Consider the following 115247-nt stretch of genomic DNA (forward strand, 5'->3'; position numbering starts at 1 on the left):
AATCAAAGGGTACTATAATTCCCAGCATATGTAATTCCCAGAGTTATGTTTTTCTTTGCCATGAAAAGGAGCACTCAGAAAATGTGAGAATCGTAGGGCTAGGTATGTGTGCTCTGATGTTGGTTATTATCAGACTGTCCATTACTCAAATGAAGAGAACATCATGAATGTTTTTAAGATCCTAGCAATCAACTTCATCTGATTGTGAGACCTGGAAAATACAGTTCCTATGCAGCTCAGCAAGGAATTCAGTGATCAGATTCACTCCATACTGGGACAAGCTTTATAATTATGGACCACCAAATGACATTTTGGTTGCACAGTGTGAAATCATGAACCAATCTCACCTGCCAATGGTTCTGCCCAGCCTTACTGCCTACACATCCCCAGTCAGCCTCTCCTTGGATCCACATGGAGTTGAAAGTCAGGCTCACTTATCACAGGTGTTTCTGTGCTACCAGTCTACCAACATGGATGTCTTTCTTGCTTCTGCTCAAGGTTTTGGAGGTGGACACTGAAATGGTAACAATAAGAGCTTCCATGTGCCTGCAAGTGTACTAGGCACATCACGTGCTTGTTTTCCGGTCACAAAAGCCCTATGAGGGTTCTCCGAATCAGAGTTTAAGCATGGGTCTATGAGGTGCAAAGCCTTGGGTAATACTCATGATCGTAATTTCCTATGAGCATAGGAGACTGAATGCTGAACAAACTGCTGTTTGAGCTGAAGTAAAGGCACGACTCCGAATAGACGCTCAGACTGAACAAACTAAAACCTCTTTCAAACCTTCCATTTTTCCCAGTTAATGTATGCTGGCTGCCCACCACAGGCCAGTCTCTGAGATCTGGCTGAGGACTTTGGGGAAATGACCAAAGGCACATAGACTGAAATGGGGTGCAGCCAGGATCAAAGCAGCAAAGTCACCAAGTGGCAGTGCAAGGCTTAAAGCCAAAAAGCAGCCCTTTGTTTAGGTGTGTGACAGAGAAAAAAGTCTCATCGCAGACCTTTGCCGTTATTCTTATTGATAGTATTATTTAGTCTTGTGCACCCAGCAGGCTCAGTAACGCCATTTTGAAAGAGGAGGACACAGTTCACAGAGGCCTGGAACACATGAATTTCCATGATGAGGAAGAGCAGTTCGCAAAAATTTAAACAAGAGTTCATTTTAAGGAGTGAATATTTTGTGTGTTTCTTTTTTAAGGAGACCGTTCTGTGACTAAATCAGTAGTAGCTATGAATAAGCAACAGTGAGTTTGAACTTCACATCTATCACATTGTGCTGCAGCTTCCACAGCATAGCTATTTTTTGTTATACTTCAGGTATGGGTTTTTCATGTATCAGCAAGTGGTGTCTTGACAAAAAGTGTATACAGACATCACCTAGTTATATGAATTTGCTACTCCCTGTTCCCACCCCACCAATAGACATCATCCTGTATTCAAGATTGAGCCAGATAATTGATGCCGGAGCAGCTAGATTTAAGCCATTGTGAAGTATCCCAAGTGTCCCCTTCTCACAATGATGTTAAGAAGACTCTCAGAAAACCCCCTCCTTGGGCAGGAACTGGGTTGAATAGTGTCCCCCCAAACGCATATCTATCTGGAATCGCAGAATGTGACCTTATTTGGAAACAGGGTCTTTGCAGATGTAATTAGTTAAAATGAGATCATGCTGGAGTAGGCTGGGCCCTAAATCCAATCTCTCACATCCTCCTTAGAGGAGGAGAGAGGACTCTTAGAGAAGAGAAGCCCAGGTGAAGACAGAGACAGACATGAGTGCAATGCTTCTATAAGCCGAGGAATGCCAAGGATATCTAGCAACCACTAAAAGCTAGGAGAAGAGCATACAACACATTCTCCCTCAGAGTCTCTGGAAGGACCCATTCCTATGGACACCTTGATTTTGGACTCTCAGCCTCCAGAACTGTGAGAGAATAAATCTCTGTTGTTTTAAGCCACCTGGCCTGTGGTCATTTATACACCTCAGATACAGGACCAAAGATTCCTCCCCCACCCTCCACCATATGTTATTTTTTCATTTTCCTAGGAAGCCAATGAATGGGTCAACAACTGTGACTGTGGTCTTTAGCTCTCAGGGAAAGTAAATTTGGGCCTCAGCATACCTCATCCCAGAAAATAAGCTGTATATCATCAATGAGAAAGAAGAGATATTGGTAAATTCCCTGCTGAAAAATTCTTCTATGTTTAAAAATTATATTGGCTTGCTTTGTATATTTCTCTAAAAGAGAAAGAGAATGAGAAGAACCCGAGAGTCTCTCCTCAACTAGGACAGGGAATATTGTGATCAGATGTCACTAGGGACCACACTTTCGGACCTCAGTCTCCCTCACTTCTTGCCCCACACACATACCAGTTGCTGGAACAGGGACCTGGCTGTCCCCAGAGGGCTGGCTGTGGGCTGTGAGCCACAGGCAGAGCCCTTGGTTGCCAAGAAGGGGCCCCCGCCTGCCCCCCGCGGGGTGTGGGAGCACTTGAACAGTGAAGACCCCCCCTGAGCAGAGGCCTAGGGTGCAGCAGATCACATAAAAGCCACTCAGCTGAAGTACTGCCTCTCTGTCTCTTGGTTTCTTGTATTTTATATATCATCTCAGTTTAAAAGATCAAAATATAGTGGCCTGACCAACAGGACTCAGGTTTAAAAACTGTGCAAACAACTGGAGGACAGAGGCAAAGCGTCACACACGTGCCCTGGGTCACAGGCACACAGGGACTGGCAGGCTGTGCTGGCTCCAGCAGTCACCTGCAGGGGTGATAGAGCAAATACATAATTCCCACTTTTTAGCTACAGAGATCTTGGCTGCTGAGCCAAGTGTCTGCTGAGCCAATAATTTGGGCTTCTCTTTAATATTCCTACATGCCAAAACCAAAAACAAACCAAAAAACAAACAAAACAAAGCGACAATAAAAATCCACCATGTTGATAATTAAAAGATCACAATCAGAATGCAAACTGGTCCTGCCACTATGAAAAACAGTATGGAGGCTCCTCAAAAAGTTAAAAATAGAAGTACCCAGGGGCACCTGGGTGGCTCAGTCGGTTAAGTGTCTGACATTGGCTCAGGTCATGATCTACAGTTCGTGAGTTCGAACCCTGCATTGGGATATGTGCTGACAGCTCAGAGCCTGGAGCCTGTTTCAGATCTGTGTATCCCTCTCTCTCTCTGCCCTCCCCTGCTCTCACTCTGTCTCTCTTTCTCTCTCAAAAATAAATAAACATTAAAAAAAATAGAACTACGCTATGATCCAGTAATTGCACTGCAGGGTATTTACCAAAAATATATAAAAACACTAATTCAAAGAGATATGTGCATCCCTATGTTTACTGTAGCATTATTTACAATAGCCAAATTATGGAAACAGCTGAAGTGTCCATCAATAGATGAATGGATAATGAAGATGTGATACACACACACACACACACACACACACACACACACACACACACACACACACTGGAATATTATTCAGCCATAAAAAAGAATGAAATCTTGCCATTTGCAACAACATGGATGGATCTAGAGAGTATAATGCTAAGCAGAATAAAAGAAAGACAAATACCATATGATTACACTCATATGTGGAATTTAAGAAACAAAACAAATGAGCAAAAGAAAAAAAAAGTAGAGACAAACCAAGAAACAGACCATAGAGAACAAACTGATGGTTACCAAAGGGGAGGATAGGTGAATTAGGTGATGGGGTCAAAGACTACGCTTATCATGATATGCACTTACTCATGTATAGAATTGTTTAATCATCATATTGTACACCTGAAGCTAATATAACACTGTATGTTAACAATACTAGAATTAAAATTAAAGACCTAATAAAAAAATAAAGGCCCACAATCAATATATTTAACTCTGGGCTGAGAACAAAAAGGTATGTTATTGATGCTGATTGCTGAGCCTTTGCATTCAATGAATTAAACAGGTTTCATTTCCTTGGATCCCACACTTGTGTTTGACTATTGATCCTTATCAAAATGTCCTACTTTAGAAAAACCAATTTCCTCTGCCTTGTCTTCCTCTCCCCACAGGTTGGTTGACAATTTCTGTATTTGTGAAGGGTACAGTGTACCTCGTTGCCTGATGTATGAGATTTATGTGGAGACCTGTGGTCACAATCCTCAGACCCAAGTCAATCCAGCCACATTTGGGAAGGTAGGTTGTAAAGATGAAAAAAGAGTATTCACTGAGTAAAAAAAAAATGTGTGCAAGTGAATTGGTGAGGAAATACCATAGTTTATTTGGGTTCTCAGTGGGAATAATTGGCTTCACTCTAGGAAGCCAACCAGATAGTTAATATACTTCTTTATCTTCTTTGAAAAGCCATTCTGTCCCTTGTCCACACTTAATAGTGAGAAGCCAGGAAAGGTAAGGAGTGGGGTGATGCCTAAGAAAGAACAACAATGGCAGCTCTAAATGCTCCAAATACTCAGCCAGGTTTGTTGGGCCATTATTCCCTGCACAGAAATGCCAACATCTAGCACCACACAAACTCCAAGAGCCACTTTTAAATATCCTTTCTGGAGGTTAAGGGCTCTGTCAGGAGCTTTGTGTAGACCATATAATATAGAGCAAAGATTTATTAGCACAAGGATAGTCTCTCTGAGACCCTCCACGTACAACAAATATTATTGAGAAGCTGCTATGTGCCAGACACTGTTTTAGATGCTGGGAATACAATAATGAGCAAGACAAAGAAAAATTCCTGCCCTTAGTCAATTTAGTCAATTTATTACACTTAGGGGAGACAAATAATATAAAATGCATAGTATATTAGATAATATAAATGCTAAGGGGACTAATAGAGCCAAAGGAGATGAGTATGTGTGTATGTGTGTGTGTGTGTGTGTGTGTGTGTGTGTGTGTGTGTGTAAGAGTTGTAATTTTAGGGAAGACAAACGGGGAAGGCTTCCCTCAGGAGTAATATTTGAGGGGCATCTGGGTGGCTCAGTGGGCTAAGCGTCCAACTTTGGCTCAGGTCATGATCTAGCAGTTCATGAGTTTGAGCCCCACATCGGGCTCGCTGCTGTCAGCACAGAGCCGGCTTCAGATCCTCTGTGGCCTTCTATCTCTGCCCCTTCCCCACTCATTCCCTCTCTCAAAACAAGTAAATAACTTTAAAAAATTTTTAAAAGAAGTAATATTTGAGTCCAGACTTCAAAGAGATAAGGCAGTGAGGATGTGGATATACGAACAGAGAGCAGCACAGGCAGAGCTTGGGCAAAGGCCCTGCGGGGAGAAGGAGCCTAAGCAGCACAGAAGCTGCAACAGCTGGAGGGAGGAGAACAGGGAGAGAGGACCAGGATGGTTCTCAGGACCTTGAGGTCAAATCAGGGAGGTGAAAAGAGCCCAGGTGGCAGGGAGTGGACAGGGATGTAGCAATGAGAAGGGGTCAAATTCTGGATATATTTGGAAAACAGAGCCAATAGGATTTGTTGATGGAAAAAATTAATAGAATCATGGAACTTAATTGTTATTAAATTAACAATAATAACTTCCAATCATGAAGTTGTATTTATGTCCAAGGCTCTTTTCCATCTGGTTTTTAGGAATAGACAGACACCAACTCAAAACAAGTTAAAAGGAGAATTTTTTAAAGAAAAAGGATATCTCATTAAATCCTATAATAAAAAGTTTGGGTTTCACAGAGTCTAGTCCAGTGCTGCCCAACAGAAATGTAATGGGAGACATAGATATAATTTAGGACACCCTAGTATCCTCATTTTTAAAGTATTTTATTTATTTTATTTTAAAAAAATTTTTAGTGTTTATTTATATTTGAGAGAGAGACAGACAGACAGAATGTGAGTGGGGGAGGGGTAGAGACAGAGAGGGAGACACAGAATCTCAAGCAGGCTCTGGGCTCCAGGCTCCTAGCTATTAGCACAGAATCTGACGTACAAACCATGAGAAATCATGGCCTGAGCCGAAGTTGGATGCTTAAACCGACCGAGCCACCCAAGTGCCCCGTAAAGTATTTTAAAAGGTGAAATTAATTTTTATTATTTTAAAATTTAACCCAAAATATTTAAAATATTATTTCAACATGGAATCTGTATTATAAAATCGTTGAGTTACTTTTTCATTCTTCATGCTAAGCCTCAAAAATCAGGTGCGTATTTTACACGTACAGGCCATCTCAATTTGGGCTAGCCACATTTCAAGTGCAGAGTTGCCATGTGTGGTTGATGGGGTTCCCATCTCAGACAGCCCACAACTAGACTGTAAGTCACCAGGTATCTTCTTACTTTCTCTCTGGTATAACCTTAAACCACTGGGACTCCGCTCCTTTCTACTGGCCTGCCCCATGCCCCTTCCCAGAAGCCGGTTTCCTTCACTGACTTCCTGATTTCCCATTTTAGCTGCTCGGATGGTGCTTCCCATGATGCTGGACCTGAGCTCCTGCCCCAGTGCCCGACATCATAACAGTATGGCAAGAGAGGGCTGCAGGAAGGACATGTGGGTGGGGAGGAAACAGTTGGCATCTTTAATGCTTTGTCTTGTGTCACAGCCATCGGCCGAGGCAAGCAGCGTTAGAGGTCAAGAAAACAAACCAGCAGTGATTAAGGCTGAGGATCCCACAGCTAGTTGCAATGCTTGGGCTATGTTTGGGCAAATAAATTTTCCTCTACTCTTTCAGGTTCTTTTGGTTGGTCTAAGATTTAAATTGACAAGAGACAGATTAACAGGAGAAAATCAAACTTGATTATGTATGTGTAAGGATTCCCTATGGCAATTGAGGCTTATATGCCACCCAGAGCTAAGGAGAAGGGGGTGTGAATGTGGGACCTCAAAAGGAAAAGAATGCAATTCACAGGAAGATGAAAAAGAGTAAATGTTTGATAAACAAATGTTAGCTGGGCCATATAGAAATGATAGAAGAATTTTAACAAACAAATTTTGTTAAATTCCTCCCTGTCTTCCACACCTAGTTAATATTATACTGTAGTTATCTAAGGTGATACCTCCCTTAGAGGACAGCAGATCCTCTAAATGCTTTTATGCATTTAGGGGAAAGGTCAAAGATTCTTCCTGAGTTTTCTCTTTCTTAAAAATAATCGGCCTAAAATAATCCACATACTAAAGAGACCCATTTTGGGGTGGCAAATTTTGCTCCCCTACAGTGTCAAATCTAGTCTCTTGAATTGTGAGTCAGACCTCTTTCCACTTGTTATTCCCTGAAAAATATTCTTGAGTTCAGAGGGACCTTAGAGGTCACCTGGTCCAATTCCACACCCAGTGCAAGATCCCTTTGAAAGTACCTCTGGGTGGAGCTTTTTATGAGAACAAAATGCCCTCTCTGGACAGAGACAGCCACAGGGCTTAGAGCTGGGTGATGGGGCAGTACATTTCTGTGCTTTTCCTCTGGGCAAACACAGTCCTTCCCCAGGATCTTGCTTGGCAAGCAGAGCACAGGCTGATGAAAACCCACTCAACTCCCTATCAGGGACCTTTGTGCAGCTCACAACCTGCACAACCATACCAGTTTGGGCAGCCACCTGGCTTGAGCTGAAATGATGTGGGTGACAAGGAGCTTGCTCACTGGGCGACAGTGATGCCAATTCAAAATCTTCCATTCCTCCCTTCATTCTTTCCTTTTTTTCATTCCTTCTTCTTCTTTTAGGTGGCCCTCAGATGGACAGAATTGAATTGGTTCATGACACACTGTCATCATGAATCCATGCATGGCCTTATTCCATCTGATTATTTAGTTCCTTTTTAACAACGTGGTAAACATCTGTGAAATCACCACCACAAATGAACCACATTACCAGTGGTCCCATGTCCCATCTCCCTGCCTGCCCCACTGGTGGGAACCATCAACCTGTTCCTCATCACCTTGCTTTTTAAAAAAGAGTTATAGTGCATTTATATGTATTTGCTAACCTTTTGACCACCTTCACCCATTTTCTTGTCTCTTTGCCCCTTGCCTCTTTCAACCACCAACCTGTTTTCTGCATCTGTGAATTTGTTTCCTGTTGTTGTTTTATTTTTTGATGTTCACATGTAAGTGAGATTATATGGTATTTAACTTTCTTTGTCTAATCTATTTCATATATGTATTCTAAAAAGCATATTTTTAATTTTTGTGGCTTAACTTTTTAAAAAAGTGGTATCATGTTATTTGTCATCTTTTGGGACTCTGTCCACTTAATATTATCTTAAGGTTTATCTAGATTCATTGGCCATTGTGTAATATTTCACAGTTTACTCATCCACTGTCCTACTGATGAGCATCTGGGTTGTTTCCAGATTTTTTTTTTTTTTTTGCTATTGTGAACATTCATGTGTATGTTTCCTGCTGTGCACATGAAGATGTTATCTTGGGTGTTTATGTCCAGGAATGAACCTTGCAGGGTAAGGGGGTGTGTGGCTGTGATGTCTGGGGATGGGGCCAAACTATTTTCCAAAATGGCTGTTCCAGGTTACCCTCCCACAAGCAATTCTGTGGATTCCAGTGTTATTTCCAAAACATTGGCATTTTTAGATCCACTCCTTTATCCAAAAAGCTTCATCCCTGAAACTCACAGTCATTTGTGGAAATCCTGCACTTTTGATAATAATAAAATGCGTAGGAGAATCTTCTAATGTGGCAGCTGCTCACATATCTGAGACAATGTTTTATATCTCCTAGTCTTTTCTTCTCCACACTGAATTCTCCTGGCTCCCAAATTTTTACCTTCCTGCCCACTTGCTTCGTTATGACTTCAATTTATTGATGTTCTTCTTGAAAGGTAGATAGCCCCAAGGGTACAGCCCGGTGCCTTAGGAGTGCTCAGAAGACAGGGCTCTTACTTTTATGGGGGGGGGGAGCTGAAAGGAGGGCTCCTATTGGCTTTTATCTTTCCATGTCACTCTGTTGGTTTCATTTTAAGTTTGTGGGCAACAAAAATAACCCTTAAGTATTTTTTCACATGAATTAAAATTAGGCCTTCCAAAACTTCTCTGTAATCTGTGAAATACTCTACATAGATACAAAATATTGTCACTCTCAGATTATTGTCATTATGCAGGTAACCATTTGAATCCAGGAGCAGCCACTCCCTTATTCCTATATTTCAACTTCTTAGTTGCAATCTGCAGTTGTATTTACCAGTATCTTGAATCTTGTAGGCCATCCAGTGTTCTCAACCTGGTGAAGCTCACATATTTGAAAAGTATATCTCTCATTGCCAGCTCAGTAAATAAAAGTGATATGAGCACATGTAAGATATTGAGTACACATTATGTTTGCTACGTGTCCCTGAGTAAGCTTTTCCAGCCAGCCAGGAATTCCCTCGGCTAACTTATCATTCAGCCCACATTTTGCCATTTCATCACTTGGCAGCTGGGGACCCTTCCTCAAGCGGGGGCCAGTTCTGGGTACCCTGGCTCTGCAGTGTTTTCCTTCTCTACCTGCCCAGCAGCTTAATCAGATGGAAGTGGCATGACTTGAGCGTGACGTGTTTGAGTTCTGTAAGATCTCTGCTGCCTTTTCTAAGAAATCAAAGCCTATTTTTCAAAATCTTTTTCAACGTTTCTTGTAAGTGGTTTCCCCTCTGGGGTAGTCTCACTGCAGAGAATTCCAAAGGAAAAGTTAAAAAGAGACCCCAGTATGTGGTAATGGGTATTTAGTTAGCCTTTTTCATCTTAATACTTGCCTTAGAATCCATTCTTCAAGACCCTGAGGTACTAACTTTCAGTTCTCATTGGGGATTTGCCTGAAGAATGGGCCACTCAATGGAGCCTGAGTTGGGAAGGGACCCTTGCTCCTGAATTTGACTAATGGACAAGGGAGAGGAAGGGGAAAAGGATATGATTCCAAAGCATGTTTACAAGAGAAACAACAAAATACCCAATTCTCATTTCCTCCCTCCTCCCCCGGGAATGTAGTTGATTCCAGACTCCACATCAAGTTCCTGTACAGATGTCGGAATGTTTCTTGCTCTTTTTGGCAACCCTGGGCATATGATGGGTAATGCTCATTCTTGGTGCAAGTGATACCTCACATGGGTTAGGGAATTTCCATAACACTGACTTCCCTTTTAAAAACAACATTTACTGAGTTTTTCTGATCATAAAAGTTTATAGTCCCTTTATAGAAAATGTGAAATTTAGAGAAAACTGTATAAAAAAGAGGAAAATAAACAGTGCTATAACCTCACTGTCCACAGATGTAGCCACACATGCACAGTTTATTTGCATGTTTGTGCACACATGCACATACACGTGACCAGCAGGAGCTGAGGGACTAATCACACAGTGACTTTGTCTGTGTTTCCCATGGTGCTTAGAACCTGCTCATTGGGTGGTTCTTCCTTTACTCCTGAATGAGCATGTGAGTGGGCAGGATGACCTCTCTAGAAATCCTTGGGTGGTACAGAGCACTGTTGTCACTCTTCATTTACCACATGATATGTTTGATGCTTAGAATGTCCAGTTCTATATAACACCCAGACTGAACTGGGTTTAAAGTAGAAATTTTCCCCACCTCCTTCAGGATAGTTTCTTGCCTGCAGAGAACTAGGCATGGGGGCTTCCCCTTCCCTCCCTACCCCTCCTCCCTGAAACTTGCTGGGGATGGTTTGACCCCTCTGGGAGCAGGGAAGGAAAAAAATGGCTAGAAAGTTCCCTCTGCTCAGCTTCACACTTTGGGGGCCAGGCAGACTCTGGCTTCCTTGTCCCTTTGGTGGCTTCTTCAGAGCAGACCATGGGAATGTTCTAGTATGCCTCCCTTGTCTTGGTGAACAACTCTTTCGGAAGCCTGACTGTCCATCCTGGGGGCCTCTTGCTGGGCAGAATCTGGGCTCTCCCACATGTCAGCTCTTTTGCAGACAACTTCTCGCTATGGGAACTACTCAGCCATTCTTGGCCTGAACAGACTATGGGTGTGACGGCTGAAACCAGGGTGATAGCCACTCTCCTCTGCCTGTCCACCAAGTCCACTGGCCAGCCCATCTGTAGTCTATAAGGAGTCCTATGCCATAGCCAGATGCTAACTGCAGGGACCTCACCAAGAGCTCTTCAAGTGAATCATGAATCCCCTTCTGCTAGGCCTGAGGTGATTGAGCCACATCCTGTCCCACACACCCTTCACAGATAAGAGGGTATTGCCATAAGAAATCCCCTTACACCTCCTCCTCTCTCTACCTCATGAGTGATTTGAGTTGAGGACTTTTTAGGGTTTTAAAACCCAATTTTAGCTAAATGCCTGAGGATGCAAGTCCCATAAGATGTGTGTCTCAAAATTCACTTTGCTATCTGTTGTCTGTTGTCTTCATGCCTCATCCTGTTGTATAGATACTATGTGGATGGATGGATTGAAATATTGAGGTATGGATGAGTGTGCACAGAGGTGGATGGATAGGTGGGTAGACAGCATGCAATACAGTGTAATTTTTAATCTTTTTTTCATCATGATAAGTGTACTCTCTAATTCTGATCCCCTATTTCCCCCATCTCCCCCACCCACCTCCCCTCTTGTAACCATCAGTTTGTTTTCTATAGTTAAGAGTCTGTTTCTGGTTTGTCTCTCTCTCTCCCTTCCTCTCTCTTTTTTCCTTTGCTTCTTTGTTTTGTTTCTTGAATTCCACATATGAGTAAGATCATATGGTATTTATCTTTCTCTGGCTTATTTTGCTTAACATTATCCTCTCTAGCTCTATCCAAGTTGTTGCAAATGGCAAGATTTCATTCTTTCTTTTTGTGGCTGAATAATATTCCAGTGTGTGTGTGTGTGTGTGTGTGTGTGTGTGTGTGTGTATGACATCTCTGTATCCGTCCATCTATCCATGGACACTTGGGCTGTTTCCATAGTTTGCCTATTGTAAATAATGCTGCAGTAAACAAAGGGATACATGTATCCCTTTGAATTCATGTTTTTGTATTTTTGGGGTAAATATTGTTGATAATGTGATTACTGGATCATAGGACAATTTTATTTTTAACTTTTTGAGGAACCGCCATACTGTTTCCCAGAGCGGCTGCACTAGTTTGCATTCCTCCCAACAGTGCAAGAGGGATCCTTTTTCTCCATATCCTCACCAACACTTGTTTCTTGTGTTGTTGATTTTGCAATATGGTATGCTTTTTAACAGCACTAAGCCTGGAATGCACCTAATTAGGTCTAACCCTGGGCAAGTTATTTCATCTTTTTGTGCCTCAACATCATCAACTGTAAAATGAAGCAATTCATATTGTTAATGATAGTCCCTACCTTATGAGATGTTTTTAAGAAATTAATGAGAGAACTCATGTAAAAAGAATTGAGCAGTGCTGGCAAATAGGAAGCATTCAAGAAATAATTACCTTTTATGATTACATGCCTATTTATCTCTCAGAATATCGTAGACATTTTCACATTAAAATATTTTAAAATAAATATTGTATAATGGTACAAAATACTTTGTGGATGTTCCAGAATCCATTTAACCATTTCCCTTATTGGAAGTTTAGGTTGTTTATGCTGTTTGTCTTTTCTAGTCTCCATCTGTACCTGGTAACTTCCCTAGGAGAGATTCTAGACAATTGTAACCAATTCCCAACGCTCATGGTAGTTCCTGATATTTGTACCCAAATCATATTTTTGACCTAGGAAATTTGTTGGTTAAGAACTGTATTTAGCTGTTTCAACTTGCACTTATTGGATGATTAGGGAAGATAAGCACTTTTACATGCATTTTGGCCATATGTATCTTGTGGGTACGTGCTATCACCAGACCACTTTCTATTGAGATATTGTTGTTTTCCTATTAATTTATGTGAGCTGTCTATATATTAAATATACATTTTTTAGTTATTACATTTTTTGGAAATAATCATCTCAGTTGATTTTTACATTTTAACCGGTGTACCTGATCATAAAATGGAATCGGAGGATAGTCTAGGGTTGGTATTACTCAATTAAATAAAATGTAGAGATTTTTATGCTGCCAGACAACTAGGCAATTTATTTCTGTTTCTACCTCCAAAACACCAGATTATTTCCCAGAGCCTTGAATCTCACCATTCTTTTAGGTACTAAAGAACCTAAAATGTTGTAAAAACCTACTATTTTACAACTAAAATAGTACTATTTTACAACTAAATATATAGGGAAGGTTTTAAGTGAGTTTCTTAAGAGGTGATGGGATTTTCAGAATCTGTAGTTGAAAGTAGGAATTTCTGGCCCCTAATTCTGCATTTTTAGACTTTGCTGATGTTTTCTTTTATCTCCTATCATTTACTCTTCATCTGCACATTTTGGTCCCCCTTCCCTGAAGGAACCTCTCAGTTTGGCCCCACAACCTTGATGCTCAGTTGTGTAAGATTTGCCTTTCCTATTTCTTCATTTTTCCTCCTCCCCCCACTTTCCCGGGCTTGGGTGGCTTCTGGTAGGAACTGATAGGGCTGGAACCAGACCAGAGAAACATTAGACACTGTCAAATCCTACTACTTGGAAATTAAGAGAAAAATAAAGAGGGATGTCACAAGAAACTAAACAGAAAAAAGAGGCTGAATGATTATGGAGGGGATTGTAGAAAAATAGCAGAAATCATTACTTGACTGCTCGAAACACTGTGCCTTCCATGCTCTGTATTTTTCTAATTCCACCATGCTCCAGGATTTCCACTTTCAACAGACATGCACTTGGATACCGTGCATGTCATGGACCTCTTCTAATAAGGAAAATGGAACAGACTTCTATTTTTTAATGTAATTGATTATAAACATATATCAGTGCTAATAAAACACATCAAAAACATAACTAAGACATGAGAAGCTGAGTCAGAAGTAGCCGTGTTATTCAATATTTTAATAGCATTTGCTACCAAAACCTTAAAACGAAAAAGAATAAGTAAACAAATGAATAGTATAGTAAAAAGTGAAAATGACTATCACATTGGAAAAAGAGGAAAATAGTAAAATCATGGCAACTCACATGATGGACTATTATGCAGCTATTGATAACCCTATTTTTAGAGAATTCCTAATGACAAGGGGAAATGTTTATGATACAAAGGGGAGGGGAGAAAGTAGAAAGCAAAACTGCACACATGCTAACTGTTTCACATGAACACCCACAGAGTACATACACATATTGAAGCTTTGAAAAAAAGACTAGAAGGAACCACACTGGGGTTTAAATGGTGGTTTCCTCTGAATGGTATATTTTTGTCTTGATACTTGTCTGATTTTTCCAAATTTCATTTGCATATATTTTCTTTATAATAAAAAGAGGAAATACAATGTAAACATTGTAAGAAAAGAAACTGTAAGTTTTATTTCTATATTTTCAAATCCCAGCTTTAAATCTGGCTTATTCTTTTAGCTTGTGCGTTTGGTTTTTCCTGATCTTGGTACCCGGAGGCTAGGCACGAGAGGAAGTGCCAGGTAGGTTTATCATTTTTGTTTTATTTGAAATGTTAAAAGACAAACATTTTGAAAAATCAAAAAATGGGTGACAAAAAATGCAAAACTAAATGAACTATAAATATCAACTCTTACCAGAGAATTCTCATACTTCAAATGAAATCCTAGTGCCTGGAATAATTTAGGTGATACTAGAATGAAGTGTTCATTTCTGTTTTCTTAGTGATTTTGTTAAAAATATGCAAGTTACAATATGTTTTCTTGTTTGAACACTTTAAGTGTTTTGACATAAATGTCTAACTGTTGAAATATTTAAATAATTACACACAGAGAGCAATAGAACTGTTTTAGTTACTCTTTGAAGTAAAATTTCTAAGCCCTCATCTAATTAGCATATTTGAATTATTTTTGAGAGACCAGGTACCTATGTTCTATGTATTTTTAACGCAAAAGGAAATTCCAGTGTTATCAGGTGCATCGGGTTATAATTGTCACTCAATTACTATTGTTATTTGTTGTTTCTTTTAAATGAAGAAAAATAGGAGAAATCAGTGAGATCAGGAAATCAGTGAGAAGGGACGGAAGCCAAATTAGGAAAGGGGCCTGCTACCCATGAGGGAATGAAGACAGCCGAAGCATTTGCCAAACTAAACACTGGGTAATAGTTAATTTGAAAAAGTTTTGTCCTGCTGTTTTGAGCCTAGACAAGCAGCTACAGTTTCCCAGCTCAGCAAAGTGCCTGGGCTGCAGAGAAGGAACCTCCTCCCTCTTGGGTTTCTGAGAGCTCGAGTCCAGTTCTCAGTACAGGGAACATTGGTATTGCTACCCTTCACTTTAAAAACATTCATGGCAGTGACAGCAGGAGCCTCTCCCTGTCACATCTCTCTAAGACCAGAGTGTCCTAAATTGGGGAAGAAGAGTGGAACATTTGCAAGCCTGTTTCAAAGCTGATGTGTATGAAGTAGTATGAATCTGTCTACATAACAGAGCTAATAGATGGAGTAAATGATAAAACTCCGAGAAGAGCTTCAGGTCTTCATCAGCGAGTCTATTCTGTAGCTTCTGTAAAGCATGTCAGTGGTTTGACATAATCTTTAAGACAACCTTTATTTTTCAGGTATCATTATGATGGAATCTGTATCAAGAGAAGTTCTTTCTTCTATGCCCAGTATTGCTACCTTCTGGGTGAAAAAAGGGATCACAGGTTAGTATCTGTCATTTAGGTATTTTGGTCATGGGTCACTATCTGCCTTTTTTTTTTTTTTTTTTTTTTTGGCTGTTCCACTATTAATCCTTCTTAAGGATGGAAACACACACATCACGTCAACATGGCTTTGATGTGGGCAATAAATCAGTCACTGGCAACATCACTGGCCAGAGAAAGGCATTTCCAGTTCATTCTCTTGGATACTTTTCATTATAAGTATCATCTCAATTGCCAGAGCAATTTTTCATTGAGTGCATCTTTGTTCTTCTCAATTTCTCTGTAAAATTTGATGGAATTGGTCACTTCTTAAAACTTCCTTTAGCTCTCAAGAACTTTTCATCCAATTTCTTCCCCAGAGCGATCCCTCTGAGTCTCCTTATCTCTCCTCCCCTTATATGCAGGCATTTTCCTGAGACCCAACCAGTGGTGCTCTTCCAATCTTTGGCCCCAAGATATTTCATCCTTCTTTATCCGTCACCTATCACCATGCCCTCACAGATGACTCCTCCCCTAATTCATTTTTGATGGACCTTTCTCTCCCACCTCCCAGCCATTCCTCTTGGACTATCTACTGGACATCTCCACGTAGATGACCCACTGGCACCTCATACTTAGTACGTAAAAATCTAAATTTTTAATCTCCCTCCAAATCATCGCTGCCTCTTGACTTCCTTATTTCAATCTATGATACCAGTAGGTAGAATCTGCACAAAGTGTTACCCCCAAAGCCATCCCTGACTAGCTTGGGCACAAGAGAGTCAGCCCAGAGATGGTTCTGAAGCTGTGGAGCTCATTCAGACGAGCACCTGGACCAAACAGGAGGCGGATCAGAAAGATCTGTCCAAGGCAGTGTCTTCAGTTGGTTGAGTCCATGTCAATAGAAGGGAGCACAGATGACTCAGCCCGGCCTGTCCCATCAAAACCTCAAACTTAACCTCAAATAAAGTCATCACATTCTTCTTCCAACCAGCTCTTCCTCTTAAATGTCTTATTCATCGATTAGTCACAAAGATGGAAAAACTACATCAACAAAAAATAGAGAAGTTAGGGAAGGGAATAGATAGGAGATTTATTTCAGTTAGGGTTAGAGCTTTCCTTGTGCTAATGTATTCTCCCGCTTGCTGACCCGTATGCTCCTCAAAGGCTAGGTCTAGAGTTTGTGTCTTTTTGCCCCAGGGCACCCAGCAGGCAGTTTGGAGAGCCCTGCAGCATGACATGGCTGTTGCTCAGCAGCACTTAGAGGCCATTAGTGTCCTGAGGTCTCTGGGTCTATGTCACAGAGAGAGGGTCTGGAACTGGTCTTTATGGGGAAAGAAGTAGGCTTCATCCTCAGCAAGGAAAAGGAAGGCTGTCAGGGACACAGGTAAGAACAAGGGTAACATTGGTTTATCCATGACATAGGCCCAGCAGTGGGTGCTTTTCATGCTCAACACATATTTATTAATATTTAATAATTGATAAACTTTATACAGTCTTGGCCAATTAAGAGATATTTTTTAAGCACTAAGATCTAAGGTAACCTCCTTACCAATTCCACATATTTAGAAATACTAAATATATATTTTAGAATGCAGAAATATAATAAATGATATATTGCTGTTAATAATCCATGAAATATACGGGTGAAAATGTCTTCTATTTCATTGTATCTTTTATATAAGGACATGTGTGACAAAGTTAGGTCTCAAAATAAAAACTTCATTTCTCTGGTTTTCAGATAATGAAAACTATAGAACTCATCATTCACTTATTTGTTCATTCAACAAATATTTGAGTTCCTACAATAAGTCAGGCCCTGTTCTAGTTACTGGGGATGAAAAAGTAAACAAGATAAACAAGGTCTCCCTCTTGTCTATCTTAGTGGGGAAGATGTAAGACAATAAAGAAGGGACAATAGCAAGATTTATCTGAAGACAGTAAAACAGGGTCATGGGAAGCCTCCTTGAGAAGATGCCTTTTGAGCAGAAATATGAAAAAAAGAGTCAGCCAAGTGAATATCTGAGGGACAAGTATTGCAGACAGAGGAAAGAGCAAGCCCAAAGGGCCTGAGGCAGGAATGAATTCAAAGAACAGAAAGAAAGTCTGGAGGTGGAGTTTGGCGAATGAGCAGAAGAGTGGGAAGAGAGGAATCTGAACACAGAAGTGGAACCTATAAGTCTTGGCAAGGACGTGGGATGTTATTCTGAGTGTGATAGAGAGACACTGGAGAGTCTTAAGCTGGGAAGTGATTTTTTTATTTTAATTTTTTAGAAACTTTAGTATAGTTGACACACCTGTTACATTAGTTTCAGGTGGATAACATAGTGATTCAACTTCTCTGTGTTATGCTGTGCTCACCATAAGTGTAGCTACCATCTGTCACCATCCAATGTTATTGCAATAGTATTGACTATATTTCCCATGTTGTACCTTTAATCCATGTGACTCATTTGTTCTATAAGTGGAAGCCTATATCTCCCTCTCCCCTTCACTCCTTGTGCCCATACCCCATGCCCTTTTCTCTGGCATCATCAGTTTGTTCTCTGTATTTATAGGTCCAATTCTGCTTTTTGTTTATTTATTCATTTGTTTTGTTTTTCTAAAAAAATTTTTTTAATCTTTGTTTTTGAGAGAGAGAGACAGAGTGTGAGTGGGGGAGGAGCAGAGACAGAGGGAGACACAGAATCCGAAACAGGCTCCAGGCTCTGAGCTGTCAGCACAGAGTCCGACACAGGGCTCGAACTCATGAACCACGAGACCATCACCTGAGCTGAAGTTGGTCACTTAACCAACTGAGCCACCCAGGCCCCCCTATTGGTTTTGTTTTTCATATTTTATATGTAACTGAGATCATATAGCATTTCCTTCTCTATCTGACTTATTTCACTTTAACATAATAACCCTCTGGGTCCATCCATGTCGTTGCAAATCACATGATTTCATCCTTTTTAATAGCTGAGTAATATTCCATTGTGTATATATATCACATCTTCTTTATCTATTCATCAATTGATGGACACTTGGGTTGCTTCCATATCTTGGCTGTTGTAAATAATGCTGCAATAAATATTGGAGTGCAAGTATCTTTTCAAATTATCTTTTCTTTCTTTGGGTAAATATCCAGCAGTGGAATTACTGGATCATGTAGTGTTTCTGATTTGTATTTTATGAAGATTAAATGAATTAATACAATGAAAATGCCTGAAACAGCACCTGGCACATAGTAAACATTCAATGTGACTCTTAAGCATATTGCTCTTGACTTTGATGTATTTATTTTATCATATCTATGATTTTTTCATGGTATTATGTCTATGGTTATTATTTTGGTCATTTTATTTTTCAGCATTCCTATTTGGTTCTTTTTTATAACTTCTATTTTTTCTGGAGGCTTTCTATTTTTTCATTTGCTTTAAGAGAATTTATAACTACTGGTTGGAGCATTTCTATAATGACTGCTTGAAAATATTTGTCAGATAATTCCAATATCTGAATCATTTTAATATCAGTGTCAGTTTATTGTCTTTTCTCATTCAAATTGTGGCTTATCTAATTCTTGGTATTATGGGTGATTTTCTTTCTTTCTCCCTTTCTTTCTTTCTTTCTTTCTTTCTTTCTCTCTCCCTTCCTTCCTTCCTTCCTTCCTTCCTTCCTTCCTTCCTTCCCTCCCATATAATTGACATACAACATCACATTCTTTTCAAGTATACAACATAATAATGATTTGATGTTTGCATATGTTGCAAAATGATTATCACAGTAAATCTAGTTAACATCCATATGCAGTTACATAATTTTTTTCCTTGTGATGAGAACTTTTAAGACTTACTCTCTTAGCAACTTTCAAATATGCAATACAGTATTATTAATATAGTCACCAAGCTGTACATTACACCCCCAGGACTTATTTATTTTATAACTGGAGTCAAAAGGTACAAATTACCAATTATCCATCCCCAGCCCTCTGCCCCACCCCCGGCAACCACCAGTCTGTTCTCTTTATCTATAAGCTTAGTTTTATGCTTTCTGGGTTTGTTTTTTTGTTGTTGTTGTTTATTTGTGTTTTTCTTTAATTTTTTAAAAAATGTATATTTATTTATTTTGAGGCAGAGAGAGAGTGTACATGAGCACACATGCAAGCAGGAGAAGGGCTGAGAGAGAGGGAGAGAGAATCCCAAGCAGCTCCACGCTGTGAGCACAGAGCCCAGTGTGGGACTTGATCCCATGAACCATGAGATCATGACCTGAGCCGAAATCAAGAGTCAGCTGCTCAACCGACCAAGCCACCCAGGCACCTCTGGCTTTAAAACAAATTTAGATTCCACATGTAAGTGAAACCATATAATACTTGTCTTTCTCTGACTTATTTCACTTAGTATAACACCCTCAAGGTCTATCCATGTTGTCCCAAATGGCAAGATGTCATTCTCTTTTGTGGCTGAATACTATTCCATTGTGTGGAATACACACACCATATTTTCTTTATCCATTCAAAAGTCAATGTACACTTAGTTTGTCTCCATAGCTTGGCTATTGTAAGCAATTTGTGATGAACATAAGGGTGCAGATATCTTTTTTGGGTTAGTGTTATTTTCTCTGGATAAATACCCAGAAGTGAATTTGCTGGATAATATGGTATTTCTATTTTTAATTTTTTGAGGAACCTCTATACTGTTTTCCACAGTGGTCGCACCAATTTACATTCCCACCAACAGTGCACAAGGGTTCCCTTTCTCCACATCCCTGCCAACACTTGTTATTTCTTTTCTTTTTGATAATAGCCATTCTAACAGGTGTGTGATAGAGGTTATATTTCATTGTGATTTGATTAGCATTTCCCTAATCACTGGTGATGCTGAGCATCTTTTCATGTACCTGTTGGCCATCTATATGTCTTCTTTGGAAAAAATGACTATTCAGATCTTCTGCACATTTTTAAATTAATTTTTTTTGCTATTGAGTTGTATGTTTATATATTTTGGATATTAACCCTTTATCAGATATATGACTTGCAAATATTTTCTCTCATGAAGTAGGTTGCCTTTTATTTTGTTGATGGTTTTCTTTGCTGTGCAGAAACTTTTTTAGTTCAGTGTAGTCCCACTTGTTTATTTTTGCTTTTGTTGTCTTTGCTTTTGGTGTCAAATTCAAAAAAGTCATTGCCAAGACTGGTGTCAAGGAGCTCACCACCTATGTTTTCTTCTAGTTTTATGATTTCAGGTCTTACATTCAAGTCTTCATATCATTTTGATTCAATTTTCGTAGCACAAGAAAGTTCCATTTTTTGGCATGTGGCTGTCCAGTTTCCCTGACACCACTTATTGAAGAGACTGTTGTATACTCTTAGTTGCTTTGTTGTAATTAAGTGACCATATGTGTGTGGGTTTACTACTGGACCTTCTATTCTGACCCATCAATCTATGTATTTTTCTATTGTATCCTGGACATTTTCTATTGATTTTCTGTTGTATCATGAGCACTTGGTTATGATGTTAGAGAGTTTTGATCCTATTTAAATCTTCTGCTTTAGCAGATAGTCACCCTATTTAGGTTTAGCATGTAAGTTCTGGTCTATTTTTTTGTGCTGTAGTTCCAATGACAGTTTAGTCTTCAGAACCCTTGCATGCTGCTCTGGTCTGCTTCATTCTTTTGGCACTACAAGGTCTTCTGATCAGTTCCCTACTAGTGCTACCTATAGGGGCTGAAGCTGCTTCCCTGGGCCACCTTCTGTGGGGAATGCAGACAGTCAGAGTGGCTGGGCCTGAGTCCTTTTCTGCCAGTTGGCGTGAGTCAGGGAAACACCAGGTTCTGCTGGCATTGCTCCTATGGATGGAATGCCTGCCCTTCTGTGCTCCATTGAGTTGGCCAGAGGATTCAATACTGTCCATGCAGGCAGATCAGCCCACCTGTCAGTGCCCCGGGTGTGGAGTTGGGGGTGGTTCAGCTCACCAGGATGTTGAGGCTGCCACTGTGGTCGGACTGGGTGGCCAGCCCATACTCCAAGAGCAAGGGCTGTAGCCCCCTCTAGGTCTCTATTAGACTTCCCTCTCCTAGTCCTTTGTTCGGAGAGTGCAGATTTTTCTTGGGATTTATATCTATGTCTGCTGACAGTCTAGATTTCAGGTCTCTCCAGTATCCAGTCCAGATATGCATGGAACATGAAAAGAAAACCCAGGGCACTCACCACACTGTCACTTCTCTAGGCAGTCCCATCTTCTTTCCAGCTTTCAGAGCCCTTGTATCATGATCCGCTGAAAAATTCCTGGGGTATTTATTTGTATTAGAGGGAAGCAGCAAGGAAAAGTGAATCTACACTATCTTGTTCCCTATTCATAATTCTAGCTGCCTCAGAAACCTCCTGAAAGCAGACCATGTATATATTATAAATTAATGTTATCAGTGATTGGAATCCTTGATTATACAATTGTGCCTAACAAATTAAAATATGATGAGTCAAAATATGATGGTAGAGAGTTTTAGTTGGCACAAGATGGTGTAGATCAATTTCTTTTTGCTAAGCACAACTATGAACCCTGGAAATAATGCAAGAAGAAAACAAAGAAAAACTCTAAAAAGTGGCAAGAAGAAAATGAGCTGGTTGGGGACCCCAGGGCTGCACAATCAACACAGTGATAGGGCATCCTACATCTTTACCCACTCATCCAGGCCCACTGTTTCCCAACCCACTACCTAGCAAGATGAGATATCCAGGTAGATTCATTTCTCCTCTCATTCCTCTAATAATATTGGTCAAGGGGCAGCAAGAGGGAGTCCCACCAAAAATAAACAGCTAGGGAAAGCACTCTCCTTACTCTCTGGGTCTGAGACACTCCTTTTCCACCATGAGATACAATAAGGAGTATGAGCTAATCTGTCAAGGGAGACCCAGCTATAGCAAGTGGCTTAGTCCAGGAAGCCTGTGTCCCCACTCCACCTAGAGGCAGCTGGAGAGCACCAATAGAGGGAGCCCCTGCCCCACAGAGACCAATCCCCCACCCAGTCTGGGAAAAGCCCTCCAGCTCCCTCAGGCAGCACCAGCAGGGACCCCCAGTGGTAACAGATAAACCAGGCAGACCAAAATAATATATTCATACCCATAGCTAAAATTTACTACAGAGATATAGTAAGAATACACAGTCAAGTCATAAGGCGAAAAGAGGCAGAGGTCTGGAGGCATCTATATGCAGGCTTCCACATGCTCTTTCTCTCCCATGAGGGGTCACACAGAGTGCACTCCTCTATGCAACAAAAATAACAGCAACACATGTGTGATGTTTCTGTTCAGGTAGGCCCATTATGAGACTCCACACTCAAAGATTTTATTGGGGGATGGTCATAAGCACATTCTTCCTAGCATGTGCCAAAATGACAGATCCCCAAAACTAAAGTAGGTTATTCAACATAAACTATATTGTTTGCACAAACAGTCTAGGCACAGGGAACCACTCTTATCAGTTAACTGTTGACTGAGAACACCCTGGGAACCAAGTTCCCAGACTCCAGACTAGGGCCGATCTTACAAGCATGACTTTCTAAGGAGAGCAGTCTCAATACTGCTATGTTATCTCTTTTCTGCACAATTGTATGACCCTGTGAATATATGAAGAAAACATTGAATTGTACTCTTTAAATGAGTGAATTGTATGGCATGTGAATTATCTCTCAATGAAGTTGTTTAAAAAAAATCCTAGCAAGGTTTTTTTGTAGACATAGACAAGCTTATTCTAAAAGTTATGTGGAAAGGCAAGGCCCTAAAATAGTTCAAACAATCTTGACAAAGAAAAACCAAGTGAGAGGAAACGCTACCTGATACTGAGGCTCAGTATGTAGTTATAGTAATCAAGACAGCAGTGTGGTTTTGGTGGAGGCACAGACACAGACCAATGGAACAGAATAGAGAATCCAGAAATAGATCCACTCAAATATGCTCAATGGCTTTTCACAAAGGTGCAAAAGTAATTCAGTGGAAGGAAACTAGATTTTCACCCAATGGTGCTGAAACAACTAGATGGCCACATGCAAAGAAAGAAAGAAAGAAAGAAAGAAAGAAAGAGAAAAGAAATGAACCTCACAACTAAACCTTACAATTTATACAAGAATTAACTCAAAATGGAACATAGATGAAACAAACAAAAAGCCAAAATGGATCATACATTTACTTTTAAATTTTTTTAACGTTTATTTATTATTGAGACACAGAGAGAGACAGAGCGTGAGCATGGGAGGGGCAGAGAGAGGAGACACAGAATCTGAAGCAGGTTCCAGGCTCTGAGCTGTCAGCACAGAGCCCAGCGCAGGGCTCAAACTCACAAACTGCAAGATCATGACCTGAGCTGAAGTTGGACGCCTAACTGACTGAGCCACCCAGGTGCCCCACATAGACTTACTTTTAAACCATAAAAATATTAAACTTAAAAAAATAGGAAAAAATCTTCGAACCTAGGGCTAGGCAAAAATTCTGAGACTTGACACCAAAGCCCCAGTCCTTAAAAGGAAAAGCTATTAAGTTGGATCTCATCAAAATTAAAAATTTTGTCTGTGAAAGATTTTATGAAGAGGATGAAAAGCCAATCTACAAACTGGAAGAAAATATTTGCAAGCTACGTATCCGAAAAAGGACTAATACCTAGTATATATAAAGAATTATCAAAACTCAACAGAAAGAAAGAAAGAAAGAAAGAAAGAAAGAAAGAGAGAGAGAGAGAGAGAGAAAGAAAGAAAGAAAGAAAGAAAGAAAGAAAGAAAGAAAGAAAGAAATCCAATTAGAAAATGGGCAAAAGAGGGGAGCCTGGGTAGCTCAGACAGTTAAGCGTCCCACCTTGGCTCAGGTCATCATCTCACGGTTCATGAGTTCAAGCCCCATGTCAGTCAGCCTCTATGCTGACAGCTCAGAGCCTGGAGCCTGCTTTAGATTCTGCGTCTCCCTCTCTCTCTGCCCCTCCCCCATTCATTCTCTCTCTCTCTCTCTCTCTCTCTCTCTCTCTCTCTCTCCTTCTCTCTCTAAAAATAAATAAACATTTTTTAAAAAGTGACCAAAAGACTATACCTCTCACTGAAGAGGATATATGCAAATAAACACATGAATGATCAGTGTCATTAATCATTATGGAAATGCAAAATACACTTCAGTGAAATACAAACACACACCTGTCAGATTGACTACAATAAAAAAACAGCAACGCCACCAAATGCTGGTGAGGATTCAGAGAAGCTAGATCACTCTATACATTGGTGGTAGGAATGCAAAATAGTGTGGCAGTTTTAATAAAACTAAACATACAATTAACATCCAAACCATCAATTGTACTCTTGGACATTTATCCCCACACAAATGAAACTTTATATCCACATAAAAACTTGTAAATTGATGTTCATAGCAGCTTTCTTTATAATAGCCAAATATTAGAATCAGTCCTGATATTTTTCATTAAGTGAATGTTTAAACAAACTCTGGCACATCTATACCATGGAATATTACTCAGTAACAAAGAGGAACAAACTATTGATAGAATACCTTGGATGAATCTCTAGATGCTGAATGAAAAAAACTCCTGTCTCAAAAAGTTCCATACCTTATGATTTCATCGATAAAACCCTTTGAAATGACACAGCTTTTAAACAGAAGACAGGAGTGCCTGGGTGGTTCAGTTGATTAAGTGTCTAACTCTTAATTTTGGCTCAGGTCATGATCTCAGTTTGTGGGATCAAGCCCTGCATCAGGCTCTGTGCTGACAGAGACAGAGCCTGCTTGGTAATTTCTCTCTCCCTCTCTCTGCCCCTCCCCCAAGTTTGCTTACTCTCTCTCTCAAAATAAATAAACTTTAAAAATAAAAATAAAAATAAATAAATGGAGGACAAATTGGTGGTTGTCAGGGACCTGGGAATGAAGAAGCAAGAGATGGATATGGTTATGGAGGGGCAACACAAGGATCCTTATGATCAGGAGAATGTTCTGTATCTTGTCTGTGGTGATGGATACACAGATCTCTATAGGTGATAAAAGTGTATAGCACTGAATATACACAAAAATGAGTTAAAGTTGAACTAGGGAAGTCTGAGAGAGATCAGTGAATTGTATCAATGCCAATATCCAGGTTGTGATATTGTACTGTAGTTTTGCAAAATGTTACCCTTGGGGGAAATTAGGCAGATTAGAAAACTCTCTAAATCACTTCTTACTACTTGTCAATCTACAATTACCTCAATTAACATTTCAATTTCAGGGGTGCCTGGATGGCTCAGTTGGTTAAGAGTCCAACTTCAGCTTAGGTCATGATCGCACAGTTCGTGGGTTCAAGTCCTGCACTGGGATCTCCGCTCTCAGCACAGAGCCCGCTCTGGATCTTCTGCTTCCCTCTCTCTGCCCTTACCCTGTTTGCTCTCTCTCTCTCTCTCAAAAATAAATAAAAACATTTAAAAGTTTAAATTTCCAATAATAAGTCAGGCCTAATCCTACATGATGACAGGTCCCATGAAGTATCCCCACAGAAATCTGCCCATTTCTCAAGGTCATATCTCCAGATGTCCTATTGTTTCTTCTGCTCAAGAGCCCATTCTCTCTTCTCACAGAGTTCAGGTCTTTATTTCAAAGCACTCTCCTGCACGTTCATCTTCCTCTGGAGAGCTTAAATTGCCTCATTACCTTAACCGAGCCAGGAAGCATACAATGGTAGGAGCCCCAGACCCCACACACCTGGAAGTCTTCAACCCCAGCGGGCTCAGGGCAGCCGGCTGCCTGGCTACTCAGGCACCTGTTTCCATTTGCCATCAAAAACATGACTCCCCCCGCAACCCGGTGTTAAATACAGAGCGGGAACCCCCAGCAAACCACAGAGGAGTGTATTCGTAGTTCCCAAAAGTTGAATGCCCCAGTGAAGCAGGCCTGATTTACAAAAACTTTCTTATGAACATTTGCCAGAGAGACAAATAGGAATCTGAATTCTTGGTTTTTGTTGTTGTTGTCATTGTGGGTTTTTTTTTTCCCTTTTTTGTAAGAGTATGCCTTGTTAGGAGCATCTTAGAGTGGAATGTACTCCAAACCCAGCAACAAGCCTCTGAGTCATTGAACTGTGTGTACGCTGTTCCATGGCATCCTGTTTGTCTTTTGTTCCCCTCTGGACCTTGCTTTAAGGAAAGAAATGGAAACGCCAGTAAAAGCATCAGCACTGAGAGATTTGGCCAGGCACCAGGGATGGTAGCAAAGGGGTGGCTTTGGGGTATTCTGCTTCCTCTTCACCACCATCCCCCAACACTACAAAGAAGCATGTAATAATCTAATTAAGATTAATTTAGTCTCAGGGCGTCTGGGTGGCTCAGTCAGTTAAGCATCTGACTTCAGCTCAGGTCATGGTCTCACGCTTCTTGGGTTCAAGCCCCACATCAGGCTCTCTGTTGTCAGCACAAAGCCTGCTTCTGATACTCTGTCCCCCTCTCTCTCTGCCTCTCCTCTGCTTGCATGTGCTCTCTCTCTCAAAAATAAGTAAACATTAAAAAGATGTTTTTAACAATAAAATAAATTAAATTAAATTAGTCTCAAAATAAGCCCTTATCTCCTCCTTATGTCCTCCATGTTGCACCTCCAAAGGCCCATCAGTATAGAAACTATGATGCCCAGGTCTCTGACACCATCCATGTCACCCCTCCCTCCACGCAAGCAGAAGCAGCAGGAGGACATGATCCAGAGCCAGGGACTATGGCACTGATGATCCCCTTAACTGGACACTTAAATAGGTAGCCTAGGAGCAGATTGGGGATTTCAGCGTGTCAACAACATTCGTTTGCAGTGGGGTGGGGGGGGACTTGCACTGAATTTCACTAAAAAACTGCTGAGGCAGCGTCTACCCTGAACCAAGCAGAGACCAAGGTTTGATTTTCAAAGCAAATGAAAAGTTTGAGGCTTTCTTTTTTTTTAAAGAAAAATGACTATAAATATGCAGTGTGTACCATATGAAAAGGACCCCTTCACAAAATCCAGAACATTTCCCCTCCTGCTCCTCTCTCCGGGGTAACATAATTTTACAGGGAATTGGCCTCCCCAGATTCCAATCTTGTTTAGCTGGCATCCAGACTGAGACTTGGAGCTGGGTATAATTGCTGACCTAGAAACTCACTGCAGAATTGAGGCCAGAGTATAAAATGCTTTATTATTGTCTGGGGAGAAGGGGGGAATGGAGAGGGAGAGCGAGAGCGAGAGAGAGAGAGAGAGAGAGAGAGAACATGCATGCATGTATTATGGTCACATCTAGAGAAACAACCCAGATTAATTCACTGTTATTCTCTACCTCTCAGACAAAATCCCTGTTAATATGTCCCAAGGAAAACTTTTTTGTCATTTTGCAAATAGATGAATCCCATTCTACCTAATGTAGATTCTGAAATCAACTGTATAGAGTCTCATATTTCCTTCAGGAAATATGGAAACTAACCCTTGCCCTCATTCCTCCCCCAAGAAACCTCTGCCCACCTCTCTCTCTCTCTCTCTCTCTCTCTCTCTCTCTCTCTCTCTCTCAGCTTTTCCAACTTAAGATATTAAAGGCCTTTAAAAAGCTTCTAAAATTGTGCCTTCTACATTCCGTGCCTTTGTTCTTCGGTCCTTTGTTCTTCTGCCAGCTCAAGAGCCCAGGGGGCTGCCTCGGTGGGCCCCAGAGCCTGTGGAATCCAGGGCTGTGGGTCCACAGCTGGCTAGTTGTGCCAACAAAACAAAGGCAAAGGTTCGTCTTTCAGACCACAGCACCCTGGAGGAGAATGAGTTCACAGGGAGCTGTCAGCCTGGCAACTGTGGGTACCACAGACCTAATGATGTCAGAGAGAACACCAGCAGCTTCTTCAGAGTTTCTCTAGCCCCGAGAAGGGCTTCTTTTCCTTCTGTTTGTGCAGCCATGGCACAAGGCAGGAGTTGAGCCTTCCTGGCTCTGATGAGCCCCAGAGGGCCTAACTCTTAGGTACTAATAAGGTATCCAAGTTGCAACCCGCTTTTTGGCCCTGTCCACCCTATGGTTTTCAAGGCTAGTTAGAACGTGTTAAGGTTAAAAAAAATAACGCATTACCGGATTGCTGCCTGGCAGTTCAAGAAACATACATGTGGAGAATTATATCCTAGACTGCACCCTTGCTTGGAAAAGATTTTGAAAGCAGGTAACGCTCCTAAGCTCGCTAACACTGGACTATCTAATTTGCTCAAAGCATCCCCTCACTCACCCATCTCCAGCCAGAGATGCCCGCTATAAGGCCACACGTTTGCTGTCTGCCGGTGGAGCTTGACTTCTGCTTGCTGAGTTTTACCCCAGGAGGGTGAATATAAATGAATTAGACTTTCAACACTTTCAAAGGTGTTTCCTGCGGTCACCATTTTGCAATTAAGTTGTTCATAAAGTCTAATGGGTCAGGGTACAGTTAAGCAGTATAAAAAGCAACAGCCCCCAATGCAGAACATGACTAATCTACGACACTCCGCAAACCAGTTTTACAAATAAGGTAGTTCTTTATTTTAAGTTTCCAAAACCTGACATCTTACTTTGTCCTTCTTGTGTACATTATTTTTCATCCTACCTGTACCTCTTGTAAGACAGAATGGTAGAAGAGGTATAGAGATGAGGCTCTGAAGTCAGGGCCGGGTTTCTAGCTCTTTGAATTGTTTCTCTTTTCCAATATATAAAATGGGGATAATAACGAGTTATTATCTACCTACCTCGTGGATTGTTGGAAGAATTTAGGTAATACCAAGTAAAGCACTTAGCAATGAGTAAGTGCTCAGTGGATTGCAGTGATTAGTATCATTAGTATAAGCAAAATTATATCGAAGAAAGCTTTTTTGCAATCCTAACAACACACGTCTTTATATGAATACATATGCTTACTGTTTCAGTTTTAGTTACAAAAATATTCATTAAGTTCATCGTCTCCTAATGAAACCGAACTAATTAATTCATGTGCTTAGAGGAAAACTTGAAATTAGATCCTTTAATGATCGGAAGATGAAGCACCTTGGCTTTGCATTCTGACACCAAACAATGGTCCACAAATTAGGTTTTATTACATTTTTATCCTCTTACCTTTGTAATTGCTTCAAGTTGTTTCACTGCTGTTGGAGTGATTTGAGAGGACAAATTACGAGGCCAACATGATGTAAATGAAAGCCTGGATTAATGACAAATGATGTCAAAACCTGAGAATGTGAATGCAAATTGTAGTTAAACTAAAAGAAAGTCAAATGCCAAAAAGCTAACACCGCATTTGAAAGATTTTATGGGGGAAAAAAAAAGATGAGTTGTGTGCCATGTAATGACGTCTCCATCCTCTTCACGCTGGATCCTTCTTTAGCCAAATTGATCATAAAAATTAATTAAAGTAAAATGTGGTTCTCTTGCTGTGTCTACACTGCACTGAGTGAAGTGGACAATTTGTAGGGCCCCAGAAGAGCCTTCCTCCACTCTCCCTGCACGAGGCCCAGAAAAAAATCTTCTAACCATCATGTAGACCCTGGAGGACTTGGAGTCCACGTGACCACAAAGGATATGGGCTCTGGGAGCTGAACAGATTTTGGGGGTCATCAAAGCCCATCTCCTCCCTGTATAGGGTTGGAAAATTGAGGCCTTCAAAGCAACAAGCTTCAAGCAACAAGCTTAAGGCCACATCTCAAGTCAGGGGCAGAGCTTGACAAGGATGCCTATTCTATTGTACTATGCGAATTCTCAGCCTTCCTTCTTCCTGAGTCTCTCTCCCTCCATTTCCAGCAGACCCTTTGCAGCACCTCCTGACCCCATTCCCTATCCTGAATAGCTAAATCCTGACATCCTGGGTCTGGTCCAAGTTATGCCCTGTGGAGCATGAGCTGAGGGGACTGCTCACAACACAAGGGACATCACTGGGCAGACTCGATTCGGCACCATGAAAGCGTCTCAGGCCTCAGGGAATGATGGAAGAAGACATCTTAGACTGGAAGCCCTTCCTTCATGGCAAAGCTGGCTCTGGATATCAGTGTGGTTTTATTAGAACCATATTTTAGCAATGACTATGCTTTTAACCACAACCTAATAAATGGCCCACGGGACTGAATCAAAACCACACCTGGAAAGTGATGCAGTGGCAGTGACCCCTAGAACATGAGACTATCCTGGCTGGCACTCTGAGAGCTGAAAGTGTCACCTCCAATGCTGTTTTGGCCTCCCTACCGTCACTGCCCCTCCTCTTGAGTAGTAGACCCCACCTGTCTACCACAGTCTCCAGTTCTAGCCCAACCCAGCCTCATGTAAAGATTAAAGCATGGAGCCAAGACCTGCAATGTCCATTCAGCCTAGCTGGCCAGATCTTCTGGATGCCAATGCCCTTGTCTTGGGTCTCCACAGATCTCCCTCTTGGCACAAGGCTGGTCTCCAACAGTGATCCTCTGCTCACTTGCTTTGTAGTCTGCTCTGATACTGCCTCCTTCTCTCCCACTAGCTGGTGCATACTTTCATGCATCTTTGCTTGAAGGTTTGAGACTGGATAATTTTTTAAAGAAATAAATAGGATTGCACCAAACCTAGACCCATGTTGTGAGCCATTGACCTGAACTAAGGCATCCCAAGGTTGGAAGAGGCTGCCTTGCCATTCTTCTGAATAAGCAAGCTGTCACTGTCTGGCCAGATGCAGATGGGCACTTTTTTTTTTTTAACATCTCTCTCCAAAGTTGACAAATTTTATTTTTCCTGTCACCATTGTTTAAAAGCATAAAATCCCCCAATTTAATGGTACAAAAATAAAATAGCTCCCCAGTGAGGATAGTTGGGTTGTATCCCCTAGTCTGATACCTAAAGGCTATAGTGCAGGGAGTTCCCCTTCAGTCTTCCTTTTGACAGCGAGGAGGGTAACGCCACCCTCCTTTTGATAGCTGTTGAATTAAACTCGTATTCTATATTGAACACATGGCAGAACTTGGGAGTTACATTTATAAATCCTAAATAATTGAGAGTGTCACTCTCAATTGAATGGTTCCAAAGCTATCAGAATCAGGGTTGGGGCAGAGGGGGTGAGCAATAAGGTGGAGGGTTTCCCTTCTCGTTCCTTTAAGTCCAAAACTAAACCTTCTAGCTTCCAGACTCCTGTTTGTAAGTATCTAAAGGAATTTCCCGTGAAGATTGCTGTCATCGTCCAAAGAGTTTAGTAAGTGCTGTCCAAGTACAGTGTTGTGGTAAGTACCAACCAGATGGGGTAGCTAATCACAAAGGAAACTCGCCTGAGCTTATCAAGGTGCCAATTTACAGGCATGTAACTGTTGAACTAACAAGAGGATAGCATGGACCTCATGACATATGTTCTCCTAACACCCTATATTTCAACTGTCTTAACTCCCACTCAATGTCTTTGCAATTATTTGTATAATTTTTTTTCCTCTACAGAGGCTATCACCTCTGTAGAAAATATTAGGAGTAGCATATTAACACAATGTAGACTTGTAGAGAAATGACTCTACCTCCAATTTAGTGGAGGAAAGCCTCACAAATGATTTTTAAGACATTTCTTAAAGGCTGATGACTATATACTTTTATTTAACTTCCTTGTCTATTAGCCCTTTATTCAGTGAACTGCCATTTCTGACATTTTCTTCTGTTTTATTTCAATCTACATTTTATCCAATGTTTTTATGTATTGTTTGTTGGTCTTGTTGATGTAGTGTCCCAGAATTTGTGTGGCAATGGGCTATTTACACATTTTACCTAGAGAAACTCCATCATGTTCCATGCCTACCCAAGAGATCATTGAGATGTGACAAGTGGAATTCTTCACGTGTGGCTCTCCTTGCATCATCCATCAATCCATCATACTATGTGGTGGGGAGATATATATATCTCCCCTCCAGGTTGAACAGATCCCACATTCTGAAACTCTCTTGCCATTAAGCACTCCAAAGTACAATTCCCATTGTGATAACAACTCTTAGTGGAAGGTTAAAAGGGTGGCTTTCCAGTGCTTTTGATCCAGACCCTGAATCTATTTGCCCTGTTTTGAAATAGACTATTATGTGGAAACATTGATTAGATGGGTATCAAGTATTGTGCCCAGGTTTCCATGACTTGGGTTGGACACAAACCTTTAGCAGAGAGCTTCCGGGTTTTGGAGAGGCTGAGCAGGACCATAGTCTCTCCCTGTGTGAGATTAAAGCTATCTACCTCCATCTCCCCTGCTCCCCCTGATTCTCGCCTCCTTCCAGGCCATCTCATTCATGACCATTGCCTTAACAACAGATGTTGGCAAGGATGTAGAGAAAGAGGAACGCTTTTGCACTGCTGGTGGGAATGCAAACTGGTTCAGCCACTCTGGAAAACAGTATGGAAGTTCCTCACAAAATTAAAAATAGAACTACCCTATGACCCAGCAATTGCACTACTAAGTATCCAAAGGATACAAGTGTGCTGTTTCAAAGGGTCACATGCACCCCAATGTTTATAGCAACTCTATCAACTCTATCAACTCTATCAACAATAGCTAAAGTATGGAAAGAGCCCAAATGTCCATCGACAGATGAATGGCTAAAGAAGATGGAGTATTACTCCATCAAAAAGAATGAAATCTTGCTATTTGCAACAACGTGGATGGAACTAGAGGGTATTATGCTAAGCGAAATTAGTCAGAGAAAGACAAATATCATATGACTTAACTCATATGTGGAATTTAAGATACAAAACAGATGAACATAAGAGAAGGGAAGCAAAAAGAATATGAAAACAGGGAAGGGGGACAAAAACATCAGAGACTTTAAAAGATAGAGAACAAACTGAGGGCTGCTGGAATGGTAGTGGGTGAGGGGAAGGGCTAAATGGGCACAAGGCATTAAAGAAGACATTTGTTGGGATGAGCACTGGGTGTTATATGTAGGAAATGAATCATTGGATTCTACTCCTGAAATCATTATTGCATTCTATGCTAACTAACTTGGATGTAAATTTTTTAAAAAATGACTATTGCCTTGCTTCCAGAAGCAGAGCACTAGGCCACTGCCTTCCTCTTCTCTTTGTATGATTACATAGAGTTGAAACAGTCAGGTATGAGGATGTGTATTGACTTGGAGTGGACAGAGTAGCCACAGCTCTGAGGATTGTGGGGGCACTGGGGGAAAAAATGTCATTTCCTCTGGCATCCACAGAAAACACATTCCTTTTGAAAAAGGGGTCATCTCTGGGCTACCAGTTTCTCAAATACCTGGAATTAAAGGAAAATGTACCAGAATGCATAGATAGGACTGAATCTGTTCTCTATGACATATGAATGTCTCTATTATATAAGGTATGAATCCAAGAGGCATGGTGAAATAGGACATACATGTCATTATTCTCACTTTCCTCATTCTGTGAAGGTGCTCTGCTATATCCATCCACTCAGAGGATATTCTCATATATGAATTGATAATTTTAAAAGCCCCAAATCAGGGACACCTGGGTGGCTCAGTCAGTTAAGCATCTGACTTCGGCTCAGGTCATGATCTCACGCTTTGTGGGTTCAAGCCCTGTGTTGGGCTCTGTGCTTGGAGCCTAGAGCCTGATTTGTATTCTGTGTCTCCCTCTCTCTCTGCCCTCCCCCCCCTGGCTCAAAAATAAGTAAACATTTAAAAAATTTTTTAAAAGCTCCAAATCAGAAAGTATAAGACTTCATTTCCATGATGATTTTTCTTTTCTCTCAGGAGCAAGTTCTACCTATGATGACATCATAAATTTACTTCTAAGGAGAATAAACCTCTCAAAAGAAATACATGGTTACCCCAGTTATAGAAATTGATTTTTTTAACTCCAAGCAGGTGCTAATCACCAGTCATGTATAGAAACTTGGAAGAGAGTTTTGAAATACAAGTTATACCCCATATAAGTAAACTTGCTGCAAAAAAACACTTCATACTTATGCTCAGAAACAGGTGGCTTACTAAAATTATTTCTCTGTTATCTGTTCTGTCACAGTGGAGATATCATTGCCTTTGAAAAATCTACTAACTATAACAGCATTATCCAACAAGAAGGAACAGTGAGTATGGAATAAAATAAATTTACTATAATAGAGCCTGCAATATTCAGTAATTGCCTGATTAGATGCAAGTGTTTTCCTATGTTTAATGTTCTTAGTATGTGTGGCCCTTAACCACTCACCCATTTTACCAGTGTTGTTGATTATCCACCATGTACCTACCACATCCTATGCTGGGACAGGTGTCCTCAAGGAGCATATTGTTTTGCTGCACATCAGCTGTTTGTGTTTCTTTTGCTATAATTAAGAAGGATGTTTAGGTTGTTGGCAATAAATTTGTGTGAAAATGTCTCCATATTACAGTTATAGCTTTTTGAATTAGGACACCAGAACTATTAATAGCTAATCTATGACATCATGAGTTGAATTTTGCTTAAGTTGGCCAAGACGACACGATAGTACTTTGATACTGTCTTGTTGAGAGGGTCATTGAATGGGTAACTTTTTGAAAACTTGTTTTGTGACAAGCATTCTTGAGGACTGAATGGGTGTGAGAGAAAAGTAAAAACAAACTCCCTATACGTGAATAGAATAAAGTTTAATGGTTGGGAAACTGAGATAGACATGAAACAACTGGTGTACTGTGGAATAGGCAGGGTAGGCTGTAGGTGGATTGGGAAGTCCAAAGTGGGATTGGGGGGAAAATGTTGTAGTGGGCCAGAGTGACTAGGGAAGGTTTCATGGAAGAGGTGGCCTGTGTTCATTTCCCATTGCCACTGTAACAAATCTAGCACAAATTTAGTGGCTTAAAACACAAACTGATTTTCTTACAGTTCTGGAGGTCACAGTCTGATATGGTTCTCACCAGGCTAAGATCAAAGTGCTGGCTACAGTCTTTCTGGGGGATGGAGGGGGGGATCTATATCTTGTCTTTTCAGCTTTTGAGGCTGCCTATGTTCCTTGGCTCATGGCTCCTTTCTCAGTCTTCAAAACCAGCAAAGGCGGGCTAAGTCCTCATGCTGCCATCTCTCTGGTTCTTTGAAGCTTGGAAGGGCTCCCCCCTGTTAAGAACCCTTGTGATTACATTGGGGCTGCCTGGATGCTCCAGATAATCTCCCTATCTCAAGGTCCTTAACGTTAATCACATCTGCAAAAAAAAAAAAAAAAAATCACATCGCCATCTAAGGTTCTGGGGATTAGGATGTGGATATCTTCGGGCAGTCATTAGTCTGTCTGCCATACTGTTCTTGAGCTGATCCTGGAGGGGTCACTCAGATCTTTTAGGAGGCATTCATCTTGAGAGTGTAGCTTGCATTCACGTTAGGAAGTGTGTGGGCAGTGAGGAGCTGGAGGTGAGGATTTGGGGAAACTGTAGGCTCTGGGTGGGATCAGATGGCAAATAGCTAGTCAAAGCCAGGCTGGGGAATTTAGATTTGAGACTGTAGGCCACCACTGAGGCAACTTTAGAAGGAGAACGACAGGATACATTTGCTTTGGGAGTGATAATTGAGGGAGCAGTGTATTCAAGGATGCAGAAAGGACCAAAGGCATCCAGGAGAATTGATAGGGGAAGCAGATAATACCTAGTAGATCGGGTGTTGATGGAAAGGGCCCCCCATTGTACCTCCAGGGTGAGACACATTGTATGTGCTTACTAAAGACTACAATGACATTTGTTTAGAACTACTGAAAATTCCAAACTGCATTTGATATACCTGGAAAATCTAAATAGAATTTCTCATATTTTTCTTTGTCATTTGCTGAACTATTTCTGCAGAATGGGAATCCCTCTGATTCTTTCCTGAATGCCTTCTCCTGAAGAAATTCCAACTTCAGTGGTTCTGTAATAAACTTTCACTTTAGATTTCTGATTATGTATATTATAAAGAAAAGATTTCAATCATGATTTTAAAACATTTTTCTTTCCTGAAAGATCAATTCTTTTCATAGGAAGAGCTGGGAAGGAATTAACTTCAGGAACACATAACTTTGCTTTTTATTATTATTTTTTGGTAATCAATTACTTTTACATGGTCCTTGTAATGATTTCTTACATTACTACAATAGTACATATACAGACTTTGAACAGGTAGAACACTGATGCATTTGCCATGTTGAAATGTAGAGATTTCTGCAGTGAGACAGAGAATAGTCTGACTGGAACTATGCTTCTCCACTTGGGCATGCATAAGGCTCACTAAGGAGGCAGATTAAAATGATAGATTGCTGGCCTCATCTGATCTACTAGGGCCCTAGAGATATGAACCCCAATTGCTCCCAGGGATTCTGATGTGGATGGTTTCAGGACCACACCTGAGAAGCACTGGCTTTGATAATAGAAACATAAGCCTCAGGAGCATTGATGAATACAGGAGGTCAGGGTGTGCTGTGGAGAAAATGGATGTAGTTAGGGTAAGTTGTGGTAGGTAAGAGAAGCCAGCCCAGAGTTGGACTGGATGATTCCTTAGTGCTTCTCTAATAGAAGATTAATGACCAGGACAGTGAACTCCATGAAATAGCCCCATTTTTCTTGATGACCCACACCCACATGCTAGAAGAGCTCTCCATCCAATGACTCCAAATGAAGCCAGTGTTCCAAAGTGGTAGGAATGAAGGTTGAATAGCACCCAGTGCAAACCCAGTGAGAATCAAACATCACCCAAAGGAAATGACATTTTTGGAGCTGTTGCCTTTCTACATGACTATGTATTTATTTAGACACATATACCTCTATTTTTATTTAAAAATATATATCAATAAGGCGAATTTCAACTTGGCATCTTCACAATATTAAGTGCATACTGTGCATTTTTCCAAGGAGAGGAACAATTGCTTTCATCAGAATCTCAAAGAGGTTCAGGACCACAAAGAGTTAAGTAGTACAGATTTTAGGACACTAAGAAGGCTGTTGACCATGACCCCTAATCTTCTCTGATCCTCACTGTGATGTAGGCTGATAACAAGGAAACATGAGAAGAGGAAGCTGGTAATGTCTGTTCTCAAGTATGTGCAGCACTGTGTGGGATGGGAGCTGAGGGCTACTCCTATCCATAAGGGTGGGTACAGGTGGTTCGAAGGCCACTCTGCCCTCAGGTGGCTTGCAGACAGGAACATACTGCAAACCCACATAAACAATCTACTAAGCAAGATATAAGTGAGTAGCTCAGTAAGGCTCTAAGTATATAAGATCTGAGAAAGCTAAGGATGAAATATTGATCTTAGAACTGTACTGTCACAGAGCACCATTGAGTTGGAGAGACACTGAAGACGAAAACCCTCATGCTTGTTGTAATCAAACGTGGCGGGCTATGCCATCTCAATTTCCAACTCAAAGGAATGATTTCATCCTACTCTATTGAAAATGGGAATTATTTAAAAGTAGTTCAGGAAGATCTTGAAGAAATCACTTAAAATAAAACCAATGTCCTTCAATCAAGAGTGATCATGCCTTCCCTTGCTCAAAGGGGACAGCAGAAAGGAATGTTGAATTTGCTTTCTGCCATGTTACCTTTTTTCCTCCTTGATGGAAACATTTTACCATTCTGTAATTTGTACTTCTAAAGGCTGTGCTCTTCATTTTCCTTGGTAGTTAGCCCTGAAATTTCTAATATGGGCATCATGACCTAGACAGGATCCGGTTTTATTTCAAGGAGGGACAGTTATATAGACAAGGATTATATAAATGCATTTGTGGTATTAAATTATTCATACATAATATTTTTATCACGTTACTATATAGCACTTGTAATACATGACTGCAAGAGTGATACATCTGGGTAATATACTCAGTTCTGACTGCTTCCTGATGACCATAGTTTATAGAATTATAGGAGAAAGATAATATCACTTCGAATGAAATAAGGGGGAAAGTTGCTGGATCAATGATATATCCAGAGTGTGTATAAAAGTTTGCATAGAACATTAACCTGTAGTAGCAATGTGATCATGACATGGTTTATATGCAAGAAAATTCATTTATTTTGAAGAAATAATCCGTGTATAAATGGTTTCTAGTGTGAAAATCATTCACCGATAAAGACAGACCCCGTTGGATCCCCTTTGTCTGAATTCAGGAGATGTCCATTCTGGGAGCAAGAACTGGCAAAGAAGTACTCCTACAAAATGGTAGGCTTGCACACATGGGGGAAAGTAACTTTTCACACATTTGATGCCTAGGGGAATAGATGTCTTCTTATTTTGTTGTGATCATTTGAACCAGATGGAGTACGTTTGCCTTCTGCCAGACCTGTGAGCACCAACGTTCCCTCCGGGGCTTGGTGTCAGTCAGGAGGTTCAGGTCTTCCCCTCACATCTTACAGAAAGGCTCCACCTAGGACCACTTTGTCATCAGAGTGAGGGCTTCCCTATGACAGAGCAGAGAACAGATATGCAGGTTTTCTAGAAGCTGGGACTGGGGAACATGGAGGGGCAAACTGGGGTTTAGGGAGAAAGATGTCAGATATTGGTGGCCTCTTTAGTGGATGGTACAGACCCTAGAGTTATGACATCAAAATTGAAGCTATGTCAATGTTAGGCCAATAACATGTATGCATTGCTACACATAAATAAACAACACTGGAAGAGCTCAGCTACTGTTATATCAGAATTGCGACATGAGCAGCAGACTCTAAGGGCTTAGAAAGATTCTTTGAGAATCAGTTCATTCTGGAAGTGCCCCTAAAACTGAAATGATTTTCCATATCCTTCCTAGATGGCCTTTCTTGCTGATGAATACTACAACTATTGCCAAGAGATTTTACAAAACGTGAGGAACCAAGAACTTGAGAGGGTAGGGTTTTATCTATAAAACACAAGTATTTATGACTCATCATTAATCATTGTACTTGAAAAGACCCCTCAAGGGATGTCAAGTAGTAATTTATTGCACTGAAGTGCTTAGAAGGCAGCTATTTATAGTTATTGAGGTGATACCTGAGGTGATATTTTTATTCAGTTTATTCATTTGGAAATTTTCCAAGGTGCTAATATAACCTTATGCTTCAAATATAATTCAGCTATTTTTTAAGATGTAATTCCTGCTGATTTTGAATAAAGTGTTGTAACATTATTCACCCTAGAATTTTCAGTAACACTAAAGAGTCATTTTACTGATAACCTGCTAACTGAAAAGGAAGCAAGACTTTGAAGCAGGGTCATCTATGTTGTAATGAGTGGATGATTTTATTCTAGAATTGGCTGTGAAAAATATGAGCAAATCTTTTAACCATTCTGAATTTTATCTTTTGCCATAGAAAATCCAGGGGAACAAGTGCACATTTAAATGAAATCTTTTTTGATGCCTAGTGTTTTAAGTACTTCAATTTTGGGTGATAATGTTCATTTGGCATGAGTTCATTTAGTACTTATTGTGTGTAAAACATTACAGTGAAGGAGATACCAAGGTGTTTTCAGGATGGCCCTTGTCCTACTAATGCAATTTTATAAATATCCATCCACATTGGATATCTAATATACTCCTTTCTTTCATTTGCTCATCAAACATTAACTTAATTCTTACCCTGTGACTAGAACCATTTCTGGAACTAGGGAACGTATTCTTCATAAGGCTTATAGTCTGGTACTAAAAGGAGCAATACAAGCCAATAAATATGATACAATATGGCAAGTTCTAGAATGGCAGTTTGATTGGATTGTTTTGGGTGCCAGGAGGAAGAGTAATAAGATGGCTGAGAATCTCCCGGGGGGGAGCCATGTTGCTGTTGATTGCAGTGAAAAAGCAGAAGTTCAACAGACTCAAAGTGCAGTAGGAAAGGGGTTCCAGGTAGAACCAATGGTATAGGCAAAAGCAGCAAGATGTTCACAGGCAATGACATGACAGAAAGGTCACTATGACTAAATGTTAATATCTCTTAAGGAGAGAACCAGAGGGAAGGTGTGAAAGTAGTCTGGTGCTAGAAAGGGTCTCATGCCCTGTGAAGAATTCTGATTGATTGAGAAGCGGGGCAGGGGGAGCGGTTGGAGACAGTGATGCAAGATCACCATACGGGAGCAGAGGGCAGTGAGGAGGTTTTGTCATAGTCAAGGCGAGAAGTGAGGGGGGAGGTCTGGAGCAGTGACAATGACATCAGAAAAAAAGATAGACAAATTGGAGAAATATTCCTAAAGCAGATACAACAGGATTGGATGACTTTGGGAAGGATTGGTGAGAGAGTTATCAGAGATGAGCCCATGGTTGCTATCTCATTAAAACCCACCAACCCTGGGGCGCCTGGGTGGCTCAGTCGGTTGAGCGACCGACTTCAGCTCGGGTCATGATCTCACAGCTTGTGAGTTAGAGCCCCACATCGGGTTCTGTGCTGACAACTCAGAGCCTGGAGCCTGCTTCGGATTCTGTGTGTCCCTCTCTCTCTCTGCCCCTTCCCGCTCATGCTCTGTCTCTCTCTCTGTCAAAAATAAATAAACATTTAAAAAAAAAAACCCACCAACCCCAAAAAGCCATGCTCCAAAGTTACCAAACTGACAGTAAAAGGATTAATAATCCTCTCATCCCACTATTGTATTTTTGTTCAATATCTATGAGTCTCCTTGGAGATGTCTTCTGAAGAATTAATGCCCTGGTAACAAGATTTCAAATCACAGGTTCATCATCAGGTACTTAGAGAGTTGGCCCTAACTTCCTTGGCAGCCTACATACAGGGATAGTCCTTGCCTGGAGTCATTGGCAGGTCCTCCTGTCAGGGTTTCAGTGCTTCAAAATATTTGAGCTTACAAAAATCCCTGAAAGGCAAGAGTCTTTATTAGCTGGCATCTCATGTTGGTCATCTGGTTCAATAATAGAGTCTGAAGAGTCATCATGGGCAAAGATAAAGAAAAGTAAGGAAGCTGCCATTTTGTCCCACAACAAAAAGTATCTACAGAAGTCTTTAAAGAAGGCCCCTATGTAGAATGATACCGGTCCTCTTTTATCACAGAGTCTTTAGGTGAATTCTAAGTTGGCAAGGAGGAAGCTTCTTTGATTACATACTGTTACACGTCCTTCTGAGCTGACAAATAATTGAGGGAGTCAGTCAATGAACATTTATTCTAAACTGTGGTCTGTGGTCTGTGCCCTGTGGCCAGATCTTTATCCTGTTACAATCAACAGGAGCCCCCTTGTGGTCAGAAACGGCCTTCCTTCCAGAAAACCATGAAAATTACGTTCCATGTCTTCCCATCCAACTGGCAGTTGCTCTCTGATAGGCTACTGGAAAGAATACTTCTAAAACACAGCCTGGAAGAGCTCATAGACAAAGTTTTACATTAACTGGACTGAAATTCATCCCATTATCACTTGGAGCTGATTAAATATGTAACGGGGGATTAGTCTCACCAGACACAAAATGAGTTTTTGGAGGTATGTTCTATTCCCTCATCAGGTGGAGGACTTGCTCACTTCTTTCTGGAAATCTCTGCAGCAAGACACAGTCATGCTTATGTCATTGCCTGATGTGTGCCAGCTCTTTAAATGCTACGATGTGCAGCTGTACAAGGTAGGAAGATATTTGTTTGCCTTTCTAGAAATCGATACCAAATGCTGGGATTAGAACCACAGCCCTCCTGCTCTGCAGTCTCTGTGGTCTTCAAGCCCTCTGAGGAGTAAATAGTGGTGTTGATGGACCACGAGCCTTTTGATCTTTCCCTAAAACTCAGCTTTTTTTTTTTTAATTCAGCGAAAGTTACCTCATGTAAAGAAAAAGCCAATACACATAGTGACCTATGGTTCCAGTGATTACTGAAATCTGCATTAGGTCAAAGTTCTTTCTCTGGTAATTTCAACAAAAGAAGCCTTTTTAGAATGAGTAATTGGAATAATTGCTTTGGAATATACCTAATTGCCAGGGTTTTCTGTTTGTTGTTGGGTTTTTGTTTTGTTTTGTTTTGTTTTGTTTGTTTGTTTTTAATGCTCTATCTCTAGAGTGGTTATCATTATTTGGGGATCAGTTATATATAATTTCTGTGGTTCTCCTTAAGCTGGCCATGAACCTTTACCTTTTACTTTATTACCTTTTAGGAAATGGTCTAGTCCTTCAAAGTTTTTAACACAAAGGTTGAAGAATGGTGTCTGGGTTCTCAGCCCTTATGTATTTGGATTTGACCCACCTACTATTGGCTGAAATAGTATTTCTTAACATTTTGAATCAATTAGCAATGTTTTAAGAACTTTAAAAAAAAAAAAAAAAACCATCCTGGCTGCACATCCTGCACAGTGAGCAGTGAGTGGCCAAGCCGCTGGTGGCTTTCTCTCTGACTTTGTGGCACGTCTGACCATGGCCACTTGTAACTAGAGGACCCCTACCCTGGGTGGCAGCCACCACATCTTGACAATTCTGTTGCAGGGAATTGAGGACGTTCTCCTTCATGACTTTTTGGAAGATGTTTCTATTCAGTACCTGAAGTCTGTCCGGTTATTTAGTAAGAAATTTAAGCTGTGGCTACTTAATGCTTTGGAAGGGTTTCCCGCCCTCGTGCAGATCTCCAAACTCAAAGGTAGGTTTCAGTGAAAAAAAAAAAAAAATGAATTCTGTTGAGAGTAGATGACGTATCTGACTTTCAGACTGAGGCAGGACACCTCAGTTGTTGGGTAACTCTTCCCCTCCTGCACTAAACTGTGGTATGCAAGGCATGACCACTTCAGATCTGCTGGTGTTTGCTTTAGTGCGATGATGGGTCTTTGTGCTGATCCACCCACACCCTTTCACTATTGCCCCTTATAAATACTCACAGGGACTTCTGACAGGCCCTCCGGGATAGAGGTGCAGGGAAGGAGCTGGCCCTGCCTCCAGCCCCTAGCTGATGCGGCCTTCTCAAACCAACCCCCGAAGGCAGGCTACAGTCCTTGGGCTCACTGGCCACGCAAGCAGGGCTGACCAGGGCTCAGGCTCCAATATTCTTCCGCCTCTTTGTGCTCTGTGTGGCCTCCCGCAAGGCTTCAAAGAATATTGCTCCCTCTTTTGAAATCCCTCCCATGCCCTTAACTTTCTTACACCTCTTGGGCCACAGGGGCATTGACACCTTTGTGGTCTCAGTCTGCCCATTGGCTTTCTAGAACACTTTCCCTTCCATCGTGCTGCCAGATGGTAGTGGCTGAATACTACTTCCCCCAGGCTGCTTGCCTGCTCCAGGACTACAATGGCTTCCTTTAAATGCCAGCATTCACCCACGTGTGTGTGACATGTTTATGGTCCTGGAAATACCCATTTTCTCCCTCCTGCCTCTGTGAGGTTTTCCACCACCACCTGTAGCTGCTTCCAACAGCCTCCCCACCAGGACCCTCCTTTTCCTGGGCCAGCTTGCTCAGGGCTGAGTCTTGCTTTCTTTGCACACTGTTTGCTACCTTCTCAGAGTGCCCACATAACAGGACCATGTCTAATTTTAACCCACCAGCCCTGCACCCCTTGCTGGGTTCGGTACTCACACTGGGAATCTTGATCTCGTGTGACCCACCTGAATCATGGAACCATGACCACGAGACTGCCAGCCAAGAATCCACAGGGAGGGGGTGCTGCAGGGAATGTAAGGTCTGGAACTTGCTGTGGCAGAAGATCCATGAAGTGGGGAGACCAAGCCCCACTCCAGCTTTCCTGTGGTGGCTTTACCTCCCATCTTAACCCAACCCCGGGCTCCCTCTGTCCTTCCCAGAGGCACTTCAGAGCCTCCTAGTTGATCATCCTGCCTCCAGGCTCACCCCCTCCGTCACACTCCTCTCCACACCTAGTGATCATTCTACACAGTCCTTTATTAAAACCTTCCATGTCCCCTGCTGCCTGGAAAGTCCCCTATGCAAAGTCATTCTCAGCTTGGCCTCTGGCCTCATCTTTGTCCCCAGCCCCCTAGGGCATCCCTCCACTGGTGCTCCTCAGCAACACAAGACAGGTTGTCCCCAAAAAGGCCCTTATTCCTGCTCCTGCCTGTGCCTAGACTGCCAACCCCATCCGCAAACCCCCTCCCTCACCCCCCACTCCTCACACTTGCTAACTCCTAACTTGCATGTTCTAAGTCATCCCTGACACCTTCTTCCAAACAGGCCTCTCCCTTCCCTCAGCAACCCCCACCCCCACCCAGCACCCCCTTCTTTCCTTCTTCCCTATGCTGCTCTCACACTGCCAGAGCACTTACCCTGCTGTGGGGAGGGAGTCTGCATGTCTGGTGACCCATCCTTGGGGGGGTGAGCCCCTAGAGGGTAGAGGCTGCCTCCTTTATCCAAAAACCTGGCAAATACCCAGCAAACATTTATGGAGCAAATGCTGCACGCATATCGGTCATAAAGATTTGTCAGATGAATACATGCACACATTCCCTTTAGATTTTCTCTTGTCATCCTTTCCTTTCCTTGGGTCATTTTTTGAGGAGAGCACTGTAGAGATGACAAAGTCGGGGAACTCAAGCTTCCTGGGCAAAAATCTTCAACTCCTTTGAGCCGGTGTATCAGATGCCGGGGTTACATCATTTTATGGTACAAGGGAGGGGGGACTGAGGGGAAGGGGTGGGGGGAGGGGGGTGTTTTAGTCAGTGGCCCCTGTCAACCTCTCCTAGCCATTCGGGAAAGGGTCAGTGGGTGGTGGGAAACAGGATACACAGAGGTCTCCCGATGTGGAGGGCAGTTTAGGCGGCTATACCTTCCTAGGTAGATGTGTGTGCCTCTGTCTGTGCCTCCTCTCCCCCACTATGTACATGAGAACTTGAAGCTACCCTGTCAGTAATGGCCACGTGTATTGTCCTTAACAGAAGTTACTGTGTTTGTCAAAAGACTAAGAAGAAAGACATACCTTTCCAACATGGCAAAGGTAGGTTTCGGTCAACATGACAGGAGGGAACAAAGCAGTTTCTTGAAGCGAAAAGTGAAAGCTGCAAGTATCCCTTAAGAGCAGGTGGCAGTTCCCTTTGCAGGGAGGCCATGTGCATCCACTTAAAGGGCAGAAGGCAGACAGGAGGACCTTGCTGGCCACTAACTGGGAAGGCCTAGTGGGGCCAAGACTCATCTAGAAGCCCATCCCTCAGCTCCCCTCCTCAGAAAGGTTCTCCCTGCAGAAGAAAAAGCAGAACAAGCAGGTCAATGTTATAAAGTTCCAGAGGAAGACCCCATATAAGAGCAGACCAGGACCAGTTGGGTCAGAGGTGAAAGGGCATCATGGCGGACAGAGCCCTTCAGCCAGTGCGTGGCCCCAAAGACTCAGTGTGTCCGGGCTGCCAGGTCTCCCTGCTGGATTGATTGTGTAGTTTCAGTGTTAGAGGAAGGCAGACTAGGGCTGAAAGGAAGATTATATAATGCCTGTGTGCAGGCCGCTCGGGAATCTGTTCTGAAATCCTATGGACACCAGATCAGGACGGTGCTCTGTTCCAAATCAGCAGGAGCTGTGTTGGGCCTTCCACTTAACCCTCTCCATCCCTCCAGCACAAACTCTCCCTAGACTTTGCATTCCTTGGGGCTGTTTCCTGCCTACTGCTCACAGCCCATCCAGTTCTCCAGCACTTTCTCATTCCTGATTGGGTCAACGGGTGATGGCCTCACAGCAAGGCCTTCATCCCAACCCAACTCAAATGGCAAGCTTGGGTTCTGGAGCCATGCTACTCTGAATCTTATCTTTGTTAACACTATCAGTTGGGAAGGTTTACTGAACACCCCAGGTGCCCTCAGGCTCCTCCTCAGTGAGATGGAGGTGGCTCTAGAGCCTGCTCCTGAGGCTGGTGTAAGGATGACCATCCCACAGACTCCAGGAATGTAAGGGACTGGATTGGCGCCCTTGGCCAGCTGAGGAACTCAGCTCCCAGAGGCTGAATTCATGGCCCTCCCTCTGAGAGGAAAGGACAGGGACAGCTCCTGAGTCCCCGCAGCCACCCTGTGGAACCAGTCAACACTCACTCTGCAAAGCCACATTTCCCTTGCAGAAGCTCAGTCACTTACTGTGTTCCTCTCTAGAGTAGTTTAGGCTTGTGGAGTGGGGTGCCCCGAGAGCCCCGACTGCTGTGAGCAAACCACTCAATGCTTATTTTCAGAAATACAGTTCTAGAATGTGTGAAATTCAAACACGTCAGTTGTCATTTAGGATTCAGTTTTAATCCACTTCTCTTTCTCCTCAACAAAAAGTCTTGGTCATTTGGAGAGGGGGGTTAGGCAAAAGTAAAATGCCAAGGGGCACCTGGGTGGCTCAGTCGGTTGTGTCCGACTTCGGCTCAGGTCATGATCTCGCAATCAGTGAGTTCAAGCCCTGCATTGGGCTCCGTGCTGACAGCTCGGAGCCTGGAGCCTGCTTCCGATTCTGTGTCTCCCTCCCTCTCTGCTCCTCCCTCACTCAACGCTCTGTCTTTCTCTGTCTCTCAAAGATGAATAAATGTTAAAAAAAAAAAAAGTAAAAAAGTAAAATGCCAAGATTTAATGAAGTATTATGCTTCCCCATTATCTTTAGACTATGAGAATGGTATTGAAAAACAACAAGAGGGTCAATGTTTTGAAGTCGGATCTACATGCCATCATCAATCAAGGTGCTTTGGACACTTCTAAGAAAGCCCCGCCGAGTAACTCGTGCAGCACGGCTGACCTGGAGATGCACACGGAGATGCAATGTAATCTTCCTTCTGCAGCTCGCGTTACTGGAGCGCTTGGGATATATCTGGGGCTGCCCGGCCATCACTAGTTTATGAGTTCTTAATAGAGGTAGAACCTACTTTACTCTTTAGTATTATACTTTATCTGCTCGCACACCTCTTCCTGCAGGGGTGAGGAACACCCAAGGGAACACTCCTCCAGGGTCTGCCAGGCCACCAATGCTAGTACATGTTTGTTGAATGAATGAACAGATGAGTGTGGTTGTTGCCTCACAGCATCTCTTTCTGGAAATCAACCTGGAGTGTCTCCTTTGGAAGAAAAGACTTCTTCATCAATCTTGTACACGCACAGATTCGAAAGTGTCTTTTCTACCCTTGTCTGAACTGGATTGAATGACCTCCCTGCCTTGCCAGATTCTGCTGCCACTATTGTGAGCATCATCAATTATTATTTTTAACAATGTGAAATTTAGCCATGGTGCTTTTACTGTGTTTTGCTACTTTCCAAACAAGTGATAGTAAGTATGTGGATATTCCTGCCCTTTGCTATCTGTCGTAATTATTTTTTTTTAAAAATCTCCCTTCCACAAAGAGCTCGGCAAGCTGGCTGACAGCATCGTTCCATCCTGGGGAAGCAAGAGTAGTGAGAGAAGGAGCTGTCCTCGCTCAGGGGGAGAACCTGGGTGCTGTTTCAGGAGGAGAGCTGCAGAAGGTGTACGACCTCCTCCCCCAGACTGTAGGCGAATCTCTAGGCCCCTGTATGAGAGTCGCTGGGGGTGGGCCATGGGGGCCGTGCTCGGTTGGCACCCATTCCAGACACTTCACCAGGGAGGCCTGGGAAGGTCTACTAGCTTCATCCTCCACGAGCCTGACTCTGTCCTGGTACACTCAACTGTGCATAGAGCTCTGCTTCCCCAGAACCTGTGAGCTCCTTCGGATGTCAGCTGTGGCTTCTTCATCTTGCTCCACCCAGCACAGTGCTGGCACAGGGTAGCCCTTCAGTGCTTCATAACTAGATGAGTACCTGGAGTTGGCAGTGCATACATGCACTGCAAACTATCCTCGCCTCTTTCTTTAACCTTGAAGTAGGGCTGACTTTGGTAGGATTTACCAGTTATTAAAATATTTAAATAGGTCCATACTGGGCCACCTGGGTGGCTCAGTCGGTTGAGCATCCAACTTTGGCTCAGGTCATGAGCTCACAGTCTGTGAGTTCGAGCCCTGCGTTGGGCTCTGTGCTGACAGCTCAGAGCCTGGAGCCCGCTTCTGATTCTGTGTCTCCCTCTCTATCTGCCCCTCCCTTGCTTGTGCTCTATCAAAAATAAATAAACATTAAAAAAATTTTAAACAAAATAATAAATAAATAGGTCCATACTTTTTGGCTAGTAGCCCCTGCCCCTGTTGCCTGGCCATCCCAAATCCCAGCTCCTCCCTAGGATCTCCCTTTCCAACCAAACCAGCAATGAAAAGGTGAATACCTAACCCAGCAAGCTTCAGAGATATGGACAAGCAGTCCTCATTAGTAGGAGCCCAAAAGGCCTCCGTCCCAGGCTACTGGCTCTCCCCAAAGCTCCAGGTGCTTGCCCAAACCCTGCTTTTGCTCCCGCTGGAGCCCAGGGAACCCCAGGAAGGCATGAGGCCTCTCTCCCAGATGCCTGCCCAGTCCTCCTGTGTTCCTGCTGGCATTCTTGTGGACGGAAGAACTTCCAAGAGGGCACAGAGCCAGCAGGGAAGCAGTATGCTGGTAGCCACTGCTGACACCTAGCAGGCAAATGCTTGAGGTGTACCTCAAAGATCTGCCAGATGAACCCTGGCCAAGCCTCAGTCAGGGCCATGGCAACCTACTCGGTTTTCTAAACTCTGCTGGGTCCATGGCTGCATTCAAAAAGGCGAGAGAGCCAAAGGCTGTTCTTTGCTAAGTGCTGCCTGTGCAGATGCAGGAGCCAAGTCCCAACGTCACATGTGCTGGGGCTCCACCCTTCAGGTCTGTACTAACTGAGTTTATAACCCCAGGCAAGGCACATCCCTCATCAGCTTTGATGTCCACCATCAGTTTCGAGGACATTAATAAACTACCCCTTTGTGAACATGGCAAGGATAGGTGAGGTCATGTCTGTATCATGCAATGAGCTCATTTCTAGCTGGGTTCTGTATAATTACAAGGTGTAGTTATTATTTCAAAATATTTTTTCCATTTCAACAAGTGACAGAGGCGGTTCCTAAGAGGCAAGACCACATAACTCCGAACTAGTTGACCGCAGAGGTGACAAATCCGGCTTTAGAATTCATGCTTTGTGTTCAGAAGGGGTGTGAGGCCCCAGGGAGTTCCTTTAAACTACTGTTCCAGTGTCGTCCCCTAGGTTACCTCGTACACAAATACTTACAGTAAAATCCTGCTACTTGGCTCACAATCTTTTTGTTTCTTTTGTCTATAGGTTTAAGCAGTTTGATTTCTTTGCTGGGGACATCCACAGACCTCAGTGTATTCCTGAATTGTCTGTCTTCAAATCTCCAAGCATTTGTCTTCCAGGTACAAAACCATATTTTTAAAATTTTTTGAATTTACATCCAAGTTAGTTAGCATATAGTGCAATAATGAGTTCAGGAGGAGATTCCGGTGATTCATCCCCTATGTATAACCCCCAGTGCTCATCCCAACAAGTGTCTTCCTTAATGTCCCTTACCCATTTAGCCCATTCCTCCACCCACCACCCCTCCAGGAACCCATAGTTTGTTCTCTATATTTAAAAATCTCTTATGTTTTGTCCCCCTCCCTGTTTTTTATTATTTTTGCTTCCCTTCCCTTATGTTCATCAGTTTTGTACCATGATATTTTTTTAAAGGGAAGAAGGGGTTGTTGATCATTCCAGCTACATTTTAGCACCAGTGCCCGTGACCCGATGAAATGAAAGAGTTTTCTCTGGCCAGAAATGTGTCATTGCTGGTGCGGGTGTTAAAGATAGGGAAGTGGTGTCTCACTCCTGTAGCAAGGCAGGAATCAGAGGCTGGCACATGCAGGTGTGTGTTTGTGGGTAAGCATGTGCTCTTGGGTGAGCACATGTGGGCTCAGGTGTGTGTGCAGGTGAGAATGTATATGCAGATGAGTGGGGGTGGGTGAGCATGTGTGTGTGAGTGACCACTAGTGAGTGTGTGTGCAAGTGAGCATGTGGGGGAGGCATGCGTATGCAGGTGAGTGTGTGTGTGTGTGTGTGTGTGTGCGCGCAGGTGAGCTTGGATGAGTGTATGTGTGCACCAAGCAGAAGTGTCTAGGAGGAGGGGCAATTTTGTCTGTTTGGGGAGAATGGCACTTTTCTGGGTACTTTGCAGAACCATCCCAATAAAGCATCAGGCTTGATTTCACAAAATCAAAGACGAATTGTTTTCGATATGGATGGGTTTCGTCCTTCCGGTCGACTTGAAACTTGGGTGTTCCTTGAACAGGGAGGGTTCTTTGCTTAATTGTCATCATCCTCTGCTTCCACAGCCACACTGTAAGAGCTGAGAATGCTGTCCAAGAAAGCTACAGCACCCTTGTCCTAGTGGCCCATGGTGGGTGGGGCATTGTCCTCTGAAGTCTGAGGCCATCAGGAAAGGCTTTGATGAGGGAGGTGGGGTTTAAACTGGGGTGTGGAAGGTGAATAGGATTAAAACAAGCTAAGGGAGCAATGTCCCCATGAGAGACCTGAGCAGAATGAGCATATGGAAAAAGGAGGATCTGTCTAGGGAAGAAGAAGCAGACATCTCTGGAGGAGACTTAGAGGGCCTGTACCGTGAACATGACTTTGGGCTTTCTCTGTTTAAACTTCTCGTCACATTTCTTTCTCTCCTCTTTCCTGCCCTGCCTGTTCTTGTCCGTATGCCTGTCCTCCCCATCAAAGAGAAAGGGCACAGACAATACCTGAGACAAAGACTGCAGGCAGCACTGGGATCGCACACCTCATAGAGATGAACCAGAAAACTTTCCAGGAAAGAACTTGAAGGTCATTCCCAACCTTTGGCAGGTGTCTGTTTCCGTTCTTTGCTTCTGGGTGATAATCATTCCAGATTCTGTATGGCTTTTATCCCTCCCCGTCGGTCTTTGGCAAAGCTTATTTATAACCGTGGTAAACATGTTTAGGGCTATGATGCTGTGGAGACATTTATTCACATGAAAGCTTCACCCACAGAAGCTTTCAAGCCTCTGTTCCTTGTTTTGGGTATTCACTCCACCTCTGACTTTAACCAAGATGAGCCCTCTGCTACCAGTAATACCAGACCTGCCTTGGAGCAGCCGGAGGGGCTCATCTTATTTTAGACCATGTAACATGTTGTATTTCCCAAGACTCCACCACCCTATCTTCAGCCTTCACCAATGAAGCATGTTAGAAAAATGGTGTTTTTGTAACTGCGTGCCTTTGAAGGGCTTGTTTTTGTAAAGCAGCTTGGCTGATAAAAAGCAGTGTATTGTCAATAAAATACTCAGACTGTTAAAATGTAAGCCCTTGGGCATGTGGGAGATGACTAATGGCTTCCGTGGCTAGCATCTGGCAGCTCGCTAGCAGAGGGAGATGTTCAGCTGCGTCACGTGTTCGTTCTCCCCGTTCTTGTGCAGTTGGGGCCCAGGAGCAATTTCTGAACACGGGAACCTGAGGTGCCACGTGGGTGGCGAGCGGAGGAATATTCCATACTGTTGAGGGTTTATGTCTAAACGTCTAAGAAGAGAGCTGGTCGCCCGCAGCTACTTCTCTTGATGCTCTAAAAAAGTATCCTTGTGTCTGTGAAGCAGGGCTTCTCCCAGGAGCCCCATTTAGATGATCAGAAAGACTGGGGGGGGGGTGCCAGAAGCCACGGGGGGAGCGGGGTTCATGTGTTCCCAGAGCCCAAGGCACTCCCAGTGAAGGCAAAGGAAGGAGAGAAGCAGTGATGAGAAAGGGGATTCCTTCATTCCTAGACAGTCTCAACATCTCCTCCTCAGAGACATGTGGCTAAGCCAGTGGGTGGTCCACATATACAATGAGGCTTAGGAGGCTTTGGGGCATTCATTCCAACATTTGCATGCGAGATTCATATGATCCCATGGGTTTGTAATTCATTGCAAGCGCGGCCCAAGGCAGCTCCCAGTCTGGTTAGTTTCTCAGCCTGCACACAGACAGGCATCTCACCCACACCCAGTTAAGTGCTATGCAGGCCGTCTGCTGGCCTCGGCTCTGTTGGCCCCACGGGTGGGACCTGCCAGTCCTCAGATCATTCACGTGACGCAGTGGCCAGCTTTGTGCTTTCCAAAATCAGTGCCATTACTTTCATTATTATGGGATTCTGTGCGACTTTTTCACGCGAACGGCCTTGGCAAGGATAAAACAGCCACCGTCTCTCTCAATGGCTACCGCCAGGTGGGCTTCAGTGAGGCTGCCCTGCAGGATTTCCCTGTTGCGCTTCACAAATGACTTCTTTCATGGGGTTAAAACAAAAAATGTAGGCCAATCTCCCACCTCTTTCCTTCTCTCCACCAACTTCAAAGGGTTCTTCTCTGGAATCATCTCCACAGGAGATGCCACAAAACCAGATATAGGCCAGTGTGCCTCTGCCTCTCTGCCCACCTCATCATTTCCTCTTCCTCTTCTCCTTGGGCCACTTGGGAAAGTCTGCGCATGACACCTATGCGCATTTGAAAACATGATCTTGATTTTGTCATAAACCCCAGCATTTTTTTCCTCATAAAAATGTAATAGCCAAGCAGAAACAAAGAAGAATTTATCAAATTGGCCGCCAGCTTCCAGCTGAGATGGAATTTCCTTCTTACCACTGTGAGCAAAGCCATGACCCTCTGCCACAGAGATAGTTTTGGTAAGTCAGAGACTACAAAACATTTTGTATCCTACCCTTTAAAAATGTTATCATAGGGGCACCTGGGTGGCTCGGTCGGTTAAATGTCCAGCTTTGGCTCACGTCATGATCTCATGGCTGGTGGGTTCGAGCCCCGCATTGGGCTCTGTGCTGACAGCTCAGAGACTGATGCCTGTTTCAGATTCTGTATCTCCCTCTCTCTCTGCCCCTCCCCACTCACACTCTGTCTCTCTGTCTCTTAAAAATAAATAAACATTAAAAAAATTTTTAATGTCATCATAGCATAAGTATTCTCCGTGTTCTACATAGAATCCAGTCATCTCCCTTTCACCTTTTAAAGCAAAATACAACATAGACACAGAAAGTCATACAAAGCCATAACAATCATTTTTTTTTAATGGCAACATGATACATGCTTCCCTTTCCCATTCCATCATGGTTGGATGTCTTAGAAGCTTCCCCAGGTTTTTATTTGTTTGTTTGTTTGTTTGTCTGTTTGTTTTAAGTAGGTTTCAAGCTGAACACAGCCCAACACGGGACTTCAACTCGACCCTTAGATCAATAGTCGGATGCTTAACCAACTAAGCCACCCAGGTGCCCCACCTTTGTTTTTGAATTGTGTTCTTGGGACATGTTAAAGAAAGCACCCAGGAAGCCAACTAAGATAGAAAAAAAAGTGGGTTCTTTGGGGTGCCCATATTTAAATTTTATAAATAACAGTTGATAAAGTCATCCTTGTACGCAGATAGTAGAAAGAGTGAAATAGCATCCATTGCAAACTTTCTGGTCAAATGCGTGGTCTTTCTCTGTCAGAGAAGCTCACGTCTGTCACATCTGTGGCAAAGATGGTGTGTAAGAGAGCTGTAGGAAGGGAATTTCACCCCTGAGCCCTCCAGCCTCATGGAAAGAATCACTCACTCCAACGGCTATTTATTGTGTCCCTACAAAGTCGCAAGCGCCTTCCTGGGCACTGAGCATACAGTAGTGGAAAGACAAAGTCTCCACCCCTGTGATCTTGCACACTAATCAGGGTGAGGAATCCCTGCTCCAGAGATGTCCTCACAGCGAGCAGGTGGAACAAGGAAAAGGAGATAAGCCCTATGGTAGACCAGTTTTGCCAACACTCTGGAAGGTGGCTGCTGTGAGTTGCCATGGAGATGACACCCATTGGTAATGAGATTTCCCCTTTAATGAAGTCCAAATGACTCTGCTTTATGCTAATGCTCTCCCAGCACAAAGTGATGGCGCAGGGCTCACATGTAGTCATGGAAAGAAACCCAGCCCTGAAGCTGTCGTCCCCTCCCCCAATACACTTTCTTTGGATCCCTGTATGAAGCCCAAGAAAGTATTTACACCAGTTTTTCCTCTTCACATGGTTAAGTGGGCCAGAGGGAGGTCAGGCTCATTCAAGACCCTGTCAAGCCATCCCATCTCACCCAGATCTATCAAGGAAAAACAAACATTGTATAAGGCTTTGATATGGACAGAAGTTTGCTTGAAATGGATAAAAGGCATTGAAACAGGCAAAAGGTTCAGCACACTGGCCTGAGTTATCTCTGTCTTTCATTGTGTTTGAGTTATTTTACAACTCTAAATTGTGTCCAACTGATGATAATGCAAATGATCCTCCTTCAGGGAAATGCAAACTAGCTGTGTCAGGTGGATGCCATTGATTACTGTCCTGAGGACAGGTCTGTTGAATTTGTGTAAATTCTTCTCTGTCTATATATGGTCAATGCTTTGAATTCTCTTTTGAACCAGTTGCAATATTTTACTAACTTCCTCTTTAATAAATGACACATGAGTTCTTTGACACCCATTCATTTTATATCTGTATAGTCAAGGTTTTACCTTCATTAAAAAAGTGTCTTTTAATGATAGCAATAAGCCAGATCCCCCTCCCCCACACCCCACCCCAGCCCCGCTTTTCAGCCTAATGTTAATTATCTTTTTCTTTTCTGGAAAACCAAAGGCCTTGGGATTTGGAGCGTTTCGCTGAGTCACATGCCCTCCTGTCTCCCCTACCAGTCTCGCTGAGGGCACCCCTTGCAGGCCCACGTGAGAGAATGCCAGCCAGCTTCCCTCCCCCACTTCCCTCACCACAAGATGCAGCCACACAGACTGCAACAGGGGAAAGGCATAGCTACGTGTCCAGCTCTTTCCAGCCTCCTAAGGGCAGCTGGCTCCCTTCTGCACTATACCTCTGCATCTCCCAGCCTGTCCCTTATTGCCCAGCCTCATGTGCCAACCATGGGAGGCCAAGGGGGCACATTCACCAGCTCTGGGAGCGGCATCTCTTTCTCTGTGGGATTTGTTTTTCTCCCACCTCACACCAGATGGGTTTTAAGTTCCCCTTCATGGCTCAGGCTATGTAACTGTCTGTGCTTTCTGTCCAAAAGCCTCCTTGACTGGGATTCATGGGTATGGAATGCCCGCCTAGGACCCCTGAGGATCTGCTATAGGAGTGGGAAGGTCCCAGTACACAGGAGTTGAAAGCCCCAGAAAAGTTGGTATTTCCACAGTGATCTGTTTATTTGTCCATCTGTCTATATCTAATTATTCATTTGGTCTTGTTATTTCAATGTAGGCTCCTGGCATCTGTTTCATTTGCTGCTTCTAGAATATGTGATTCATATACTTCAGTCATGCATAGAAGAGGAAGAGGACGACGATGATGTGGGAAATCTCAAGGAAATGCTACCAGATGACCAGTCTCTTGTCCAGCCAGACCAGGCAACCTTCCACCCTCCAGATTCTTCACCAGCCCTGGCATATGACAGCCCACATATGGATCCACATCGGGTGATGCTGAAACACATAGGCCAGAGCCGATGTCCTGTGGGTGTGAACAGTGTGTTTCTCAGGGTCCTGGGCTTCCTGGTGGACACTGACACGGGTGATAAGGTACAGACACAGGGGCAGGCTTGGCAAGGGAAGTAAGAACTATCACATGGTTAGGAAATCCACGAAGATCATTCTGTCCAAATAATGATACATGATTCTAGACTCATCTTTGCTTCAGGAGATTTTTGCCAGGGGTGATGATAGTAGCTTATCTGTTAATCACTGGTCAGCAAACGTTCATGGTGTATAGATTATGTACCAGGCACACTTAGAGCTGTGGAATATTTGGATGGCCTGGGTCTTGCCTTGCCAGAGTTTGCCAGGCATGCTTATGATGAAATTTGGAAGAAAGAATTCCTGAGATGTTTTTGGTGCAAAAAGGTGATTTTATTATAGCATGGGACAGGACCCGTGGGCAGAAAGAACTGCACTGAGATTGTGAGGAGTGACTGATTATATACTTTTTGATTAGTGGGGGTTAGGGATAGCATAAGTCTCAGGAATTTTGAAGCAAGGCTTTCAGGACCTTGAGGGGCTAGCTACTGTTAAGATAAGGTTTAGTCTGTAATAAAACATAAACGTTAATGTGCTAAGGCAGCCATGACTTCCTTGAGGAAGGTCACACTCCGCATGTTTCAGGTGTCTGTCCGTGGGCTGCAAGCTGTGAGATTTAGTTTAAGCTACATTTCTCTTGACTTTGTTTTCCTCAGTAGTTAGGCTAACTGAGCTAACTAAACTAAGAGGTAACCCCTGAAAACACCTCTGCCATTTGGGATTTTGAAAAGATGGAATTGGGGTACATCTTGAAAGATATAAAAATAAGAATTGCTATTTCCACCTACTATACAACTTTTCTATACATTATCTCCAAGCCATACAGCCCTGCAGAGTATCTGCCCTTATCATTTCTATGCCATGGCTGAGGGAACTGAGGCTCAGAGAAGCTAAGTGACTTGCAGGAAGTCACACAGCAAGTAAATAGTGGAATGGAGATTGGAACCCTGGCCTGCCTGATCTCTAGTCCATTCTTCTCCCACAACACAAGATCAGAGGAGGGTGGTCCATGCCCGAAGGAGAATAGGACACAGGTTGCAGAGTTCAGAGAGGGGACCTTGAGTGCCAGAAAGAGGAGCCAGACTGCTGGAGCAAGCAATTGAAACTCCTCCGTTGCCTGGGGAAGTGGAGGGTGCCTGGTGTAAAAAATTGTCTTAGGACTAATTTCTAAACCTTCTATACACATGTTTGGAAGTTTAGCCACTTTACATAGTATTTCTTTTGCACCCGCAAGTTCCCTCCCCTTTTGAGAAGATGAGGAGTTGAGCTGAGTAGGAGATCCAGGCAGGGTCATTGCCCTTCACCTGAGTTAACAGTGGTCTTGACCATGGGAATGAGTCACAGCCTGAAACTGTTCAATGCCCTACAGTCCTCACAATAACCAGAACCTCACAGGGACCTTTCCTTCCTGAATAAACCCTCATTCCAAGTACCCCAGAGTGCAGAGAACCCTGTTATTAAGCACTACTTGGACAGAACACCGTACTAGACAAAAATAATATGAGCCAGAGTGAAAGAAATGCGTGTCAGGTTTACACATTCTCTGGTTTTGGTCTTTGTTTTCTTGTCTTGCAATAGTTATGTTCATATATCTAGCTACCTTTGATGCTGTTGGTGGAGTAGGTTCAGACATGTATCTATAAATAAGAAACTCACCTCCTCTGTGAGTGTGTATCTGAAGCAGACATGACAGACAGGCATGAAATAGTGACATACTGGCCTCAAATCAGGGACCCAATGGTGGGGGCAAGGAGAGCTGGGCCCTGTTAGGAGAGGAGCAGCTGGGGACAGTTAGGGCATCACTCACAAGCTGGTATTTCAGGGCTGCTGGCAGAGAGAAGGCCCAGTTAGATCTGAAGAAGGAACCAGGTGGCCAGGCTGTGCCCAGGAAAATGTCTCTCCCTGCACCCTTGACCCTCTGGACGAAATGTCCTGTCCTGGCAGCAGGGCCCTGCAAGGGCTGGCCAGTGGGAAACTCACCTGAGTACACTCTGGAACATTGTATGGAGTCCTAACAGGACAAGGAATTGTGCTGGACATTCAGCTCCAAGTGTGCACATCTCCACTCACTGGCTGGGGAGAGAGCTAGGACTGTAGACAATTTGACATGCCCCTTAGTCACCAGGGTAACCAGGAGTAAACTTTGTGTTGGGCATGTAAATGCATCGTTTCAACAACACAATGAGATGTACCATCATTGTTCCCGGTTCACAGATAGCATAACTGAGGCTCATGAAGGGTTGAGTAATGTTCCCAAGGTCACCTCACTAGTAACTGACAGAACAGAGATTCAAACCTTCGTAGATCTCCTTGCAAAACTGTCCCTTCCTAGCACCCTCTCTCTTCCCAGAAGGTGCTGCCATGTGCTCTAATTCCAAAAGCAGTGATGGGAATAAATTAGAAATACCTTCAAGTCTGATGATTTGGGAACAAAAGTGGGCAGTCTAGTACATAACTTCCTAGATGAGATTCAAATTCCCTGTCTTCCACTTCTTTTTTTAAATTTTTTTTTTTTCAACGCTTATTTATTTTTGGGACAGAGAGAGACAGAGCATGAACGGGGGAGGGGCAGAGAGAGAGGGAGACAGAATCGGAAACAGGCTCCAGGCTCTGAGCCATCAGCCCAGAGCCCGACGCGGGGCTCGAACTCACAGACCGCGAGATCGTGACCTGGCTGAAGTCGGACGCTTAACCGACTGCGCCACCCAGGCGCCCCCCTGTCTTCCACTTCTTAGCTGAGAATCTTGGGCAAATTGCTTAATTTATCTGTACCTCAGTCTCTTTATCTACAAAATAAGAATAATACTATCTAATTCCATAGGGCAGTTATGAAGCTTAAATAAGTCAATCATTGTAAGATTCTTGGAACATAAGTACCCATAACCATTAGTCATCATTATTAATTCTCCAATGAAACCTCCTAACCTGAGCACCTTTCACCACACCCCACCCAATCCCCTAGCAATTCTGAAGTTCATTGCAGTGGGGTTTGACCTATATTTAATTGGTGGAAACAATAGAGAAAGACATTAACTACTTAATTGAACTACATAATAAAGCAATACAGGCAGATGAATGTCAGATAATCCAAGGTAATATGCATTAGAGATTAATTAAACCTGCCTCTGTTTGTGCATGCTTGCTGAATTAGCTATAATGACTTAAACACTCTAACACCAAAAAGTTACGCTCATCTAATTTTTATTGCATTCATTATTCGGCATTTGCACTCATCATCAACAAAAAAGCACACCCTCTGTGTCCCATCTGCATTCATCTGCCACGAGTTAACACCCCATTCAGCTGCACATCTGTGGCAGCCTCGTTCTTGGAACAATTTAGTGCCGCCCTGCACCTATGATAACAACCGAAGTCAGCATTCTGGACTGCCATATCCATCTGCCACTCTTCCACATTCTAGCAATGTTCAAAATAGGAAGGTGCCAAGGAATGTTTAAGAATAAAGTGAAAAAATCACACTGATATTAAATAAGAAATATTCTTTTTAAAAACATACTACACAGTTTTCACTTTAGGGCATGCACTCAAGGATTAAAACATGGCAAAAATATTTAAAAACAAGCAACTCTTTAGCTCTAGGACAGAGGTAAAGACAATTTTTTTGAGAGAGAAGAAACACATCTTCTGGTTGGGTGGTGATGGTTATTGTCAAATTTAGGGAGGAAGAGTATGAAATACTTTCACTAACCTTGCATTTGAAGTTGTCGTGTACCCATCTTTGTCAAAATATGTTGACTTATGGGGGGTGGGGGGTTATCGATAAAACAGGGCCAAGAAAATACTTCTCTGTCAGTCTGAAAGTCATCATGTCCAAGGATTTGCTCATCTCCCAAGTACCATTGGAGCTAAGGGAAGGAAGGCATATTATCCCTGTTTCTCTGATAGGAAGACGTGCTAAGTGAAGTTAGATGTGTTAGCTGAGAGCAGGTGCTTAAGCTAACATCAGAATCTGTCAATCTCCCAAATCTCTTACTACCCAGCTGAGTGTTAAATTAACCAATGACTATTTTCATGGTCCTCCCACCCCTACCTTCCTTATCTACTGGCATGCTTGATGGATGGTGGAGGAAGGGTCTGTGTGGGAATTTGAGCCAAGAATACAGGGATTGGTCTCCAACTGGAAGGCAGCCAAAGTGATGAGCATTACAGCCACATGGAGCCCCACGGACATTTCATACGTTTCTTCATGATTTTCACACCAGATCCACACTCTCCCATGTCCTTAATGGAAGTGTGCTGGCTTTATCTCAAGTGGTCACAAACAACCGCAGGCCCATTCCTTTTCCTAAAGACAGCCCACCTGCCTCACCCTCCATGGCCCCTCTCTCTTGTACCATCCGGGGGTTGAGATTCTCTCCCTGCAGTCCTCAGGCCTTGAGCATTCCTCAGAGAAATTGGGATCTCCAGTAGTAGGAGTAAATAAATGCAGAAGCTTCTGGTTAGGTCCGTGAGGGCATGGTGGAAGAATTCAAATGGTGGGTCCTGCAACAGGAAATCATACAATTTCTCTTTTTATCTTTTCCTTGTGACTGTTTCCCCCTTGCAGCTCATCCAGGTATTGTTGGAGGACAAGGCCACCGAAAGCACCTTCAAACTCAGCCTTCCTGTGGGACAAGAGGCCCTGGTAACTCTAAAAGATGGACAAAAATTTGTAATTCATGTATCAGATGTACCCCAAAGCTCTGAAAATATTTTTTTCAGGGAAAGCAACGCTAATATATAAGATCATTTCTTAGAATAGGACATGAGAAAACATAGATTTTCACTCTTAAAAATATATTAAGTGCTAAAGCTTTTGTATTGATGAGAAAGAAGATTTTATGTACATAATAGAGGTAGCATTGTCTATTTTGTGTTTATATGTATTTCAAGCAGTTAGTTTAGGTGAATCATATAAACTGATTTGGAGAATGTTTTTTGCTTCTGTTGCTTTTCTTCAGGGCTTTTCAAGTGTTTTTACCAGGGACTTAATAGAAGAGAAGTTTGAGAAATCTTGTGAGTAGAGAAATGGATAGATCTCTAGCGAGAGATAAAATTTGAATACAAACAGGTACAACCAGTAAAAGGCCAATGGTAACATTTTTCTTCCCCTTGGCAGGGCCCCGATTGAAATAGAATTTGTGGAAAGATCTCCTCAGGCAGTAAGAAACAGACAAAATGCAATTTGATACCAACCGTTAGGCTTACTTATTGGTCCATTAAGAACATTCTTGAAGTGAGGTCAAATTTTGAACCCAACAATGTCTGCAACAAATGGTGATGCCCTCCTTTGAGTCACTTTTTATTGCTCTTTGTTGCAAAATCCTGAGAAATGTTGAAACTAAGAATAGATCATTCACTGCTAAGCCAGATCAATTTTTATGTAACTGATTATAACATTTAAAAGGAATTTAGCAATTCATGCTTAACATGACTTCTGGTATAAGAGGAAATAATAGAGAATATTTTATTGATCTCATGTTATATAAGAAATGAATTAAATTTCCCTAAATGCTTGGAAATTTTAAAGAAACACGAACTGTGTCACTAGATTTGTTAAGAATTATGCATCTTTATAGTTAAAGAAGCAATCATTATTTCAGGGCCCTTTACTACTACATTTAATATGTTATCTCATTAGTTAAGCTCTCTGGGAGTAATAGTTTATCAAAGAATTACTCAGGGATATTCCTTTACTCACTGTTCAGTGACCTTGCATATCATTCATTTGCTCACATGTAAGTGGACAGATGGGAGACAAGAAACAAAGGTAGCAACAAGATGTACCAGATTGGGAATAGTGAATTTTATTTGCATATTTTGAGGTAAACTGATTAGCTGAGAGCTAGCAGAGGATATTCAGTCCTTGAAAAAGCTAACCATGTTCATCAAAGGCAACAATCTGAATTGCTTATCTCTAGGGTCAGAAGTTAGGTTAGGGGATGAGGGTGGGTAGTAAGAAACAGGAGAGGAAGAGGCTTCTGGGACCCCTGATAGTGTTCCAATCTGCCGTTCAAGTGTGTCCACCTTGTGAAAATGTGTCACAGAGCTTATGACTTGATTTGATTAATTTTCTGCTTTATGCTATGTATGAAAGTGTATTTTTTTAAGTTTATTTTATTTTGAGAGAGAGAGAGAGCACGAGTGCAGAAGGGGCAGAGAGAGAGGGAGAGAGAGAATCCCAAGGTGACAGACCCTGCGCTGATAGCACAGAACCTGATGGGACTCAGTGTCACCAACCATGAGCTCATGACCTGAGCTGAAACCAAGAGTCAGACACTTAACCGACTGAGCCACCCAGGCACCGTGAACATGTGTTTTTAAAATAGAAGGTATTGCATATACACTGGGTATTGCATTAGAGGCTCCTGGTGGGGGAATGGCTAAGAAGCTCGTGGAAGGATTTCAGGAGAAAGTGAGCCAGCTTGGAAAGCCACCAGGTTCAACGAACACTGATGTGAAAATGGAACCACACCTGCCATGTACGTCTTTGTTTTTCCCTCTCAATCCACCTCACTGACAACCTGAGGCAAGAGGCCAAGCAAGAAGAGAGAATCTCTCCACATCCACCTCCCTCACCCCAGGCCTCAAGACCCAATACAGTTCTCAGCCAGGACAGAGGAGAAGCTTTCATCCTTAATAAAGTTTGACATTTTGATTATTACACTGGATTAGACATTTTAATTACTCATCAGAGATGGTTCTTGTTTCGTTCACGGCAAATTATGCTCAGAGACTGAAATTGTCTTTGCCAGTAATTTATTTAACAAAAGTTCACTGGGGGAATTATAATTTATAATAATAATATGTCACAAGCCAGTAGCATACAGGATAATGTCTCTTCATGAGCCAATAAGGAAATAATATAGTCCAAACCAGTGATAGATTAATTACACTACTGTTCTAGGCAAAGGGGAGATGAAAGAAAAAAAAGACCAAATTTAATTGAGGTGTACCTTTCTGCAAGTTGGTTCTCAGAAAAGTTGGCTTAGCCAACCAAGAGCTGACGTTCAGCTGCCAGCACAGATTGCTAGAGCACAATGCTAGCAGAGCGAAGAGGCCCGTGTTTATGGGCAAGAAGATCTCTTTCATGGGTCCGCTGCATGGTTTACACCACTGCCAGCAAGGAGTGTAGCCTTCATCGTGGCAGGAGCTAATGTCTCAAGGTCTTCAGAGAGCTATTGAGATCAGCCAAGAGTAGCCTTGCTCAGACGGAACACTCTTGGTGAGTCTTCACAAATTCTTGGTATTAAGGGTTTCCTCTCTGTAGGCACTCAGTAGCACAGCTTGGGTGACATCATTCTGACATGGCCTCCCCAAATGTAAATCACCCTCAGATCAAGACAACTTCACTTAAACCGTAAAGAAGTGGACTTGAAATCATAACAATACACAACGGTTGCTATGACTGAAAGCAACTGGTGGTCTGTTATCTGAACGCGAACACGAGTGTAAATAGCCACTGCCTCTAGCCCCTTCCCCAAACCAGGGTTTTTATCCAAGAGCCAGAAATAATTCATAGATCAAGTGGCAAAGGTTGTTCTCTGCTTGCGCCATCTATCGCTTCACAATTTCGGCATGACAAACTAATCCTTAATGGCTTAAAACAGCCACAATGGATTTATTATTCCTTACCAGTCACCAGGTTGCTTGGACGGTTACCCTGATCTGGGCTGGACTTCATGAACCTCAGCTGGGCTCACTCAGCCATCATGTTTTCTGAAACAGTAATTTGAAGTAGAAATAATAATGAGACCCTGTACAAACCAATCTTCCCAGGGCACATCGCTGTTGTCAATATGGTACTTACAGAAAGACAAGCACATCAAATAGCACATGGATCTTGGAACGTTAAATTTGCACTCACGATGATGTTAAATCGGAAACCCACGAACAATCTGGTAGCAGACAGATCTTGCAAACACAGAAGTTTGATCTAAAATGTATAGCAATGTGTTCTCAAATATTTGTCATATATATTCTTTTACCAGGAACTCTTTAAGCATTGGGGATCATCAGTGAACTAAACAGGCAAATCCCTGCTCCTCAGGAGTTTGTAATCCTGGTAGAAGACCCACACCAAACTAAGTAACAAATAAAAGCCAGGTATCTTAGGCAGTGATTCCTAAGTATAATAGTAAAAATAACCCCCAATAAAGAAAATCATGATGGGGAGGCAGGTGTTACTTCATGCAGTGTTCTCAAGCCAAGGTCTCTTTCACAAGGTGTAATCTGAAAAGAGATCTGAAGAAAGTAGGAAAAAAGAAATTGAGAGAGCCTCCCAGAAAGGTGGGAAGTTGAGTAGCACTACCAGGCAGCCCCAGCAGCCTCTTGAAGTTAATGGCCATGAATTTTAAATTATTAAGGGATTTAAAATCACAATTGGTTTCCAGAAATTTGGCAAGCCAGTTTATTTGAACTAATTCATCAGGTGAAAACAACTGTATGTGTTGGAAAAAATATAAAATGTCTTCTTAAAAGCATCAAAAAGATAAAAACAAATCTCTAGGTCCTAATCTAAGAGAATGTGGAATTTAGTGTCGTGAGCTAAGCACCAAGGCTGCTTTTTCCAATCCCCACAACTTTGAGCTTCAGATTTGAAGAGAGCAGTAGTAGTCAAATACCAGAAGCCAACCAGGGTAGGAAGTCTAATAGCGACCTTATAAACTGGAACATCCAAAGGGCTATACACTCCAGGTAAGGGTGAGTAGGAAGTAAACGTGCCCCTCCCTCCCACCCCATCCTCACTCCCCACCCAAGATGTGACAAGTAAATTCACTGAATGTATCAGGGTCAGGGGAAAGCTGTCGCCCTCTCTTCTCTCTTTCTCCCAGGCCCTAGCAACCACTCCTTTTATTGACAAATGATACTCCATTGTATGGATATACCACATTTCATTTATCCATTCATCATCGTTTGATGGGACATTTAGGTTGTTTTCCCGTAATGGAAACATGAATAATTTCATTTCCACTTGAATAATGCTTCTGTGAACACTGATGCACAAGTTTTTGTGTGGACATACATTTCATTTATCTTGGGTACATGTACCTAGGAATGAAATTGCTGGTTCATATGGTAACTCTATGTTTAGCCTTTTCAAGAGCAGCCAAACTATTTTCCAAATGGCTGCACCATTTTATATTTCCATCAGAAATGTGTAAAGGTTCCACGTTTTCACCAATATCTATCACTTGCCTTTTTGATTATAGGCATCCTAGTGGGCGTGAGATGGTATCTCATTGTGGTTTTGACTTGCATTTCCCCAATGACTAATGATGTTGAGCATTTTTCCATGTGCTTATTGGCCATTTGCATGTCTTCTTTGGAAAAATGTCTGTTCAAATCCTTTGCACATTTTAAATAGGCTTATTTGTTTTGTTTTGCTTTGCTTTTTGTAATTGACTTATACATGTTCTTTGGATATTCTGGATACAAGTCCCTTGTCAGATACAGGATTTGCAAATATAACAGTAAATACTGTAGTATGTCTCTGTAACAGAATTTTTTACCTAGCCGAAACTCCCTTATCACACCTGATAAATAAAACAACGTTCTTTCATATCATCTGATACTTAGCCCACATTCAGATTTCTCTACTGACCTCAATAATGGCTCTTAACAGTTGACCCATCTCTTGCATTTCATCTTATGTCTCCTAAATATTTTCATATCTATAACCACACACCTATAATTTTTCATCCCATTTATTTGTTGAAGAAACTGGGTTATTTGTACTATGGAGCGTTCCACATTCTGAATTATATGACTCGTTCCATTGACTCCGTATTTGTGTTATCTAGCAGTTAAAATAGAAGCTTCAGCAGATTCAGGCCAAATTTTTTTCAAACACTTCATAGATAGCACTGTGTACCTCCTACCTGTGCACACTACTACATCACATCAGGCAATGCTTCATGTCACTATAAAGGGCTAAATATTTGTGTTCCTTCAAAACTCCGTATGTTGAAGCCCTATACCCCAGTATTCGAAAGTGGAGGCCTTTGGGAGGTAACTAGGATTAGATGAGGTTATGAGGGAGAAGCCCTCATCATGGTATTAGTGCCCTTATAAAAAGAGAAAAACAGGAAAGGTCATGTGAGAACACAGTGAGGTGGCTGTCTACAAGGCAGGAAAAGAGTCCTCACCAGACATCGAATCTACCAGCACCTTGATCTTGGACCTCTCAGCCTCTAGAACTGTGAAAAATAAACGTCTGTTGTTTAAACCACCTAGTCTATGATATTTTGTTATAGCAGCCTGAACAGACAAAGGTAGTCCTTTGTCCCACATTTGGTGAAATTAAGAATTAATATTCGGGACACCTGGGTGGCTCAGTCAGTTAACTGCCTGACTCTTGGTTTCAGCTCAGGTCATGATCCCAGGGTCATGGGATCAACCTCATCAGGGTCCATGCTGAGTGTGGAGCCTGCTTAAGACTCTCTCTCTCTCTCTCTCTCTCTCTCTCTCTCTCTCTCTCTCTCTTACTCTCTCTTTTTCTTTCAAGGGGTACCTGGGTGCCTCAGTTGGTTGAGCATCCAACTCTGCTCAGGTCATGATCTCACAGTTCTTGGGATCAAGCCCCATGTTGGACTCAGCACTGACAGCAGAGCCTGCTTGGGATTCTCTCTCTCTCTTTGCACCTCCCTTTCTCTCTCTCTCTTTTTCAAAATAAAAAGAATTTAAAACTTTAAAAGTTTCTCACTCTCTCCCTCTGCCCCTCTCCCCTGTTCACACACTCTCAGTCTCTCTCTCAAATGAAAAAAAAAAGAAAAAGAAAGAAAGAAAGAAAAGAAACAAAGAAAAGACTTAAGATTGATCATGGGGTTCAGGTGTTGCCAGGATGATCTATCTACTATAAGATTCCACTCAATATTTCATTTAGTATTTCACATATTGATTATTGTTGCCTATATTGATTGCTTCATTAGGGGTTGCAAAATGATTTCTTTTTCTAATGTTCTAATTCCTTCCAGATATATTAGCTGGAATTTGTCTAGAAAGAAAATCTTTCCCATATCAACAATTTGGTTACCTCGAAATAGAATTGAAACATAAAAGGAAAGGCAGGATAAATGCTTGAATTATTTTTACTTTAGAAAAAATAAATTATCAGAATAAATTAGATGCCTTGATAACTTCCAGTGATGACTATTGAAGGCTTGTCTTTTGTTTTTGTTTTTAATCATTATTAACTCAGGAGACCCATTACCAATACTTGTATCTTACACAGTTACAGTGTGATGTCAAAAGCAGACATTGTACAACCAAAAAACAGACATTGGTGCCTTCTGTGTACAGTTCTATGACATTTTGTCACATATAGATTGTGTAACCACCACTGCAGTCAAGATGCAGCGCCCTTCCATCTCCACAAAGAGCTCCCTCATGCTGCCCCTTTACGGTTACACACACCCCACACACCGTCCCTAACCCTTTAGCAACCACTAATCTGTTCTCCACTCCTATAATTTCGTAATTTTGAGAATGTTCTGTAAATGAAATCATATAATGTATGACCTTTTAAGACTAGCTTTTTTTTTCACTCAATATAAGATCCACCCAAGTTGTTTCACATATCAATTTAGATTTCTTTTTATTTTTTAATTTTTTAATGTTTACTTTTGAGAGAGACAGACAGAGTGTGAGTGGGGAGGGGCATAGAGAGAGAGGGAGGCACAGAATCCAAGGCAGGTTCCGGGTTCTGAGCTGTTAGCACAAGAGCCTGACATGGGGCTTGAACCCATGAATCGTGAGATCATGACCTGAGCCGAAGTCAGACACAACCAACTGAGCCATCCAGGCACCCCTCAATTTTTATTTCTGAGCAATATTCCATGGTATGGATGTGCCTGTATGTAACCATTCATATATTGAGGGACATTTGGGTTGCTTCCAGTTTGGGGCTGTTACAAAAAAGTTGCTATGAACAATGATGTATTTGGTTTCTGTGGGAGACACACGTTTTTAGTTCTCTGGGATAAATGCCCAGGAGAGCAATTGCTGGGAGGACAGTAAATATATGTATGCTTAGTTTTTTTAAATAACTGCCACCATTATTCTTTTTGATGCTTAAATTATTCCACCTTTTCCCAGTGGAAGTCTTTTCAAGTTGACTCCTGTGTTCTTTTGACATGACCCATTAATCTTTTCTAGCTTTGGTTTTTTGGTTTTTTTTTTTTTTCTGACCAAGAAGACATCCCAGGCTCCTCTTTACATTCCTAGCTCTAAACTTTAAACTGTGGTTTGTTACCTCTGACTACATGCCTCTCATTGTCCTTGGCAAACGTTTGTGAGTAGGAAGTAATGGGTGAGCAGAAGTTCTGCAATGTGTTCCCTCCCATCACTAGTCAAATCTCTTTGTAAATATACCAAAGGCTAGTGTCCTGCAGCCAAACGTGAGAATGTTTGCTGGTGGAAGAGTCCTTTGCTATGAACTGCTTAAACAAGCCTAAAATTTCTGCAAAATGTTACTAAGCCAAGTAACTGAGTTCCAATTCAAAATAGCTCCTTCTGTATAAGTGCTATGACCACCTGCATCATTGATGAGTAGCCCATGTGGTACTCATATATTCCTAGTAAGACTATGAAATGGTAAAAATCATAATGGAACACAGTTTGACAATGTTTCAGCCTGCTTGAGCTGCTATCACAAAATATCATAAACTGGGTGGCTAAAACCACAGACATTTATTGTCTCACAGTTCTGGAGGCTGGGAAGTCCAAGACCAAGGTTCCAGCAGACTCAGTTTCTGGTGAGAGCTCTCTTCCTGGCTTGCAGATGGCCACCTTCTCACTATATCATCACACGGCTTTTCCTTGGTGCACATTGAGAGAAAGAGTTCTCTGGTGTATTTTTTCTTATTTTTTAATGTTTATTTTTTATTTTTGAGAGAGACGGAGTGTGAGCAGGGGAGGGTCAGAGAGAGAGGGAGACACAGAATCTGAAGCAGGCTCCAGGTTCTGAGCTGTTAGCACAGAACCCGATGGGGGGCTCGAACCCACGAACTGTGAGATCATGACCTGAGCTGAAGTCGGACGCTTAACCAACTGAGTCACCCAGGCACTCCTGGTGTCTTTTTTTTTTTTTTAATGTTTATTTATTTATTCTGAGAAAGAGAGAGAGAATGAGAAAGAGTGTGTGAGCAGGGAAGGGGCAGAGAGAAAGGAAGACAGAGAATCCCAAGCAGGCTCCTGCCTGTCAGTGCAGAACCTGACACAGGGTTCAGTCTCATGAACTGTGAGATTATGACCTGAGCCTAAACCAAGAGTCAGATGCTTAACCTGCACCCAGGTGCCCCTTTCTGGTATCCTTATTTGGGCACTAACTCTATCAGACCAGTGCCCCATCCTTACAACTTCATTTAGCTTTAATTATTTCATTCGACGCCCTATCCCCAAATATAGCCACCCCAAACACATGAATTGGGGGTGGGGTGGACACAAACCTTCCATCCACCGTAATTATCTAAATGCCGCACAAAGACAAAGAGACAACAGATACGAAAGACAGGTTAGAGACCAGAGGGAAGGTCCAAAATGTTTCTAAGGAAAGGAGGAAGGAAGAAACCCACACCTAGTTGCATACCAAAGACATAGAGAAGAGTTTTAAAGCCACAGGAGAAATAAAGAACAGTCATCTTCAGAGGTGTGGCCATGAGACTGGAATCTGACTTCTCAGCAGCAGCACAGGAACCGAAGTGGAATGAAAGCCTCCATGTGTTGAAAACAGGCCTACTGCTAGAATTCTGTACTCAGCAGAAATATTTTCTGCCAGTGAAACAGAAGTAAACTTCAGACAAACAAAAGAGAGAGTGCCACTAGTAGACCCTTGTTAAAGGAAATTCTAAAGGATATACTTCAGTAGGAAAGAAAATGATCACAAATGGGTGATCTGAGATACAAGAAAAGATAAAGAGTGAGGAGACTGGAGAGTACATAGCTAAATCTAAATGAATGTAGAGTGCATAAAATAACAATGTCTCATTGTATTCAGAAAAATACAGCATTAAGACAAAAATAACGTGTAAGTCAGGAAAAGGGATAGTCTTTTGAACAAAGAGTGATGGATCAATTTGATCTCTGTAGGGACAAAATGAACCTCATTCATATACAGAAAATGTTTTTAATGGATTACAGCCCTAAATGTAACAGATAAAACTATTAAGCTTCTAGAATAAAACATCAAAGATATTTTTCATGGGCTTAGATCAGACAAAGATTTCTTAGAAATGGTACAGAAAGCACAAACCATGAAAGAAAAAAATGATAAATTAGACGTTACCAAAATTTTAAATGTTTGCTCTTCAAAAGCCACTGGTAAGAAAATGGAAATGCAAGCCACAAACTGGGAGAAAACACTGGCAAAACGCCTACCTGAAAAAAGGACTGGTATGGAGAACATATAAAATAACTCTCACAACTCAACACTAAGAAGACACAACCAGATTTTTAAATGAGCAAATATTTACACAGACAATTCACCAAAGAAGAGAGACAAAAAGTAAGCACATAAAAAGCTGCTCAATATTGTTAGCCATTAGAAAAATGTAAATTAAAACTGCCATGAATTGCCACGACACGCCTAGTAGAAGAGCTAAAATTAAAAAGCCACTCAATAGCAAGTGTTGCCAAAGATGCAGAAAAACTGGGACTGTCATGAAGGGTCAGTGGGAATACAAAATGGTATAGCCACTTTGGAGGGAAAAGAAAGCTCGACAATTTATTATAAAGGTAAACCTATGGTTACCATACAACTCAGCAATCTTGCTCTTAAATATTTACTCAAGAGAAATGAAAACGTGTCCCCACATAGACTTGGACGTGAATGCTATCAATAGCTTTATTCCTAATAGCAAGATAGATAGATAAATAAATAAATAAATAAATAAATAAATAAATACAACCCAAGTAACCATCAACTGTTGAATGAATAAACAAAACTATGGCATGTCCATACAAGGGAATACTACTCACCAGTAAAAAGGAAAACACTCCTGATACATAGAACAACATGGATTAGCTCATGTGATTATGGAGACAGAGGTCCCATGATCTGCCATCTGCAGGCTGCAGGCCCAGGAAAGCCAGTGGGGTAGTCCCAGTCCAAACACAAAGTTCTGTGAACCAGGGGTGCCAATGGCGTAAAGGCCCAGCCTGAATCTGAAAACTGGCGAACCAAGAGTGCTGATGTCCAAGGTCAGGAGAAGGTGGATGTCTCAGCTCCATTCAGACCCACAAGGACTGGGTGATGCCCATCCCTATTGATGAGATTAATCTTCTTTATTCATCTACTGATTCAAATGCTAATCTCTTCCTCAAACACCCCCACAGACACACCCAGAAATGTTATTTTACCAGCCATCTGGACATCCCTTAGCGCAGTTAGGTTGATGCATAGAAACATTAGCATTAACAACTACCCCAAAACAATCTGTGGCACTTTTCAATACCAAAGCACTGGAATAAAGAAAATAAAATTAATTCTTACAAATCAATACAAAAACCCACAGGCAACCCAATAAAAATGGGCAAAAGACATTAACAGGCATTTCACAAAAGAGGATATCCAACTGGCCAATGAAAGTATGAAAAGGTGATCAACCAACCACATCAGTCATTAAAGTAGAAATGAGACACCATTACTCATCCACCAGACTGGGGGGGTGGGGGGGTGGGGGGTGGGGAGAGAGAAAAGACAGAAAAATCTAACCATAATCTGTGTTGATGAGAATGTGGAGCAACAGGAAAGCTCATACACTGATAGTAGCAATGTAAATTGGTACCATCATTTTGGAAATCAGTTTGACATTATATAATATAATGACGCATACTTCTACCCCACAACCAGCAACCCTACTACGAGGTATATACCCTAGAGAAACTCTTGAATGTGCACCAGTGCCTTAGTTTGGATTCCTCCAAAGGGCCTGAGACAAGGACTTGGCACACGGGTAGTTTACTTTGGGATGTAGTCCTAAAGAACAGGAGTGGGGGACTAGAGTGATTGGACCAGGGAGGAAGGAAAGCCATTCTAAGGCTGTGTCCCTTAGCTGTTACCACTGTGAGCAACCAGGGCTCAATCCTGCTGGATACCCTCTGAGGAAGGGTGTAAAGTGAACTGCCCACCCATGACCTGGAAATCCTTTGACTCCTGTCCCCATTGGCCAAAGATCCCTTTTCTTGGGATCTATGAGTAGAATAAATTACCTTTTCAATGGCAGGCATCTCTTGATCACCTGGCCTCACCATACCTGAATAATAAAACCTATTAAAACACCTACCAACGGGGGCATCTGGGTGGCTCAGTTGGTTAAGCATCTGACTTCAGCTCAGCTCATGATCTCACGGTTCCTGAGTTCAAGCCCCACATTAGGCTCTGTACTCACAGTGCAGAGCTTGCTTCGGGTCGTCTGCCTCCCTCCCTCTGCCCCTTCCCCACCTCTCTCTCAAAATAACCAACAACAACAAAATAAATACAAATAAAAAAAAATAAAACACCTACTGACAATAGTTGAATAAATGGTCATATAGCTGCACTATGCAATACTATACAGCCATATATATCTACAAACAACAAAGTAAGCATGATTCTCAAACATAATTTTGACAACATAGAAAGACACAAAAAATTAAAGTATGATTTCACTTATATAAAGTTCAAAATAGGTAAGATGAATCTATAACACTGAGGATTGCATGTGTAGGAAGTCCAACTATAAAGGAAAGCAAAGAAATGTGTATCACAAATGTCAAGACAGTGATTACCTTTAGGAGAGGAGGCAAGGGATTGTAATTTGGGGAGAGAGGCATATGGAGAGCTTCTGGGGAACTGGCAATATTCCCTCACTTCACCTGAATGATTTTAACAGGTTTTTTGTACATATAATTTTATGCATTTGCTGCATGCATTCTCTCAAGAAAAATATTTGTAAATTACTATCATGTACCTTGATGAATGAACAGAGGGATTAAAAGTGAGGATGAAAATAGATCAAAATGCTAATTGTATTAATCTATCTGGTGCATGTGTGGGTGTTCACTGACTGTAGAACCATAAAGACGCCAGATCACTGCAGTGGAGTCTGGGAGGGTGATGCAGTGGGACAGACAGGGATAGACAGACAGGCAGGGACAAGTTACAAGGGACCTATATACTCAGTTAAAGAGCTTGGACTTCATCCTGCTGGCAACGAACAGTAAGAACTGGGCATTTATTCTTCATATCATGTGCTGGGACTGGCAGAGGAAAATATCTACCTCCACCAGAACCTCAAAGGAAGAAGTGGCCCCTAACAGCCAAGAACAAGAGCCTGGGTGGAAGGAGTCAGCTGCCAGGCTCGCCTGCCTCCCCCCTCCCCCCCCCCCTGCAGAGCATATGATAGAAAAGAGGCTGTGGTATGCATCTATCACATGTCTGCTCTGTGCTTCTCCTAGGCCACTGGGATAGAAGTGACTGTCCTTATTTTACAGTCACGGCTAGTAGGTGATAGAGCAGGATGTCAATTCATTTGAAGTCATTTGAAAGAGCTCACGTCTTTTAATGACTTGCTATACTGCCTCTCCAAGACTATGGGACACATCATTCAGGGGCAAGTGAGAGAGGCTGGCAAGTCAGCAGCATAAAAGGCTGGCAGAGCCATGGGAGGAGACGAGATCATGCAGAGAGAATACCAGAACTCCCCTTAGACTTGCAACAGAAAGAAGGCATCCTGGAAAGGGTGGCTGGGGTGGGATGGGAGGCCAGCTTGGAGTGCACTGAGGAGATTAAGAAGACTTTTTAAAGAAAAATGGCTTTGAATAGGAGGGAAAAGGAGGAGGTAGATGGAATGGAGGACAGGGTAGATAACGGATCCTCTAGCTACTGCACAGTGTAACATTTACCAAAATATCTACAAAAATTCTGATGCTAGTTCAAGTCACTTTCATCCGTAACAAACTGGAAGCAGGACTATTAGATGTTAGGTGGAAAATCTAGAGCAGAATATGTCTCTTAATGGGCAGATAAGGGAATACCATAAGCAGAAGTTAAAAGTGTAAATGATTTAGAATTATGTTGTTATCTATAAAACTTCACTATTGGAAACAGCTCAAATTTCCACCAATAAAAGAATGTTTTGAAACTCTGATACATTCTTACAATTCTCTGCTACTCCATCCCAGCCACTTTGCCTCTGGGTGTTTGCTACCTTTTACTTTGGTTGATATGTAAAAATTTGACTTTGCTTTCAGAAGAACTCGCAGTTCTTCTGAAGTAAGTAAAGCGTAAGACAGTCATTGTCCTTACAAAGCAAGGGAATGGCTCTGGCATCAGACTGACTCGGTGGTAATCTTACCTTCACCATTTACTTAGTTTCCTCCTCTATAAAATGGTAACAGTCCCTACCTTTATCTATTACCAAAATATAAGCCTCTCTAGACGTTAACTTATTTAATTCTCCCATCCATCACCCAAATGAGTTCAATACCGTGGTTTGCTTGTTTTTCTAATAACGGAACTGAGGCACAGAGAGGTTAAGTGACCCGGCAGGGTCACACAGCTGGTAAGTAGGGGAGTGTGTTGGTTCGCGATTTGAACGCCCGCCACCCCCTGGCTGCAGAATCCGTGCCATCCAGCAGGTAATGAGCCCATCCCCGGACCTCGCACACGGTGAGGACTCTGCGCACGGCGGCCGCAGGACGTGCAGCATTCGAGTGGAATCCGCTTTTCCAGGAGCTCGACTTCTCAACACGGCGGGAGGCTGCGAGGGCATCCGGGGGTGGGGACCCCGCCCGGGAATCCTGCGGCGGTCGCGAGCGGAGTCCAGTTCCGCGCGTCCGCCGCACGGGGGCGCTGCCGCCCTCGCCGCCGCCCGCGCGCTCCAGGCTGTCCCCGCGGCAGGGCGCGCCGCTGCAAGATGTCCGTGCGCCGCGGCCAGCGGCCCGCGCGGCCGGTCACCCGCCTCTCCTGGCTGCTGTGCTGCAGCGCCCTGCTGTCCCCGGCCGCGGGCTACGTGATCGTGAGCTCGGTGTCTTGGGCCGTCACCAACGAAGTGGACGAGGAGCTGGACAGCGCCTCCACCGAGGAGGCGCTGCCCGCGCTGCTGGAGGACTCGGGCAGCATCTGGCAGCGCAGCTTCCCGGCCTCGGCTCACAAGGAGGACGCGCACCTGCCGCCCCCGGCCGGCGCCGCCCGCTCCAGGCCGCCCCCCGCGCCGCCCGGGATGTTCTCCTACCGGCGGGAGAGCGGCCCGAGACTGCGCCCCAGCACCGCCCGCTTCCTGGCCCACGCCAGCGCCTGGGGCTGTCTGGCCACCGTGTCCGCCCACGAGAAGGTAAGCAGCCCCGCCCGGAGCCGGCTGCAGGTGCGTGCCTGGCGGTGGCCTGGGGACCGGGAGATGCTAGCGACCGCTCGCGCGCTCGGATCCAGATCTCACAGACGTGCCCCGCCGGCGGGGTTGCGCTGTGGCCGGCGCGTAAATAACGGAACCAGATTGTGCTTTGGTTAACCTGGCAAAATGGGCTTGGGAGGTGCTAACAGTCAGGCATCCTGCCAGGCGCATGGGGATTGAAGTGCAGTCTTGAGATGGTCAGAGAGGCGTACACATAACCAGCGCCTGACCCGAGACCTGGACAAAAGAAGCCAGAGCCGCCTTCGGCATCATAGAGTAGGCGCGTGCAGCCTCCCAGCCCACGGCACCCAATGGACCCGAACTTCCCGGTCACCTACTGACACTGGGGACTGGGAGAAAGACACCACTGGGGGTTTGGTGGAAGTTCACTTTTGAAATATGGAACTTAAGAGGTTTTCTGGAAAGGAGGCTTAGGGTGCAAAGTGTATAAATGCTGGAACGAGTTGTTTTCAGCTGCTGTTTTATCATTCGGTTCGTAAATGTTTTTACTCACCTGTTAGGTATGATTCCACCTTAAGCCAAAATGACATGGATAAATGATGAGGAAGTGACATCCCTAAGTATACACGGCCCAGAAAGCTTTTAGGGCTGGTGAGATCGATGTAAGGGTTTTATTACAGAGAGGTACTTTGAACTCCTGTTTAATTTATGCAAAATAAATATTTTTTTAGGGAATGGATAGGTCATTGGCCAGCGGCAGGTTCTTACCTCAGGTATGGTCTCATCTGTTTGGAGACTGGCCAAGTCACCGAGTTGTCCACTTTATTTTCCTCTTCTATGGAATTAAGTGGTTGACTATGTTAGTTTTGAAGGTCCTGTTTTACTTTTTTAAAAATATTTAAATGACTTTATTCTGATTATGGCAATGATCTTAATCACGTTCACAGCATCCAAATGGTTCCTCACAGTTATAAATTATGCTCCTAAGACATACCTTAGGAAGATATGAAGCTTAAATAATGAGGCTGATCTTAGTCTAAAGCACGGATTGTTCTGGGGTGTGTGGCTGGCTCAGTGGGAAGAGCGTGTGTCTCTCGATCTCAGGCTTGTGAGTTTGAGCCCTGCATTGGGTGTAGAGATTACTTATATAAATAAATAAACTTAAAAAAAAAAAAAGAAGGATGTAGACAGAGTGAATGTTTGAAAAACCCCTCGGGGCACCTGGGTTGCTAGGTTGGTTCGGCGTCCAACTTCCGCTCGGGTCATAGTCTCACAGTTTGTGAGTTCGAGCCCCATGTCAGACTCTATGCTGACAGCTCAGAGCCTGGAGCCTGCTTCAGATTCTGTGTCTCCCTCTCTCTCTGCCCCTACCCAGCTTGTGCTCTGTGTGTCTCTCTCTCAAAAATAAGTAAACATTAAGAAAAAAAATTTAAAACCACAGATTGTTCACGCAATTAAAAGTCTAGTGCCAACTAGACTTAGTCTAGTACTAAAGATATTTTGACTTTTGACATCTTTTTTCTTAGCGTTGTTAGGAATTCCCCTTTCCAATATTGACATTTAGTCCAAATTCAGTCCATTCAGAGAGCATTTACCCTATGCATGTCATGTGTACAAAGCATGATTCCAGGCAATTTATGACAAGCTGAAAAACAGAATCTGTAAATGAACTTATGTTCCCATTTTGGAAGACACCTTAACATTGTGTCTTCTCAAATGATGAAAGCCATCTCCTATTCCAGGTCTATACACCATTGCCAGGCAGTGCTTTAAAGACAAGACAGCTCCTAGGGGCGCCTGGGTGGCGCAGTCGGTTAAGCGTCCGACTTCAGCCAGGTCACGATCTCGCGGTCCGGGAGTTCGAGCCCCGCGTCAGGCTCTGGGCTGATGGCTCGGAGCCTGGAGCCTGTTTCCGATTCTGTGTCTCCCTCTCTCTCTGCCCCTCCCCTGTTCATGCTCTGTCTCTCTCTGTCCCAAAAATAAATAAACGTTGAAGAAAAAAAAAAAAAAAGACAAGACAGCTCCTGAGTTCTGAGCTCAGTCACAGTAAGGAATATTCTGTAAAGGGTAAATAAAGCTCATGAAGGTTGGAATGCCGGACCCAGCAGGGCCTGGGAAAACCTAAGAAATACTTGCATACATGTCTCAGAATTTCACCTACTCCACCGAAGATCATGAATAAAAATGGGTGTGCAATGTTTCTGTGACTTCCTTTTCTCTAAAAGGGCAAGTTGCTGACTCATATAATGAAAAATTGATTACAATTAAAAAATGGAACTAATAAGTGAGAAAATGGTGTAGCTGTAAAAGAAACAATAGTAGAAAGTTCTCGGAGTCCAAAGACCAGGTAAGATATTAAAGTTAAGACTTAAGATCTATCCCCAAAGTTGTCAGAACTTTAAGAGAGTCAGTGAAGGCAGTTGGGCTCGCAGGGGCAGGTTGTAGCTGACTTCCATAAATTTCAGTGCCACCCCCAAATAACTTTAAATGTAACAAAGTGAGGGTGTTTTCTATGCACACGCAGCAGCTTCAAGAATAATCCCCTAGCCATCCTTCCAAACAGAATGTCCCTGCTCAGCTCCTCAATAGAGATTCCAGAGCTATCACCGGGTGAGTTGGGTCAATTGGGAACTACTGTGCCTTAATTTACTACCTGTCAGAACCATGGTGATGCCATGCCATCGACATTGCTATATTTCCTGGCTAAGCTCCCAGCTCAGGTCAGTCCAAAACCCTGCATTGAAAACAAAAAATGAAATGAAATGAAATGAAATGAAATGAAATGAAATGAAATGAAATGAAATGAAAAATAAAATAAAGTAAGATAAAATAAAATAAAATAAAATAAAATAAAATAAAATAAAATACCCTGCATTGAAAAAGCCTTTTTTGGTGTTCGTTAGATCCCAGGACTGCCATTTGGGAACTGCCTGCCCATCAGCGACGGACCCTTGAACAACAGTACTGGGATTCCTTTCTTCTATGTGACACCCAAGGACCCTGCAGTGGCCGATCTGATGAAGAACCCCATGGCCTCCCTCCTGCTGCCAGAATCTGAAGGAGAGTTCTGCAGGTAGACAAAGAGTTTGGCCTTGCCCATACAGGTTCTTTGTTATAAAGCAGAGGGTCTATGGGGTGGGACCCTTCTGAGTTGCATCAATTTACTGGGGCCCTGAGATGCAAAATGATGTGTTCACCAACTTGAAGTGGAAAGAGTATATGTACCTTTGGACTCAGATAAACAGAATTCCACCACTCACCAAGCTATGTGATTTGGGGCAAGCTACCTAATTTTGCGGAGCCTCAGTTTCCTCATCTGTGAAATGGGAATAATAATTTCTGCTTCATACGGTTCCTGGGAGGGTTGAGGGTCTTGTACAATATCAGTGAGCAAACAGGAGCTCTTGTTATGATGGGAAAGGGGAAGCTGGGAGGTTGATGAAGGAAGATCCAGTAGTTTGTCTGTGGGGCACATGGAGCATAGAATCTATTTATCACCCCAAGAGTCTCCTGCTTCGCTCTCTATTTACTGTTTTTCAAATGAATTTCTAACCCACTATCCCCCACCACCAGAGATGTGTACCCAAAGACCCCATATTCTTTAATACACCCTCTCTTAAAAGTCTGAAAGAAAAGACATTTACGTGCAAATGGAGCATTGATCCAACACCTCTGTCTGAACTCAAAATGTAGAGCTTGAAATCAGATCCTGCCTGGAGATATCTGGACCAAGTTTGTGTGGGGGCATGCAGGGAACCCCCTGGGCAGCAGCAAATGCAACAGGTGGCCTCAGGCGAGTCCCTTAACCCCCAGGACTCTGTCACTTCACTATAAGATGTAGTGACCCTTCAGGAACTAGGATAGGATTTATCCCAATTCCAAAGTTTGATTATTTTTTATGCAAAGCATAAAAAAAAAAACATATAAAGCAAACAAATTGATTAGTTCTTTCCGGGGTAGGGGTGTAGGTGGTGGTAATAATCAAAGCCACAAAATGCTGTAAAATGTCCAGATAAAAGACCTTGTCACTTCCCCTTGGGACACTGACAAGGAGAGTCGGCACCAAGCTGGAGACAGTTCAGCTGACCCAGTTCCCCAGCAAGTATGGCAAGAAGCCAGGAAAAGGGATGTTTCCTCTTTCATGGAATATTCTGTGTGTTCTTGGCCAGTCAAGCTTGCTTGCTGGCACTAGAAGTATGTGCCCAGGATACCTTTCTAAACACCTGAGGAGTGCCTAGGTCAAGCATCCTAAAACTAGTCATGAGGCTGGAGAGTGTTGATCCTGCACCTGCCCTTGAAGACAGACAGCAGAACACAGAGCGGTGCACACAGCGGCTGCAGCTCACAGGTCGTGTGAGGAATTTATTGGAAGGTTCCAGGCGGACGTCAGCAGGAGCTGAGAGCTGGCAGCCATGAGAAACCCAGCTTAGAGAGGACCTTGCCAAGGGGGACTGAGGTTCTGCCAAAGCTGGGCAGGCCATCTACATGGCCTGGAATCAATCATGTGTGCAAACCATCTTCATGGCAGGCCCACACACCAAAAGTGCAAACGTCTGCACAACACCCCAGGGCAGCTCAGGGCCGGAGGTGGCCACCCAGGCCCCACTCAGCCACCCCAGGGCCGAGGGCATCAGTATCTCAGCACGCTTGTCACTCTGGCCTGGAAGAGGAGGGACAAGTGCCACCAGGCTCCCCAAGTCTAGATCTTCACGTGAAACTCCTTCTCAGAACTCCTCCCTCCTCGCACTGTTTAAGCTTCTGAAGCATTAAGACACAACTTGAAGAAATAGGTACGGATCAAGGTTAGCCCCAGTGAGCACCAAAGCTAAGGTTACCAGACAGTGAGGGTTGTTATCACCCCAGGGTCCACTACTTCCAGTGAACTGCTTATGACCAGGGGTGACTCCTCTGAGTGAGCTTCCCAGTCCAAGTTCCGCATTACATTTGAGGTTTTACGTCCAGAATCTTGGTAACATTGAGCCGAGAGACTTACCAAGAAAGACAGGCAAACACTGAAGCCCTGGGGAAACAACCCAAGCAGGAGCTCCTTGGGCCACAGGAGCATAACAAGGCATCAGGCAGAAGTGCCCAGGGCTAGGAACCACCCGGACAAGCAAGAAGTTCAGGGGACAGCCTGGCAAGGCAAGCACAAGCGGCCCCTGCTGCCTGATCCCAGGGCCCGGACGGAGGGCCGGCGACACCACAGGTCTTTGTCAAGCGCTTCAAAGTGTTTCCCACAGAACAGGGGGATACAAAAACACCTGTTTCTCCTGATGATGATGGCGATCATGACAACGACGATGATGAAGTTGATGAGGAGGATGATGATGAATCAAAGCCACCTGATCCTTTCATCTTCGGAAGGCAGCTCTTACTCAGGAAAATAAGAATTGCCTTCATTCTATAAAGTTGGTGAGTTGAAATTGGGAATCAAAAACTTGCATTTTCACCATCACGTTTGGTGCCTTCCGTGGGCTCGTATTCTCTGTGGCTCCTATTCTCTGTGGCTCCCCTCTGGGGAGGGGCCGGGTCTTTCCCATCTCATCCTAAGTGGGAAGACAAAGCCAGAACTGGTTCCTTCTGTGTGATGCATCCCAGGGCTCTGTGGGCCCACAGGGCCACGTTGGGGCTGAGGAGCCCTTGGCAGCTGAACAAACCAAGGTCAGGCCAGAAGGAAGCAACATGGCCGCTGAAGCTCTGAGAGAAGGAAAAGAGGTGCCTTCCCAGCCATTCCCTGGGCATTTCAGCTACAACCTGCCTCTGCATGAATCAGGGTTAGCCCTGGTGCCTGTGGAGTCTGGATGGGGACAGGCTGGTGAGCTCCACTTCCAGGGGCAAGGCGCAGCTCAAGAAGCGGGGCCAAACACAATTCCTGCCTGAGGGTTAGCTGAATGCATCTGATTCTACTACAAGGGCAGGCTGAGCCGCCTGCTTTTAGAGCTCCACACACAGGTAGATAGCTGTGTGTGCATATGCATGGGCGTGCACCTGTGTGTACTGTCACACGTTCATATTATCCATTCTCACAACAGAAACGTCAACTGCCCCCACTGGGTCCCCCAGGCCACTCTGTCACCTTGAATTCATCGTCAATCCAACAGCTGAAGTGACCTTTCACACCCCAAATCAGATCCTGGAATTTCCCTGCTTAAATGCTTTCATTGGGAAAAAATAACGAAATCCTTGGTAGTGGCCTAACAGGCCATGGGTGGCCAGGATCCTGCCTCCCTCTCAGTATAGATAAGAGAGCCTGATCCTTTGCTAATTGACTTAATATTTGATGCCTATTCTAGTTGTATTAATTTGAGAGCTTTAACCTGAAAGCTCATTGTAATCCAAGCTGATATGTGTTTGGCAGGTAGCTAAGAAATGTGCCTTTTTTATATATATATAATTGACATGTAACGTTATATAAGTTTAAGGTGTACAATATGTTGATTTGATACATTTATATATTGCAGTGTGATTAGCACCAGAGTTTAGCTAACACCTCTGCCACATGCCATGATTACCATTTCTTTTCTGCGGTGAGAACATTTAAGATCTGGTCTCTTAGCAACTTCGGAATCTCTGCTACAGTGTCTTTGCCTGTGATCACTATGCTGTGCGTTAGCTGTCCAAAACTTACTCATCTTCCAGTTATATGTCCTGTACCCTTTGGCCAACGTCTCTCTGATTTCCCCCAATCCTCAGGCCCTGGTAACCACCATCCTACTCTGTGTTCTGGTGAGTTTGGCTTTTTTTTTTTTAGATTCCACATGTAAGTGAGATCATACCGTATATGTCTTTCTCTGACTGTCTTTTCTCACTCAACATAATGTCCTCAGGGACCATCCATGTTGTCCCAAGTGGCAGAATTTTCTTTCTCACGGCTGAGTAATATCCCATTGTATATATAAGAAATGCTTTTCACTCAGTAAGCACTCATGTATGTTGACTCATATCTTGCCTCCCAAAATTGATACTTAGATCCATCAAAACTGCTATGGGTGAAGGACATTGAGTATCCAAAACTCTCAGGAAGTTTAATGATGAAAATACACAGCAGATATCCTTTCCTTAACTGAATCTGGGAGAGGCCAACATCTTGAGAATAAGGAAAGGGACAAATATTTCTCTGTATTTTACAGATGTATGGGGACCTTAAAGAGTTTCTCGGTGAATCTGAAAAATTCAACCTGGGATACTGCATCCCATGTAGTTAGGGGATTTTCCCCCAAACTTTTCACCACCCGATCCTCTGATCCCTGAACTTACCCTAAAATGTCACAGTAAAGTCACTAGATTCAATCGCACCCAGCTGTCTTGACTCCCGCCAGGACATATTGAATTGGGTGCTATTACCCTGTCTTTCTTCCCGGAGGAGATCATTTGAAAGGGAATCTTACTGAATAATAAGCAGAAAGTGACTTTCAGTACTGATTAAGGACAGGATTGGCGGTTTCTAAGGGACAAAGCTCAGGTCTCCAAACTCAGGTGAACATGACAAATTGAGAATAAGATTCCAGTTTACAAGCTTCGCCAGCAATCCGCAGCCCCCTCCTCTCTCATTTTCCTCTCCCTTCAAATACATAAGCATACAGAGATGCTCCTATGCCAAAGTGAATTTATGCTCAGACCAGAGACCCAGTTGTATGAAAATCCAGTAAATAACAAAGCCCCCCAGAGACATTTCTCATCCACTGAAACATCTTTTCTTATGGAGCATGCAGGCTTGAACACCGTGGATTTTAGGTTTTGCATCTTCTCAGAGAGCCAAGGCAAAGCAGGCCCTCTGGGTCAGGAAGGGTTCTTCTATTGAGTGACATTCTGTTGTTGGCATCAGATGAATTTCCATTTTGAAGACTGGAAATAAATGGAAACAAAAGAGGTTTATCGGATGCTTTTCACAATGAAAAAATTTTGATAGTTTGGACAAATGCTATGTTTCTATCTGAAAACACTTGTTTCCTTTTTCCCAAAAGGCTTTTAATGAAATATTGCCATGGCCTGTTCCTTTCCCCCCAGCTGAGGGCATCTCTGCCCAAACAATGAGCTTGTCAAAGGTCTTTAATTGACCAGGACTCAGTGTGGTTTGGCATCAGAGGAGATGCTAAGATTCTGGTTTGCAAAGGAATCTAGTTTCTGAGAGGGAGGTGCCAGACCCTGAATGGATTACAACCCAGTGGGTGTGTAAAACATAGGATGGGAGGCTTTCAGAAATGATGATCCCTCAGAATTATTGGCTTGGAGGGTGGGGTGCCATGTTGCGGATGCAATTCTACACCGAAGAATCACACATCAAAAAGGCATCACTCACACTAGAGAGTTTGGGACAATGTGCTTGGACACAGATTCCTGCCCTATCCTCTGAGTAGCCCCTGCATTTGATAGGCACATTAACAGTGTGAGAAATTCTTTTGGTAAAACGTGGGAGGGTGCTGATGGTAGGGCTGGTCTGCCTTTATGCCACAAGCACAGGATAAACGCTTGGTGGGCGCGCACAACTCAAATAGTGTACTGAGTTTAATTATTCCTTCTCTGCAGCAAATGACAAGAAATTCCACAAATATAAATGCCCCTTAGCCTGCATCTTTTTAACTATTCTTGTAGGAAGAAGAAATACGTTGAGTGGTAGCTGAAAACCTCAGCCCAGCCCAATTCTAAATGCAGGCTCTGGGATTTGTGCCCCTAGAACTGCGTGTGGAAGGCACTCTCTTCCATCATTCTCTAGGAGAGTTTGCACACAGAGTAAACATGTGCTTGCAACAGCTTGCCTGCTAACGGCCAAGATACATCTCCGTCTGCACTCTGTCTACCTGAGACGCGACATGAGTTTCAAAGCACAGGGCCCAGCCCTCATCAGATAAAGAAGCTGAATTCAATTTCTCTTCACTGAATTGTGTTCATTCCCCTTGAAGGCAACATATAAATCTTCTAAATAGATTGCTGTCTGTCCGGATTCATGTTGCCTCTTCTCCTTTGCCTACACATCCCTGAAATCCTAAAGCGAACACTAACCTGAGTTGCTTTTAAAAGAGCTGTCTGGGGGGGCGCCTGGGTGGCGCAGTCGGTTAAGCGTCCGACTTCAGCCAGGTCACGATCTCGCGGTCCGTGAGTTCGAGCCCCGCGTCGGGCTCTGGGCTGATGGCTCGGAGCCTGGAGCCTGTTTCCGATTCTGTGTCTGCCTCTCTCTCTGCCCCTCCCCCGTTCATGCTCTGTCTCTCTCTGTCCCAAAAATAAATAAACGTTGAAAAAAAAAATTAAAAAAAAATAAATAAATAAAAAATAAAAGAGCTGTCTGGGAAGACCAGGGAGCCATGTGGACAGAAGACTTACTGAGCAGGTGTTTGAGTATTCTCTCCCATCTTTCACTCATTTCCATGGTCAGTGCTCCCAATAACCTGCAGCCACTTCTTTCTCCCGAATTTCATTTCAGCTCCATGAAGTTCTGTCCCTGTGATTCCCAGGACACTCATTTCATGGGTGCACTGACGATTCTGGTTCCTCTGTCTTTATACACCTCTTTCCTGCATCTCTGACTACCTCTCCTGATCCAGTTCATAATGTTTTATTCACCTGGTAGACATGATTCCTCCTTGAGCTGAAATGATATGGATTCATAAGGATGCAACTTCTGTAAATATACACCTTCCAGAAAGCTTTTAGGGTTGCTGAGATAGATTTAAGAGTTTTATTACAAGGCCCTTAGCCTCTGGAAATCAATAATCTCTTTTGTATATCTATTGGATTTGCCTATTCTGGACATTCCCTATAAGTGTAATTATATAATGTATGGTTTTGTGACTGATTTCTTTCACTTAGCACAATCCTTTGCCAATGCAAAATGAACGAACCTTTTAGAATCTCTAAAAGCAAAAGAGAACATTTTATTCAAGTCCAAGTTAAGACAGCTGCCTGGGAAGCACACTCTTGACAGGGAAGAAAGTGCTCCGGAGAGTGAATCATTTTTACAGAGTTATACCTTTTTACATCTTGTAAAAGCTCAAAAGATTATGGATTAGCATGTAGGCAGGAATCGCAAATTTTGTCATAAAGCAATGCAGGGAGCAGGAGCATTGATCGATATCTCAAGGACAAGATGGTGTTCCTTTAGGCTGCTCACTCACAACACAGGTGTACGATGTGTGCTTGGCCAGCCGTAAATTGGGCTTGGGGTTGGAACGAAGTCTACGGACAGTCATGCAGACTTAGAAAGAAATATAATATGGCTTCCACTGCAGATCACACTGTTAGAGTTTTTCTCCCATCAGTTTTCAGGGCTCATTATGTTTTAGCATGGATGAAAACTTCATTCATTTTTATGGCCAAATACAATTTTGTTGTATGAATATACTACGTTTTATTTATCTATTTTTATTTATCTGTTCATTAGTTGATGGACATTTGCTCCCATGTTTTGACTATTACGAATTATGCTACTATGAATATTTGTGTACAGGTTTTTGTATGGACATTTTTTTTTTCAGTTCTCTTTGGTATACACCTAAGAGTGAAATTTCTGGGTCATATGGTAACTCTGTGTTTAATTTTTTGAGGAACTGACTGTTTTCTTCACTAGCTGTACCATTTTATCTTCCCATCAGCAACATATGAGGTTTCCAGTTTCTCTATATCCTCATCAACCCTTGTTATTCCTTTTTTATGATAGCCATCCTAATGGGTAAGGAGTGGTATCTCATGTAGATTTGATAAGTATTTCCCTAATGGCTACTGATGTTAAGCTTCTTTTCATGTTCTTATTAGCTACCTATATATCTTCTTTGGAGAACTACTTAATGCCTTTACCCATTTTTTCAAATTTATTTATTTATTATCAAGTTAGCTAACATATAGTGTAGTCTTGGCTTCAGGAGTAGATTCTCATAATTCATCACTTACATACAACACCCAGTGCTCATCCCAACAAGAGCCCTCCTCAGTGTCCATCACCCATTTTCTCCACCCCCCCCCAACATCCTATCCCCATCAATCCTCAGTTTATTCTGTGTATTTAAGAGTCTCTTATGGTTTGCCTCCCTGTTTGTATCTTATTTTTCCTTCCCTTCCCCTATGGTCTTTTGTAAAGTTTCTCAAATTCCACATATTAGTGAAATCATATGATATTTGTCTTTCTCTGACTGACTTATTTCACTTAGCATAATACCCTTCAGTTCCATCCATGTTGTTGCGAATGGGAAGATTTCATTCTTTTTCATCACTGAGTAATATTCTGGTGTGTGTGTGTGTGTGTGTGTGTGTGTGTGTGTGTGTATACATACATAAATACACTACATTTTCTTTATCCATTCATGAATTGATGGCCATTTGGGATCTTTCCATAATTTGGCTATTGTTCATGGCACTGCTGTAAACATTGGGGTACATATGCCCCTGTGAATCAGCACTCCTGTATCCCTTGGATAAATTCCTAGTAGTGCTATTGCTGGGTCATAGAGTAATTCTTTTTTTTTTTTAATTTTTTGAGGAACATCCACCCTGTTTGCCAGAACTGCTGCACCAGTTTGCATTCCTACCAACACTGCAAGAGGGGTTCCCTTTCTCCACCTTTCTCCACATCCTTGCCAACATCTCCTGTTTCCTGAGTTGTTAATTTTAGCCACTCTGACCCGTGTGAGGTGGTATCTCAATGTGGTTTTGATTTGTATTTCCCTGATGATGAGTGATGTTGAGCATCTTTTCATGTGCATGTTAGCCATCTGGACGTCTTCTTTGGAAAAGTGTCTATTCATGTCTTCTGCCCACTTCTTCATTGGATTCTTTGTTTTTCAGGTGTTGGGTTTGGTAAGTTTTTAATAGATTTTTGATACTTACTAACTCTTTATCTGATATGTCATTTGCAAATGTCTTCTCCCTTTCCGTCCGTTGCCTTTTAGTTTTGTTGATTGTTTCCTTTGCTGTGCAGAAGCTTTTTATATTGATGAGGTCCCAATAGTTCATTTTTGCTTTTATTTCCCTTGCCTTTGGAGACATGTCAAGTAAGAAGTTACTGCAGCCGAGGTCAAAGAGGTTGCTTCCTGTGTTCTCCTGTCAGATTTTGATGGTTTCCTGTCTCATTTAGGTCTTTCATCCATTTTAAATTTATTTTTGTGTATGATATTAGAAAGTGGTCCTGTTTCATTCTTCTGAATGTTGCTGTCCAGTTCTCCAAACACCATTTGCTAAAGAGACTGTCTTTTTTCCATTGGATACTCTTGTGACTTTGTCAAAGATTAGTTGACCATATATTTGTGGGTCCATTTCTGCATTCTCTATTCTATTCCATTGATCTATGTGTCTGTTTTTGTGCCAGTATACTGTCTTGATGATTACACTTTGTAATATAGACTGAAGTCCAGCATTGTGATGCCTCCAGCTTTGGTTTTCTTTTTCAACATTACTTTGGCTGTTCAGGGTCTTTCGTGGTTCCATACAAATTTTAGGATTTGTTTTTTCTAGCTCTGTGAAGAATGCTGTTGCTATTTTGATTGGGATTGCATTGAATGGGCAATGGCATCCCTTCCAAACTCCATGTCTCCTGCTTGTGCCTTTCTCTTCTTTTCTGTGTTTCACCAACCTCCCCAAGCAAAACCAAACCCTTCTGTGTCTACTGCCTCTACAGGAATCCAAAATGCAATAACATCAGGGAGGATGACATTGCAGGATTGCACACACTTAATCTCTCCTTCTTTCCTCCCACACACCAGCCTGGGTGCACTGGGGAGGGGGCCTTCCCTTGCCCTGATCGTCCAGACTCATTAACGTACTTTCCTAAACATGAAAGCAGCCCTTCCTGAGACGCATTTGCTACTCTCTGCTCCCACCACGTGGCCTCTACCCTAGTCACACAGACATGCAGGAATTCATGGCCAGCTCCGGTCAGTTATTGTTTCTAGTAGTGATTTTATTTTCTTGCTCCTTCAGGAGCCAAAATATGCAGTTAAGCTAGACTTGGAGGTCAGGAAATAGCAGATGGGGTATCAGACTGGAGGGCTATGCAAAGTGATTACCAGGGAACAAGAGGTGAAGGGCAGACTTGGGGGGAGGTTCAGTAGGAGAAGAGGCAGTTCCTTTCCTGCCAGTGCTGCATACATCCCAGGCTGGGGATGGACCAGCAAGGCCCTGAACTAATCCAGAAAGAACAAGGTCACCAATGGATTCCAAACTTTGCATCAGCAAGGTCTTTTTCATTATTTCACTCTATACTCCATATACTATGAAATATTTTTGTCTAATAGGCAGACAGTGTTTTGAAATAATTTATCCCCCCATTTTTATTACTCAAAGACATATGTACATATGCAAATCAGAGCTTGTGATCAGCATGACATTTTTACCTCACTAATTCCAGAGTGATTTAATTCCAACCAAAAGCAAAGAAAATGGCTTTACATGGTGTCAAGAACTGTGACGGGTCTAAGATTTTACCCTATTTGCAAGCAAGTTGGCTATGTTCCTTCTCACTAACAAGTGAGCCTGCCATGGTTCGTGGATGCTGGCAGAAGACATAAAACTCATGGGTCAGAGAAAAAGGGCTGTTACTCACAGCAATATTAGTAGCTAGAGCAGCAGCACTTTATGGCAGGGGTTCCCATGGGCCCTAATTCCCACAAGGATGTGAAGAGAACCACAGGCATGTGTACACACAGTGAGTTGCATTATGGGAAAGGAACCCTCAGCCCAGGGAAACAAAATCTTGTATAACAGAGCAAGCCTGCCTGCCATCCCCCCACCCCCAAGAAAGACAGCATCCTCATCCTACTACTGGACAGCAAATAAGCCTGCCCTTCGCCCCAGAAGGAAACACTGTCTCTTCCAAGGCTGTTTGCTCTATAAAGATCTTCAGGGAAAAGATGGTCCCAAACACAGGGAGCTAGTCCTCTGCTCACAAGAGTTCAGAAACACGAAAGACCCATGGAGAACTTCTGCCAGAGAGATGGTATATAGAGTCTTATCTCAGAGAAATGCATAGATTTGTGAATATTTTTTTAAATACAGGCCATTTTTGCTTCACATGATCCCGCGTTAGTACCAATGGTAGCATATGGGAACCACCCTTACTTTACACAGTTCCACCATGACTTTACTACCTGTATTGAGAATAGTTTGTGGATCACTATTTTTTTAAGTGTTTATTTATTTTTGAGAGAGAAGAGTGTGAGGGCATGAGTGGGGGAGGTGCAGAGAGTGAGGGGGACAGAGGATCCAATATGAGCTCCACGCTGACAGCAGAGAGCCCCATGTGGGGTTCAGACTCATGAACCAAGATATCATGACCAGAGCCAAAGTCAGACACTCAACCAACTGAGCCACTCAGGCATCCCTGTGGATCGCTATTAATACCACCCAGCATTAGGATCCATTCTAACAACAAGAAGAGTTCCAGAAACTGCAAGCCCTCCTTTCAGTGAGGAACCACTCAGTTGCAAGAAATAGAAAAATAAGCTCAGATGTGCTTAGAGAATTAAAAAAACTGATTGGTTGACATATTTGAAAAGTCCAGAGGTAGGCTTTTCTTAGGGGCTCTGCAGGGTCGGCCAAAATGAGATTTTCCCGTTTCTCCTGTCTGCCTCCTCCAGTGTCTGCTCCATCTTAAGGGTGGCCCCACTTGTGATCCAAATGCGGTGCTGGCAACTTCAAGGTCGCTCTCTGTTTATGTCCAGCAAAAGCAGGCATCTCACCAGGTAGACTCCAAAGGAGAGTAAGGGGGTTGCCATTCCAGAAGTCCCCAGCAAGTAGGTCCTTGAGCTTTAGTGACCAAACTTCTTGTGCCAATCCCTGAAATGTCACTCTGGCCAGGGGATAGAGCGTGCTGGTTGTTGTAGGCAATCCCAGCCCTCAGGATGTGGGGATGGAGTAGGGCTCCCTGAAGCTGTGTGAGGGAGAATGGATGCCTAAACAATATGCAAAGTACAGAGGCAAGAGGCGGGAGTGCTTCCTGCAACCCCTGTTCACCAAGGTGAACTGGAAGGGTCCCCTGGGTACACTGCATCCCCCTTCCTGTCGCTGGTGCATTTACTGACCAGGTGTGTTGCACTCATGTGACTAAGGGTGGGGTTGCAGTCTGACCTCTTCCAGATGGTATATGGTTTCCTTTTGCTGCTGTAACAAAGCACCATAATCCAGTGGCTTCAAACAACACCCATGTGTTAAGGTTATGGAGCACAGGAGTCCCAAACAGGTGTTAGTAGGCTAAAATCCAGCTGTAGGCAGGACTGTGTCCTTCCAGGAGGCTCTAGGGGAATAACCATGTTCTTGCCTTTTCCAGCTTCTAGGAGCTGCCTGCACTCCTTAGCCCATGGCCCCTTCCACACTCAAAGCCAGCCATGGCTAATTGAGTCTTTCTCATACCACATCTCTGTGACACTCTCTTTGGCCTCCCTCTGTGACTTTAAGGACCCCTGTGACTGCATTGGGCACAGCCAGATAATCCCAGATAGTCTCCCTATCCAATGCCAGCTGATTAACCACCTTAATTTCTCTTTGACACAGTCACATGTCTCAGAGATTAGGCTGCAGAACTCTTTGGGTGGGGGCATTATCCTGCCTACCACAGGTGGGAAGAAACTTAATGCTGAGTCTAGCTGGGTTGCCCACTATGTAAATGGAGTTTTCTATTTGCCTATTTAAATACATCATCTCCTTTGTATTTTATGTAATCACCACCAGTGGAGAAGCAAAACACTTCCTATTAACATATGATGCTCCCTATTTAAATTCTGTAATGACTTACTTATGAGTACTAATTTGTTGCTTTCATCAAAGAGCAATTTGTGAAGAAATTAGCTTTCACAGTGAACAAATAATTGGGTACAACTGATGACAGTCTTGCCCAGTATATGTAAATTTTGTTCCTGTTTACTATTCTTACTTATCTTCTCCTATCTCGGGTTTTTTACAAAGTTCAATATAGATTCAGTTTTTGTAGTTATTATGTGGATTGCTTCCCATCATTCCTTCCCCTTAGCCCACAAGAAAAATTCACAGTTCAGCAACTAATTTTTGCGGTTTCATAAACACAGCAGACCATAACGTTTCCAGTAGTATACAATGTTCTCACCTGAAGCAATTTACCTGAAAATGTGGGCATGTCCAGTGTTTCTCTTGCTATAACTCAACAGGATGTATAATAAAAGAAAACTTCCAGGCAAGTGAAAACAAGTTCCTTAAATATAAGCAAAACATATGCTTTGCTTAACAAACGTACCTTTCTCAAGATTTTAATGCAATGTAACGGATGAGAATGAGTTTCAATGAATCGTGCCTCAGGGCTTCCATTTTAGAAATGTGTGCCATCTGGGAGAAGAGGATCTGTGAGAGTCTGCTTGGCCAGCTGTGTCAGGGGCCCCCAAACCACCCCCGGGCTTGATGATTCACAAAAAAACTCACAGGATTCAGGAGCTCGTGCTTTATGACTGTGAAAGAATACAGATCAAGGTCATCAGAGGAAAAAGCTGCACTGGGCAGAGTCCAAGCAAAAGCAGGCACAAGCTTCCAGGAGTCCCTCCCAGTGAGACCGTATGGAGACACACTTAATTCTCCCGGCCACCACGCATGACGACATGTGCAAAATATTGCCAGCCAGAGACGCTCACTTGAGCCTTGGTATCCGGGGTTTGCACTGTAATTCAGTCACATGGGCACTACAGTGTCTGCATGACTGGTCTTAGCTACTCCGTCTCTGGGCCCCACAAGTTCAGATTGATCCAGTGTGGCCTAGGGCCTCAGAAGGAGGTGTCAAGAGCTCAGAGGTTAGCCTCCAGGAGCCAGTCAAGGGCCAGTCCTCCTGAAACAGGCCATTGTTTGAAATGTGCAGGGTTTGAGCAACTGTGGTCTGCCGAGTTAGCTCTTTGCCTGCGTGTCAGATTACGTGACCTACGTCGTGTGGATATTGTGAGGCTTAGACAAATCAGTTGCCTTAAAAGATATGTGATGTTATGTAAAGAAGATATGTAAATGTCATATAATCACACCTGATTTCAAAAAGGAAAACAGAAATTATATCATGTTCTCAGCAGCAATAAAATTATGAAGTGAAACAAATGAATAGGTAGCTAAGTGGCTAGATTTGAAATGATTTGCTTGGCCTACCCAGAAACTGGCAAGGTCCCCACAGTGGGGACAGCTTTTGCCATGATGCCGGGGTGCATCACAGTATTAGGATGGTAAAAACACACAAACTTCCAGGAGCCAGACAGTGTGTGCTGTCCCCACATCTCCCTGGGCTCCTTCAACACAGGCTCCCAATCCAGGGAGAGGATGTGCCACAAACATAATAGGTCTCCATTTTAAGCTTTAAAAAAAAAAATACTTCCAAGATTTTATAAGTTAACTCCCCCCTACATTACATGTTAGCTACTACTCTCCTAATTTAACCCCTTCCATCCCATAACACCCTACCTCTGCAACAAATGTAGCCAGAGAGGCAGAGGGGGAGGCTCTTGGTGCTCACCATTTCATAATGACCGTTCAGTCCCTACCATCTTTGCATTAGCTCAGGCTGCCGTAGCAAAATACCACAGCCTGGGAGAATGAAACAGGAGAAAGTTATGTTTTCACAGGTCCAGAGTCTAGAAGCCCAAGACTAAGGTGTCAGCTGGGTTGGTTTCTCTTGAGGCCTCTCTCCTGGGTTTGAAGATGGCCACCTTTTTGCTCTGCCCTCACATGGGCTTTCCTCTGCCTGCCCCTCCCTGCTCTCTTCTTATAAGAGCAGCAGTCCCATCGGATGAGGACACCCCCCTTATGACCTCATTAACCTTAATTAATTAATTAATTAACCTTAATTACTTCTCTGAAGACCCTATTTTCTTTTTTTTTCTTTTTTTTTTTTTTAATTTTTTTTTCAACGTTTATTTATTTTTGGGACAGAGAGAGACAGAGCATGAATGGGGGAGGGGCAGAGAGAGAGGGAGACACAGAATCGGAAACAGGCTCCAGACTCTGAGCCATCAGCCCAGAGCCCGACGAGGGGCTCGAACTCACGGACCGCGAAGATCGTGACCTGGCTGAAGTTGGACGCTTAACCGACTGCGCCACCCAGGCGCCCCACTGAAGACCCTATTTTCAAATACACTCATGGGGCATGGGGCGCCTGGGTGGCTCAGTCGGTTGAGCATCCGGCTCTTGATTTCGGCTCAAGTCATGATCTCGCGGTTCATGGAATTGAGCCCCAAGTCCAGAGCCTGCTTGGGACACTCTCTCTTCCTCTCGCATCCCCAGCCCTTGCTCATGCTCTCTTACTCTCTCAAATACAGTCACACTGGGAATTCGTGCTTCACTATTTGAATTTGCCAGGCACACAGTTCGGTCCACAGCAATCTTCTTGATATTTCATGATCGATACCCCCACCAACTGAGACTGTAAAATTCCTGAACTCTCCAGCCACCCCACCCCTTTCAGCCCCCATGACATTTGAGCAGCAACAGCATCACTATATGAGGGCTTGCTACACACCAGGAACTATTCTGATTATATTATGTAAGGGTTTAATCCACATGTAAGGGTTCCAGAGACCCTGACAAACAGCCTTCCTCTTCCAGTCCCACAGTCTAAACCAGGGGTCAGAAAATGATTTCTGTACTGAGGAGATGGCAAATTTTGTAGGTGAGGTGGGCCATGCAGTTTCTGTCACAACCACTCTGCCATTGTAGCCTGAAAGCCGCCACAGAATGGGACTGTACTCCAATACAACTTTTTGCAAGAGTGCAATCCAAATTTCATATAGATTTCATGTGTCATAAAATCTTCTTCTTTTGATTTTTCTCAATCCTCTAAAAGCATAAAATCCATTCTTCTCTCTCATGCCAAACAGAAACAGGCGACAGGCCACGCTTGGCCAGCCAGGCCATCATTTGCCTGATCTAAACCAGTGGAGGAATGAAAGAGTAAAGCAGACAGAATAGCAAAGTATTGCCTTCTCGTTGACCTAGCCAACATGGTGTGGGCCAGGGAACTCCAGAATTCGATAGATGTACACAGTCTGCAGCACTGCACCCGGGGCCTCCCTGAGCTATGGCAGGTCTTTCTCGTTTATGGCAGATGGATAGCATAGTATGTGCACTTCCTGCAGGGAGATGTTCGGTGTCTTCTTTCAAAGTCACCAGTTAATGTAAATCTGAGTAGTGGAGAGAGTCAAGAGAGTTATCCTGGGGAACCTTGCTCATCGCAGGACCGAAAAGTCTCCCTGTCTCCCACCACCAACACCTCGAAACACCACTATAAGGCAGGAACTTTTTGTGCCTGTTTCTTACAGGTGAGGAAATCGAGGCACAGAGAGGTTGAGTCACAGCCAGGATTCCAGTCTAGGAGGCTGAATAGGAGCCCCTTTCTCTCTCTCTCTCTCTCTCTCTCTTTAGTTTATTTATTTATTTTGAAAGAGAGAGAAAGAGTACGAGCAGGGGAGGGGCAGAGAGAGAGGGACAGAGAGAATCCCAAGTAGGCTGGGCATTGTGAGTGCAGAACCCAATATGGGGCTTGAACTCACAAACTGTGAGATGGTGACCTGAGCCTAAACCAAGAGTAGGACACTTAACCGACTGAGCCACCTAGGCATCCCTGAGTAGGAACCCATACTCTTAACCACCTCACTGTATGCCTTTCATGTCCTTCTGCATTTACCATATATCAGAATGCTTGGCTATCTGGACTGTACAAGACAGACAAGGAAGGAGTACTCCACCTCCCTTTTTCCTGACTCTAACTGGCCTCAAGCAAAAGGAAAATGCAAGCTGTTCCCCACTTCCTTCTCCTTTGATGTTGGAGAGCAATCCATCATAAAGTTTTCTCATTTGGCCTACCATAATGAAATGCAGTGCCGGAAAAATCTTTCAAGGCTATAGACTAATGGAGAAGGGAGATAATTCAGTCTGCCTCGAAGACGATCTTCTCTATCTTTAACCTGCTCACATTCACTTACTGTAGTTTCACATTTATATATATGAGAAAACCATTCATTACTTCCTTATGATGTTCATCGTGCTTTTACATTCCTTTGAACTCTGTGAAGAAGGCAAGCAAAAATTAATGTCCTCATTTTTCAGAAGAGGAAATTGAGGCTATGTTCTTGGGGCTCCAGCTCACAAGGTCGATGGGGGCAATGAGACCAGACACTGTATTTGCTGTGACTCAGCTATGTCACACAGCTCTCACAAGTAAAATCATTCAACGTCAGTGGTGGATCTTTCCAGCTCCTCCTGTATATTCAGTAGACAGAAATAGTAGATAAATGGTTGAGAATTTTGTGAGTAAATAGATTTCCCAGCATGTACTTCTCGATCTAAAATGTTCACAATTTAATTTTTGAGTGGAAACAAATAAGATAAAACCTCTATGTAGGCTATAATTCCAAGTTTATTTAAAAACACTTATTTTTACTTTCTAACATATTTTTATAGTCTCTAAATCTTCTACATGGAAATTCTTTGTTTTTAATCTTAACATTTTTTATTATTTAAAGTTTTAAAATACAACTACAGACTTCATCAATCTAAAAAAAAAAAGTGGTAGGAAGAAAAACATTCTTTTAAATGCATACTCATAAGAAACAAAAAGAAATCCCCTGGGGGTCAGAAATGAAGATGAAACAAACAAAAGAAACAGAACCAGAACTTCACTAGTGGGGTTTGCTGGTCTGGGAAAAGTAGAGGCTTAGGTTTTGATACAATGAGAACAAAGAAACAATATCTTGGGCTGGGTCAGGTGACGGGTTAGAAATAAGGGCCCATTATAAAATCTGACCCCCAAAGAGCTACACTTTCAATTAAAGATTGGGAGACCTTATGCATTTTAGATATCTTTATCTTATAATCAATTTAGTATATCTTGGGTATCTATTTCTGGTATTTACTGTTTCTGCTGGCTCTTGCTTCTTCCTGTGAATTATGGACTAAGGTCATCTTTAACAAGGTTTTGTCTGAGAATCCTTTGAGGATTTCCCCAGGGATACCAAACAGCCCAAGAGAAAACAAACAAACAAAAAAACCCAGATACTGAAAAGTTAAGAGTCCTTCAACAAAACCATCAAGACTGATCACCTTAGAGTAAAGTGCACTAGTCAGAAAGCCATACCTATGCAGTCGCAATTTCCAACTGGCTCTGGGGTGCCACTTTTAAAAAAAAAATTGTTTAATGTTTATTTATTTTTAAGACAGAGAGAGACAGAGCATGAGCAGGGGAGGGGCAGAGAGAGAGGGAGACACAGAATCTGAAGCAAGATCCAGGCTCTGAACTGTCAGCACAGAGCCCGATGTGGGGCTTGAACTCATCAGCTGCAAGATCATGACCTGAGGGGAAGTCAGCCGCTCAACTGACTGAGCCACCCAGGGGCCCCTCTGGGGTGCCACATTTTAAATATGAATAAACAGCCAAGGAAGACATTTGAGGAAAGTCTCTACCATGCAAAATGAACATATAAAAAGAACTAGGAAAAATTAAAACAATACAAAGAGAAGGAAGCAATTTTTCAGGACAGAAGACAATATACTGCAGAAGAATAGGCTTTAAAATAAAAACACTCCATGAGAACAAACAGAAAGAACCCTTAAAAATTAAAAATATGCAGGGTGCCTGGGTGGCTCAGTCAGTTAAACATCTGACTTGATTTCAGCTCAGGGAATGATCTCATGGTTTGTGAGATCAAGCCCCACGCTGGTCATGGAGCCTGCTTAAAATTAAGAAAAATTAAATTTAAATTAAAAATATGGTAGCAAAAATTAAAAATTCAACTGAAGCATTTGAGGGTAGATTTGAGGTAATCTGCCAAAAAGTAGAATAAAAAGAAACAGATGAAACATATGAGAGGAATAATAAGAAAATTAAAAGGCCAATCCAAAAGGTCCAAAAGCCAAAATAAAAGAATTCCAGAAAAGGTGAATTGAGAAAATGAAAGGAAAAAAATTGCTAGATATAACTGAAGAAAAATTCCCCCAAACCAAAAGACATGAGTCTCCAGGTTTAAAACAATCCACCAAGTACCCAAAACAATGGATTTTTTTTAAAGCCTGTATCAAGGTACATCATTGTGCAGTTTCAGGGACTCATAGGTAAAGATTAGTTTCTGAAAGCTTTCAGAGGGGCAAGGGCACAAGGTCACATACAAGAGAGCAAGGAAGAAGATCACACTGGACTATTTAATCAGCAACACTGGAATGGAGCAGTACCTTCAACATTATTTGGTGTAATCATTGCAAACATAGCATTTAATACTTAGCCAAACTATCCATCAAGAATGAAAGTAAACTAATCACATTCTCAAACATACAAAACCTCAGGTAATTTTACTTCCACTGAACTTTTTCTTAGAAAACATATATATTTTTGACAGAACCATTATACCAAAATGAGAAGAAAGGGGAAGATGGCAGCCCAGGGAAAGAAGTGATCCAACACAGGATGGGGAAATTCCCCATTGACAATAGAGGGAGTTCTCCAGATTACGGTCATGTAGCAAGCATAAAAGCAAACGGTACAGGTGGGACCCAGAGGATGACAGTCCCCAAGAAGGAAAAAGTGAACTCAGTGGAATGCTACTTTTTTCTTACTTGAGATATAGTTCACATACCATAAAATTCAACCTTTAAAGTCTGAAGTTCACCGACATTTAGAATATTGACAACGTTCTGCATCTATCTGTCACCACTATCTAATTTGAGAATATTTTTATTTCCCCCCAGATAAGCCCCATGCACATTAGCTTACCTTTCTCTTCCTGTTTCCTCTTCTTCCCAGCCCTTACAGCCACTAATCTTTCTGCCTCTATGAATTTGCATATGCTGTATATATATACATATAAATTTTACACACACACACACCTTGAAGTATCTTCAAAGTTTATCCATGCTATCCGTACTTCATTCATTTTTTTTCAGCAGTGAGAGAACATATACATTTTATAAATTTGTTTAAGTTTATTTTTTTAATTTATTTTGAGAGAGAGTATGTGTGTGTGTGTGAGTGGAGGAGAAGCAGAGAGAGAGGGGGAGAGAGAGAATCCCGAGCAGTCTCCAGAGACCAACGCTAGGCTTGATCCCACACACTGTGAGATCGTGACTCCAGCCGAAACCAAGAGTCAAGCACTCAACCAGCTGAGCCACCCAGATGCCCCAAAGTGTTTTTTAAACTAATCTCTACACCCAGTGTGGGGCTCAAACTTACAACCCTGAGATCAAGAGTTGCACACTCCAGCAACTGAGCCAGCCAGGCACCCCAGTAGTTCATTCCTTTTTATAGCTGAGCAATATGCCATTGAATAGCTATCCCACATTCTGTCTATTTTTGTGCCATTCAGGTTATTTCTACTTTGGAGTTGTTATAAATGCTGCTACTATCAACAATGATGTACGAGTTTTTATATGAACTTACGTTTTCAGTTCTTTTGAATATGATGGAATATGTCTTATATTTGATCATGCTAAAAAGAAAAGTTTGGGAATGAATAAATGGTAGGTTCATAGAAAACTACTAAGCAAAAGAAAAAAAAACAGAAAAGAAAGATAAAGGGGAAGTTATTAACTAATTCCAAATGAAAACAAAAGGTTGTATAAAAAGGAAGTTTATTCATAGTGTACTACATGGCTTAGTAAACACTGTGTCACTGCAAACACAATATTTGTATGAATAGAGTAAAAATTATGATAGAACTACTTTGGGAGGAACAAAAGTAAGTGTGTGTGTGTATGTGTGTGTGTGTGTGTGTGTGTGTGTGTGTGTGTCAAGGATAGATATCCAGAAATTAAGTCCAGAAAATATTTAACACATCCTTTAATAATCAATAGAGTAAGAAAACAAAAACAAAAATAGCAATGAGGTAAGAGATTTGAAGACACTTAAGCTTGCTGTGATGGTAATTTGTAGAACCTTGCACCGAACAGTTAGAGAATGTCCGTCCTATTCAGGCACACAGCAATTGACCATGAGGCTCTAAGGCTGATTTTAACAAATATCAAACAATAGATACCATATGGGTAACTTTCTGACCAAAATGTAGGTTGGAAATCAGTAACTAACAATGTAACTGAAAAAAAATTGTCAGTTAAAAATTATAGTTTCAGCACACCCACTGTATTCATTTTCTGTGCTGTGTAACAAATTGACACAAACGTAGAGACTTGAAGTAGCACACACTTGTTATATCAGTTTCTGTGGGTGAGGATTCTGGACTTGGCTGAACTGGGTCCTCTGCTCAGAATCTTCCGAAGCTGAAAGATGTCAGTGGGGCCGCAACCCTTTCTGGAGCTCTGGTCCTCTTTCTAGCACCTGTGAGTGTTGTTCCTTGTGGAACAGTTCAGTTCCCTGTGGTTGTAGGACTGAGTCCACAGCTCCTAGAAGCCACTGCCCATTCTCTCCACAGCCAAGGCAGGTCACCTCACAACAGCTTACCTGTTAAAGGCCAATAGAAGGGTGTCTCCCACGGGTAAGACAGTCTCTCTCTCTCTCTCTCTCTCTCTCTCTCTCTCTCTCCCATAGTCTCTAAGTCTATCTCACTGGCTGTGATATGTTATAAGCATGGGATTACCAGCACTTCACTTTTGCCATATTCTCTTGGCTAGAAGAGAGTCCCAGCTCCTGCCCACATTCAAGGACAAGGGATTGTACAGGGCAGAGTACTAGGGGTGGAGATGATGGAGGCCATCCCAGAATTCCACTTACCACCCTCACTGATAGAATAAGAAATCATAGTGGTAATGAATAGACTTCACCCATAGCTAACTTATGAAATCTTTTATTGAAGAAAGATTTAATTTTAATAAGTCACATTCATCTACCTTTGTGGTTTGAGCATTTTGTGTCATCTTTAAGAAATTCTTTCCAACCCTGAAGTCATAAATATTTTATCCTGAAAGTATTAGGGCTTTGCTTTATACATTTAAATCATTAATTCAATTTATAATTTACTTATACATGGTCTGATATTTTTAGATTTTTTTCCAGACAACCTTTTTTTCAGCACCACTTATTGAATAATTAGAACTTTACCTGCTAATTTCTAATTCAGTCTTTGTTGTATGTGAAATAACATATAAGCATGGGTCTATTTCTGGGTCTTCCAGTCTGTTCCCTTGGTCTGTCCTTGTACCAATACCCACTGCCTTAATTAATATGGTTTTATGTTAGGGTTATCCGTAGAGGAAGCGCTCCCACCATGTTGTTCTTCCTTAGAGTGGTTTTGACTATTCTCAGACTTTTGTTATTCCATGTGAAGTTTAGATTCAGCTTGTTTTGTTTTATTAAAAATATATATATCAGAATTGGAACTGAAATTATAGCGTCTCTAGAAATTAATCTCCTTTAAATTGGATTTTCCCATTCATGTAGTTGGTATAACCAACCCTCTCTTTACTTAGGCCATTTATGTATTTCAATAAAGTCATAATTTTTTCCACCAAGGTATTACACATTTTTGGGTTAAATTTATCCCTAGGTATTTTATAGGTTTAGTTACCATCTATATACCTTTTAGTATATAAAATGTACTTCAAAAATAGCTTTTTTGTTATAAGTAGCAATGCAGTTGTTTATTGTTCTTGAATTCAACAATCTTGCTGAGCTTTTTCTAAATACTAATATTCTGAGTGTGGATTCTTTTGCTTTTTCGTCTCTATACAGTCATGTCATTTGCAAATAACTACAAGTATGCTTATTATTTCTCAATCTTTATACGTATTTCTATTTCTTGTATTACTACAAAAACCACAATATCTAATAATATGAATGCTGTCTTGTTCTATGAGATATAACATAACATATGGGTAGGATTTTGATAAATATCCTTTGCCCTAGGTTGCTGGGAGCTTTAAAAAAATCATAAATGGAAACAGAAGAAAAAGAAGTTATTTGGATTTGATGAAAATTTAAAAAAAAAATTTTGTGCATCAAAGAACACCATCAAGGGGCTCCTGGGTGGCTCAGTCAGTTGAGCATCCAACTCTCGATTTCGTCTTAGGTCATAACCCCAGAGTCATGGGATCGAGCCCCAATCAGGCTCCACACTGAGCATGGAGTCTGCTTAAGATTCTCTCTCTCTCCTTCTGCCCCTCTCCCCTCCTTCTTACTCTTTCCTTCTTTCTCTAAAACAAAAATAATCATAAAAATAATACAAAGAACAGTATCAAGAAAATGAAAAACAAAATACGTTTAAATCACATATTGGAAAGGGATTTGTATTCAGAATATACAAAGAACTCTCACAACTCAATAATAGAAAGGAAAAGAACCCAATTTTAAATGGACAAAGGATTTGAATAGACATTTCTGCAAAGATATACATACAGCCAGTAAGCACATGAAAAGATAGTCAATATTAGCCATCAGGGAAATGCAAATAAAAACCACAGTGAGATCACTTCACATTCACTAAGACGGCTAGAATGAAAAGGACAGACTAAAACAAGTGCCCTCAAAGATATGAAGGAATTCACTTCATACAGTGCTGGTGGGAATGTAAATTAGTGCAGCTGCTTTGGAAAACAGTCTGGCTGTTCCTCAAAAGGTTAAACGTAGAGTTGCTGTAGGATCCATCAATTCCCTTTCTGACAGTTCCACCTCTGAAAACCACGTCCACGCAAAAGCATGTGCGTACATGTTCATAGCAGCATTATTTGTAATGGGAACAACCCAAATGCCCATCAACTGATGAACTGGTAAACACAGTGTGGTCTATCCATACAATAAAGTAATATTCAGCAATAAAAACAATGCAGTGCCAATACAGGTTAAAACATGGATGAACCTTGAAGTCACTATGCTAAGTGAAAGAAGATAGTCACAAAAGCCCACACACAGTATGATTCCATCAGTGTGGGCAAAACAGACAACTCTAGAGATGGAGCGTAGATCAGCGGTTGCTCAGGATGTGGTAAAGGGTCAGAAATGAGGAATCATTGCTAATGGGCAAAGGGTATAGTGGGTAGGTGATGAAAATGTTCTAAAATTAGATAATGGTGATGGATGCCCAACTCTGAATATTCTGAAAACCCTCAATGGTGCACTTTAAAAGGGTGAATTATATATATATATATATATCAATAAAGCTGTAAAAAATTAAATTTCAGGGGCGCCTGGGTGGTTCAGTTGGTTAAGCGACCGACTTCAGCTCAGGTCATGATCTCACAGCTTATGAATTCGAGCCCCACATTGGGCTCTGTGCTGACAGCTCAGAGCCTGGAGCCTGCTTCAGATTTTGTGTCTCCCTCTCTCTCTGCCCCTCCCACTCATGCTCTATTTCTCCTTCAAAAATAAATAACCATTAAAATTTTTTTAAAAAATTAAATTTCAGGTAAACAACTATTCTCACATGACTATGTGTCATGCAGTATTTTAGCTGGCAACCCTAGTTAGGAGAATTACTAATTAGGAGAATTATATTGTATCATATCATATCATATTATATTTATATTAGAATTATATTCACCTGGAGAAAGAGTGATATCTAGAATACAAAGTACATCCTCACTGCCAGGTGACTCTTTCAATGAAAGCCAAGTCTTAGAAGAATTCTGTCACCATGGAAACACTTATTAGCAGGCAGTTACAAATACAGTCACGCTAACATTCTCATTATTTCCAACATCCCTTACACTGAAGGAGGACCCTCCACATTCTGATTTTGATGTCAGAAAACCTTCACCTCAGTCACTGCTGGACCCAGGCAGATGTATTGCCTTACTTCTGGAGCACAACTCCTATTGTCTTTGAGTGGTACCCCTAAGGTTGTGCAGAGTAGCAACAGGATTCCGGACAGTGGCTCCCAACTGGGGTCTTGCAGAATTGCACCCTTGACTAGATGCACCCCCCAGGGTGCAGGCTGATGTCTCACTTACCCAAACACACCTCTCACACAGCCAGTGCCAAAGTATGTTTTTACTGTTCATTTATTATTTATTTTGAGAAAGTGGGTGGGAGAGGCAGGAAGAGAGGGAGAGAGAGAATCCCAAGCAGGATCTTCACAGTCAGCACAGAGCCTGACGTGGGGATCGATCTTACAGAAGGTGAGATCATGACCTGAGCTGAAATCCAGAGCCAGACACTTAGCCAACTGAGCCACCTAGGCACCCGGTGTGCCAAAGTATTTTAAAGTAATTATAGATAGTGTAAAAACTTCAATGATAGACCCAGCCATGTGACTGCTCTTTTTAATTTTTAATAAAATTCTTGGTATTTCAGGCTTATGTTCTATCATCATTTTAATAAGTGAAAAACATTCTTTGAATGCAGAAAAAATATCGTCGACCCGGAAGACCCCCGATGTGCCCGGTTGACGCTCACTGGCCAGATGACTGCAGTGTCTCCAGAAGAAATAGAATTTGCCAAGCAAGCCATGTTTTCAAGGTTTGTATATGCTTTGAAGTTGGTTTGTCCAGAAATACACTGTAATAAAAAGCAGAAGTCAGGACTGTGCCATGTGATGCCTCTGAGGCAGTGATAGTGAAGGTCTGAGCTGTGATATCAGCAACATGCTGCAGGTGACAGCAGAGGCCAGGCAGACTGTCTTCCCGTGGCCTCACCCTGCCTTTAGACAGCACCCCACACTGAGGGATTCCAGGCGCTCTTCCCTGCGCACTTGCAACCCTCTACAACGCCCTGCCTTGGTATGGAAATAACCAGGGGCCCCTGGGTGGCTCAGTCAGTTAACATCCAACTCTTGGTTTTGGCTCAGGTCATGATTTCATGGTTCATGAGTTCGATCCCTGTGTCTGTCTCTGTGCTGACAGTGTGGAGCCTGCTTGGGATTCTCTCTCTCCCTGTCTCTCCCTGTCTCTCTCTGCCCCTCCCTGGCTTGTTCTCTCTCTCAAAAAATAAATAAACATTAAAAAATTTAAAAAATGGAGGTAAATAATTGAGGCTTTGTAGAGAAGTCCATAAAACAGACATTTTCATACATCCAGAAGTGAAAGAACACTTCTCAGTGTGGTCCTCTCACACCTACATCTGACCCACTGAGGATTCTTGCATAGACAGGCTTTCTGCCCCCACCCTCCTGCCCTGACCTGCTTAACTGAATCAGATTCTCTGGATGTAAGACTCAATCTAAATTTTAAAAGCAGGTCCCAGGAAATTAGCATTTCTACTAAAGTTTAAAAATCACCGCTGTAGGGATGAAAATGTGCCAGAGGGCAGACCAGTTAGCAGGAGGCGGGAGGCCCAGAGCTCGTGAAAGGTAAGGAGGGTGCCTGCTTGGAGGGGTGGTCTCCCATGGGTCAGGAGGGTGTCTGTGCAGGGAGGGCAGCAGGGAGTGGAAGCATGGGCTAGGAGCTGTGTGTGTCTTCCCAGAGGCACAGGCAATGAAAACAGGCAGATTCACAGTTCGTGTTAGTTAATGGAAGAGTAAGACGAAAGCTAATTGTAAGCTGCAGGAGCTACCCACACCCCAAAGGAGGTGGAAAGATTTTACATACAGGGGAACCATCAAATAAGTAAACACGGTAAGGACAGAGGAAGCCTGGTTTCTCACACCACAGGAAGGGGTTTTTTACACGTAAACAGAGAAAATGAGAGTGAACTCTGGAACTGGATTGCGATTGGATATATCAACATGAACGTGTGGTTTTCAGTACATAGATTGAGAAAAGAGCATAGGGGGGTGTGTGTGTGTGTGTGTGTGTGTGTGTGATTTATTTTTTAACTTCACTGTCCTCTTTTTTTAATGTTTATTTATTTTCTAGAGAGGGGGAGGGGCAGGGAGCGAGGGGGACAGAGGATCTAAAGCTAGCCCTGTGCGGATAGCAGAGAGCCTGATGTGGGGCTTGAACTCATGAACCCCATGATCATGACCTGAGCTGGTCAGACGCTTTACTGACTGAGCCACCCAGGCTTCCCGGCCCAGCTGTCCTCTTTCCTTCTAAACCCTCCTCTTTCATGTTATGATAGGCAGTGAGACTAGGTCAAAACCCTAGGGAGACCATTGGGTTCATTAAATTCATTCCGTACTTTCTGTAGGCACAGTGTTGCCGAATTTTCCACCACCATGTTACGAGGGTGCCTTTACCTCCTGCTTCCACTAACTTTATCTTTACCTTCTTTTAAACCCCTGCTGTCAGTCTCCTCCAGGTCCCTCCCCCTGCCACTCACTGCCCGGATGCAAAACCAGTGCCCCCTGGGATTTGTTATAGTTGCAGGTGCCTGGCTGCAAGTACAAAACGCGTTTGCTTAAAATAACAATAACAACAACCTTTTATCATCTTGGCTGCACAAATATTTGGAGTATTGGGGCATCACATCAGCTTATTTCCAACTTATTTCCAAATGGTTTAGGGGGGAAGAAATAGTTCATTGTACTGTACTTTTCAACTTCTCTATGAGTTTACGGTTATTTCAAAATAATTTTTTTATAAAAGGTCATCAGCCTATTATTGCATCTGCATTGTTGCAAATGTTCTTCCCAGTCTGCACTTGGTCTTCGAATTTTTATAACATTTTTAGATATGAGTAAAATTTTTATTTTTATGAAGTTTATTTTTTTTCATGTTTATTGATGTGTTTTGAGAGAGAGAACACACACATGCCAGTGGGGGAGGGGCAGAGAGAGAGAGAGAATCCCAAGCAGGCTCCAGCGTGGAGCCAGTCATGGGGCTTGATCTCACGACCGTGAGATCATGACCCGAGCTGAAATCAGGAGGCAGACACTTAACCGGCTGAGCCACCCAGGTGCCCCAATTTTTATGAAGTTTAAAAGAAGTGGGCTGGGGCACGTGGTGGGTCAGTCAGTTGAGCATCCGACTTCAGCTTAGGTCATGATCTCACGGTTCGTGGGTTCAAGCCCCACGTCAGGCTTTGCACTGACAGTGCCTGTGTTTAGGGTTACACGTGAGAGAGAGAGCAAGTCAGTAAGCAGAAGGTGGAACGTGATGTTCCCTGTCCACTCTGTCTGACTCTCAACTTGGTTCAACACTTGTAAGCCTGCTGCAGGAATGGAAATCTCCCCCTGAGCAGATTTGTTTCGGAGGCCCACAATTCTTTTGACGTCTCACAGAGACAGAGATGCATAACGCCTTTCTTTATGTTTCCTGATAACAGCAACCGGCATTCACTGAGCACTTGCTCTGTGCAGGTGCTTTTTGTGTGCAGAGTTGTTTGCTCCCCCCACAGCCCCACAATCAGAGCACCGTCACTGTCGGCCCCCCTGACGGTGAGGAGACCGGGGTTTGAGAGGGCAAACAGCCCATGAAGCACCACAGCTCATCAGCAGCCTGCCTGGGATCCGAACCAAGGAGCCTGGGGCAAGACTGGGCTGCCCCTCTGTGGAGATGGCAGTTTCCTGCCTTCCTAAGGCTGCCCCAGTCCCCATCCTTGGCTCCCTGGCATCCGCCTCTGGCTTCAGCCCAAATGAGGCCTGGAGTCTGAAGGGCTGGATGACCTGCCCAGTGATACGCCGACTCTGGAGCAGTGCCCTGGGAGGGACACCCCCTGATAAGAGCAGCTGTGTCATGACCTCTCCTTTATTTCTGCAGACACCCAGTTCTGAGGAAGTGGCCTCGTCAGTATGAATGGTTCTTTATGAAGATGAAGATAGAACATATCTGGCTTCAGAAATGGTATGGTGGAGTATCCGACATTTCAAGGGAGGAATACTTCAAGGCAGTTCCAAGAAAGGCCTGATGCAGTAAGAGGAAAGCGCTCGGTGTTTGCGTGAAATGAAAATCTTTTAAGTGCTGCTGCCGATGGCGACTGACCGCTGACTCTTCGTTGCCAGGGTTCGCAGCAGCCCTGTCATCCTCACAGCAGAACGAGAGAGGGTGGCCAGGGAACCCTGTGCCAGACTGGATATTAAAGTGGTCATTTGCAAACTCCCAATCCACATCGGTACTCACATATATAGCCTTTGTTCATATCGTATTCACACCCGTCTCACCGACTTGAGAAACATTGTTGGTTGTCAAAGTGACATGTTGAGACAGTTGCCGTTCCATTCCTTAGGACAAAAAAAAAAAAAAAAAAAAAAAGGTATGTGCAATGTGATTGCACTGTATTGTGAGAGTGTTTTTGTTGCTTGCTGTGCCCAAAGCAGTCTTGATTCGAAACTCACTGCAACCATGAAGGAACTAAGTGCATCACACGGTCAGTCTTGAGTTTGGGGTGAGCATGCAGGACTGTTTGTCTCCGGATTATCCATCGCCATGTACTGAACTGCAGGTGCACTATGAAGTCACATTTGCTAGAATGTATCGGTTACTTATGAAGCTTTGGTCGCGCTGTAACATGAAAATGGCATGAGAACACAGAGTCTTGTGCGCAGCCCTATCTGTGTAAACAGGCCATGGGGATACACTAATGAGGTGGGACAGCCTCAGCAACAAGCTCTCCAGACCCCCACTGCTAGTGCTTCTGACAGAGGGGTCCCTTCTCTCAGGCATGAGGTGTGGCATCCAAAATAAGAAGTGTCTCGTTCTGTGGTATGTGGAGAGGAGAGGGGAGAGGCTGAAGAGGGGAAGGAAACAGGACAAAGTGTAAGAAGAGGAAGCAAAGAAGTCAGTAATTGAAAGCACACTCCCTGCCCAGCTTTAGACCAGGCCCTTGGCAAGATCATCTCATTTAAGCCTTATAACCAGTGAGATTCACATCATCATTGCTACTTACAGATGAGAAAACTGAGGCTCAGAGAGGCTAGGTCCATGCCCCAAGACCTGACTCCAGAACTCACTGCGCACAATGGATAGAGTGGTACTTAGATCATTTCCAATCTTGAGAAAAAGACAAGAGAGTTACTGAAATGCACAGGTACTCATTGAATCGGCAAAATCAGTAAAGCGATGACTAGCCTGCCTATGATGATTTGTCACTGTTAACTACCAAAACAAACAAAAATTCATCTCTGAAATTTGGTTGTTACTACAGATTTAAAATGTTTCTACAAATTATGTGCAGGAGCTCCTGGTTTTTCAAGAAACTACATTGTACCTGAGTACACATCTAAGGCCTCTAAGGACCTATGTGTATATATCCAAGGCCTCTTATATTGAAGTCTATAAAGCATCAAGCAGTACCCCATTTTCTGTCTTTTCATAATGGCCATAAACCCTCTCTGGTGGGTTAGGTACATCGTATAACATAAAAACGCAACACTATATATAGGAAATATACATTTTTAAAATAAGTAAAAATGTTATTAATGATCATATTTTTGTTTAAAAAATTAAGACATGAACAGAGTTTGAGACGTCAAAATATTTTTAAGTGCCTTTTACTAAAAGCATAGTAAGATGCACAGAAGTGTTTATTTGTCGAAAGTCAATTCTCAGAAGAGTTCCTAACAATAGCAATTTCTAATATATAAGAATAAGGTAATTTTGATGGTATTTCATACTTCTGAGTTTAAAATTACTGCTATCACCAATTTAGAGGTAAGAGGGCACAACTGGAAGGACATACCACATACTCCATAAGTCAACCTCACACCTTAATTCTTTGAGCATCACTACCTCCTGGTTCTGTCTTATGAATAATATTCCTATGCTAAGTTTGCTTTTATAAGCAGTTTCCACTTAGCTCATTAAAGGCCTCTCTGTTGCTTCAAGGGACTTTGCAGTGTGGGTGCCATTTATAACCACTGATGAATGTTATCAGTTATTTATCCAAATTATAGGAAATGAACTCTAGACAGGTTGGATGATAAGAAAAGTGTTGAAAATGCACTTGTTTGAGAATGATGGGCCTCATTCAGGCCAGTGCATTTTAGCAAATCTCCAGACATTTACACTGATAAAAATGTTTAAGGCTGTACCAGAAGTTCTACACATGGCAATAAAGCAAGAAAAAGAAATTAAGTGCATATGATTGGAAAGAAAGAAATAAAAATATCTCTGTTTACATATGACATGATAGAAAATTCCAAAGAATCTGTTAAAAAGAAAAGAAAAGAAAGAACTCGTGGGTTCAGCAAGATTTCAGAATATGAGATCAGCACACAAAATATAATCATATTTCTAAATATTAAAGATGAACAAAGTAGAAACAAAAATTAAAAGCATAATATCATTTATAATCACTCTGAAGAAAATAAATACTTAGGTATAAATTTATCAAAACATGTATAAGATCTAAATGCTGAAAATTAAAAGATACTAATGAAGAAATCAAAGATCTAAATAAATGAAGAGATATACCATGTTCATGGATTGGGAGACACAAAATAGCAAGGATGTCAGTTCTCCCCATATTTATCTATAGATTTAATCCAATTTCTATCAAAATCTCAGCAAAGTTTGTAGACATATTCAAGTTTATTCTAAGAGTTCCAAGACATAGGCCTTGGAATAACTAAAACAATCTTGTAAAAGAAAAATAAGTAGGAGAAATCACTCTATTCAATATAAAAACTTATTATGTAGCTATAGTAATCAAGATAGTATGGTATTTATTGATGGAGGCACAGACACATACATCAATAGAACAGGATAGAAAATCTAGAAATAGATCCACACAAATATACTCAGTTGGGTATACTCCCTGTTCAATGGAGGGAGAATAGTCTTTTCAATAAATGTGTTAGAGCAATGGGATATCCACAGGCAAATAACCTCAACCTACCTGTCACACCTTGTATAAAAATTAACTCAAAATGGATCATAATTCTAAACATAAAATGTAAAACTATAAAATTTTTTTAAAAAGTAGAAAATCATAGGGACCTAGGGTTAAGCAAAGAGTATTTTCACACCAAAAAGCATAATCCATAAAGGAAAGTTGGATAAATTGCACTACATCAAAATTTTAAACTTTTGCTCTGAAAAAGACCCTGTTAAGGGAATGAAAAGACAGGCTATATACAGACTGAGAGAAAGATATTTGCAAGTCATTTCCAACAAAGGACTGGTATCTAGAATATATGGAGAACTCACAAAAACTCAACAGTGTTTTTAAAAAATCCAATTAAAAAATGGAGAACATATACAGACTTTTCACTGAAGAGGATGTACAAATGGCAAATAAGCTCATGAAAAGATACTCAATATCGCTAATCATTAGGGAACTGCAAATTAAAACTGCAATGAGATACCACTAAGCACCCATCAAAATTGCTAAAAATGTAACAACACCAAATAATAGTAAGGATGCAAAGAAACTGGATCAGTTATATAGCTGAGGGGAATGAAAATGGAACAGCCACTCTGAAAAACCATTTGGCAGTTTCTTATAAAATTAAACATGCAGCTGCCACACCACTCAGCAATTGCACTGTTGGGCATTTGTCCCAGAGAGGTGAAAACGTATGTTCACACAAAAACTTGTACGTGAATGTACATAGCAGCTTTATTCATAATATTCAAAAACTGTAAACAACCAGATGTCCTTTAATGGGTGGCTGGTGAAACATATGATACATCCGTGCCATGGAATACTACTCAGCAATAAAAATAATTTCTCATACAAGCAACAGCTTGGATGAATCTCCAGAGTATTATGCTGAGTGAAAAAGTCAATCCCACAAGGTTACATACTGCAGAATTCCATGTATACAACATTTTGAAATGCAAAATTCTAGAAATAGAGAACAGATTAGAGTTTGCTAGGGAGGAGGGTGGAGAAGGAGAGAGGTGGGTAACACACAGGATCCTTGGGATGGAACATTCTATATCTTGACTATACCGGTATGAAAATCCTGGTTGTGATATCGTATAGTTTTGCAAGATATTACCATTGGGAGAAGCTGGGTAAAAGGCAGACAGGATCTCTTCGTATCATTTCTTACAACTGCATGTGAATCTACAATTTCTGCAATTATCTCAGAGTAAAAAGTCTAATACAAATAAAATTGATGGCTTACCTTACTTAATAAGGCATTTATGCTACATCTTGTTAGTCCCCAATGAAATGAAGAACTGAGCCATGTGCCAAAATCTAACAGAACAGACAACATTAGTTTACTTTTGTCAACCATCAACCTATGCATTTGTGAAAGTGATAGAAGATTTAAGTTTTCTAAATGTACTCAATTTAACACTGAATACAAATTAATAAGAATTCAACAAATCTCTGTATTGGTTTTACATGGGACATTTAGAAGGGGACAATATCTTCAAGTTTCTGACATAAGCATGTTGAGTAAGCTATAGGTGCATATAGGAATCCAAGTCTCCACATACTGATTCTCCACTGATATTTATAACAAAGAACTATATTTCCATGAATCTTCCTGAAATATTCTTAAATATTCTAGGAAAGTATTCTTCTTCTGTTTCTGTGAATAGCTATCCTGATCCCCACGTTTATTTACAGTGATTGTACAAATCTATGATGGTGACACAGAGAGTATAATTCTGATGTTACTTGCTTCAATATACCTTGTATATGTTGATTCATTATAAAAGAGTTATTCTTTGGTTGAAATGTATTTCTACAATTTTTCCAGAAAATCTGTATTTCATTTTCAATAATTTAGCCATCAAATTCTGTTCTGAAAATAAAACTTCTCTGGAATAATTTATTGATGCATATTTGATTGCTATAACAGCAATTATAAAACTTGAATTATAACAAAGCTATGGTTTGTCTATGTTATGTGATGCATGTGGAGTGTGAAATCTATTTTCAACACTAGATATGTCTATTTAACCAAAGACTATTTCATTCTTGACATGATTCTCGTGCTCAATTAAATAAAATTATGATATTTATGTACAGTCCTTTCATATAATATTGCAAATTGACATTACTGTATTTCTAAGAAAATAGATGCTATTAGAATAAATCAGCAGTTAAATTTCCTATAGAAAGGAAAGAATCTGCAGGGGAGCTTTGTTGATGTGATTTTTTTAAGGCTCTAAGTACAATGCACTTCATTGGCAGACTTGAAAATGCTGATGTAGCCACACTTTGGTGTTGCCACTCTTAGAAGTATTTGCCATTTTTAGCATACTTGTTGTTCCCAGACTTCAGGGCTATGAAAAAGCTCCCTTTCACTGCTGAGAAAACATGCCTAAGGAGTCCCACATGGAGTGTGCCAAAAAATGACAAGCTCACAAGAATGATCAACCCTGCAGCTTCCATAGACCACCCACCACTATTCTGGCTTCCCGGAGATATTCTTGTTCTCCATTTAGTAACCAGTTGGCCAATTTACCCACGATTGAAGGTTCTCCAGGACATAGGTCTTTCAGTGGTGGAGTCCAGAAAGTCTGGGCAAACTGAGATGGATTTGTCACCCACCTGCATTCGACCTCAGGCCCCCATACCCTGAGCAAGTCTCCTGCACTGACCCGCCTCTGAAACTGTGCATTCAGACCTTGAACCACACCCTCTCTCCTTTAGCCTCCTGTCCTTCTGCCAGAACCCTGAGGTTCTTTATTCTCAGCATCTGACTCCCTTACTCAAGAAGGTGACCACAACATGTAGGATTACATGGAGAACAAGGCCCTGCCCTCAGCAAGTTTATGTTTTGTAAACAATAAGTAAACAAGCAAGTTTTTAAGCCAGGTAATCTGGTAATGTCTGTAGATTCTCTCCAGCACTTCGGCCAGTATCCCCAATATCCCCACTGTTTTCTGTTGGAACCACATGTCAAAACCCTGCCCTGGAAAAATTCACTGTCCGTCTCTGCAGCCAAGTGTTAACAGGGAAAACCACAACCACACAATTGGTCACACCGTAGATCCAGGGTCCACATCCTCACCTGGGCCCTCCACGCTGCCCAAATCCCCCTCGGGTGTTTCCCATTCTCTTAAGCAGCTGTCAGACATCTCCACAGTCCAGCCCTGGGAGCCCACACCCTTGTTCCCCTCCCAGAGAACTCTGAACCCTTGCGATGAGCACTCCCTCGCCTCCTTTCAAAATGTCCTATTCCCCTTCCCTTCTCCTCGCCCAACAGCCTCCCCTGCTGCAAGGTTTCCCAGCACTGCTGCGGGATGCAGTCCTGAGCAAGGACAGGCGTTAGCGGGGTAGAAGCCAGCACCACGGAACAGAGCGAGATGAGGAGGGAGCTTCCGGTGTTCTTTAAACGTGGCTGGTATGCGGCGTCATGGGAAGTAAACCAGGGAAAGAAGGAAGTGAAGTCAGGAGAGGCTGATGCAGGGAGAAGCTGGACTAGCTGTAAGGGGACCCAGTGAAGCAAAGAATAGCTGTGTTAACCTTAAAAATAAAACTGTCAAAGTTTAAAATAGTTTAAATTTTAGTTTGATAGTTTGATAGTTTAATAGTTTAATTAGTATCAAACTAATAGTTTGATAGTTTAAAAATAAACTATCAAAAATGGGTTTATTCAGAAATAAAGAATGGCAGCTCGGAACAAGCAAGCCATGGCAAAATTATAGGCAAACCCACAACACAACACAAAGGACAGGACCTGTCATTCATAGAGGAGTGGGAGAAATGGGGGGGGGGCGGGGGAGGGGGTTTGTTTTAAACGAAATAGTCACAGGTGTAAACTGGGAGTTCAAAGTGCCGTGGCTTTTCATTGGCTGAGTTGTGACAGTCTCTCATTGGCTGGGCTGTTGGAGAGGTGAGGAGAGAACCCTTCCTCCCTCCTCGACCCTGAAGCCCCTGAAGCCGTAGCTAACTCAAGTATCTACGTGCAAAGGTAAGTGTTCCTGTTGGGTCTGCAGTTGACAACCAGTGGTAGGGCGTTAGAGCTCCCCCTGCTGGCCTCCTCACGCCATTTTAAACGAGGTTTCCTTTTACCAATTTTCACAGCTGCGGAGCCAACTGTACTTAAGCCAACCCGAGGGAAGGCCGAGTCACTATAAATAGGCAGATGTGTGAGCTAGTGCTCTCTAGAGCTGAGCTGTCAGTGATGATCAAGGCCAGGCTGTGGCTGTGGGAGAGGCAGCTGGGGTGACCAGAAGATGGTGGGTAGGGTGAGCCAGATGCCTTGGACAGTGAATGAACAGTAGGCAGGAGATGGGGCGGTGCCAGCAGAGGGGAGGGAAAGAGGGGCACCTGAGCCCACTGGTGGTGCCCACCATCTTATTGTCGACGCTTGCCGAGACTAACTTCAAGTGGTGAGCTTTAAAGGAGCGGGGCTGTTTTGTCTTCTTTTAGTAGAGGAGTAATGATGGGTAAAGCACTCCTAACATAGCCTTTGAAACCATTGTTTCTCAGCTTTGTGAATTCGGGAAACGAGTGAATTTCTTGAATCTCAGTTTCTTCATATGCAACGTAGGGAAATTATAAAGTGCCTGGCTCATCATAAGGGTTAAAGAGATGGTGGCATCATGTCTTGTGATTTTCACATTATATATTAGTCATTTGTTTATGTGTCAGACTCCTCCTGTGACCTACTTGAGGGGGCTGATTTCACACCGTGCCCTGTTTATGGCTCACGGTAAGTGCTCAACAAATGTTTTGGCAAGAATGGATGAATTATCTGTGGGCTTTGGGCCAGAGCCCCTACCCAGGTCACATGGGTACCTTTCACTGACACATTTCCTTTATTCCTTCTCCTGCTGTGACTCACCTCCCTAGCCTTCTTGCCCCTCACTGAAGTCTTGCATCCTCCCGACCACTTCCAGATAAACTGCTGACCCTATCTGAGCTTCCCACGCTACTTCTGGCTTCCAAACCTGTATTTTCACTACACCCTGGCAAGGAATCGCTCCGCCACCTGGTGGCTATATCCGGGAACTTCAACTTTCTCAGAACCTGGAATCCTGGGAGAAAATCCCAAATTCAGAATGCAGCATCTAGGCCAGAGAGAAACTGTGGTCCTGAGCCACCTATAATGACTGTGGTGTACATACATTCACACCAAACTCTCCCCTTTGAAAACATACACACAAACGTAAATGTTTTCCCCGCACATGATGACAGGTCACAATACTTTGTGACATTTTGATAGTGATTTTTTACTAAATATTTAATTATTTCAATTATTTTAAATTATTTCTAAAATAATTACTTAATTACAGAAATTCTTGGAATTGAACTCTTGCTACAAGCTAGGCATTTTACATACTTAAAAAAATCTCATTTAGTGTTTGTATCTGTCCTGCAAGGAAGAAAATGCTTCAGTGTTCCATGCGGAAACCTGTACCTCAGCAAGCTCTTCAGATGTGCACACTCCTGGGGACCTATGGGTACTAAAGCCAGGACTGTCTGACTCCAACCTCCTCTCCCTCTTCTCAGTGCTGTACAGTTTTTCTGGAAGGACCCAGCCATCTCTATATAGTTTTCCTTCCATTCTCCACCAGGGTGAGTGGCTGTCCACGCTGCTTCCAGCAGATGCAAGCACCATGAATCAGTGGAGCATTTCCTGAGTGCCAGGCCTTCTACGAGC

At 42.6% G+C, this 115247-nt stretch overlaps 2 protein-coding genes across 2 annotated transcripts; both read left to right on the forward strand.

Moving 5' to 3' along the window:
* Positions 1 to 4074: 4074 nt before the first annotated feature.
* On the forward strand, positions 4075 to 60732 carry RFX8 (regulatory factor X8). The gene is made up of 11 exons (XM_047069244.1): positions 4075 to 4182; positions 38489 to 38599; positions 39186 to 39239; positions 41851 to 41964; positions 42811 to 42961; positions 45200 to 45258; positions 46879 to 47035; positions 49453 to 49547; positions 52726 to 52840; positions 55428 to 55744; positions 60306 to 60732. The coding sequence occupies exons 1-11, from the start codon at positions 4111 to 4113 to the stop codon at positions 60480 to 60482; spliced, it is 1422 nt and encodes a 473-aa protein (XP_046925200.1). The 5' UTR covers positions 4075 to 4110; the 3' UTR covers positions 60483 to 60732.
* A 13902-nt stretch (positions 60733 to 74634) lies between these two features.
* CREG2 (cellular repressor of E1A stimulated genes 2) lies at positions 74635 to 106720 on the forward strand. The gene is made up of 4 exons (XM_047069539.1): positions 74635 to 75051; positions 77973 to 78142; positions 103259 to 103372; positions 106492 to 106720. The coding sequence occupies exons 1-4, from the start codon at positions 74635 to 74637 to the stop codon at positions 106637 to 106639; spliced, it is 849 nt and encodes a 282-aa protein (XP_046925495.1). The 3' UTR covers positions 106640 to 106720.
* The last annotated feature ends 8527 nt before the right edge of the window (positions 106721 to 115247 follow it).

This window comes from Lynx rufus, unplaced genomic scaffold (assembly GCF_022079265.1).
Source record: "Lynx rufus isolate CCGP_SWC_20201006 ecotype Redwood Valley unplaced genomic scaffold, mLynRuf1.p SCAF_8, whole genome shotgun sequence".
Classification (NCBI taxonomy): Eukaryota; Metazoa; Chordata; class Mammalia; order Carnivora; family Felidae; genus Lynx; species Lynx rufus.

Excerpts from the sequence above, each read along its gene's own strand:
- RFX8 (XM_047069244.1), top strand. The coding sequence starts at position 4,111 with ATGTATGAGATTTATGTGGAGACCTGTGGTCACAATCCTCAGACCCAA. Across the intron at positions 38,600-39,185 it reads AGAAGTACTCCTACAAAATG|ATGGCCTTTCTTGCTGATGA; the intron begins GTAGGCTTGCAC and ends TATCCTTCCTAG. Across the intron at positions 49,548-52,725 it reads TCCAAGCATTTGTCTTCCAG|CCAAGCAGAAACAAAGAAGA; the intron begins GTACAAAACCAT and ends AAAATGTAATAG.
- CREG2 (XM_047069539.1), top strand. The coding sequence starts at position 74,635 with ATGTCCGTGCGCCGCGGCCAGCGGCCCGCGCGGCCGGTCACCCGCCTC. Across the intron at positions 78,143-103,258 it reads TCTGAAGGAGAGTTCTGCAG|AAAAAATATCGTCGACCCGG; the intron begins GTAGACAAAGAG and ends CTTTGAATGCAG. Across the intron at positions 103,373-106,491 it reads AAGCAAGCCATGTTTTCAAG|ACACCCAGTTCTGAGGAAGT; the intron begins GTTTGTATATGC and ends TTATTTCTGCAG.